Below are 144,179 nucleotides of genomic sequence, written 5' to 3'. Positions count from 1 at the left end.
TTATGCCTTATGAACAATATGACTTCCAATAAACAAAATCTATGTACACCAGATGTGATTTCTGAATTGAGTTGCCGTTAATGACAACCCCTAAGTAGCTTCCATGCATCAATCTTCACCAAAATAGTGTTTGTTGCCAACAATCTCCCCCTTTGGCATTGATGAAAACACTGTGAAAAGTGAACTATACACTCAAAGCTGCAAACTTCAAAATTTCAAACTCTCCAAAATTCTCCAAGAATCTATGAGCTCCCCCTAAGAATTAGCACCATTTTTCACTCTACTTTCTCCCCCTTTGACAAAAATGCCAAAGATAATAATTCACCAAAACTTATATACAAGGATATGTACAATTACTCACAAGAATTTGAAAATGTTTGCAAAAATTGTCTGAAGGGACAACAAGTGTTTATCCAATGCCTTCTTCAAATTCTCTAAAATGTTGATCATCCCACTGAAAAGATAAGAAAACCTCTCTACTCCTCTTCTATCTATCGAAACATTTGAATCCAAAGAATCCTTAGCATCTTGCATGATTCTCATCAGAGAATCTGTCCGGGGAGTGATAAGGCTCCTCACTTCTGCCACTTTGCCCAAAACTCTTTCCTTTTCTTGATTTAAACTCTTAATCTTATCTAATATACTCAAAACTTGTGGTTCAAAACTGCTAGCCGAGACTGATTAGGGTGCATATGACTGTGATATGCTAGCAAGTTACCCTTCACATTCTCTAATTTTCTTGTCAATGTCCATAGTGAACTTTGGCAAAAGCAGACATGACTTCTATATCTGACCACCTTCATCCAAGGCATCTTGAATATTCTTCATAGCAGTTACTAAGGTCACCTTGTCATCCTCAATCATCTTCAAAAATATTTTCAATCTCATAGCATTAAATTGATTCAAAACTTCAGTATATGTTGCCTTCTCCAAAGACTCAAAATGAGAACCTACATCATTCAACATACTCTTAAGCTTACCAAAAGAATCAGATGTGTTCGGTTTAAAAGGGAAAAATATTCTCCAAGACATCTCTTGCCAATGTTATCAATTCTTTGTCTACTGAATGGACTTAAGCAAGTCCTCATTGGCTTTAGCTTGGGCGACAGTTGCCAGTTTCAGTGCTTGAATCGAAGATAAGGAACTTAGATCAATAGGCCCTTGACCAAAATCATCTGAATCAGCAACAATCTGTTTACCTTTATCAGTTACAGTGTCTCTTGCCATTATTACTAGAGCCTGATCATTCTTCTTTTCTCCTTTCTCCTTTCCTTCTACCTCTGCACTTGCATCCTTCTCACCTTCCTCACCATCATCTTCTCCCTTTTCCCGACCAACCGTCTCCTTAGCTGCCTTTTCTAAAACAACTTAAATCACTGGAAGATCCTATACAGCTTCACTAGAGTCATCAATGTTAGCATTAACAAGATTATCAAGTATGATATGTACCCTGAGTTGCTCTTCCGAATTAGCTTTCTCAGATGATTGATTTTACTTATCAAGAATGAATGCATGCACTTCCAGAACAAATGTGTCCTGTAATGGCTCTCTCAAATTCACATAAATTCTGTGATCTATCAAAAATTATCTCAAAATTGTCTCTGTCTCTTTAGTGACTTCATCTATTTTACTGAGCATAAGCTTAATGACTCTCTTCTTACTTTGGAATCTTTCCTTGGCAAGCTTTAACAATCTAACAACTTCATCTTTAGAAATGATAGAGGATAAGTTCACTAATACATACTCTTTTATCCTTTCATCCTCTAATCTTTTTGTATGCCTCCTCGCATCCAAAATGGCATACAGGATTTTGGGATCATAGATGATAGTTCTATTAATGCCTTATTGTAAACATCCATGTACTGAACAACTGCTTCTTCTATAACCCTCTAATCCTTATCATCAAAATTTTCATAGTATATAGGCACATTCTTCAAATTACCATCTTTAAGTACTTCATCAATTATTTGTTTCAAATTCATTGGGGGCACAACTTCATATGTACCTTCTACTTTGTTGGATTTGAGAGCTTCATCCAATTCTGACTTCTTCTTCTTTCTCACTCTGGCTCTTTCGGATGACTCAATTTCAACTCTTGGCTTCTTTGACGGCTGAGCTCCACTAGATTGAGGATTCTTCACCACTCTAGCATAAGTGGTTGTCTTCTTCACCTCTCTAACTTCTTCATTAGATTCGGTTTCTTCATCTGCAGCTACATATTTTTGTGTTGGTTTCTATTTCTTTTTCTTCTCTACTCCACTGGTTGATGTTGTTTGTGACTTGGGTGGAGGAACCGGCTTCTGCACATTGGAGGTAGGTGCAGACTTACTATGTCTTGGCTTGGTCTTCTTGGAAGGAGTGGAGACCAGTTTAGTCTTAGGCTTCACCATGTCTTTCTCCTTCAGTATGGTTTTCTCCCTAGCCCTTTGCGCAACTTCCTTAGATATACCCATTTGCTCTACTATCTCCTCAACCTTCTTTCTTACTTTTCTTTTTCTTTTTGGTACAATGAATTTCTTGTACAAATCAAGATCCTTCTCTTTGCATGTACCGAACCTTTCCTCCTTTTCATCCACCGGCTGACTCAACAGGTGTTGAGCATATGCATCAAGTGTATTTGCATCCACCTTATACCCCATGGGCATGATCCAAATACTTTTAGGCTCAACTGCCTCCATATGACATTGATCCTTATCAACCATGAAGAAAATTGTTTTCTCATATTTCTCAACAATATCCTTAGGGATCCTTTCTCTACTTTGCATCATTTCTTGAAATGATTTGAAATATCCCCGCAAAGCATATTTTTGTGCTATAGTATCACCCAATCCCTGTAAACCTTCCTTTATTTGAACTACCATCGGTTTATCATAATCCCATTGAACCTTTCCAATACTAGGGATCTCATCCAAGAAGTACACTGCCAAACAAAAAATCATGGAACCAAATTTGAATACATGTTTCTTATCTTGCTTTATCTTATTAAGGTTTCTTAATATCTTACTGAGAAGAACTCCATAGTGTTGTTGTTTATCTAGGTCGGATCCCTTCTAGGGCTGACCTAGTGCACAAAATGCCAAGTGGCATGTCAGCCTTGGCATTTGGATATCTTAGTTGTATGAGTCTAATTTGGGGCAGGCCCTATTTGGGTGAACCACTTGTGTGTAACTTGTGATTAAGTTAAATGTAACTTGCAATTAAGGGAGACTCATATGTAACTTGTAATATATAGATCTGACCCTATCCTTGGCGCCAAAAGTATATGGCTAAGTTGAGATCTATTAGGAGGTATTGATTCATATATATTCAAGGTCATGATTGCATCAATAGCAATGAATTCAATAACCTAAAGATCATGTAGAGTTCTTGGGGGTGACGATAAGAGCTTATTGTCTATGGTTGGGAAGGCAACGAATCTGATGTTTGCTTGTGGTTAATGAGCACAACCATAAAATCAACATGGTATCAGAGCGGGTTCCTTCTATAGAGCCTAATTGCTTGAAGGTAGATCCTGTGCTTTTTTGAGGGATCTAAAAATGGAGTTTCATAGTTTGGATTATGTGTATGTCTGGCACAATTTTTGTGGTCACTGGGGCAGTGTGCGCCCTAGGAGTACAAAATTGTTGTCTGAAATTTTGACCCCAAGGCTTTCACTAGGGTTGGAAACTACCATGGAAGATTTGGCTGTTGATAATATTGTTAACAATGGCATGTGCCTTGTTCTACTGAAGCATGTTGCAAAACTTTATGATGCATTGCACCTGTATTTGTCTCGGATAGGGATTGATCGCGTGAGGGTTGACATTATTCATATTTTGGAGTTACTGAGTGAGGGCCTTGGCGGGTGGGTGGAACTGGATAAGGCTTATTTTAATAGGTTTAGCGAGTCCGTGAGGAAGTACTTCAAGGGAAATGGAGTGATTGCCACTATGGAGCACTACAACGACTTTGTGTATCTGGGCACTAAGCAAATCACCCTCAACCATGTTGGACAAATAAGAGATTGCATTCAAGGAAGGAAGATTGCTTGCACTTCTTCATAGAGGAAGAATCAACATTCAGGGGAAGTCTGACATATCATTAGAAGTAACCTTGGATGAAGAGGTCAGAAGATTGATTTCAGCTTTAGAGGGAGCTTATCACTTCATCTTTAGAGGAAGTGTGACATTTCAGCTTCAGAGGGAGCTATGTCATCATGAAAATTTTGTTAATGAGTTCTTCTCTGTGAGGGAGAAGTTCGAGGTGCAATCCCTTGTTAATGAGTTCTTCTTTATGAGGGAGAAGTTCAAGGTGCAATTCCTTCTTAATGCACTCTTCTCTGCGAGAGAAGTTTGAGGTGAAATCCCTCATTCCACCCTTTGTGAGGAGGTATGGTGGATCCACCCTCTATGAGTAGGAATGGTGGAGATGCATTCTTCTTTGGGAGAAGTTTGAGGTTAGATCCATTGTTCCACCCTCTATGAGTAGGCACGATGGAGCCACTCTATGTGATTAGGCATGGTGGTAATGCAACCCTCTCTGGGAGAAGGTTGAGGTGAAAGCCCTTGTTCCATTCTCTGCAAGTAGCTATGGTGGATTCACCCTCTGCAAGTAGGCATGGTGGAGATACATTCTTCTTTTGGAGAATTCTGAGGTTAGAGCCCTCGTTCCACCCTATATGAGTAGGCATGGTGGATCCACCCTCTGCGAGTAGGAATGGTGGTAATGCACCCTTCTCTAAGATAAGGTTGAGGTGAAAGCCCTCTTTCCACCCTCTGCGAGTAGGTATGGTGGGTATCATGGAAGAAATTCCATGATCTACTTGTTCACCCTCTGGGAGTAGCTATGGTGAATGTATTATTCATGGGAGTAGCCATGGTGGTAGTCACTATGTGACTTGGGTTGACCTAGTGCACAAAATGCCAAGTGGCCTATCGGCCTTGGCATTTGGATATCTCATTTGTATGAGTCTAATTTGGGGCAGACCCTATTTGGGTGAACCACTTGTGTGTAACTTGTGATTAAGTTAAATCTAACTTGCAACTAAGATAGACTCATATGTGACTTGTAATATATAGATTTGACCCTATCTTTGGTGCCACAAGTATATGGCTGAGTTGAGATCCATTAGGAGGTATTGGTTCATATATATGCAAGGTCATGATTGCATCAATAGCAATGAATTCAATAACCTAAAGAACATGTTGTTGGAAATATGGATGAATTGATTATGTGTTACATTAATGTTTTGTCATTGACGTGAATGCTAGTTGTTATGGTTGGTTACCGGCAAACAAGTTTTGGTTGTTGGTAGAAGATCTACTGTTACCGGTAGAAGGGACTACCTGTTGGACACTTCCAACATGTTTGGATCAATGGAGTATATTTGGTTTTATGTGTTACATTCTTTTGGAGCATGTTTTGGTTAGCTATGTTGGTTCCCAAAATGGATGACAGGTTTACACTGCTTACAGGGTAGAGACCAAGCTGATTTCCTCCAAATATCTATGGAGATCCACCTCCAACTATCAATATCTATTAGGATTGGACCAACAATAACAAGGATGGAAATCCCTCCTGCACTTTGGGCTTTGTAGAACCGGGGAGGGTGATCCCTTCAGTAAGAAATTCCTGCTCTCTGCAAGGATACTCAGGAACTTACTAAAAACAAAGTAGATTATCTCATAATAAGACTTGATAGAAAGGGAGAATGCTCAAGGGTGGAAAATCCTTCAGTTATCCTCAACCTTAAACTGGAGTATGAGAGAGGGTGAGACTATTTTTAGAAAATACATAAATCTTAGCAAATGATTGTTCCAATGGTTTATAAGATTCGCTCTGAGATATCATAAAGAAGATAAAACCAAAAACTGATAACCTAATGAGATTTGCTTGCAAATGCTAGTGCCTTATTCATTTAGGTTACAAAGTCTATGAAAAGTGTTACTAAAAATCTGATAAAACTTCATCTAATAGCTGGTCTTGCCTGAAACAATATTGCCTTACAATATTGCTTTGCCTATAATCCTTCATCTGAACTACTTATCAAACCCTATGGCGAGCCTTATTTCCCTTGTAATCTTATTCAAGCATTTTAATTAACCCCTTGGAGTAAAGAATTGAATATAAGAATACATACATTATAACAATGCAATAAACAAACAAATCTCTTGATCCCATTTGCTTAAAAGAAGATAAAATCGCACACGGGAGATAGAGTAAAGATTAGAAAACTATATTTGCATTAATATCATCAACTATCTTTTATCAGATGATAGCCAACAAATTCAAATACAGAATGAACCACGTGAAAAAGGGGAACCTGCAACTGTTCTATTACTATTTTGCTCTGCAAAATAACATTACAGTCCCTATTATATCCTATGACTCTCTAGAACTAGTTTTGGACCTAACCCTGCAAAAAATATCTATTTTACCTAGATCTTTCTGAGAAAATTTGGACCCTAACTAATGGCCTTGAATTCCCTTTTATAGAAAAGAAGGGAGCGACAAGCTTCAGGCCATAATACACTTGTCAATAAAACTGAGCCTTAAAAGCTGTACACAATTCTTGTTACAAAATATCCACATGTCTATGCACTAGCATCTATGAATCATTGTTCTTGAACCAAAAAAATGGTAGAAGCAAAACCGTTTGATTCATGTCATTATAGCCTTGACACCTTCGAATGGAGTGTGTGTTAGGGTTCCCACAGATAGTGAGAGGGGGGGGTGAATCCGTATTTGACCAGTAGTCAAATTTCCTTAAGTTAAAACATACAGAACACAAAGTAGCAGTGTACCGGTATGCAAGAATTAATGTAATAAACAGAATCAAAAACATCCACATGAAAAGAACACCATAACACAAGATGTTTAACAAGGAAACCCGGTGTGGGAAAAACCTCGGTGGGATTTGTGACCCACAATATTCACTTACTGGCCGATAAGAGAATATTACTTACAATAGGGGCTTGCACATGCAGGAAGGCCAATTGCCTAGAGCTCACTGCTCAATGAAAAGTCACACTGACTTACAATAAGGATTATACTAATCCAATGACTTGTACTGCTTTACAAATAGCATCTCTAATGCTAGATTCAGTACCGGTTCTTGCTCTGTTCTTTACATATACCCTTAACCTATATTTCGCACATTAGGTTTGCCTAATAATTTTCCTTTTTGTTCACTTACTTACCTTTTAAAATGTCTACAATGATCTCTTTTGTATACAAGAGTCATTTTACAATTTGCCAAGTCGGCTTGCAATAATAATCAAAATATTACATATCAAAAATCTTGTCGGCCTTTGTGTCGGTATACATCTTTTCTTCTGTGCTAGTGCCGGTGCCGGTGTAGAGTGATCTTGTTGATGTCGGTGCACTGTCTTGCTTAAATAATGCTTTGTCGGTATGATGTCTTGCCGGTGCCATAGGATTGCAAGGTTGCCATCAATGAAAAAACCTTCAATCACACACAATGTCTCATTGGAGTGTCCATATGCCAACAATCTCCCCCTTTGGCATTGATGGCAACACTCATGAGAAATTTCAAAAAGGTGTCCAAAAATGTGTAGACCAAAAAATTTACCAAAAATATGAGGGGCTCCCCCTGAGCATATGATTCCTATCTTTGAATTTTCTCATCCTACTACTCCACCTTTGGCATCAATGACAAAGGTTTAGTAGAGTTTGTAGTTATACCGGTCCATATCCTCAACCTTGTAGTTGGGTAGTTATTATCTGAAAAAGATCGCCCAAAATTAAGTTTATACTATCCATAAACTTTTTGCTATCTTTTATTGTTGTTTCAGTCCTCTTCACAGTGTCGGTGAGATGCTGCAATTGTTCTACTGATGTTTTACTTCCCGGTGTTAATGCCTCTGAGATTTCCTTCCATAGAGATGATAGATAGTCCAATCTTGGACTCAGTTTAGATGTCAAGTGTTTTGCCTTATCTATTATTGTCTCTTTCTCTTTCTCCTGTTTAAGTAATTTTGCCTCAAAATTTGCTAACTTATCTTCAAAAATAGATAGTGAATCTGGTGAGTTGACAAAATTGTCTGCAAGCTTGTTTATCTCTTCCTGTGTCTTGCTTATTTTCTTGTCTATATCTACAGTCAGGAAGTTTGTTTTGCATGTGTCTTTGTACAGGTTTTTGTACTCTTTTAACAAACTACATAGTTCCGGTAGAAGTGTGTCAAAGTCTCTGTTACACTTCTTAATTTCTTCCTCAAAGAATTTCTATTTCTCCTTTTCTACAATGTCCTTTACAGATTCTACCTTTATTTTCTCAATATTTCCAGAGATGTATTTACATAATGTATCCAATTGTCCTAAAGAATCTTTATTATCTATATTACAATCAAGAGCGATTATCTTCAAAATTGGTATTGAATCATCTATTGCTTTGTAAGCTTGTGAACTATAGTCAATTATTTTCTTGATGGATTCAAGTAATACCTCAGTCACATTTGTTGACTTTGATGGTGACCCAACAAACTAAGTACCGGTGGAAGTGACCATGCTTGTATTGACCTCTGGCAAGTCTATTTGTGTCTTCATTTCCTTTAGCACTAGTTTTCCTGCTTCATTGCTTATTGGTGACATCTGTTCTGGAGCCTTTAGCTCTATCGATTTCTTTGATTGTTCTTTAGATTCCATCTTTTTCCTTGTATCCGCTGGTGGTTGCTCTGTATTTCCTATTACCGGAGGCTCTTTAGCCATATCTAATTTTTCACTTGGGTCTTTATCAACTATTATGTTGATCTTTTGTGTATCAACATTTACAGTGAATAGGACTTCAGGATTTGTATTGCATTGCTATCCTCTGCATCCATGCTTTCAGCTACCGGTTGGTTTTCAGGGATTGTAATTTTTACAGGTGGAGGTAGGTTATCTTTAACATTTATGCTTGGAGGTCCACCAATTTTCCCTTTCCCTTTGTCCTTATCCTTCTGATATACCTTAATAGGCTTGGGATTCCTATATTCTTCTTGTTTCTCTTTTTCAACCAAAAATATGTCCCAACCATCTTCTGTTTCCTCTAAAACCTCTGTAACTCTACCTACCATCAGTGAAATATGCCAGTGTGCAGTGGAAAAAACTGTCCAGTTGGCCTGAGCTATTAGATCATCAATTTCTTTTGGGGAGTTTACCAGATATACAAGAAGTAGTTTTTCTATTTTTATTTTCTTGTCTAGTTCAATTACTCCTTGCCTTCTGGCCTCAAGTCTTTTGTATAAGTCATCAGGAATTTCATTTATGACTTCCATCAAAAAAATTTTAAACATGTCCATGTGCAGTATTACACTCTCCTCAACTTGCCCTTTCTCATCAGCCGATAGGGTGTCATAAATTTTCCCTACGTTCTTCAATTTTCCTTCCTCTGTGATCTCATTTAACAAAATGTCTAGAGGTGCCAAATCAGTTTTTGCCTTTTTCTTTTTCTTAGGAGTCAGCTTCTTTTTAGGTGTGATCTTTTTGACCGGAGATCTCATAGCTTGTTGCTTTTGCCTTGTCCTTTTAGGTGAAGGAGTGGTTGCCGGTGAGGGATCTCTTTTCCTAACAACTCTTTTAAAGGTTGCTGGCATGTCTCCTTCTGAAGAAGTACCTAGCGGTGATAGATGAGCTTTAGGTTGTGGGGCTACCAACTCATCTTCAGTTATGCCGATTTTCTTTAATACATCTTTCGTAATGGCTTTTGCTTGTCTGGATCCTTTTCTCACAAATGCTTCTACCTTCTTCACTCTTTTCTTGGACTGTATTTGTTTTTCTATTATTTCAACACTACCAAATGCTTCCTCCTTAGGTTCATTGGGGGCTTCCAGAAGTGCTTTGGCATAAGTTTCAACTATGTGGTCATCTGTTTCATAGCCCATTTCTGTTACCTAGATTGTCCTAGGGATGATTTCTTCCATCCATATTTCATCCTTTTTTATAACAAAGCATATATCATCTTTGTATTTATCTACAATTTCCTAAGATAACCTTATCCTTATCTTCATTTTCGTCTTTAGTGCTTGGAAAAAGTCATGAATGTTGTTTTCCTTATTCTCACCCATGGTATGGAACAATTATGTCAGTTGCTTTCCTACCGGTATGTCATATCCAAATTCTTTATATCCTATACTGGGAACTTGTTTTGTTATATGAAGCATTAGATACACTAACAGATTTCCAAATCTGAAGGTTCCTTTCTTATCCTTCTTTATCTTTCCAAGGTTGTCTATCAGTTCATCCTTTAACCATTCACAAATGTCAATTTTTTCATTACCTGTTATCATGTCATAAGCACTCTTAATGCATAGACTTGAGACTGAGTTAAGTCTATTGGCATGAGTGGCTTTGTAACCTAATATCATGCTTATGAATCTTACATTTGTATCTGTTACATCATTAACCCTTAAAGATCTTTTATCAAATGTTGCACCTGTTAGGTCTATGACTAAATCATTTGAAACTTTCTTGTTTTTGTCTAGTCTTTTATCGGTGGTCAGTAACCTTGTGATAGCCTTTACCGCTTGCTTGGTGATCTTATGAATTGCATCTAACCAGAAAAATTCTCCATGAACTTTTCTTAACACTATCCTAATCACATCCTTAGGAAATTTAGGAATACTAAGGATTTCTGTGAATCCTAGGGTTTCAATAATTTTGTGTTCAGCTTTGACATTGCCGATATCATCACATATCTTAGTTTTGCACATGGTTTTGATTTCTTCGTCTCCTAACTCTTCAATATTGCAGTGAATATACATTCTAGGGTCTTCAGCATATACAACACCTTTAGGGATTTGAGAGAGTGCACCTAAGGTATCATCCTTCTTTGCTATTTTGGGGACCAACTGAAATACGGGCCTAGGTCTTTTAATTACTTCCACAATAGTAGGGTTCGCTATGTATTCAGTTGCAGAGGTGGATGCCATGATAAAATACCTTTTTCTATCTTGGATGAATGATTGCCTGGAGTGTGCTTACTACTTGCTCGAAATGCCTTAGCTCGAAAATCTTCATGCTCTTTGAAAGTTTGAAATCATGATGAAATGAAATGGAGCCAAAACTTTATTTTATAAAGTCTTTTTTGCTACCTACCACATTAATTGCATTCCGGTTATATATTCACTTAACTTTATTTGCCGGTAATAAGTGATTTTCAACTTCTTTTCTCTAACCGAGGGAATAATAGCATATGTGTCATTAAATTTTCAAACCCTCAAGACAATTTTCTTCAATTAGATGAAGAACTTCCTGTCGGTGGAGCACTGCTCTGTCCTGCCAGTGGAGCATCACTTTGTCCTACCGGTGGAGCATCACTTTGTCCTGCCGGTGGAACATTTGTTGGTTCTACCGGTGGAGGAGTATTCCCAATATTTAGATCAGCTTTTCTAATCCATTGCTTTGAGAATTCTTGCTTAACCTCTTCAACTTTTTCTTTACCTTTCAAGCTAGCATTTTTGTTGTCTACCGATGTACTTTTACTTCTACAAAATTTAGCAATATGCCCAATCTTGTTACATGCATAACAAGTTACATTATTTTTCTGAATAGCTTTCCCATAACCTATGCCAGTTTGTGTTCTGCATTGATTTGATAGATGTCCAAATCTTCCACAAACATAACATCTTACATTCACTCTGCAGTTTTCAGAGTTATGACCAACTTTGTTGCATTTGGAGCATTGACCGGTGGGAGGATTGATATTCTGATAATTCCTAGATCTACATTCATTTGCCCTATGACCATATTTATTACAATTAAAGCATTTTCCATTGAATTTATAAGTATTAGGTGGTCTTACCGGTTTGCTGTGATCCTGAGTGTTTGCAGTACCGGAATTTTCTCCAACTTCAAATCCAATTCTAGAAGTGTCACCTTTGGGTTTTTGACTCTTCAATAAGGTACCAAGTTCTTCTGAGCTTTTCTTGAATTTTTCTTTATGTTGATTTGCAGTTTCCAATTCCCTTTCCAAGATTTCTTTTTGTCTCATTAGTTCATTTGAGTCATTCTGAGTATGCATCAGATCTATCTTCAACATGTCATTTTCATAGCTAAGTCTTGTGTTCTCATTTGTTGCATCACTTAGTCTTTTGTTCAATTCTTCTTCATTCTTCTTTCTATCCTCGATCTCTTTGCAAAATCTCATAGTCATATCCTGCATTTCATTTTTTGTTGTCATGATCTCTTGTTTCAACTTGCTTATCATATCATTAAGTGATTCCTTTTCATCATTCTCATTTTGCAATTTTTCACAAAGTTCTCTTCTCTTATTTTTTGTAACAGTAATATTTTCTTGAAGTGCCTGAATGATATCCTGAGTTGCTCTTAAATCATCTTCTAATTTGATATTTTTTAACTTCTCTACATCATAGTCAGTAAGAGCTCCTTCAAGTTGCTTCATAAGATTTTCCATCTTTACCAGTGTCAAGATCTTCCTCAAGCTATTAGGCTTTTGAAAATAGAGGACCAAGCTCTGATACCAATTGTTAGGGTTCCCATAGATACTGAGAGGGGGGGGTGAATCAGTATTTGACCGGTAGTCAAATTTCCTTAAGTTAAAACATACAAAACACAAAGTAGCAATGTACCGGTATGCAAGAATTAATGTAATAAACATAATAAAAAACATCCACATGAAAAGAACACCATAACACAAGATGTTTAATGAGGAAACCCGGTGTGGGAAAAATATCGGTGGGATTTATGACCCACAATATTCACTTACTGGCCAATAAGAGAATATTACTTACAATAGGGGCCTGCACATGCAGGAAGGCCAATTGCCTAGAGCTCACTGCTCAATGAGAAGTCACACTGACTTACAATAAGGATTATACTAATCCAATGACTTGTATTGCTTTACAATAGCATCTCCAATGCCAGATTCAGTACCGGTTCTTGCTCTGTTCTTTACATATACCCTTAACCTATATTTCGCACATTAGGTCTTCCTAATAATTTTTGTTTTTGTTCGCTTACTTACCTTTTAAAATGTCTACAATGATCTCTTTTATATACAAGAGTCATTTTACAATTTTCCAAGTCGGCTTGCAATAATAATCAAAATATTACATATAAAAAATCCTATCGGCCTTTGTGTCGGTGCCGGTGTAGAGTGATCTTGTTGATGCCGGTGCACTATCTTGCTTGAATAATGCTTTGCCGGTATGATGTCTTGCCGGTGCCATAGTATTATAAGGTTACCATCAATGAAAAAACCTTCAATCACACACAATGTCTCATTGGAGTGTCCATATGCCAACAATGTGAGATGTTGCATTTTTGTCCCATAGAGAATTTCCCTTCCTTACAAAGGGAAACAAGATTCCGGAAAGAGGTAAAGTCACCCCTCAAGCTAGAGGAGGAACTCAACCTTCATGCCAAGGATCAGAGGCAGTGGGAGGTGAAGTTAGAGGAGAAACATAATATGTTGGTGAGGGGGATCGCAACTTCCATGTAGCTACATGGATGGATTGTTGTCCCTCCCTACCCAGACATGTCCCTTTTTTATTCCTCTGTGGACTCTATCTCTGAACCCTCTACCACCTAGAGAATGAGTAGACACAGATGCTATGCCATGTGTGACCTTCCTTCACAAGAAAGGGCTTTCACGCCCCCTCTGGAATCCTCCCCACTTTCACATCCCCTATGGAAATAGACATACTCACATATGAGAGAGAAACTCCATCCAGTATCACAGAGTATATTTCAACTCCATCTATAAGCTTGCTTAAACATCATTTCTTTCGCAGAAAGAAAAACTACACTTAGAAAATAAAAAGGCTTCATACTCTTCTACCAAAATGATCACCACCTTGTTGTATTTATAGCTGAACCATACTTCATCAAGTAGTGCTTGTTCTTGAAACATCATCACTTTGGTGTTGTCAATTTACTCTACCAACTATGGACACTAGAATTAATGCATATCACATCTACTGCATTCTTCTGTCAACTTTCTCTTGATGCAAATGATTTTATTATGATCTTGTAGCATCGTAAATTGTACACACTTGCTAGGGTGGTACAATTTCACACCTAGTTTAGCACCCGCCTTGGCGCATTTTGTATTTTGCATTGCATTTCCCCTTTAGCACTTAATTAATTAAATTAATTAGGTCCAAGGTCCTATTTTATCATTTCCTACATCATAAAGTTGGGCCCTTTCATTAAAGTGTGCCCCTTTCATTTTAATCCTCCAATACATCATTTAATCAAAAACCCTAATTAAGTCCTATTTCAAACTTGGGGGCTTGATTTCGGGGGTCAAAACATCTCGAAATCACCTGTAACTTCGGGATTCTCTCTAAAATCATCATATCCGACAGTCCTGAAAATTTGGTGAAAAGTTGTCGGGACCATGGCGCCCGGAGTGCAACATGGTCCCGGACATTTTTCCCGAAATTTTAGGAGTGCGATCCAATCATAAAATAAAGCTTAACCCCAAGAAATTGGTGGGATATTCAATCTCTAGGTCAGCCAAAATACGAATTTACGACCTAGGGTTTCATACATAAGAGCTCTCTTTCTTCATTTGAAGGGATCTGATTTTGGTTTTCAGGAACCTGATATGCAGCGAAAGAGCAGATCTTTGAAGACTTCAACAACATTCAACATCCATCCATCAAGCATTCATCAATTTCATTCATTTAGGGCTTGGGAGACATTGAAGAACAATAGGAGATTACCGACTGAAGATTGGCTTGTACTCCTCCCTTGAGGGTTGGGTATGATTTCATGTTGTTTTCATGTCTTTGCATAAGCTTCAAATATCCTTTATTCATGCTTTAGATCACTTTGCATCTTGATTTAGAGCATTTACATTATCATTTACAAGCAATTAGGGTTTACTTTCTAGGTTGCTCTAGTTTGCTTTCTTGCATTTTAGGACCTTGCACACACACTAGGTCTGCACACACAATACATTTTACAATACAACTTGGCTATTCGTGGAGGTGGAAATCACCGAAGAAGGGGTTTGACTAAGGCAAAACCCTATATAGCCGCCCAAACACCTTTTCAGATATAAGTGCAGGTTTCGGGACTCAGACGACGCCGCAAGTTACAGATTCGGAAGAAGCAGACGGAGACCGAACAACACACCAAATTTCAGAGCAAAAGACCAGGACAGGGGCGTGGGGCGCCCTGGTCCTGCCAAGACAGGGGCGCTAGGCACCCTGGTCCTCCTGACAGACAACATTTTCAGCATTTTTGACAGCTTTTCCAGAGTGCAAAACAACAGTTTTCAGAGCAGTTTCAGGGGCAGAATCAGGACAGTGGCGCCCGCGCCCCCATCCCGAACATTTTCAGTCAGATTTTAACTCCGGGTACACATTTTCATTCTTGTCTCATCCTTGTGTTTACAGCTTTCCATCATTTAAGTTCAATTCTGTAATCTTGTTATTAGTTCATACTTGCACTTTGGGGTTAGGGATTGAACTTGCATCATTTTATCTTTCAATTACAACAAGGGAATAGAAATCCTAATAGGTATCCCGTGGCTCTCTCTTCCACAAAAAGAAGTAGCCAATTGTGTGATACCTCTAGGCTCTTTCGTATTCCACAAGTGTGTGGTTGAAAGTGGGATTAGGGCATGTTTGCTTAGTGTCACTTTTTCTCCCACACAGATCTTATTCCTTTTTTCAGTGTACAGTCTCTTGCTTTAGGATTTTTGTCAGTAAACAAATCTCGGAATTCATCAGAGAGCTCGTGATTCATCACACCTGAACTGGAAGCTTATCCAAATCTTTTCAGATCTCTGAACTATCATCTTTGACTGTCAAACTAATCCTTAATTGAAAAGTTTGAATCCCATTCATTTTGCCCTTTCCCGCGAGCTACAATCAGTGCCTCCAAAATCTCTCCAAACTTCTCATTTGAAACTTAGTCGCAAATCTCATCCAACCTGGCAAATCTAATGGTCATTTCTTACCAACTTATCAATTTGAATTTCCAACTGTATCTGTGGACCTGTGAAATCCTGACAGGTCAATGCCATATCATTCTCTGATCAAGCTTTGTTAGCAACCTCCCTGAGAGCCTTCTTGATCAACAAGGGACACATGGCATCATCCCGTGATGCCACGGTCTATAATCTCCCTGCAACTTCCATCGCGGGAATACGAGGGTCGTCCAATCTATTTAATCTTTACCACTTTGCATACTGCCCGTCAACTCCTCCATGACTTAAAAGTCAAGCACCTTTTACCTCAGGATAAAACATCCTCATTCATTCTGAGCACGTGAAAATTAGACCGACCTTTACTGCCTACGAACTGGTATTACAAAGCTTTCGACCGGTTACTCTGCTAACCTTGTTGGTTTCTGCTGATGAAATGCGACACAATCTTGTTATGCCATGGTCATTAAAATACTTGCATCATTGATCATAGGGAAATGCTAGCTGTTTGATCTATCCTTTCTTTAATAGACAATCGAAGTATTTAGGACTTGTTGGAATTAGGAAAATATAAGCGTGGCCATAAATATTTAGAAGGCAACCGGTAATAGGGAAGTTATGTGCCTGACTTAGGAAATTTTATTTCATGAACCGGTCGATCAATATTTTGCTTAGGGATTAAAATGGCCCCACTCATGGAAAGGGTACCCTCGATTTTAAGTGGGAAAAAGTAACAGCAAAATATATCACTTCTAGGGTTTTCTTCACAAAAAATGTAAGAAGTTTTGATAAACCCTAAACCCTAGACCTTGAATCATTCTCAAAGGATGTAAGTAAAAACCTGAAAATCAATGTTTTGGGCTTAAATTTGAAAATTTCATGCAATCAATTTTTAGGGCTATCTATGGCTCTAGTTAGGGATTCTCATTTATCAGGAATGAAGCGAGAGACAAGAATATTTGAGTAAAGCAGACCAACTGTAGGGCAGACCAAGAAGAAATTACTTGGATAGGGTAACTTCAACAAAAGGAAACTACACTACCAAAGAAAACCTAACTAATGCTCATGGAAAACAACTACTTTAAGAAAAGTAGAACCTCAAAATTGTCCATGAACAGTCAATTAAGAGGGGATTTATTCATAACTCCATTGGGCATAGAGTCAAAGAAAACCACTCTACCCCAATTCACTTGTGGCCTACAGGATTAGACCAAGTGTGATGGCCCAAAGCCATCTGTGAATTTCAATGAGTGCTTTCCTTTGTCATAAACATGATTTTCTTTTGAAAGAATCAAATATAATCTAATAAAATAAGTGGAAAACCATTTTTCAAATTTGTTGGTTATTTCTGTCTGTCCACTATGCTTAATTTTATCATTGCACTTACTATTGAAAACCTGAAAACTGTGCAATGATATAGAACATCTGTTATTTTGTAACATATATTTTGTATACTCAACATAGCACACATCCTGACTGCAACCGATATCCTTTTCTGCAAATACATCATCTTGTTGGAAAAGGAGAATCTCATATTCTAGCACATAACTAAAAATGCATGCCTCTTTTGCATTATCAACTTGCCTACTGAAATGAGGACTCTTCGAAGAATCCTTCTTCTTACTGATCATATGAAGCAATTTGTTATCAATGGGAAGGAAAGGATCATAAATGACCTCTTCATATGTTTCATTTTCTTGCTTTGTTTCCAATCTAATGTCAACAATATCAGCAACAGGGGAAGACTGTTCATTGTTACCTACCTTTGAATCAGATATTACACCTTCATCTTCATAATATTCTATTTAAGAAGTTGATGTAATAATCTCCAAATTCTCATTTGCTTCTTCATATAAAGGGTTACGAATAACATGAAGACCCTTCTAAAAAATATTATAACAGAGCACCAATTGATCTTCGTCTATATCTTCATCAAATAATGCATTGATATTTTCACTAAAGTTCTTTTTTATCTCATTTTTCAGGTTCATCAGGAAAATAGGAATCAAAATCTGAACTAGAACAACACCTGACAATACATTCCTCACAGATCTTATCATCAAAAGCTGATGGTATCTCATCATCTGAATTTGTATTATCACAATCCTGCAAACTGGCAACCGCTTCAGACATAAAAATTTCTAAATCTTCATACTCACTATCATATCTATTTGAAAAATAAGACTTCAAACCAATTCCCTGTGAGGTATTCTCCCTGGAGAAATCATTGTTGTTGTCCTTCAATAAAGTTATTGAAGGAATATCGGCCTCTTCATCTAATATGTCAGACACTCTCTCATTAGCCTCTTCTTCATCAATATGAGGAATAACCACTATCGAGGACAAGTTCTCTTCACTCACATTTTTGTTTATATCATAATCAATAGCAGGGCTAATGTAATTAGTAGGAATATAAAAGTCTTGACATGGTCCTTTAGTTTCAGATTCGTGCTCTGCTTCAAACCCTATCATCTTAGGGTAATATACCCTTGCAGATAGATAACCTCTAGGGATTCCATATTTCAAATTGTTTTCAATCTCCATTGCTATCCTACAAGACTTATGTAAGGTTTTACAATCCTTATCTCTTAGCAAATAACTCTCCTCTTCTACAAATGTAGCCAAATAAACAACTAGGCATACTACATCATTTGGTCTATAACTGCTAAGAATATTATCCAATGCCCTAGAAAACCAGGTACTAACTCATCTTCTTCTTTCTGAATGTCTATGAATGTTTTCATAACTAATCTTGGATCAATTCTTTCACCAAATTGTTCCATGAATGCTACCTTCAACTCATCCCATGATGAGATAGAGCATACTAGCATGTAGGAGAACCAGTCTCTGGCATTTTCCCTCAAAGGCTGAACAAATAACTTCATGAAAATATCTTCCTGATTTATTTCAAAATCTTCCATTAATTCAAAAAACTCCTGCAAATGTTGTCATGCTAATTCTGACTTCTTCCCATTAAATCCTGGTAATTGTTCCCTAACCCCTACAGAAAAAGGGTTTGGGAAACCTTGGATACCATCAAAATTCAATGGTTTATATCTTTCCCTAAAGAAATCTCTATGATGACTTGGCATGGATTCCACATTTGTTTTTGTCATTTCATAAGGAAACACAAGCACATGATACATATTTTCATTCATTGCCTTATTCCTTTCCCTTCTCTTGAACTATTTCATTATAAAGCTCACAACCTACTCCATCTAATATTATATAGAAAGATGAAAACTGAATCACAGAAGTATGTAAAATAATCACTACCATTCCCTTCCTCAGTACTTCTTTCACTATTTAGGGAACATTTTTTTTCACAGTTTTCATGAAAATACACTTGACTCATGAAAATCTAAATACCCGGAAATGCTAAAATTGTTGCTGCCTTCTTCAACGTGGGATTTGCAAAATCACCTTCAATCCTTCAAATCTTTAACACTGATCTTTTGACAGAGTTGCCACCTCCTTGCAGAGGATCAATACTCAAACAACTAAAATTTCTTCACAGGTCAGATTTGTTTCAACACAACACTACCACATTTCCCTATCATCAAATGGCATTAATGATTCTATCCTCAACTTGTCCGGGTACTTCATCATAAGAGCTCAAATATGCTTTATCCTTCCTCCAAATGTCTTGTTTCTTCTTCAAGCAGACACACACCGATAGATAGATCTCAGAGTCTCAGAGTTGCCACTCACAATCATGAGGTATTACATATAATCTTGAAAAGCAAATAGATCTGGATTGAGCTCTTTATAGATCAAGAACTACAACAGATTTCTCAGCAACATTTATGAGAATTGACTCAAACCAACTAGGGACAGATTAAGAAGCTTCTTCACTCCATGGGAAAAATCTCCACTATATTTTAAACAATAATTTTTTATTTATTTTTTAACCAGAGATTCTTTACAATTCCTTTCATTCCACAGTAGAGTTGCCAATTTTTGTTGGTTCCCAAAATAGATGACGGGCTTAGACTGCTTGCAAGGTAGAGACCAAGTTGATTTCCTCCAAATATCTATGGAGAGCCACCTCCAACTATCAATATCTATCAAGCATGGACCAACAATAACAAGGACGAAAAGTCCTCCTGCGCTTTAGGCTCTGCAAAACCAAGGAGGGTGATCCCTTTAGTAAGAAATTCCTGTTCTCTGCAAGTATACTTATGAACTTACTGAAAACAAAGCAAATTATCTCATAATAAGACTCAATATAAAGAGAGAATGCTCAAGGGTGGAAAATCCTTTAGTGATCCTCAACCTTAAACTGGAGTATGAGAGAGGGTGAGACTATTTTCAGAAAATACATAAATCTTAGCAAATGATTGTTCTGATGGTTTATAAGATTCACTCTGAGAGATCATAAAGAAGATAAAACTATAAACTGATAACCTAATGAGATTTGCTAGCGAATACCAGTGCCTTATTCATTTGGGTTACAAATTCTATGAAAAGTGTTACTGAAAATCTGGGAAAACTTCATCTAATAGCTGGTCTTGCTTGAAACAATACTGCCTTACAATATTGCTTTGCTTATAATCCTTCATCTAAACTACTTATCAAACCCTATGGTGAGCCTTATTTCCTCTATAATATTATTCAATAATTTTAATTAACCCCTTGGACTAAAGCATTGAATGAAGAATACATACATTATAGCAATGCAATAAACAAACGAATCCCTTGATCCCATTTGCTTAAAAGAAGATAAAATCACACACATGAGAGTAAAGATTACAAAACTATATTTGCATTAATATCATAAGCTATCTTTTATTAGATGATATCCAACAAATTCAAATACAAAATGAACCACATGAAAAAGGGGAATCTGCAACTATTCTATTACTTTTTTGCTCTACAAAATAACATTACAGTCCCTGTTATTTCCTACGACTCTCTAGAATTATTTTTGGACCTAACCCAGCAAAAAAGATCTATTTTACAGAGATCTTTCTCAAAAAATTCAAACCCTAACTAATGGCCTTGAATTCCCTTTTATAGAAAACAAGGGAGCGACAAGCTTCAAGCCATAAGACACTTGTCAATAAAACCAAGCCTTAAAGGCTGTACACAATTCTTGTTACAAAATATACACATGTCTATGCACTGGCACCTGTGAATCATCATTCTCGAACCAAAAATTGGTAGAAGAAAAACTATTTGAGTCATGTCATTATCATTCTGACACCTTTGAATGGAGTGTGAGATGTTGCATTTTTGTCCCATAGAGATTTCCCTTCCTTAGAAAGGGAAACAGGATCCCGGAAAGAGGTAAAGTCACCCCTCAAGCTAAAGGAGGAACTAAACCTTCATGCCCAGGATCAAAGGCAGTGGGAGGTGAAGTTAGAGGGGAAAAAAATATTCTTGGGAGGGATCACAGCTTCCATGTAGCTACATAGATGGATTGTTTCCGCTCCCTACCCAGACATGTCCCTTTTTCATTCCTCTACTGGCTCTATCTCAGAACCCTCTACCACCCAGAGACTGAGTAAACACGGAGGCTATGCCATGTGTGACCTTTAATAAGATTTCTCAAACATCCATAAGATTTCTCAAACATCTATAAGCTTTCTCAAACATCATTTCTTCTATAAGCCTGTAATAGGGAAGTTATGCGCTTGACATAGGAAATTTTATTTCATGAACTGGTCGATCAATATTTTGCTTAGGGAATAAAGTGGTCTCGCTCATGGAAAGGGTACCCTTGGCTTTAAGTGGGAAAAGTAACAAAAAAAATATCACTTCTAGGGTTTTCTTCACAAAAATGTAAGAAGTTTTGATAAACCCTAAACCCTAGACCTTGAATCATTCTTAGAGGATGTAAGTAAAAACCTAAAAATCAATGTTTTGGGCTTAAATTTAAAAATTTCATGCAATCAATTTTTAGGGCTATCAAGCTAGTATTGAATTGGTGATCAAATGCTATCATACACTCTTGTAAACTGCTACCAACATGGGTTTAAGGTTTAACCGACATAGTTTTCATTGTGAAACCTTGATAGAATGCTAAGTGTTGTTGGTGCAGCCCCTAGATGGAATTCAGGATGCAGAAGATGATCCCTGATCGTGCCTCAACTGCTTGAAGACATTGCTTTAGCATGGTGGACCCAGATAAGGTCTAGTTCCTATCTAGGTTATAGTTCGGTATCACGTTAACGTGTTCTCTACACATTACCGAGATGATTTATGGATCAGTTATTTTTGTTTTGGTCTAAAGCCGACATGGCATATCATTGTAATATGGATGTATGTAATGATCTTAATGTAATATCTTTAGGTGGCCAACCTAATTGGTTTTTGCCTTAGGGTTTGTATAAATTGATGTAAGATCTCATTGTAGATCATAAAAGGGTATGGAATGGGAATAAAATAAGTATCATGGTCGTGGAATACAATATCATATGTGAAGGATATTTGGTTGATCATAGGTGATCGAATTGGGTTTATCAAAGAGGTCAAAGGCCTTCGGTATGTAGCTTAACCAGGACTGTAATTAGGTATGGTAGATGCTATCTCTAGCTGTTCATTATTCTGGATTGTTGTCCAATTATCTTGAGGTGGTTATAACCTCTATTAGTCAGTGAGACTCTTTTGTAATGAGAATTACACTTTAGGTAGTGTGCCTTCCTGCATGTCCAAGCCCCTTATTGTATCACATACTTTCTGCAGAAGTATCATCTAACTATGGGCAGGCTTCCCATCATGGTTTTTCCCTTTCCAGGTTTTCCACGTACAAATCATGGTGTTATGTGGTATGGTTGCATTGTCTTAATTCTCTATTTTATTCTTAAGTTTTATTTCTTACCAATATCTATTTCTGCTATTCTGGTATTCAATGTTTATGTGCTCCAGTTAAAGGTTATTAAGTGGTTTGATTGACATAAATTGTTAACAACCAATTCACCCCCCTCTCAGTTGTTCACCGATTATCCTAACAATTGGTATTAGAACTTTGTTCCTCTTTTGTAGAAGCTTAACTGCTTGAGGTAGATCCTATGGCAACTATTTTCAGAAGAGAAATCCCTAAGCTTGATGGAACAAATTATGGGATATGGAAAATCTTAATGGAGACTCATCTTAGATGTCTTGGCAAGGATATTTGGGAGATCACTGAGAAAGGTTATACACCTTATGATACGGCATTTGGAAATCCTGCTCTTGCAGACCTGGACAAGAATATTGAAAATGATTGTAGAGCTAGGGAAGCCCTCTTGTGTGCACTTATTGATCAACAAACCATGGGATTGACTAATAAATCATCGATAAAAGTTATGTGGGATAAATTGGAAACTCTCAATGAAGTGATCCTACTGTCAAAATTGCTAAACTTGATGGTTAGCGGGTAAGGTATGAGAACTTGAAGATGAAAGATAATGAAAGAATTGCTATATTTATGGAAAGAGTAAATGAGATTGTTATGGGAATTCAATGTTGTGGAGGATCTCTGAGTGAAGATGAAATAGTTTCCAATGTCTTGAGAGCCCTTCCATCGGCTTACATGATGAAGTCAACTGCAATTAATGAATTAAGAATAATGGCAAACACTTCAGTTAACAGAGACATTCTGATTGGGAAATTATCTGCTTTTGAGCTTGAAGAATTCGGACTTTCTAGAGCTGCAAAATCTTAACTTGCTTTTCATGCATCACCATCTACCAGCAAAAGTGATTGGAAAGCCTTATATGCAAAAGAATTTGAAGATATGAGGAAAGAGGATGAAGAATTTGAGCAACTTGAATCCTTATTTGCTAGAAGAGTACCTAAAGGACCGACAGGAAGTAAGTATGAAGGAAAAGAACCTTTTAAATGTTTTGCATATAATAAGATTGGTCATTTTGCATCTAGATGACCTGAAAGGAATGCAAGATTTGAAGAGAGAGTTAAGAAATGATTTAAGCCTAATCACAACATATATAGATTCAAGAAAAGTAAACAATGCTACATGGCAGATGAGGAAGGAGTAAGTGATGACTTTGAGGATGAATCGACAACAAACTCTACTAGTGGATCTGTCAATGGAAATGAATGGGTGTTCTATGCTTTAAAGGAAGATGAACCGGAACCGACTATCATGAATGAAGAAACGGCCCTAGAAGCAAAAGTTTAAGACAAGGAAGAATGGGTAATTGAAAGTGGATTCTCACATCATATGACTGGAGATAAAAGAAATTTTTTGTCCCTGGAAAAATACAATGGCGGTCAAGTAAGATTTGGGGATGACAAAGCATGTATGATAAAAGGTAGAGGTATTATTTCTCTGGATGGCAAGCATAATACTGATAATGTCTATTATGTAGAAGGTTTACACCGTAATCTTTTAAGTCTTTGTCAATTGGTGGACAAGGGTTTCCAACTTCAATTTAAAGATATAAAATGCCAAATCATTAATAAAACTGGTTTGGAGATTGTAACCGGTACTCAGACTAGAGGTAATATCTTTCACTTGAATACTAGTAATAAAACATGTTTGATTTCTCATATTGATGAGAGTTGGTTATGGCATAAGAGGTTGTGTCATGTTAATTTTGATTGTATTGTTAAGATCAATTCAAAAAAGGTAGTTAGAGATATACCTAAGATTATGAAGCCTCATAATACGATATGTAAGGAATGTCAATTGGGAAAGTAAGTTAGAACTTATTTTAAGAGCATACATGATAAATCTAATGATATACTTGATTTGATTCACATTGACTTATGTGGTCCAACATGGACTAGAAGCTTTCAAGGTGATAGGTATTTCATGTTGATTATTGATGACTATTCTAGAATAATGTGGGTGAATTTTCTTAGGGAGAAGTCTAAAGCCTTTGAGAAATTCAAGATCTTTAAAGCAAATGTAGAAACAAAATCTGGATTGAAAATCAAATGTCTGAGATCAGATCAATGCGTTGAGTTCACTTTTCATGAATTTAACAGTTATTGTGAGACAAATGGAATTAGGAGACAATTATCTACACCTAGGACTCCTCAGCAGAATGGAGTAGTGGAAAGAAAGAACAAAACCATTTTGGATGCAACAAGAACTATGATGATGGAAGCCAAATCACCTCACATTTACTGGAGAGAAGTAGTGAGTACAAGAGTCTACACATTCAACAGAGTTCACATCATAGGTGAAACCAGTAAGACCCCTTATGAATTATGGTTTGGACATACACCTACTATTAAATATTTCATAATTTTTGGAAGTAAATGTTATATCAAAAGGGATGATTCAATTGAGAAGTTTGATCCTAGATGTGATGAAGGGATATTTCTTTTCTATTCAATTCAAAGAAAAGCATATAGATGTTATAACAAAAGATTGCAGAAAATTGTGGAGAGTGCAAATGTGAAAGTGGATGAGAAATACAGAAATCAATCTATATCATATGATAGGGAACCAATAGTGGAAATGATCATAACTGAACCAGCAATGCCTCAACCGGTACAGGAAACTGAGACAATTACACCAGTACAATTTGAAAATTCAACTATGACTGATGATCAGAGCAGTGAACCTGAAGTTCAGAAGACACCAAGGTATAAGTCTACGATTGGTAGTTTGTTATATCTAACTCAGACTAGACTGGATATTATAATTGCAATAAGTATTGTTTCAATATATCAAAGTAATCCTAAAGAAAATCGTGAATGTGTAGTAAAGAGGATATTTCGGTATTTGCAAGGAACAACATAATATGGCTTATGGTATTCTAGAGATGATGACTTCACTTTATGTGCATATACAAATTTAGATTGGGTAGGAAACACTGATGATAGGAAGAGCACTTCTGGTGGAGCTTTCTTTCTTGGAAAGAAATTGGTTTCATGGATCAACAAAAAAAAGTCATGTGTTTCTTTATCTACTGCAGAAGATGAATATGTTGCAGCAACAACTAATTGCACTCAAGTCTTGTGGATGAAGCAAATGTTGAAGGAAATCAAGGTAAAATGTATTGAACTGGTAGTTATCTACTGTGATAACTCTGCAGCTATTGACATGTCTAAGAATCTAGTATTTTACTCTAAGACTAAGCACATATCAATAAAATAAAACTTTCAAAAGGACAAGGTAGAAGAAAAAGATGTCAAATTGGTGTATGTGAACACTAAAGAGAAGATTGCAGATATATTCATTAAACCATTATTTAAGGAATCATTTGAGTATTTGAGAGATAGGTCAAGGGTTTCTGCTCCTCTAGCAGAGACTTGATTGATGCGGTTTGGCATCAATTCGACATGCATTATCAAAGATACTATTCATTCTAGCACTGATGAGGGGTACTACTACTCAGGGGGAGTAGTCAGCATTGAGATTCAGAGGTTTATATTCTTGCTTTGATATTTTTATCAGATTTATGGCATTGATATCAAAGGGGGAGAGATAGTGATGTGGAAAATAAATTCAAAACTTTCCAGAGATATTACTCTCAGGGGGAGAGTTATTGATATTCAGAGCTATATACAAGAGATTGTTGGTTGTCTTCCACAGGGAGAGACTTGTTTGGCATTTCTTGGTACTTAGATGTTTTTCACATCTAGTGTTGTCATGAATGCCAAAGGGGAGATTGTTGGCAATATGGATGAATTGATTATGTGTTGCATTGATGTTTTGTCATTGATGTCAACACTAGCTGTTATGGTTGGTTATCGACAGACAAGTTTTGGTTACCGGTAGAAGATGCAATGTTACTAGCAGAAGGGACTATCTGTTGGACACTTCTGGCATGTTTGGATCAATGGAGTATGTTTGATTTTATGTGCTACATGCTTCTGGAGCATGTTTTGGTTAGATGGTATTGACTTGGTGATCAGATGCTATCATACACTTTTGTAAACCCTTACCAGCATGGGTTTAAGGTTTAACTGGTAGAGCTTTCACTGAGAAACCTTGACAGAATGCTAAGTGGTGTTGGTGTAGCTTCTAGATGGAATTTAGGATGCAAAAGGTGATCCCTGATCATGCCTCAATTGTTTGAAGACATTGCTTCGGTGTGGTGGACCCAAATTAGGTCTAGTACCTATCTAGGTTATGGACCGGTATCATGTTAATGTGTTCTCTACACATTACCGAGATGATTTATTGATTAGTTATTGTTGTTTTGGTCTAAAGATGACATGGTATATCATTGTAATATGGATGTATGTAATGATCTTATTGTAATATATTTGCGTGGTCAACCTAATTGGTTTAGGCCTTAGGCTTTTTATAAATTGATGTAAGATCTCATTGTAGATCATAAAAGGGTATGGAATGGGAATAAAATAGGTATCATGGTCATGGAATGCAATATCATATGCGAAGGAGATTTGGTTGATCATAGGTGATCGAATTAGGTTTAAGGAAGAGGTCAAAGGCCTCCGGTATTGAGCCTAATTAGGACTGTAATCAGGCATGGTAGATGCTATGTCAGACAGTTCATTATTCTCGATTGTTTTCCAATTATCTTGAGGTGGTTATAACCTCTCTGTAGTTAGTGAGACTCTTTTGTAATGAGCAGTAAGCTCTAGGTAGTGTGCCTTCCTGTATGGTTGCATTGTGTTAATTCTTTGTTTCATTCTTAAGTTTTATTGTTTACTGGTATCTATTTCTATTATTCCGGTATTCAATGATTATGAGCTTCGATTAAAGGTTATTAAATGGTTTGATTGACATAATTTGTTAACAACTGATTCACCCCCCCCCTCTTAGTTCTTCACCGGTTATCCTAACACATGTAGTGTTCTCAGGGGTGATGATAAGAGCTTATCATCTATGGTTGGGAATGCAACAGATCTGATGTTAGCCTATGGTTAATAAGCACTACCATAAAATCAACACATAGAGATCATACTTCTTGTCTTCCTTAAGCATTTGATAAGCGACAAATATGGCAGTACTGGATACTGACTTTTGCATGTTGGATTGATATACCTTATATCCAATTACCATTCAAGCAAATCTTATTGTAGATGTCTAAAAATGGTCAACGCTTGCGGAGTCATACTTTAACATTGGTGCATTGCCTTGTTTTAGGGTTTTTGCGTCGTATTAACATTTCTCCTATGTTGCGCACTTGGTCTTTATCATTTGAAAACATTGAGTCCTTCTTTTGCATTCTTCATTTGTCTCGCTTTCGAATTTGGTCTTGTTGATAACAATCTTTAGTGATGATTTTGGTCGATATTATCCTGTCGCATCAATGTGCATGCTCATTTGGCATATTTTGACATCGTTAATTCAATTTCATTTTGGACATCGTCAATCGTAATCGATGATGGAATTAGGGTTTTGTCCTCTTATCAATCTTATCATTTTGTGATAGATTTCTCGTCGATCGTTGTCATTTTCAATCTTGTCATTTTGCGATCGATTTGTCATCGATCGTTGTTCTCTTTTCAATCTTGTCATTTTGGCAATTGATTTGTCATTGATCGTCATCTTTCTCAATCATGTCAATTTGGATCAATTTGTCATTGTTCCTCGTCAATTGGCGCATTTATCAATCAAATCATTTATCAACATTGGTCCTTTGTTAGTCGTGATCAAATCAAATCGGCATCAATTATCTTTTGTCAAGACCTAATTGTCATCCTTGCATTTCTAAATCATCTTCTAAGGTTTTATGATTTATTCATTTAATCTTGTTTGTCATTTTCCCTCTAGGTTAAATAATTTATTTATTTATCCTAAGTCTTCTTGTCACAATTAAATATTTATTTAATTGGCTAACTAATTCCTCCTCTCTTTGTGAATTAATTAATGAATGAAAAATTATTAATTAATTTACCTAATTTTCCAATTTACTAATTTCTCCTAATTCCTAATTTTCTAATTTTCATCAATTTTCTAATTTCCTAATTTCTAATTCATCTAATTTTCTATTTTCTCTAATTTTTCTCCTAATTTCATGGGAATGACATAGAAAATTTGTCATAATTTGTCATAATTTGTCAATCAATCAATTTTGCATAGCAACCTTGTCAATTTGTCATAATTTGTCAATCAATCAATCTTGCATAGAAAGTGTCAATTTGTCATAATTTGTCATATTTGTCATTCTTGATTTGAAATTTCCTTTCAAATCTCTTCATGCTAATCTTGTCATCTCTCCAATTTGTCTATAAATTGGATGAATTTCTTCAATCAAAGGATCCCCGAATCAATCATGCTTCTAGTATTCTTGCACTACCATCTTGTCAATCTTTCTTTCTCATTATGCTTATGCACTTGAAGGTGAGATCCACAAAACAAAGCAATTTGAAGGAGAAAGAAGGACAATGGAGAATCATGGAGGAGACATCTGCATTTGTGATGGTTTGCGTTTGAATTGAATGTTTTATTTTCATATCTCTATTGAATGTTTGTAGGTTTTCTTATCATTGCAATCTAGTTTTGTGATTGAGCTAGTTTAATTGCTACTTGCTTTCCAAATTCCTATCTACACTTACATCATGCTCTATGATATCGCTGATTTTCATTCATTGATTGTCATATTGGGATCTGGTAACAACTGTCACTATAGTGTTCTGAACTTTCCTCAGACAGAGGATCTCACCAGTTGCATTCAAACAAGTAACCACTTGAATGGCTTGCTTCATGATCTTATAAGGTCGGCCCTTCCATACAAATTCATCATGGATTCAGATCAAGATGTATCTTACCCATTCGGGTTCATCGAACATTGGAAAATGAATAAATTAGATAAAACCCTTGCCTTGAAATAACTTGAATTCTAGCTTCAAATTTCCCATTCCATCCATCGTATGCTTGGTATATAGTGATAGCATGGACCCACATTTCCAAGCTTTTTGATGCTATAGTGAATGTATGCCCTAATACCTTCATTGTGTAATATGCCATATGGGATAGATGAAAAAGTACCTTCCTGATGCGGGAGCATCCCTAGCTTACAACAATCTTGTTGAAATGTGGTGACTGATCAGCAAAGTACTGTACACTCAGCACGTATCCTCACCGGGGTTTGGGGCCAGGCAGGGGTTCGGGGACGGTAGCCCCCGAGAAATTTGTTTTTGCCGTTTTTCATTGATGAAAACGGACATTGTAATAAAACCCTAAAAAGGCCAACTTTGTTTGTTGCCCTAAAAATGCATGTTATAAGCGGCTGGGATGCTTAAGGCATTGTAAGGTTGATATATTGTTTTTGCTGGATAATAAGAAAGATTGGATGGCTGTGTATGGTGGACGTAACCCATTCTGGGTGAACCACATTAAATCTCTGTGTTATCTGTATCCTATTTTATTTCTTTATCTTTTGTTATATTTAAATCTGCATATAATTGTTAGTTCATATTTGCTTCGGATCTGCTTGAAACCCTAACAATTGGTGTCAGAATGAGGTTTTCTGTAAATTGGCAGGACTTTCAGATTTGAGTGGGGAGTAATGGAGGATTCCAAATTCAAGGTCAAAAAGTTTAATGACCAGAATTATCAGTTGTGGAAATTACAGATGGAGGATTACCTGTATCAAAAGGATTTGTGGCGGCCATTGGAAGGAAAGGCAAAGAAACCGACCACAATATCAGATGAAGAGTGGGACATTTTAGATAGAAAAGCACTATGATCCATTCGATTGTGCCTTGCATCATCTGTAGCATTCAATATAACAGAAGCAAAAATGACTGTAGATTTGATGGCAACATTGGCTAAGTTGTATGAGAAACCCTCGGCTTTGAATAAGGTATTTCTTATGAAGTGTTTGTTTAATTTGAAAATGAGTGAGGGAGGATCTGTAGTGGAGCACTTAAATGAATTTAATACAATTACCAGTCAATTGTCTTCGGTAAAAATTACCTTTGCAGAAGAGGTTAGGGCTCTCTTGATTTTATGTTTTTTGCCAGAAAGCTGGAATAGCTTGGTTATGGCTGTAAGTAACTCTGTCTCTGGTAAAAATACTTTGGTATTTGATGATATTGTTGGTGTTATCCTAAGCGAGGAAATGCGAAGAAAAAGCACAGGTGAGACTCCAACATCATCGGGTAGTGTTTTGAATGTGGAGAATAGAGGAAGATCAAAGGAAAGAGGAAAAGGCCCTAGGAATGAGAAGTCGCGAGGGAAGTCAAAGAAAGGATGCTCTCAATCTAGAGGAAAGAAAGATTACCTGTACTACGGAAAGCCTGGTCATCTAAAGAAAGACTATTGGTCTCGAAAAAACAAAGAAGAAGACAAAAATGAAAATGACAGTAAGGAAGCTAATATTGCAAGTAATACTTTACAAGATGCTTTAATCTTATGTTTGGATAATGTTAATGATTCCTGGGTAATAGATTTTGGGGCTTCATTTCATGCCACACCCCATAGAAAATATTTTCTAGATTATGTTCAAGGTGATTTTGGATAGGTATATTTGGGTGATGATGAGCCCTGTCAAATTGTTGGAAAAGGAAAGATAAAGATCAAGTTGCAGAATGGTAATGACTGGTTTCTGCAAGAGGTAAGACATGTTCCTAATTTAAAAAGAAATTTAATTTCTGCAGGGCAACTAGGTAGTGAAGGTTGCATAGTTACCTTCTCAGACAGTATGTGGAAGGTCACTAAAGGATCATTAGTAGTAGCTAAAGGTGCGAAGGTAGGCACATTATATCTGTGTACTGGTAACACTTACTCTACCTTAGCTGCTATAGATAAAGTTACTGCAGGGACAACAACAATAAATGTTGCAAGAACATATTCGATAATGTGGCACCATAGGCTTGGGCACATGAGTGAGAAAGGGATGAAAATCCTTCACTCCAAAAATCTATTGCCAGGACTAAAGAAGATTGAATTAGAGTTTTGTGAAAACTGTGTTTATGGTAAACAGAAAAGAGTCAGATTTCTCAAGGTTGGGAAAGAGAAGAAGAGTGAGAAGTTAGAGCTTGTACATTCAAATGTATGGGGACCGGCTTAGGTATCATCTCTTGGTGGCTCTTGTTATTATGTTATTTTTATTGATGACTCAACCAGAAAAACATGGGTATATTTCCTAAAACAAAAATCAGATGTTTTTGAAACTTTTAAGAAATGGAAAGCTTTGGTTGAGAATGAGACAGGAAAAAAGTTGAAGTGTCTCAGATTCGATAATGGAGGTGAGTATTGCAGCAAAGCATTTGAAGATTACTGTTCCTTAAATGGGATTCGAAAGCAAAAGATAGTTCTAGGAACTCCACAGGAAAATGGTGTGTCGGAGAGAATGAATAGGACCATCATGGAACGTGCAAGGAGCATGAGATTGCATGTTGGATTGCCCTTACATTTTTGAGAAGATGTTGTACATACTATTGTCTATTTGATAAATAGAGGACCTTCAACCCCTTTGGATGGTAGTATTCCAGAGGAGGCATGGATTGGTAAAAAGGTAAATTATTCTTTTCTAAAAACTTTTGATTGCGAAGCTTTTGTCCATGTTGATAAAGAAAACAGAACCAAGCTTGATGCTAAATCTCAGAAATGTACCTTCATTGGATATGGGATAGATAAATATGGCTATCGGTTATGGGATTTTGAAAATAAGAAACTAATTAGAAGTAGAGATTTTATATTCAATGAGAAGGTTATGTATAAAGAGTAGATGCAGAAAAAGAAGCATGAATAGGAAAAACAAGAATATGTGGTGTTGGATGAGATTCCTGAAAATGAAATGCCACAGGTACCTGATGCTCAACAACAACAAATTGTCCCACAAAATCCTGCAAGTGTTAGACGTTCTATGAGGACAAGTAGACCCCCTGAAAGATTTTCTCCTTCTTTGTATTCTATTTTATTAACGGATTCTGGTGAACCAGAAGAATATGAAGAAGCAATGCAGGTAGATGCCAAACAACAGTGGGAGCTAGGCATGAAAGAGGAGATGGACTCCTTGATGAAAAATAAGACTTGGGACTTAGTCCCTTTACCTGCAGAAAAAAGAGCCTTGCCTAACAAATGGGTTTATCGGCTAAAGGAGGAGGAAGGAGGTTAGAAAAGATATAAGGCCAGACTTGTGGTAAAAGGTTTTGCATAGAAAAAGGGTATAGATTATGATGAAATATTTTCTCCAGTTGTAAAAATGACTTCAATTAGAACTGTACTTAGTCTTGTGGCTGCAGATGATTTAAATCTTGAACAATTAGATGTTAAAACAACTTTTCTCCATGGAGATTTGGAGGAGGAAATTTACATGTTGCAACCACAGGGATATGAGGTCAAAGGTAAGGAGAACTTGGTGTGCAGGTTGAAGAAAAGTCTGTATGGCCTAAAATAAGCACCTCGACAATGGTATTTAAAATTTGATAGTTTCATGGCTGAACACGGTTATTATAGATGTCATTCTGATCATTGTGTATATTTTAAGAGATTTGGTAATGGCAGTTATATTATCCTATTGCTTTATGTTGATGACATGCTTGTTGTTGGGTCTAACATGCAACATATAAATGATCTTAAACAGAAATTAGCCAGGTCATTTGCTATGAAGGATTTGGGTGCAGTTAAGCAAATTCTCGGTATGAGGATTACACGAGACAAGAAAAATAGAACCTTGAATTTGTCCCAAAGTGAGTATATAAAGAAGGTGTTGAAAATATTTAACATGCAGGATGCAAAAGTAGTTAGTACACCTTTGGCTAGTCATTTCAAATTGAATAAGGAGATGTGCCCAAAGGCACAGGAAGAGGTTAATAAAATGTCTAACATCTTGTATTCATCAGCTATTGGTAGCCTGATGTATACAATGGTATGCACAAGGACAGATATTGCACATGCAGTGGGAGTTGTGAGTAGGTTTATGAGTAATCCGAGTATGGAACATTGGAATGCTGTGAAATGGATTCTTCGGTATTTGAAAGGAACTACTACGAAGGCATTATGTTTCAAAGGATCTAATGCTGCTTTGAATGGATTTGTTGACTCTGATCTGGCGGGTGATATTGATTCATGGAGGAGTACTACAGGGTATGTTTTTACTATAGGGGGAACTGCAGTCAGTTAGGTTTCTAGGCTGCAAAAGGTTGTTGCACTTTCAACCACTGAAGCTGAGTATGTTGCTGCTACAGAAGCCAGCAAGGAGATGATTTGGTTACAATGTTTTCTGGAGGAATTGGGTTAGACACAGGAGGATCGCCCATTGTATACTGATAGCCAGAGTGACATTCATCTTGCGAAGAACTCTATTTTTCATTCAAGGACAAAGCACATTCAGCTCAGGTACCACTTCATCCGGAATATTTTGGAGGAGGGTGAGTTACGGCTTGAGAAGATTCACACAAGTGAGAATCCTACCAATATGTTCACAAAGGCAGTTCCATAGGAGAAGCTAATTTCTTCATCAGTTTCTGTTGGTCTTCTTGATTGATAATTGTGGAATTTATACTAGTCAAGTCCTAGTGTTTTATCTAGCGAATGTTGCATGTACAATGGTGTCGTGTAGTATCAGTCTCCAAGTGGGAGATTGTTCGGTGTGGAGCCTGATCAATCTCCAAGTGGGAGATTGTTGAAATGTGGTGACTGATTAGCAAAGTACTGTACACTCAGCACGTATCCTCGCCGACTTTGTTTGTTGATGAAAATTGACATTGTAATAAAACTCTAAAAAGGCCGACTTTGTTTGTTGCCCTAAAAACGCATGTTATAAGTGGTTGGGATGCTTAAGGCATTGTAAGGTTGATGTACTGTTTTTGCTGGATAATAAGAAAGATTGGACAGCTGTGTATGGTGGACATAACCCATTTTGGGTGAACCATGTTAAATCTCTGTGTTATTTGTGTCTTGTTTTATTTCTTTATCTTTTTTGTATTTAAATCTGCATATAATTGTTAGTTCATATTTGCTTCGAATCTACTTGAAACCCTAACAAATCTTGCATCAACCAAAAACATTTTCTTTTATGTTTTGTTTTATGTTTGTAGTTTTAGTTTTCCATTCTATGTGTCTCATTTTTGGCTCATCAGATCCTATGGAGTTGGATTATACTTCAAGACTTGATCAACTTTCTTTCTTTCAAATCGTATCTCATTTGGATCACTTTACGACAAGATATCGCTACCAATTTCTTTGACAATTTCTTGTTTTTGGTTGTTCCTTTGTTACCGGTTGCCTGAGACCTATTCTGGTGATCTACCGGAACCCATTTTGAATCTTGCAGAGCCTTGGATGTTGATCTCAATGTTTCTTGGCATGTGGTTGACCTTATACATTTCATCCTTTGAATTTTCTGGAGAAATCTTTTGGCAGAGGCCGGCCTTGTTCTTCAAGTTTTGATCCTTTTTGGCCTGACTGAATGCTTTGGATTGATATATATTTGTAATCATGCTTTAGAATGTAATCAATGAGAGAATTAAGAAGTATTAGATAGCTAGATTGTGCCTAAAAGATAGATCTTTTCGATTCAAGGTCCCAGTGTGACCTATTCTACCAGGCCTGTGTGTCAGTATGTTGATGATGAAGTTGAATAAATTGCAAGATATTTGAACGGATTATGGATGTCTATACAAGATGAACTCAGTATGATCAAATTGGAGAGTGTTGAAGAGGCTTACCAGTATGCAATAAAGACTAAAGAGAAATTGAACGAGAGGCATGAGCAAAGATAGAAAGGTAGAGGTGGAAGGTTTACCAGAGGAATATTTCAAGGAGGAAGAGGATATATTAGAGGAAGAGAAACCAATATAGATCAGAACAAGGACAAGGAAGTGACCAAGGAAGTTAATTCATACTGGAAGGATGATATAAATTTCTACTGAAGGAAAGAACCGGATGGTTACGGGAATTAGAACTTTGGAAGACAAGACAAAAGGACATTCAGAGGAACCTGCTTTAAATGTGGAGGAGAAGGACACCATGCATTTGAATGTAAGAAGATGGAGGCTACTAGAAGAGCAACAATGGTGGAAGAGAACCCCACCAGATCAGACAATAAAATCAAAGGTGGATAACTGTTGATAATGAGGAGAGCTTTGTGTTATACTGGAGGAGATGGAGAACCCTTGCAGAGGAAGAACATGTTCAAGACCAAATGTAAGGTATTCAGTAAGTGTTGTAAAGTTTTTATTGATAGTGGTAGTTTAGATAATCTTGTTTCAGAAGAGATGGTGAATAATTTGAAATTGAAGAGATTGAAACACTCTAATCCTTATCAGATAGCATGGATTCAGGATGAACATAAGTTGTTAGTAAGTGAAAAGGTTTTAGTAAAATTGAAAATTGGGAATTATCATGATGAAGTTTTGTGTGATATTATTCCTATGGATATTTGTCATCTTTTGTTGGGAAGACCTTGGCAATTTGATAGACAGGCAATACATGATGGGAGGAAGAATACATACACTATTGTAGCCAATGCAATGAAGAAAACCTTGTTGCCTTTGCAAATACCTTTGAAGAATGAAGTTTGTACAAATACCAGAATCTATTTAGTAGATGGAAGGAAGTTCATGGATGGACTGGGACATGGGAATGTGTGTTTTTCCTTAATTCCTAAGAAGACTGAGAGACCAGAACCAGACGGAGAATACCTAAAAGAGATACGAGATTTACTGACAGAGAATGAGGAAATCATTTCAGATATTATACCTGATGGATTGTCATCTCTTTTAAGTATTAGTCATTACATGAACCTGGTTCCCAGAGCTAGTTTGTCTAACAAAGTGATGGGAATGGGAATGGGATAGGCTAGCCTAGTCTAAGCTCCTTGCTCATCTCCTTGGATCACCGGGTGTTTCAACCACACCCTAGGGTCTCTAGGACTTCCCTTTCTTGTGGAATCCCTTGACCTTGCCCAATCCACCCACCAACAATTTGTGATTTTCCTCCCTAAGTAACATCTACTCTCAAGCATCAAAAACCCTCACATAGGATAATAAGGGTTTAGCTCCTCCTTCACCTTCTTATGTCCTAGCAAGGTTCGAACAGGTCTCTAACATGGTTATTCATCCATTCATGTGCCCCCAAGAGGTTTTAACTTTCCATTTCATTACCGATCTCACTATTTTGTTTTTTTCCTGCAAAATAGGGCTACAAGGAATGTGCCCAATTAGGCCTCCATTTCGGACTTTTACGGCTCCCTCTTGCAAACGATGCACAAACTAGTGAAAATTCCAAAAAAGACTACCAATAAATTGGCAAGGGCTCAAATATTTTTCCATTTTTGGGTCTCCAAGTGTCTGTACACTGCCTTGGGTGAATTTTGGGGTTTTTGAGGGTTTTTACAAGGGTTTAAAGGCCTGCCTAGGTCACAGTGATGGTTTACTATCTTTGTCACCTTATCTGGATTGGTGGAAGCTGCTCCTTCTCACCAATGGTGCTTCACACATCCCTCTACACCTCCTCCAAAGGGTGCCTCCCTCCTTACCCTACCTTGCTCTCATGGACCTCAGCAACTTCAACCCTTCCTAGCCGGGCACAGTCTAGTCTCACCTAGGAGTGGGTCTTTGAAAGAATTTCCTGCATCTTCAAGGGCCCTTCTTGCTTTGGCATACTATACAAGGTTTTTACTCCTATTCCCCATGGTTTCATGGTGTCTCCACAATGTGGATAGGAGTTATCATTCCATTACACAAAACAGTCCAAAACTAGACAGTGACAAAGTACTTCACAAAATAATTACAAACACACAAAAACCTACCCTAAGTTCTCAAAATGAAAGTATAAACACAATGCAAGATTCACAACACCGCTCAGTTTACAAAACAATCCATTATCAACCTATTAATGCTTCATTTGTGTCGACTGGCAATAAAAACACAGTCACAGTCAGGGTCTTTTCTCTTAGCCGTACAATCTGACATCCAAGCCCTCATTTTATGGTTTCAACAGCTTATAGTGTCTCTGCCTTGGTTGGTGTGCCTTGGTTAGGGTTCCTAATGCCAAACTAAGGTTATCACCTATTTGGAGGAAAAGTTGCATGACAACTTTGAAAAGTTATCATGCAACTTTTTACAACTTTTGAGCAACTTATACAATGTTGCTTTTCTTGGCTTTTGAGCCTACCTTGGGCTATCCTATGGACACAATCATGTCAAAAGGACCCCAAACACATCAATGGTACACCTACCTTCTACTGCACAAGAAAAATCAACCTAGACTTATGAACCTAGGACCTAAACAAAACCAATGAGCTCTTAGCTCTTATTACATTTACATGGCTTCTTAAAGAAGCAAAATTCCAACAAAGGTCACATGGGGAAAGACCTTAGAAAGGTGCTCCTACACCATAATCCCCCTCTGCACAAAATTAAGGAACTAGGGGAGAGATGAGAGCCGGGTCAATACCAAATTTCTTGAACCTGCTCTCTTCAACCCAAGTGGCTTCAGACTCAGGTTGACCTGCCCACTTCACCAAGTGTTCCATGTAGACCTGGTGTCTAGTAGAGTTCTTCACCCTTGAATCAAAGATCTCTTCTACTATGGGTTGCTTCACTTCAGGTAAGACATTCACATCCAATTCTTGTAGTACCTTGGCTTGATTCTTGGTTTGCCTTGCTCTTTCACCCTTGTATAGTATCGGATCAACAACATTGAAGACTGGTGATATAGCCAAATCTGTAGGAAGATCCACCTTGTAGGCATTTTCACAATATTTGGATAGAATTTTACAAGGTCCTACCCTCTTCATTTGTAGCTTAGTAGGCTTTCCGCTCTGCATTCTAGCTTTGCTTAAATGGACCATCACATAGTCACCCACTTTGAACTGAACCTCTCTCCTTCTTTCATCCACTTTTGCTTTCAGTTTTTGAGTAGACTCTAGGATGGCTTTCTTGACCTATTCTTGGACTTCCTTGATGGTTTGAGTGAAGTCCTCTACTTGCCCACTCTTCATCTCCATGGAACCAAGTTCTCTTAGTTCACACACCCCTCTTGGATGTCTGCCATAGACAACCTCAAAAGGAATCCTTCTAGTGGTCCTATTTACATTGTCATTGTAGGCATACTCAGCTTGTGGAATAACTAGATCCCATGTCTGCTCATACTCCTTGGTTAGACACCTTAACAAGTTTCCTAACACCTTGTTAATGACTTCAGTTTGCCATTAGTTTGTGGATGGTAAGCTGAGCTGAATGAAAAATTAGTTCCTAGTCCCCTCCATAAGGTTTGCCAAAAATGGCCCAAGAACTTACTATCCCTATCTAAAACAATACTTAATGGGAGTCCATGAATCCTTACAATCTCCTTAAAGAAGAGATGTGCAATATAGCTAGCATCATGAGTAGTTCTACATGGAATGAAATGGCTCATCTTAGAAAATTTGTCTACCACCACATAGATGCTATCCATACCTATCTTTGTCTTGGGGAGTCCTACCACAAAGTCCATGCTCACACACTCCCAAGGCCTATTTGGAACCAATAATGGTTGATAGAGGCCTGCATTACTTGATCCTCCTTTTGCCCTTTGACACACACCACATTGCTCCACATAGTTTCTCACATCTCTTGGCAACTTAGGCCAATAGTAGTACCTCTATACCAAATCCAAAGTTTTATTGACTCTAAAGTGTCCACTTATACTACCATTGTGTTTCTCTTGCATGAGATTTTCTCTCATGGATCCTCTAGGTACACATAACTGATTGCCTTTGAACAAGAGACCATTTTGGAGAGTGTAATCTACATACTCACCATGAAAATGATTCTTGAACTCCTTGCAGACCTTGTAGGCTGATGAGAAGTCCTCATCTTCTTCATAGAGATCCTTGAAACCTTCTATCCCTATTCTCTGCAATTGTAATTCTTGGAAAGTCAACAACTTCTGGCTCAAAGCATCTGCCACCTTGTTAAGCTACCCCTTTTTATGCTTGATGGTAAAGGTAAAGGATTGGAGGTACTCTATCCACTTCAAATGTCTATTGCTAAGCTTCTCTTGAGTGTTGATGTAACTCAAAGCCTGGTTATCTATGAACACCACAAATGCCTTTGGGAGTAGGTAATGCCTCCACTTCTTCAGAGACTGAACTAGTGCATACAACTCTAGATCATATGCAGAATACCTCTTCTTTACCTCATTAAGCTTCTCACTGAAAAATGCCACAGGCCTTCTCTCTTGACTCAATACACCCCCTACTGCAATTCCACTTGCATCACACTCCAATGTGAATAGTTTGTCAAAAGTAGGTAAGAGTAGGATGGGTTTTGTGGCTACTTCTTGCTTCAATAATTGGAATGTTTTATCAGCTTGTTCAGTCCATTTGAACTTAGTTTTAAGGCCTCCTTTTATGGTGTCAAGTACTGGTGCACATATGCCACTAAAGTTCCTCACAAACTTTCTATAGAAGTGGGCTAAACGATAGAAACTCCTAACTTCAGTCCCTATTTTAGGGGTAGGCCAATTCAAGATTGCCTCCACTTTGCTTGGATCCATCTTCAAGGTTCCCTTAGACACCACAAACCCCAAGTAGACTAACTCTTGCTTCAAAAAGTCACACTTCTCCAAGTTGATTGCCAACTTCTCTTCATGCAACCTCTCTAGGACTAACCTCAAATGTTCAAGGTGCTCCTCTTTGGTTTTGCTATAGATGGGTATGACATCTAAGTACACTACCACAAACCTGCCTGTGAAGTCCTTCAACACCTCATTCGTCAACCTCATGAAGGTGCTTGGGGCATTAGTAAGTCCAAATGGCATCACAAGCCATTCATACAACCCTTCTGTGGTCTTAAAAGTGGTCTTCCACTCATCACCCTCCTTAATTCTAATATGATGATAACCATTTTTAAGGTCCAACTTGGTAAAATACATGGCACCTCCTAAATAGTCCATCAAATCCTCTATTCTTGGAATAGGAAATCTATACCTTATGGTGATCCTATTGATTGCCCTTGAATCAGTACAAAGTCTCCACTTGCCTCCCTTCTTTGTTGCTAGTACTACCGGGACTGCACATGGGCTGATGCTCTTCTTGATCAGTCCTTGATCCAACAACTCCTGCACTTGCCTTGCCACCTGTTGGTGTAAATAATTATTCATCATGGATATTATTACACTTACTTAAGTTTACTTAGGATAATGCATTTCATAGTAGTTTGGATATGAGACACTTGGGTGTTTGTGCCACATTGGGATAGTGTGTGTAGGAGAAATTCCACCTTTCATGGTGTTGATCTTTTTATTACACTATCATATCCACTTATTGTGGAGTGATAATTCCACCTTCAGTGGGTGATCCACCTCATGTGGAATATTATGTTATTTCTCCTACCTACCCACACCTATTTCCTACCTACCCTTGTTTCTTATTGAGCCACATGTCATGTTTGTGTGCTCATACATCCATATGGCCTTGCCTATATATGTAGGCCTCTATTCATTGTATGTAACTATTGAATCTTGATTATTCATCGTTTTCTATTGATGAGAATACAGTTTATTCTTGTCCTATATTGTGTCTCTATTTTGTACATTTCATTGAGCTCTTGATCTTGGCAAAATCCAACATGGTATCAGAGCCATTGGGGCTTCATTGATTCGTCTTGAAGAGGCATTATTGCGACGTCAAGAGGCAGATCTGAGGAGCAGCATCTTTTGGAGGCGTCCTAGACCAGATCTGACCTCGCCATTGTGTCTGGAAGGCCATTTCCATGAATTTTGGTTATAAAGTTGGCCTATTTTGGTGAGAAAATTTTTTTCTCCAATTTTGCTTATATCGTACGGATTTCGAAATTTTTTTATTATTTTTTAGAAAAAATAAATAAATTTTCTTTTTCTGAAATTTTTTTTCAAAAATAAAAAAAAACAAAAAAACTGAAAAAAAATTGAAAAGAAAACAAAAAAATATATCAAAAAAAAAATTAAAAAAAATTTGGTTTTTGGGGGGTCCGCAGACCCCCCCGTACCTCCTACCTGCGTGCCGCAGGATTTGCAGGCCACGTACCTGCTCTGCGCGCTGTGTACGTCCTCTCCCACCGCAAGTTCCCACGTCACCTCCTGCCGCCCACAGTGTACTGTACGTCCTCGCCCGCTGCCGCCTCGCTGCTCCCACCACAACGCAGCCGCACGAGCAGCTCCGCCATCTCCCGTGCCGCTGCCGTCCCTGCTCTCGGCGCCTCCCCCGCTCCCCGGCCACAGCTTCCTCCAGTGGCCCCCACAGCGCAGCCTAGCTACTTGCCGGACTTTGCCGCCAGTACTCGCCGCATCCTCCCAGCTCCTCCGCCCAGCGCCGACGCCCTCAGCGGCTCTCACGAGACCTCCGGTCACCGCTCGCCGGACAGCTCATCCAATCAACGAAGACCGGAGGACCGCGCCCGCCATGCGGTAGGCGGCCACTGGCCCGTGGTACAAACCATACTGCATAGTCAGATCTTTCGTACACACAGTCAGTGTGCCACGCAGCTCATCTGTACAATGCCACATCATTATCCGTACTGCCCAGTCATTTGACATATCAGCAGTCCATACAGTACGGATGCCCAGTCAGCAGAGGGCGATGTTTTTGCAATGGTCATATGGCCATCAAATTTAACCCAGTGAATTGCTGATGTCAGTGCCGCATCAGCAGGGTTTGAAAATTTTTGGACCCCCCTCTCATTGAGCTTTTTGATTTTGCAATTCAACTTCAAATGGCTATAACTTGCTCATTTTTGCTCCTTTTTGGGTGAAATTTTTTTTGAAATGGGCTAGAATTTTGTGTTCTCCGTAGTGGTGAAGAAATTTTTTGATTTTGATGCATGTATTTTTCAAAAAATGTAGTTTTTGGTGATTGTACCTGAGTAATCCCAGTTTTTGCAACTTCAGAGGCTTTGTTTGGGGTCATACGACCTCCTTTTCAGGTGCTGTTTTTTTTGAAAGTGCATATTTTTTTGTCTACTTTCACATGATGCTATTAGATTGATGCCATTGTAAGTAGAAATTGTACTTTCAGATCTTGGCCATTTTTGGCTCTCTTGGTACTTGTATACTTGCTTGAATCTCAGTTAGATTCATTGCACTATTGATTGAAGTCTCTTGTATCTCATTTGAGAAGTTGTAAAATTTGCATCATAAGTCCACTTTGCCTTGTTTTGCAAGTGGCTCATTGTAATCGCACTGCGTATAAAGTGCCAAAATCATCACTTTAGGGGGGGTACTTTGATTCATTGAATTTGGGGGGTTGTCTCTTGTGCTTTTGTGCTCTTGTGTTCCTTCCTTTTTGCTGCTATGGGTTCTTCTAAGTTTCCTCTCTTAACTCCACATAACTATGCTACTTGGAAAACTGATGCATGGAGTAAACTTATGGAAAAAGGACTCACTCATTACATTGATGGAACTATTGTTGCTCCAGCTGATCCTAAGGCTGATCCAGTTGGTCACTTAGATTGGCTCACTAAAAATATCATGGCAATTGGTACCTTAAGAAAGTATGTATCAAAGGATCTCATTTTTCATATTGAGAAATGTACTCTAATCAAGGATGCTTGGCAAAAGTTTCAAGACTTGTATGGTCAAGTTGATGAGATTAGGGGATATCAAATTGATAGTGATCTCACCATGTTAGATCCCAAGAACTTTGATACTATACAAGATTATGTCACTAAGGCAAATGAGTTGAGGGCACAACTCAAAGATTGTGGCATTGATAAGAAGGATACTCAATTGATATTCAACTTGATAGGCAAGCTTCCACAAGAATATGCAGCATTTGTTTCTAGTTTCCAAACTCATAGGATGACAATGGGTTCAAGCTACACAATGCCTACATTTGATGCTTTCAATGAAATGTTGATGATGGAACAAACTAAGTTGATAAGCATGGGCATTCTTAAGGCTTCTAAGTCTCAAGCCTTGGTGGCAAATCAAGGAACAAAGGAAATCAAGGAAAGGACAACTCAAACAAGAAGAAATGGCAATCAAAGCCTAAGGACAAAGCACCATCTTCTCCACAACAAGGTGATTCATCCTCTTCCAAGAGAGATAATTCACCAAAGAGAGAGAGACCTACTTGTGCTTATTGTAAAAAGATTGGTCATGAGGAGCATCGTTGCTATTCTAAGAAGATTGATGAGCTCACACATATCATCAAAAAGCATAACATTGATTTGCCTAAAGTCTACAAGAAGGATGATTCATCAACTTCAACTTCCTCACATTCAAAAGGAAAAGGGCAAGCATTCATGGCTTCTACAAGTGGAAAGACTCACTCTTTTGGAACAAGAAAAGGAAAAGCTCTATGTGCTACTATCAGTCATGATTCATAGAGATGGCTTCTAGATTCAGGGGCTTCTCATCATATGGCATCTTCGTAGTCTATGTTCTCTACATTTGAGCCTGGCACCATGCCACAGATTTTGATGGGCAATCATACATACATGGATGTGATTGGGAAAGGATCTATTGACATTGGGGATAACTCCTTCAATGATGTGTTGTGTGTACCCCACTTGACAAACAATCTCCTTTCTATCTATCAAATCACACATGGCGCAACTAAGAGAGTTGTGGAGTTCACACCTGAATCAGTTTTCATTAGAGACATGGAGACTAGAGCTATCATTGCGACTGGGGTGGTTGATCATGCATCTCGGTTATACTCCTTTTCAGATTTTGTTGATGATGATGATTTCACATTTGATGATTCTACATTTGATGATCACATTTCTTGTGATGGTTCAGATTTTGAGGAGAACTTTGGACACTTGAACATGGGGATTCTCACATGTGCACCCATTCTTGAGTCTTGCATTTCATCTCCTCATATTGATATCACATCACCTATTGCACCTGATGATGCAGATAGTGCGATAGTTTTGCCTTCATGTGATTCAGTGCAGCAGGATATTCATTGTCTTCCAGCTTCAGATTCATGGGATGATTACTTGACAGATATTACAGGTTTGTTTATGGAATCCTACATTGCAGATTTGGGAGACATCATTGATGACATTCATCTTCTCTTTGATGAAGATGATCCTTCTTCGATTGTTGTGAGGGCACACTCTGACCCTCTTGTTCATTCTCTAAATGATCATTCTTTTGAGGTTGATATGATTGTGGATACTTATGTACAGCAGTTGGAGGAGGTCTCTTTATGTTTTGAGGAGACATATGAGTCTTTGGGACATGTTCTACATCCATCTCCACTAGATCTTAGAGTGCCTTTTTCAGCAGTGTGGCACAGTTTACCACCTTTGGAGGGGGTATCTTTCAGCATCGACATGGGGACACTTGAGCAGTTTTCAAAGATTCCTTTCATCATGAGTTTTCTTCATACATCTTCCCTTCATGATTGGGGAGACTTCATGGATACACCTTTGGTTTTGTTTCTTCCTAAGGGGAGGAATGTTGTTCGACGTTCGTGGAGCAGTTTCTTCATACATCAAGCTTCTATCATTGGTGCAGATTCTTCATTGAGGAAGGATCACAGTTTGACTTCTCTTCTTCTCTCATATGGGGGGGACTTTTTCCTCACATGGGGTTTTGTTCCTCACATACTTCTTTGAGAGTTTTTGTATTCTTTCATCTCTCTTTTGGGGGAGGATTTTTCTCTCTTTCCCCACTTTGTGAGAGATTTCATTGCATTGGTTTGCATGCATTTGCATTTGTACATGGGTACCTAACATGGCCTCGTAGCTGGGACCCATCTTGCATTGCTTAGTTGCATTGTAGACTTAAGTGCATTCCCCTAAGTTGCACTTAAGGGGGGGTGTTGGTGTAAATAATTATTCATCATGGATATTATTACACTTACTTAAGTTTACTTAGGATAATGCATTTCATAGTAGTTTGGATATGAGACACTTGGGTGTTTGTGCCACATTGGGATAGTGTGTGTAGGAGAAATTCCACCTTTCATGGTGCTGAGCTTGTTATTACACTATCATATCCACTTATTGTGGAGTGATAATTCCACCTTCGGTGGGTGATCCACCTCATGTGGAATATTATGTTATTTCTCCTACCTACCCACACCTATTTCCTACCTACCCTTGTTTCTTATTGAGCCACATGTCATGTTTGTGTGCTCATACATCCATATGGCCTTGCCTATATATGCAGGCCTCTATTCATTGTATGTAACTATTGAATCTTGATTATTGATCATTTTCTATTGATGAGAATATAGTTTATTCTTGTCCTATATTGTGTCTCTATTTTGTACATTTCATTGAGCTCTTGATCTTGGCAAACCACCACCTTATTTTGGTCAGGTGTGAGCTTATATGCTGCTTTATTGGGCAGGGATGCACCGGGTACAAAGTCTATTTGATGGCTAATAGACCTTCTTGGTGGAAGTGTTGCAGGTGCTCCATCACTCACTATATCTTTATACTCTTGCAACATTTGTTTTACCTCCTTAGGTACCTCTGTCTGCAACTTATCTTCCTCCTCCTTTGGCTTCACAAATATGGCACATCCCACTATCTCCTCTTCATGTAGCAGGTGTAAGAACTCTTTACCAATATTAAGTAAAACACTAGGTGTTCTTGAGGTTCCCTCATCATTCTCTACCAGAGACTGAATCTTAAAGGTTTTGTTTTCCTTCTTGAAGGAAATGGAGTTCTCCTCTCCATCATAGATCATCTTCCTATGAAATTGTCAGGGTCTACCTAGCAGCAGATGACAAGCATCCATAGGTAACACATCAGAAAGGATCTTGTCCTTGTATCCTCCAATAAAAAAACTCCACCCAAGTCCATTCATTGACAATCACACTCTGCTCTTGATTCAACCATGTCACCTTGTAAGGGCTAGTGTGGGTTATCTTTGTGAGTTTCAACTTCTTAGTTGCCTCATCTGATATGATGTTATCAGTTGACCCTGAATCAACTATCACCTTGCAAACTTTACCAAATATTTTGCATCTCACCCTAAACAATGATCTCCTATGCTTAGGTTCATCCTTAACCGGTTGTCTTATCAAGACTCTATTGAACATAAGATTCTCCCCAATCTCTGATTCAATATGGTCCACCTCAGGTGTTTTTCTGCTTGATGTGTCTGCATGAGCATAAGCAACCCTCTTTCCACTATTTGATGAGGTAGGCTTGTCAGGGCATCTATAGGTCGGATGTTCCAATTGACCACAGTTGTAGCATTTCATGGTTGCAAAGTAGAAGTTACCCCTGCCAGTACCTCTACCCCTACTTGGACCCTCTTGTGCACCTCTTCCTCTAGGATGACCTCCTTTGAGATTGGTTTCACTGCTATGTTCAGTCAACTTGGACTCTCCTTGATTCCTCTGCTCATTTGCCTTGCTTTGGTAACCACCTCGGTGATTCATTTGGTCTCTACCTCTACCTCTACCCCTATTGTTAGAGTCTCCCTTCCTTTTTTTCCTCTCTTCCACCTTGACAGCAAGCTGATGACATTTTTGGATAGTAGTAGGAGTCCATAGGCTTATCTCCTCTTGGATGTTCCACTTTAGGCCACTTAGATACCTAGCCACCTTGATAGATTCCTCCTCTTGTACTTTTGATCTAAGACAAAGCTTTTGAAACTCCTCTATGTAGGAGGTCACATCAAGGTCTTTCTGCTTCAATCCCCATCTCTTCTTATGAAGTTGGACTTCATAATCCTCTGGTAAGTAGTTCTCCTTGATCTTACTCACCATGCCCTTCCAATTGGCTATAGGTAGCTTTCCCATGCAAACTCTCTCTTCTTGCAAGTACTTCCACCATGTCAAGGTTGCTCCCCTTAGTCTTGATTTTTCAACCTTAACCTTTTGAGCTTCTGTCACACCTTCACACTCAAAGTAGTTCTCCATACCCTCAATCCATTCCATGAGAGTGTCAATATCCATCCTTCCACTAAAATGTGGCAATCCTTCAAAAGCTTTTGTATTCAAAGCCTTGATGGCCTTTACAAAAGGTTTTTTATTGATTAAGGGGTCTGGTTCAGGTATGATGTTATCAAGATCAATTGCCTTCTTGCCTTTGTCACTAGTTTCCATACCCTAGAGTTCTTGTGCTCTCTGATCAACCACTTCTTGGAACTTATTCCTTATTTCACTCATAGCATCTTCAAGGAGTCTATTTTTCTCCTTTTTCTCTTCCACCTCCCTAGCCAGCTCTGCATTAGTGACCATTATGTTATCCCCTACTGATTCACCAGAATATAGAGGCATGCATGGTCCACCAAATCTTTAACTTGGGCTTTGATACCAATCTGATGGGATAGACTAGCCTAGTCTATGCTCCTTGATCCTCTCCTTGGATCACCAAGTGTTTCAACCACACACTAGGGTCTCTAGGACTTCCCTTTCTTGTGGAATCCCCTGACCTTGCCCAATCCACCCACCAATGATCTGTGATTTTCCTCCCTAAGTCACATCTACTCTCAAGCATCAAAAACCCTCACATAGGATAATAAGGGTTTAGCTCCTCCTTCACCTTCTTAGGTCCTAGCAAGGTTAGGACAGGTCTCTGACATGGTTATCCATTCATTCATGTTCCCCCAAGAGGTTTTAACCTTCCATTTGATTACCGATCTCACTATTTTGTTTTTTTCCTACAAAATAGGGCTACAAGGAATGTGCCTAATTAGGCCTCCATTCTAGACTTTTAGGGCTCCCTCTTGCAAACAATGCACAAACTTGTGCAACTTCCGAAAAGGACTGCTAATCAATTGGCAAGGGCTCAAATATTTTTCTAGTTTTGGGCCTCCAAGTGTCTGTACACTGCCCTAGGTGAATTTTGGGGTTTTTGAGGGTTTTTACAAGGGTTTTAAGGCCTGCCTGGGTCACAGTGATGGTTAACTGTCTTTGCCACCTTATCTGGATTAGTGGAAGCTCCTCCTTCTCACCAATGGTTCTTCACACATCTCTCTACACCCCCTCCAAAGGGTGCCTCCCTCCTTGGCCTACCTTTCTCTCATGGACCTCAACAACTTCAACTCTTCCTAGTCGGGCATAGTCTAGTCTCGCCCAGGAGTGGGTCTTTGAAAGACTTTCCTGCATCTTCAAGGGCCCTTCTTGCTTTGGGATACTATACAATTTTTTCACTCCTATTCCCCAAGGTTTCATGGTGTCTCCATAATGGGGATAGGAGTTATCATTCCATTACACAAAATAGTCCAAAACTAGATAGTGAAAGAATACTTCACAAAATAATTACAAACACACAAAAACCTACCCGAAGTGCAAAAAATGAAAGTATAAACACAATGCAAGATTCACAACGCCACTTAGTTTACAAAACAATCCATTATCAACTTGTTAATGCTTCATTTGTGCCGATTGGCAACAAAAACACAGTCACAGTCAATGTCTTTTCTCTTGGCCGTACAATATGACATCCAACCCCTCATTTTAGGGTTTGCAATAGCTTATAGTGTCTCTACCTCGGTTGGTGTGCTCTCGTTAGGGTTCCTAACACCAAAATAAGGTTATCACCTATTTGGAGGAAAAGTTGCATGACAACTTTGAAAAGTTGTCATGCAACATTTTACATTTTTGAGCAACTTTTACAATGTTGCTTTTCTTGGCTTTTGAGCCTACCTTGGGCTATCCTATGGACATAGCCATGTCAAAAGGACCCCAAACACATCAAAGGCACACCTACCTTCTACTGCACAAGAAAACTCAACCTATACTTATGAACCTAGGACCTAAACTAGGACCTAAACAAAACCAATGAGCTCTTAGCTCTTATTACATTTACATGGCTTCTTAAAGAAGCAAAATTCCAACAAAGGTCACATGGGGAAAGACCTTAGAAAGGTTCTTCTGCACCACAAAGCTACACACCAGTTGACACCATTAGAGAATGAAGAAGTAAATAGACAAGTGCAGGAGCTATTGTATAGAGGTTTGATCAGGGAAAGTCTGAGCCCTTGTGCAATACCAGCAGTATTAACACCTAAGAAGAACTGATAATGAAGGATTTGTACCGACTCAAGAGAAATAAACAAGATCATGGTGAAATAACAGTTTCCTTTGCCTAGGATGGATGACATAATGGACTACTTGAGTAGAGGAAAATAATTTACAAAGATAGATTTAAAGAGTGGATATCATCAAATCGGGATCAGAGAAGGTGATGAGTGGAAGACAACATTTAAGACAAATGAAGGATTATATGAATGGTTGGTGATGCCTTTTGGATTGACTAATGCATCGAGTACTTTCATGAGGTTGATGAATGGGGCATTGAAGAAATTATTGGGTAAGTTTGCTATTGTGTATTTGGATGTCATTTTGATTTTTAGTAAGACAAAAGAGGAGAATTTGTTGCATTTAAAACAAGTTTTGTAGAGGTTGATAGAAGAAAAGTTGTTGATCAATATCGAGAAATGTACTTTCATGAAGGACGAGTTAGTCTATTTAGGATTTGTGATATCTGAAGATGGTTTGAAGATGGACCCTGAGAAAGTGAAAGCCATTGTTGAGTGGCCTACACTAGAAAGCATTGGAGTGGTAAGATCATTTCATGGATTAGCTAGTTTTTACTAGAAGTTTATCAAAAATTTCAATTCATTTTTTAACCCTATGACTAAAACCATGAGGGGAGATCAGAAGGAATTCAAGTGGACCACCAGAGAAAACAAAAGTTTTGAATTATTGAAACAGAAAGTGACTGAGCAACTAGTGTTGTCTTTACCGAATTTTAATAAGGTATTTCAAGTGGATTGTGATGCAAGTGGAAAAACAATAGGAGTAGTTTTGAGTCAAGAAGAGAGAGAAATAACATATTTCTGTGAGAAATTGAATGATGCCTAGAAGAGTTATTCACTATATGATCAAGAATTTTATGCCATAGTTCAAGCCTTGAAGAAATAGAGACATTACTTGCTGCCTAAGGAGTTTGTGTTGTATACAGATCATCAAGCTTTGTAGTATTTGAATAGTTGGAGTAAGTTGAATCAGAGACATATGAGATGGGTAGAGTACTTGCAGAGTTACACCTTTGCGTTGAATCATAGAAGTGAGAAATCTAACAAAGATGTTGATGCATTAACTAGGAGAAGGAATTTGCTGACAGATATGAGAGTGATAGTATTAGGTTATGAAGATTTGAAGACCTTGTATGATGAAGACTCAGATTTTGCAGAACCTTGGAAAGCATGTAGAGAACCCGTTATGGTTGATAGGAGAAAATGGTTGGATTATTTCATTCAAGATATGATGTTATTCAAGGGAGTTTAGTTATTCATACCTAAGAGTTCCACAAGAGAGAACCTGGTAAAAGAGAAGCATAGTGGAGGTATAGTTGGACATTTTGGCATTGGTAAGTGAGCAGTACTTTTGGCCCTAGATTCATAAGGATGTTAAGAGATATGTGCAGTGTTGTAGATTTTGTCAAGTTGCCAAAGGTAGTAGTCAGAATGTGGGATTGTATAAACCTTTGACAATACCAATAAGACCTTGGGAGGATATAAGCATGGATTTTGTACTTGGATTACCTAAGACACCGAGAGGGAATGATTCTATAGTTGTGGTAGTGGATAGATTTTCAAAGATGGCTCATTTCATACCTTATAAGAAGACATCAGATGCATTGCATGTAGCAAACCTATTTTTCAAGGAAGTGGTGAGATTGCATGGATTACCTAAGAGCATAGTTTTAGAAAAAAGACACTAAGTTTGTTGGCTATTTTTGGAGAACACTTTGGAAGAAGATGAAGACAGATTTGAATTTCAGTTCTACTTTTCATTCATAGACTGATGGACTGACAAAAGAAGTTAACCGGAGTTTGGGAAACTTGTTGAGATGTTTAGTGGGAGATAAAACCGGAAGTTGGGATTTTATCCTTGCACAAGAAGAGTTTGCCTATAACAATTCAATGAATAGAAGTACCGAAAAAATGCCTTTTGCGATTGTTACCAGAGTGCATCTTAGAGGAATAGCAGAATTGAGAGACATTAGCAGTGAAGACATGAAGAGTTCAAAAGCAGAAGAATTTGCAGATCACATGGCAGCATTGCATATTCAGGTTAGACAATATTTGGAAGACATGAATCACAAATATAAGGAGAAGGAAGATGAGAAGAGGAGACATAAGGAATTTGAAGTTGGTGATGATGTGATGGTATATTTGAGAAAAGAGAGATTCCCAATTGGAACATATAATAAGTTGTAGATGAAGAAGTTTGGACCCTATAAGAGCTTGAGGAAGTTCAGCTCTGGAAATACATATAAAAAAGAGCTACCACATAATCTAAGTATTTCACCTATATTCAACATTGTAGATCTTCATGAGTACCATGGCCCAAAATTAAATGAGGAAAGTGTTGTAGGCCTTGAGAGATAATTACCCCAGAAGGAACCAAATCAAATTGAAGAGATTTTGGATAGTAGGATTGGGCGTAGTACCCAGAGCAGTCAGTACAAATAATATCTTGTGAAGTGGAAAAGCAGACCAGTTGAGGATTCATCTTGGATTTCTTAGGCAGAGGTGGACCACCTTGGTTTCCCTCTAACCCCAGAAAAGTGAGAGGCTCACTTTTTTCATTAACCTCGTATGTCTAATGCAGGAGCATCCCCGGTTCACAACAATCTTGCATCAACCAAAAATATATTTTTTCTATTTTGTTTTTTGTTTGCAGTTTCAGTTTTCCTTTCTGTGTGTCCCAATTTTGGCTCGCCGGATCTTGTGGAGTTGGATTCTACTTGAATACTTGATCATCTTTCTTTCTTTCAAACTACATCTCATTTGATTCACTTTCTGGCAAGATATCGCTACTGGTTTCCTTGACAGTTTCTTGTTTCCAGTTGTTCCTTTATTACCAGTTGCCTGAGACCTATTCTGGTGATCTACTAGAACCCATTCTGAAGCTTGCAGAGCCTTGGATGTTGATATTAATGTTTCTTGGGGTGTGGCCGACCTTCTATGTTTCATCCTTGGGATTTTCCAGAGGAATCTCTTGGCGGAGGCCGACTTGTTCATTTTTCACATTAGGTCTTGTTCTTTAGGTTTTGATCCTTTTTGGGAAAACCGGATCCTTTGGATCAATATATATATTTATAATCATGCTTTAGAATGTAATTGATGAGAGAATTAAGAAGTATCAGATAGATAGACTGTGCCTAGAAGATAGATCTTTTCAATTCAAGGTCTCAGTGTGACCTATTATACTAGGCTTGTGCCAATATGTTGTAACCTGGTTGTTACCGGTTGGATGTAGTTAACTTTCATGCAATAAAACTATCTATTCTATATTTTCTCCATCATATATGTGAGTTTCCATTGTGTTTACTCTTGCTGACCGGTTTGGAATGATCTCCTTTGAGGTCCCTCCTTGCTGGTGACTTCACTTTCAGATCATCTTCAATAGATTTGAATGGATGTCTCTTGAATATGGGCCTCGCTCTCTCAATAATTTGAACTACCAGTGGAGTCGCAACACTGGATACAGATGTCATTTCAAAATTAGGGTGTGAAAAGATAGCTCATAATTGGATAAATACCTTTTCAATCTCAACTGGATGCAAGGAATTTCCAATTGATCGCTTCAAGCTCTGCTATGACTGGTCAATATTGTTCGTCTTTCTCTTCTGCTCTCTCTTTGTTCGCAATGTGACAAATGAATTATTGAAATTCCCTTTTATCCACCAAAAACCTTACTTTAAGTTGTAATAAATGTAAAACCCTAAGGACTTTCCGGATACCCCGTTTTCCTTGAATTCATTCACAAAAATCTCAAATCGCCATGAAATCTTCTTAATATCAACTTCAAAACTGATCTCTATCATTTGCAACCATCCTCGATTGATTATAGATCTTGAAAATGGGTTTTTAAATATTTGCATGATAATCTTTCCCCCTAAGGCCAAAATTCCTTAGTTACCGGATGAAGTTCCTATTAGATAGTTCAAATTACCGGAAGACAACTAAGAGGGGGGCAGGGGGTGAATCAGTTGTCATGGATTACCAAAACATTTAGGAATTAAAAATTTAATACTAGAACCCAAAACATTAATACCATAATGCACAAACCAAATACCAGAATAGCAGTTAAACCAATTAAGCATAAATAATAATCACATAATAAATACCATCCACATGACACCAAGATTTATACGTGGAAAACCCAACAAAGGAAAAAACCACAGTGGGAAGCCTATCCACAGTTAGATAATACTTTTGCAGTAAGTATGTTAATTATAATTGAGGGGCTTGCACTTACAAGAAGGCCAACAACCTAGAGCGCACTGCTCATCACAAAAGGAGTCTCACTGACTACATAGAAATCAAAACTACAATCCAGAAGACTAAATGAACTAGAAAGATAACATCTCTTATGCCTGAGTACAGTTCTGGTTAAGCTAAATATCGGAGGACTAAATCCTCTTACATAAACCCAATTCAATCTCCAATGATCGACCAAATCCTTTACCTAAATGATATTACATTATTCACACATTACATATCCATATCCCATTCCTTGACCTTATACCTATGATGATCTACAATGAGATCTTACATCATATATATACAAACCTGTGACCATAAACAATCAGGTCAAGCACCAGATAATAAACCAATTACATAATTGCAAAATATGTCAGCCTTAGACCAAACAAATAATATCCAACACATAAGAAATCTTGGAAACACATCGAAAGGTCCAATCCACACGTTACATTAAACCGGTCCATAACCTAGATCAACCAAGACCCAATATAGGTCCACACACTAAAGCAATGTGTATGTTAGGAAATGGGAAATCATCACAAGACAAGATAAACATAATAGCTCAATCACAAAGGCATTCATTGCAATGAATCTATCCTAAGACACATTCAATAGAGACATGAAAACAAAGCATACAAAACTAGAAATTATGCAAACCGGATGACGATTTGAATGCTCCTTCCATGCGGCTCCATTGTTCTTCTTTCCTCTTCAAATGGTTGTGGATCTCACCTACAAGTGCACATACATGATTCAAAGCAAGATTGACATTGATTATTGATCAAGAGTACTAGAAGCATAAATTCGATAGTCTGATTAAGGATTATTCTCATTATTAGCCAAGATTGAAGAAATTCATCCAATTTATAGAAGAATTGGAGAGATGACAAGATTAGCATGATAGTGATTTGAAGGGAAATTCAAATCAAGAATAGAAAAATTATGACATGTCTATGACAAATTGCTATGCAAGGGTTTATGACAATTTATGACAAATTCTATGTCAAGAATTTATGACAATTTATGACAAATTTCTATTCAAGGATTGATTGATATGAATTTGAAATAGAAATAGACATTTAGGAATTTAAGAGAAATTAGAAAATTAGGTTAGAAATGATGACTTGGAAATTAGGAATTGATGCAAATTAGGTAAATTATTTAATAATTTCTCATTCATTAATTAATTTACAAAAATAGGAGGAATTAATTAGCCAATTAAATAAACATTTAATTGTGACAAGAAGACTTAGGATAAATAAATAAATTATTTAACCTAGAGGGAAAATGCCAACCAAGATTAAATGAATAAATCATAAAACCTTGGAAGATGAACTAGAAATGCAAGGATGACAATTAGGTCTTGACAAAGGATAGTTGATATCGATTCAATCATGATTTTGAATTGATAAATGACTAGTGTTGATAAATGATTTGATTGAGATTGGTTGACAAAAATCAATGACAAATTGACCAAATTGACATGATTGAAAAGGACAAGGATCGATGACGAATTGATCGCAATATGACAAGATTAACAAGGACAAAGATCGACCAAAATCATGACTGAAGATTGTTGTCGACAAGACCAAATTCGAAGGCGAGATGAAGGAAGAATGTAGAAGAATGACTCGATGCTCACAAATGATAAAGACCAAGTGCGAATCATAGGAGAAATTTTAATGCGACGCAAAAACCTAAAATGAGGCAATGCGCAAATGTTAAAGTATGACTCCGCAAGCGTTGACCATTTTTAGGTGTCTACATTTTGCCCCTCTTTGAGACAATGCGATTTTAAGCGTTGTTTCAAAGAACAGTAATGAAAATGCCCTAGACAATGACAATGACATATGATGCCCCAGACAATAACAATGACATATGCATGCCCCCTCGAGGAATTGGCCGAAAACATGCAAAAAAGAGGCCAATTGATCGATAAAAAGGAGAGGATCGAACGGACTAACAATCAGAGATTGGATGCATGAAGGACAAGCACTTGAAGATGCAAAAGACCGCGACCAACATAAGATGGAGAGAGTGCACATCCATCTATGCACTAACAAAGATCTATAAATGAGACCAAGAGAGGGAAAATTGCTCATTTGCACTAGCCAAGGAGGAGAATTTGTTGCTCTGGACAAGGACACTTGCAGATAGATGGCGAACATTCCAATGGCGGATCATCTCGAGGAACGCATACGCACATTCAGACAACCAGACGATGCAGGAGCAGTGGTATGGATCTCAAATACCCATGTTTTCAATTTCATGAATTTTGATTGCATGCGGGACATTGCGAGGCCCACAGGGGATGCAGAAAAGGACTTCTGCGCTTGTGTAGGGTCTTTTGTGCTTGTGTAGGGAGACACAGGTGCAGGTTACCTGACACAGGCACAGGTTCTTGGACACAAGCGCAAGTGTGCATTGGAAACCCTAATTTTGATCAAAACGGCATGCAAATGCTCCGGAAAGGGGGGACAAGGATAGGATAGGTCAAATGAGATGAAAAACACCCTGATTAGACATGAAAATGAGGAAATGCAACCCGTAGGAGAAAACCCTAAAACTGACAAAATTTGCCCCAATTGTGATGCAGAGTCGACAGTATCCGTTGATCACATGGGAGAACCGACCAGATTGCTTTATGCTACGACATAGACTCAGGAGCACAGAGAGAGATACCTTAGCAGGACTTGGGATATACTATGTCACATTCATGCCTGAGATTAGGGCAAACAGAAGACTGCTTACCGCATTGGCAGAGCGATGGCATTCAGAGACTTCCTCATTCCATCTGGTGACTGGAGAGGCGACGGTGACACTGGAGGACGTATGGCGTATCCTCCGCATTCTGATTCATGGAGAGATGATAGAGTATGACCCAGTGACAGGGAGAGATGCGCTGTGCAGATTGTTTGAGTGCGACGCAGATGATCTGGATATTGTCGAGAGAGAGATTGGCTGGGAGACAATGGCATCAGAGTATGATCGACGATACGTGGTGATAGTCGTGGTGATAGAATGTCTACTAGCAGGAGACAGATGAGGACATGGATTCCCTATTGAATGGGGAAGAGTGCTAGAGCGGATGGTGACAGAGGGGACAGTGTACGCATGGGGACCATGTGTACTAGCTATGCTCTATTTTCAGCTGCATCAGATAGCATATCAGGGAGTGCAGACTTTGAGCTGTGGAGTTACACTGCTACAGGTATGGGCATTTGAGCACATAGCCATATGTTAACCGATTATAGATAGACAGGTAGGACCACACCGACCATATGTGTATTGCTATGGTGGAGCACTGAGACAGGGTCCTTTTGGATATATATTGTACTGGCGACATGAGCTAGATAGACTGAGAGAGTTCATATGGAGGCCATATCGTGAGTGCCCGGGATGGTCAGATGACAGTGAGGAGTTACCATATTATAGACAGGAGAGGTACTTGATTGGGCGACCAGTGAATCGCCAGAGAGAGTCAGACGACAGTTTGGAGAGAGGCAGGATGTACCTAGGAGGACTGCACACTTTGCCCGATCTCACAGAGAGATGAGTCAGTGGGGGAGTATGATTCACCCACACACAGCATATGCGGACTTCTCACAGCTACAGCAGAGACAATGGGATTGGAGAGCAGATGTGGTAGACATTGGGACGACATATGAGTATGAGAGATGGTTTACATGACGACGGCCAGTGCCATTGACAGATCCAGATATTGTAGTACCGAGGCGGCAGGAGGACTTCCCACTCATAGGAGAGGAGGAGGGAGATGATGAGGACAAGGAGGATGAGGACAGGGATGAGGATGAGGATAGAGATAAGGATGGTGGGGATGATGAGGATAGAGAGGAGGATGGCGAGCAGGAGACATTACAGGACATACCCATAGAGCCAGAGACAGCTAGGACAGAGGAGATGGAGATATTCAGGGCTACCATAGCGAGTCAGCAGGATCACATTGAGACTTTAGAGAGAGAGCATGATCAGTTCAGAGCGGAGATAACTAGACTCACAGCGGCTTGAGATGTAGCAATTGCTTAGGCACAGCGAGAGGAACAGAGAGTCACTGAGTATATTGGGTCGATTTGGGATGCCAGTGTATGGGAGCTAGGATAGATGCTGGTAGAGACTGGAGAGGAGATATGCCATTGGAGGTCACTATATGAGAGTGCAGTTCCACCAGAGCAGAGAGCACCTTCATATCGGGTACGATCGAGGACAGAGAGCAGGGCACGCTCTCGGAGGTCATTGAGCAGCATGGGGGTGAGTGGACCTATGAGACCGCCACAGCCAGGACCAGGAGGGACATCATCTGCGAGACCTTGCAAGGATGAGGAGGACAGAGGGAGCACCCAGTGACAGAGGCACGTGCTCCTTAGACAGATAGTAGACATTATGTATTTTGACATTTTGTAGTCAGCCTACGAGCCATACTTAGGATAGACAGTCCGATTTTGTACTCCGATATTATTGTAATAGATGATATGATATGCATCGATATGATGAGATGCAAATGACTTATGTTCTTTTCCCTGTATGGATGACTTATGCACTGTTTATGTACCATTGTGGAACATGTATGGATATATTTTTTTTATGTGTTTTTGATGCATTTATAATATGAAATGGATAAGATGCTTGATGGGATGGTCGATGTAATGCAAGTGTACTAACCAAATGGATGCAGGATGTAGCATATGTGTGTGGGAAAATCGGAGCACTAAACCGAACTGACTATCCGAACTGACGGAAGATATGTTAGTAAGAAGAAAATGAAACAGAAGACAGTTAAAGATGAAGAAAACTTGCTTTCAGTAATGGACTTTGTAGGTGAGAACCTTTATTTTTATGTAGCAAAATGGATGCATAGCATCATGGCATTGAAGGCCAGAGCTGAAATGCAACCCTTTTTGCAAAAGATAGACACATCATAGACAAGCAACACTCACAATCAAGAAAAGAAAAGGATCATGAACCATCCTGGTCACTCTAAATCACTCAGTGACATCATCGATTAACATAGGAACATGACTGAAGCCAAAGATAAATCAATAAAAAGATAAGATGCACAAATTCCAACAAATCAAACAAACATCTGAATCTTCGTTGTCAAAAGTTGAAAATGTTGATAGGACGATCATGCTGTCTGGTTTCAGGACATGTGGTACCCCGTCTAAGACAGGACACAATCTCGTTTCGAGTATACCACACCCTGTATAAGACCCATGATATTAGCCAAGGATGAAGGATATTGATGGTAACGTTTGATTGTTATGACAATTTTGATCAGGTTGAATGTCTAGTTTGAATAAAAAGTTCATCTGTTTAAGCGTGATTTCATTAAAGCACAACATTGAATTGCGAGTTGTTGGATGGATGCTTAGGAATCTGTCTATGCAGAGAGGGATCATTTATTGACAAAATGCAAAATGCCAAAGAAATTGTTTTTGGATTTGGTTTTATAATTTTTTTTTTGTTCATTTTTTTAGGACTTTATTTGATTTTTTTGGATTATTTCAGGACATTTTTCAATTTTTATGAGATTTTTTCAGGACATTTTTGAATTTTTATGATTTTGCCCCCAGTGTCTAGCAAGGCAAGGAATATGATAGGTGAATAAATAGGATTTCTGAAATAATGGTGGATAGAGGGAAGACAAAGGCCTTTTATCATGGAGACGATACAGATGCAATTTTCAAGGGCTATGGCGTGATGGGACAAGAGACTGGATATGGCAATGTAAAGCAAGAACATGGCATGAGGGACATGTCAAGAGGTTTTTGAAACCATGTTTAAATTTTGCGTCCTTATGTCGGATCAAGATCAAGGAATGAAAAAGAGTGTTTGGATAGTGATAAGATATGGATAGGATAAGCAAGACCAAGAATGGATAAGGGACATGGACTGAAGGTCGGGATTGGCTAAGGGATAGTGGCAGAAAGTTGCAATAAGCTAGGGAATAGGGATGAAAAGTTATAATAAGCAAATGGATAAAGACCAAAAGCTATAATAGACTGAAAGCTACAAACAAGATACATGATGTTCATGATGATCCTCAGCCTTGTCAAGATCAAAGGTGGAAAGGGAAATGGACATGAGGGACAATAGGATATGAAGGGTAATGACATGGTATGATAGGATAATGGAAGGATGAAACTTGCCCCCAAGTGTGGTATGCAAGAAGTTCATAGATTACGCACGATGCCTGTTTGCCAGGTTTTCATCATGGTACTTGCCCAAGGCGCCTGTTTGCCAGGTTTTCACCAGTGAACGAATTATTTTTCTTTACTTTTTTTTTCTTTTTTTCACTTTTTCCATTTTTCAATAAAAGATGGACACATGATAGGGGATGGAAGAAGGACTCAAGCATGACCATTTTTAGGTGTCTACACAATGATCTCCATCCACCAAGTGTCGAACATGATCACCATCAACATCCTGAATCTCCACCAGAAGCTGCACCAACACCACTTATGCATATCATCAAAGATCTTCATCAAAAGCTCTACTAGTGAAACCCTCGTTGAAACAACAAGCCAAGCTTCCAAGCCAAATTCATGAATAAACCAATTTCATATGAACATGAGTATCATGAATAAGCCAGTTTCATAACCAAACCATACTAAAGCATACTGGATCATGCTAGATCCAAACCAACCAGAAACTACTTAAGCTATTGGGGCCAGAAGGGTGCCGATAAAGCATCCAAAATAGCTAGTGTTGATATCAATGAAAGAAACATCAATGCAACACATAATCAATTCCTCCAAATGGCCACCAATATCCCCCTTTGGAATTGATGGCAACACTAGATGTGAAAACACATCTAAGTACCAAGAAATGTCAAACAAGTCTCCCCCAATGAAACACAACCAACAATCTCCCACATAAAGATATAGCAATGAAGTTCTAAAACAAAGACCAAACTCCCCTTGTGAATGATATCTCTATAAAGCTCTGAATTACACATATATCTCTCCCCCTAATGCATACAACTCCTTAAGTTTTTCTTTTTCACATCAATATCTCTCCCCCTTTGACATCAATGCAAGAAATCTAACAAAAATATCAAAGCAAAAACATAAACCACTAAATCATAAAGCTGACTACTCCCCCTAAGCAGTAGCATCCCCACATCAATATCGAAATGAAAAATATCTGATAATGTATACCAGACTGATGCCAAAAAGCCTCAATCAATTCTTTGCCGGAAGGACAAAAACCCCTAACCTGTCTCTTAGGTACTCAAATGGTTCTTTAGGCAAAGGTTTAGTGATAATATCTGCAATCTACTCTTTAGTGTTCACATAAACCAATCTGACTTCATTTTCTTCCACCTTCTCCTTCAAAAATTTATACTTGATAGATATGTGCTTTGTCTTAGAATGAAAGACCAGATTCTTTGATATGTCAATAGCAGCAAATTTATCACAGTGAATAACTTCCGGTCCAGTGCAATGCACTTTGATATCCTTCAACATTCGCTTCATCCATATAACCTATGTACAGTTAGTAGCAATAGTAACATACTCAACTTTAGCAGTAGATAAAGAAGTACATGATTGTTTCTTGCTGATCCATGAAACTAACTTCTTTCCAAGAAAGAAAGTTCCACCGGAAGTACATTTCTAGTCATCAACATCTCCAGCCCAATCAGCATCTGTATATTCACATAAAGTAAAGTCATCATCCTTAGGGTACCACAAATCATATTCCGATGTACCTTGTAAGTATCTAAAAATCTTTTTCACTGCACTCTCATGATTTTCTCTAGGATCACTTTGAATTCTAGATGCAATACAAAAAAAATTCATTATGTGAGGCCTAGTCTGAGTAAAATAAAGCAGACATCCAATCATAGATTTGTATCTTGTAGGATTACCAGTGTAGAAACATATTTCCTTGTCATTTTCTCACTTTTAATCATAGGAGTACTTACCAGTTTAGAATCTCACATACCAAATTTCTTCAACAATTCCCTAGCATACTTAGTTTGACAGATGAAAATACCTTTGTCAGTCTAAGTAATCTACAAACCTAAGAAAAATTTCATTTCTCCAATTATAGACATTTCAAATTCCTTCTCCATATTTTTAGAAAATTCTATGCATAACTTATCTTCACCTCCAAAAATAATGTCATCAACAAATACTTCAATAATTAGTATATCATCATTAGTGATCTTATAATATAAATTACTATCAGCATTACCCTTGGTAAAACCAAGCTTTAAGAGATATTTATCCAACCTTGCATACCAAGCTCTAGGTGCTTATTTCAATCCATATAAAGCTTTCCTTAAGCTACAAACCATGTTTGTATCATCTGATAGTGAAGAACCATCAGGTTTCTCAATATAAACTTCGTCATCAAGATCCCCATTCAAAAATGCACACTTAACATCCATCTGATAAACCTTGTAGTTTTTACGGGCAGCATAGGCAAGAAATAATCTTACAAATTCAATCCTAGCTATAGGTGCAAAAGTCTCACCATAATCAATTCCTTCCTTCTAAGAATATCCTTTACAAACCAATCTAGCCTTATTCCTTACAACTTAGTCCCATCCTCATTCAATTTAATCCTAATAACCCATTTAGTTCCAATAACGTTCTTATTTTTAGGTTGGGGAACCAAAGTCCATGTGTTATTCTTCTCAATCTGATCTAATTCTTCTTCCATAGCTTTCAACCAATATTCATCTTTACATGCCTCAATTATTGATACCGATTCCACTTGAGAAATTAAGCATACCTCATTAGTTGTTAGTGTTCTTCTTGTCATTACTCCATTTTTCTTATCCCCAATGACTTGATCTTCTGAATGATTCAATATTACATACCTAGGAGTCCTCTGACTCTCTATTCCTCTTCCCGGTTCTTCAGTTACTATAGAATTTTTTGATACTGCCGAAGTAACTGGTTCAACACTCTCTTCCGGTAAAGGTGCTACCGGTTCAGATATAATCATTTCTACTGCAGGTTCTTTCTCATAAACTTTGATTTGACCTCTATTTAGCTCATCCACCTTGACATTAGCACTCTCCACAATTCTCTACAATCTCTTGTTATAACATTTCCACTGTTAGTTCCTCTTTTGCACTGGTGGCTTCGCCACTTGGTGCAGTATCAGTAACTATCAATTCTTCCTTAGGAACTGTGACCTCAACCTGTATATTCTGATCCAGAGGACTATTGTCCTCAACATTTGTAACCTGTACATTCTCTGAATCTATCGGTATCTCTACATTTGTCGGTATCACCTATGTTTCCTGTACATTAAATTCTACTAGGGGCTCTATATCCAATATATTAATATCTTTCAAAATTGTACCTATTATATCTTTACCTTTCCCTTAAACTAGGATGTTTGTAGTCTCAGTTTTAGCTTTCAGTGAAGTGTAAAAACCAGGGCTTGCAACAAATAATTGAACCCATGCCTTGTGGGTTTTAGTGATTATCTCATTAATCCTACCTAACATAAGACTAACTACTATGTGCTTGCTGTGAAATATCTTTCTGTCTGCAACCTCAAGAGTCATATCCAACTCCTCTAGAGTAATGGATGCACAAGTAGTTAACGACTCTTGAATCTTTATATGCTTGTCCTCCTCCATAGTTTATAATCTTTTAGCATCTAGGTTGTCATATAGTTATGTCGGTATTTGATTCTCAATTTATAACAAAGATTTCTTACATATATCCAAATATAATAAAAATGCTTCCTCAACTTCTCTTTGTTCATCATCATCTAAATGCTCATAATAAAACTGTACATTTTTCAACATACCATCCTTAGTAATTTCATCTACCAATTCTACACAAGTCTTGGGTGGAATAATAGTTACATTACCAGATACAAGTGCAAGATCTATGTCATCCAACTTCTTTCCTCTTCCAGTACCAGATGGAGCAGAAGGTGTTTCCTTTGGAGCTCTTTTCTTTGCTGATACCTTGATTGTAACCTTCCTTACTGGTTGCTTCCTAGCTTCCTCCTTAGTCTCCTCACCTTTCTTCCTCAATAACCTCTTAAATGCTAAAGGTGTGTCATCATCAATTCAAGAGTCTGATGGAATAGGCTCAATGAAAACTTCAGGCTCTTTCCTATTCTTTCCTTTCATCGGAACATCATCTATTAATTCTTTGATATCCTGAGTTACTTGTTCCACAAATTTTCTTGCCTTGCCTTGTTGTTTCTCCCTCTTCTTTCGGTTAAACTCAGTTTGAATCTCTTGCTTCTTTTGTTTCACAATACCAAAAGATTTCTTAGCTTCATCAATAGGTTCCCATACCGAAATGTCCCCTTCTTCTCTCCTTTGATCTTCCCAAGGTTAATTAACAACTCTTCTAACATCCATCCACAAAGATCTAACTTCTCATTCTCCCTCCTGATCTTATGTGTTGCATAAATGCAGGAGATAGAAATAGAATTGAGAGGTTTTGATTGAGTTACCTTGTATCCAATGACCATGATTTTGAATCTGATATCTCTGTCAGTGATAGCGCTAACCCTCATCGATCGTCGGTCCAAAGTTGCACTGGTGAGTTTGTTGACCTGATCGTTAGAAATCTTTTTCTCTAGACACTGACCAATCTGCAGCAAACCGGTGATGGCCCTGATGGCCTCCTTCGAGATATTGTAAGGTTTGTCCAACCAAATGAATTCTCCATGCAGTCTACTCAAAACATATATGATGATCTCATCTTAAAATTCCAAAATATCCAGAATGCTAGTAAACCCTAGATCCTCAATGTGCTTATACTCGGGCTTGATATACATTCTCTTGATATCACTGGTACCCAGATCCTCAATGTGGTAGTGAATGTAAGCTCTAACATCTTCCACATATACAACTCCTTTTGCGACATGAGAAAATGCGCCAACCGAATCATCCAAAGTGGCAATATGCAGATATTGCTTGAAAATTGACCTAGGATGGTCCTTAACCTCAACAACAATAGGATTTGCAATAAAAGTAGGTATAGAGGATGATCCCACTTCCATGATGAAAGATAAATACCGATAAGTACCTGAGAAATAGTTGTCGATGAAACCCTAAAGAACTCCTTCCGATCGCTGATGAAATCATTGAAGAAGATATCAGATCACACTGAATTGCCTTATACTCGCTATGAATCACTCTAAATGCAAGGTGATTAGAAATGAAGTGGATTCAACCTTATAACCTCCAATAAAAACCCTAATCCGTCATTGATATGAATGACTACCAGTGAAAGATATCAGATCTTGGTCGAACACCTCCATGTCGGATAAGCATTTCCAATGTCTGGAAGCTCAGTTACCAAATGAGCTTCCTACCGATGCAGGAGCAACCTCCTCTGTCGGTTGAGTAACTAGAGAATTTCCATCTACTGATTGATCATCTAACTTCCTGGCCCATTTCTTAATATGATCTTGGTGGATTTCATTGACCTTCTCTTTTCCTTTATCATTTGATCCATCATTGTTAACCAGTGGATTTCTGCTTCTACAGAACTTAGCAATGTGTCCAATCTTGTTGCATGCATAGCATGTAACATTGTTCTTTTGAATTACTTGACCTGAAATGATTAGCCATATGTCCAAATATTCCACATGTATAACATTTAAAATTCATTCTACAATCTTCTATCTTATGACCATACTTGTTGCATTTATAACATTGACCGGGAGCAAAATCATAGTTCTGATTTGCTCTATTTCTACACTGCCCAGCCATGTGACCAAATTTATTACAAACAAAGAATCTACCATTAAATTTGTAAGAATTAAGCTACCTTACTGGTGTCTTCTGGTTTTGATCTTCATTTGCAGTACTGGAGCTCTGACCTTGTTCAAATCCAAGTCCACCGGAATCTCCATTGTGTCTTTGATTTTTCAATAATTCATCAAGTTGTGCTGAACTAACCTTGAATTTTTCCTTATACTCACTTGCAATAGTCAGTTCATCTCTTAGAATTATCATTTGTCTTTCAAGTTCTTGTTCATTTCTTTGGGATTGCACTAAATGAGTTCTCAACATATCATTTTCTTGAACCAACCAGATGCATTCTTCAGATCTATCTTTCAAAGATCTCCCAATATTTTCTTCACTCATCTTTCAGTCTTCAATATCCTTTGACATCCTCATAGTTAGGGCTTGTATTTCAATCCTCATGACCATGTTCTCTTGACTTGGCTTCTGACATCTTTCATTAAGGGAATCTTTCTCTTCATTATCATGATTTTGTAGAAGTTCCTTCCTCCTAGCTTGAACAGATGAAAGCCTCTCTTGTAGGATAAGAATTAATTCCTAAGTAGAATTCAATTGATCTTGTAACTTCAAGTTATTCATCCTTTCAACATCATAATCTTCAAGTGCTACCTCAAGTTGTCTTTCCAAACTCACCTCCATGGATTTCGGATTTAGGATCTCCCTCAAGCTGTTAAACTTTTTCTGAGGCACAAGGCTCTGATGCCAATTGTTGGAATCCGAGAACACTAAGAGGGGGGGTGAATCGGTGTTCTATCATAATATTCAAATTTAACCTTATTATAACATGCATTCACCAACAAGTATACTAGTACATATAAGATTGAAATAGGTAAATTAATTAATAAGCCAATCACACAAATGAATACCATAACACAAAGAATTATACATGGAAAACCTCAAAGAGGAAAAACTATGATGGGATTCGTGACCCACAATATCAATCCACTGGCCATATGAAAAGATATTACAAAATATGGGAGCCTGCACTTGCAGGGAGGCTTACAGCCTAGAGCACACTGCTCATCACAAAAGTATTGGAATATATGCCTCTAATTCACTTGACAATAGTCCATACTAATTGGGTTAAGTCTTGCCGATGAAATAGTATGAAGGTCTTTTGTGAGCTCTATCAGCATGACCCTTGCCGATGTATTCTTCTCTGATTGAGTATCGAAATAACAGGTTAGAAGTCATCACGATGACCCGACGAAGTTTGGGGTAACTTTGGCTATCGAAATAACTTGTGGAGTGATATCCCAATGGTCCAATGGGTCTCTGTGATATTATTGGGAGATCGGAATAACTTCGGGTTTTCAGGAAGATAGCAGCAGTGGTGTGTCAATGCCCGATGGAGTCGCCTTTTGGCATTAGGGTCGCATATCGGCTATCGGGTTGACAATCTGAATGTCATGTCGATGTCCCGATGAGTTCACTCTACCTGGTCTCGGAGTGTTTCACTTATCGGCATTGTATTCTTCTTTGTGTTCTGATGACCTGATGAAATCATCTTGTTGAGATGAAATTGCAGATCGGGATAGCAGTTTTGGATTTGGTCCGATGAGCCGATGAGTTCGTGCTCTTAGTATTGGTGGTCGGGATAGTTGTTATGCTCTTGTTCCGATGTCTCGATGAAGACCACTCCTTGACATCGGAGATCAGAGTATCTTTTGGAAAGATATATCGGTGACTCGATGGAGTCGCGTTAGGTGATCAGGTATCATCGGGCCATCGGCTTTATCGTTTGAATGTTGTGCCGATAGCCGATGGAGCAAAGACCGACTATGGGAGCGAAGTCGAACCGAGATCCAAAAGTTTGATTCTTGGATACTATGTATGAGACTGTCGGTGTAAATGAATATGAACCGACTCAGTTCTCTACTACATGTGGGATAATTGTTTTTTTTTCATGAATGCAGACCGACACAGGCAAACGGTTAGACTTCGAGCCATTGGGGCCATTACTCTGATGAACCATCGAGCCATTGGGGCCGTTACTCTGATGAACCATCGAGTCGTTGGTATTGAAAACCGACTGTAATCCAAAGGTTGGATGATGAAATCTTGAGAGTTGAGTTTGTTCTGTGAAGAGTTTGATCCGATTGTTTGTATGTCTAGAATGACTGTGTAACAAAGTGAAGGAAATCTACAGATGAGACTCTATTGTATTGTTTTAACATACTGTTAATAAAGTCGATCATTTGTTGGTGGTGGGTTTTTTTCCTGAAAGGGTTTTCCCACGTTAACTCTGTGTGTTATCTCTCTATGTTATTTTTGTGCATGTTTTTACTCATACCATATTCAGTAAATGTTGAAGTTTTGTCTACACTAGTCAGTTTCTCCTCTGCGAATTGATGTTAAGGAAGTGAATTCCACACTTGCTTTCCTTTCAACTAGTATCAGAGCCAGATTCCATTTTGTTATCCTTGTTGGGTTGGGTTGGGTTGGTTTTTTGTGTCAATTCTGTCTCAGTGGGAGTCTTGCAGAGTGTCTGCTTGTTTTACAGATTGAAATGGTGAGTACTCCAGGATGCATAGACATGGAGAAGTTTAATGGTTCTAGTTTTGAACTTTGGAAACTCAAGATGGAAGACTTGCTGGTCGACAAAGATCTTTGGGGTTCTGTAGTTGCAACTTCTAAGGCTTCATGCATGAAGCAAGAAGATTGGGATTTAGCCAACCAGAAGGCAAGGGGTCTAATCAGGCTATGTCTAGTTGATTCTGTTTTGTTAAATGTCCATGAGGAGAAGTCTGCACATCTTCTCTAGGAGAAGTTGGGTGATATTTATCAAGGAAAATTCTTGGTGAATAAACTTTTCTTGAGGAAGAAATTGTACTCTCTGAAGATGGACACAAGGACATCATTGGTAGTCCATTTGAATGCATCCAACATGGTTCTTGCACAGTTAACTTATGTTGGTGTGTCAATTCAGGAAGAAGAATTTTGCATGTTGTCGTTGTGTTCATTGCCTAACTCTTGGGAACACTTAGTGATGGATATTGGTAGTACCACGACCTAGTTCAAGATGGATGTTGTGGTTAATACTCTTTTGTCAAAAGAAATATGAAAGAAGTCCTCTGAGACGACAAAGGATGCACTCTCTGTTTGAGGGAGATCGAAGGACAAAGACAAGAAGAAAGGAAAGAAGTCCAAGTCTCAAGAGAGTTTTAAATCTCCAGGAAAGAAGTCAAAGATGAAGTGCTAGAACTGTGGGGAGAAAGGGCATATCCGAAAGGACTACAAGAAGGAGAAGAAGAAGAAGAAATTTTCTGACACTGAGTCTTCTCAGAGTGATGCTGATGCTTTTGTTGCAGCCCTGGCAGTGCCTACCACAGACGACACCTAGTTAGTAGATTCTGGCACATCTTTCCATATGATGTCCCACAAGGAATGGTTCTCGAAGTATGAACCGTATGGTGGTGGAAAGGTATATCTGGCTAGTGATTCTACATTGGAGATTGTAGGGAGAGGTAGAATCAAAATTCATTTTCTAGATGGTAGGGTGAAGGGGATTAATGGAGTTCTTCATATACCAGGTCTAGCTAGAAACCTCCTCTCTGTAAGTAAACTTAATGATGTTGGAGTTCAAGTTACTTTTGTGTCTGGTGGTTGCAAGATGACTAGGGGTTCCATTGTTTTGGCAAAGGGTGATCACATTGGCACACTGTATAAGCTAAATGTTGAACCTATATGTTGTAATGTAACTTCTGAAAAGTCCGATAAGACAACTGTAAGGATACATAATGCAAACTCATTGGAAGCTAAACTTCCTGCTGAGAAAATAATGCTCTGGCATAATAGATTAGGCCACATAGGTGAAAAAGGCTTAAAAGCCTTGAAGAATAAGAATCTGGTTGAAGGTCTTGATGATTGTAGTTTTGAGTTCGATTTCTATGGACACTGCATTTATGGAAAACATAACCGTATTTAGTTTTATTCTAGTTCTCATAAATCTTCTGCTATTCTGGATTATGTTCACTCTGATGTGTTTGGTCAAGTGGATGTACCTTCTTTGCCTAAGTCTAAATACTATGTATCCTTTGTAGATGAGTATTCAAGAAGGGCATTTGTATACTTTCTTAAAAGTAAAACAGAAGTGTTCAGTTGGTTTAAGGAGTTTAAGAACCTTGTTGAAAATTAGACTGGGAGAAGGATTAAATGTTTAAGAATAGACAATGGTGGTGAATTTTGTATTGTAGATTTCAACAAGTACTGTGTTGATCATGGAATTAAAAGACATAAGACTATACCTTCTCCATAGCAAAATGGAGTCACTGAAAGGTTGAATCGGTCTCTAATGGAGAAAGCAAGGAGCATGTTGAGTAGAGTTGGGCTAAAGCAGTTGCTATAGTGTGTTACCTACTGAATCATCTCCTACTTTAGCATTGGTTGACAAAACACCTATGGAAGCGTGGTCTGGTAAGAAACCTTCTTTAAGGCACCTAGGTGTCTTTGGTGTAGAGGCATATGCTCATGTGTCTGATGTGAATAGATCTAAGTTGGATAAAAAAGAAATAAAATGTATCTTCATTGGCTAAGGTGTTGGTGTGAAAGGGTACAAACTTTGGAATCCAGTGACTGGTAAGGTTTTATTCAGCAGAAGTGTGATTTTTCATGAAATACAGCCTAAGTCATTAGATCACAAAATAGACAAGAAAGGAGAAGTTGAGGTTGAAGTACCTCCAGTCAAAGAAAAATTTCCAGAGATACCTGAAGATGAGGAGAGTTCAAGCAGTTCAAGTAGTTTTGAAGAAGAACATGATAATGAGCCTCTTGGTGAACCTCAAGAAGCCCCAACACCAGAGTTGAGAAGAACTACTCAAGAGAGGTGACAACTTGAAAGGTATACACCTAATAAGTACAGTCACTCTTTGTTGAATGTTAATTGTGCTTATGCATTACTTGCAGATACTAATGAGCCTAGGACTGTAAAAGAAGCAATTGAGATGCCTAATTCAAATTCCTGGTTGGAAGCCATGATTGATGAAATGTCATCATTGGATAAAAATGGAACGTGGGATTTGGGGCCACTACCTAAAGACAGAAAGCCCATAGGTTGTAAGTGGGTATTCAAAAAGAAGTATGGTCCAGATGGCAACGTTGAAAAGTATAAGGCAAGACCGGTTGCAAAGGGGTATTCGCAAAAGGAAGGTATTGACTATGGGGAAATCTTTTCTCTTGTAGCTAAGCTGACATTTATTAGATTTCTCTTATCACTTGCAGTAGTGTATGATTGGGAGATTGAGTAGATGGATGTGAAGACAACATTTCTTCATGGTGATCTTGAAGAAGAAATTTATATGTCTCATCCAGAGCACTTTATGGAAAAAGGTAAAGAACATCTAGTATGCAAACTCAAGAAGTCTCTGTATGGTCTGAAACAGTCTCCCAGAATGTGGTATCAGAAGTATGATACATTTGTTTTGTCCTTGGGATTTGTGAGATCCAAAGTTGATCATTGTGTTTACTATAAAACTGATGGTGATAGGATTCTTATCATAGCTTTGTATGTAGATGACATTTTGTTCATAGGAAACACAAAAAGTATGATCTCAGTTTTAAAATCTCAGGTTTGTATGAAATTTGAAATGAAGGATTTAGGACCAGAAAATTACATTCTGGGAATGGAGATCAAAAGAGATAGGTCTAAGAGGAAACTTTGGCTCAGCCAGAGAAAATACATAACCAATTTTCTTGACAGGTTTCATATGTCTGACTGTAAACCACAGGTTGTTCCCATCTTGCAGGGAACTAAGTTGTCTGTGTTGGACAATCTGAAATCTCCAAAAGAGATTGAAGATATGAAAAATGTACCTTATGCAAGTGCTATAGGTAGTTTGATGTATGCTATGGTCTATACAAGACCAGACATTGCCCAACCCATGGGAGTACTCAGCAAATTTATGTCGAATCCAGGGAGATCACACTGGGATGCTATAAAGAGAGTGTTTAGATACCTGAAGGGTACTTCAGATTTTGCATTATGTTATCATGGTAATCTGAGGAATTCAAAAAGAAATCTCAGCATTTGTGGTTACACGGATTCTGATTGGGTAGGGGACATTGACAGTAGGAGATCCACCAGTGGGTATGTTTTTGTCCTGAATGGTGGAGCAGTTAATTGGATGAGCAAGCGGCAAGCTATAGTCACTTTGTCCACTACAGAGGCTGAATACATGGTAGCCACACATGCTTGCAAAGAAGCAGTCTAGCTTAGACGTTTGAGTTCTGACATTGGTTTTAATGTAGGGTAGATTGAAGTCTGGAGTGACAGTCAAAGTGCAATATGTTTGGCAAAGAATCCTACTTTCCATGCCAGGTCAAAGCATGTTGATGTTCAGTATCATTTTGTATGTGACATGGTGGAAGATGGAAAAGTTTATCTTAACAAGGTAGACACTCTGGAAAATTTTGCAGATGCCCTGACGAAACCAGTGAGCACACACAAGTTCAGGTGGTGTTCAAATTCTATGGGGCTTCATACCCATGCCTGTAAATAACGTTTGCAATGGTATCTCGATCCAGTGAATTCCTCATCAAGTGGGAGTTTGTTGGAATATGTGCCTCTAATTCACTTGACAATAGTCCATATTGATTGGGTTAAGTCTTGTCGATGAAACAGTATGAAGGTCTTTTGTGAGCTCTATCGGCATGACCCTTGCCGATGTATTCTTCTCTGATTGAGTATCGAAATAACAGGTTAGAAGTCATCTCGATGACCCGACGAAGTCTGGGGTAACTTCGGCTATCAGAATAACTTGTGGAGCGATATGTCGATGGTCTGATGGGTCTTTGTGATATTATTGGGAGATCGGAATAACTTTGGGTTTTCGGGAAGATTGCAGTAGCGGTGTGCCGAAGCCCGATGGAGTTGCCTTTTGGCGTTAGGGTTGCATATCGGCTATCGGGTTGACATTCTGAATGTCATGTTGATGTCCCGATGAGTCTACTCTACCTGGTCTCAGAGTGTTTCACATATTGGCATTGTATTCTTCTTTGTGTTCTGATGACCCCATGAAATCATCTTGTCTAGATGAAATTGTAGATCGGGATAGCAGTTTTGGATTTGGTCCGATGAGTCAATGAGTTCATGCTCTTGGTATCGGTGGTCGAGATAGTTGTTATGCTCTTGTTCCGATGTCTTGATGAAGACCACTCCTTGACATCGAAGATCAGAGTATCTTTTGGAAAGATATACCGGTGACTCGATGGAGTCACCTTAGGCGATCGGGTATCATCGGGCCTTCGGCTTTACTGTTTGAATGTTGTGCCAATAGCCGATGGAGCAGAGACTGATTGTGGGAGCAAGGTCAAACTGAGATCCAAAAGATCGATTCTCGGATACTATGTATGAGACTATCGGTGTAAATGAATATGAACTGACCTGGTTCTCTACTGCATGTGGGATAATTGTTTTTTTTCATGAATACAGACCGACACAGGCAGACAGTTAGACTTCGAGCCGTTGGGGCCGTTACTCTGATGAACCATCGAGCTGTTAGTATTGAAAACTACATGTAATCCAAAGGTTGGATGATGAAATCTTGAGAGCTGAGTGTGTTCTATGAAGAGTTTGATCTGATTGTTTATATGTCTGGAATGATTGTGTAACAGAGTGAAGGAAATCTGCAGATGAGACTCTATTGTATTGTTTTAACATACTGTTAAGAAAGCTGATTATTTGCTGGTGGTGGGTTTTTCTCCTGAAAGGGTTTTTCCACATTAACTCTGTGTGTTATCTCTCTGTGCTATTTTTGTGCATGTTTTTACTCGTACCATATTCAGTAAATGTTGAAGTTTTGTCTACACTATTCAGTTTCTCCTCTGCAAATTGACGTTAAGGAAGCGAATTCCGCACTTGCTTTAAGGAGTCTCACTTACTACATACAAATACAGACTAGAATCTAGAAGAATGAGTGAACTGCAATGATAGCATCTCCTATGCTTGAATACAGTTCTAGTTCAAGCTGTGTTTGTTTCGGTTCTAAAACCCTAAACGCTTACCGGAATAACCTCTTACATAAATATCCTCATAATCTTTGCATTAAAAAACATCATCACATTCTCCTATATTTCGCATATCACAAAATGATCTAATCAACTGACCTATATACCTTTACAATCCTTCATGCCTTATGTCAACTTACATAGATAATTACAAAATGAATATACATGTTGGCTCAATACATAAATACATAAATATCAAAATCATTTGCCCATGTCAGATCTCCCAAATGATGTTAGCCTCCTATAGTGGTATCCTGAATGTAAATCATGTTGGTTTGCAATGCTGATAACCAAAGAATTCCTCCAACTGGTGAAGATACCTATTAGTGCCGGTGAAGTGTCTGTTGGTAAACAACCAAACCAAAATATGAAGTCAGAACATGTTGCCATCAATGACAACATATTGAAACCAATCAAATGAGTGTCAATTTCCAACAATAAAACCTACAAAATCACCTTTGTAAATATGAAATCCATTTAAAAATATCGACATTCACATCAATCATGTCAATTGAAAAATGGAATAAGAATAGATCTACAAACCAACAACTAAAAAACAAGAGAAATTACAAACAAAATAGGTGTTAGATACTTGATCAGTCCCAAAGACATTGAGAGGGGGCGGGGGGGGGGGGGGGGGGGGGGGGGTGTGGGTGGGTGGGTGAATTAGTGTCTAACTAGTAGATGACAGATTTTAACTTGTCTGCAACTTTATAACCCAAATTAATATACCGATAAATAAATAATAATGCAGTAAAGAGAAAAAAAAGTATAATCATCAATGCACACCATGACAGAGATATTTTTGGTGAGGAAACCCAATAGGGGAAATATTTACTCACTAGCTAATATGAATAAATATTATTTGTACAATAGGGGCCTACACATGCAGGAAGGCCAACAGCCTAGAGCTCACTGCTCAACACAAAATGGAGTCACACTGACTACAATTGGATGGTTAAATCCAATAACAATGTACTACTCAAAATAGCATCTGCAATGTTGGATTCAGTACTAGTTTAAGCTCTGTCAGATACCTCTGCCATAAACCTTGCTTCTCTCTTCTCTACTCTTATTCTCTCATAGGATAATTACATCAAAATGCATATACAGTTCATTTTCTATCATAACCTATCACATCTCATATATCGCTTTGTTACATTACCTAATTACATTTCAAAATGACCTACAAGATCTCATACATATATGAGTCTTTACAATACATCATGTCATCTATACAAATATAATTATAATACAAAATAATATTATTTTAAATCGGCTTAGAGTGCTGGTATAATCTGTTGTTGGTGTAGACTGGATGTTGGTGAGAATAAACTTGTAGTGCCTGTCGGTGCTGATAGACGATGCCTGTAGCCAATGTAACTTGTGAACCATGTTACCAGTTGGTTGCCATCAATGACAACATCAACTATTCTCATTTGAGTGTATAATGCCAACAATCTCCCCCTTTGGCATTGATGGCAACACTCATGATAAAAATCCAAAAAAATAATATCCAAAATTTGAAGTCCAAAAACTGAGTGTGCTCCCCCAGAGAAAATGATCTCCTTCTGTACATTTTTCTCATACACCACTACTCCCCCTTTGACATCAATGACAAAGGATGTCAAAAGAATCAAAGAATTCAAAATTTACCTAGAAACCTGTAACCGGTTTTGTACAATCTATAAAATATCTGCCAAAACTAAGTTAAGACCTTGCAAAAACTTAGTACTATCAGAAATTATGGTCTCAGTCTGTCGGATCATACCAATGAGATAATGCATCTGTTTCTCTAGTAATTTGTCACCTTGAATAGATGCTTTAGATAACTCATTCTGGTGTGTTAATAAGTTGTCCAATCTAGGACCTAGATTTTTATTCAACTCCTGAGTTTGCATTCTCAACCTTGCCTTCTCTCTTTCTAATTTCTCAATCTTCTCTTCATAGGTTGCCATTTCCTGATCCAAACTTGAAGTAAGTTCCAAAGAACCAATCATATTATCAGCTATATCATCAATTTCCTTCTATGTTTCCCTTATTTCCTTATCAATATCCTCTGTTAAATGGTGAGGCTTACATGCTTCCCTATACAACTCTTTGTATTTCAGAATAGTGGAATTTAGTGTCGGTAACAAAGAATCAATCTCTCTAGTACAATCTTTAATTGTCCTGTCAAATAATTCATCATTCTCCTTGTTCACTATTTCCTTAACAGTCTCTTCATTTATTTTATCTGTAGTTTGGATGTTAGAAGCAATTAATTTGGACATTTTGTCCAATTTACCTATAGATCCATCAATATGATCAACTTTATATGTTGGTGCAATCATTTGCAAAATTGGTAAAGTATCATCAATGGCCTTAAATGCAAAGGCATTGCATTCTGTAATCCTCTTTATTTAATCTAAAAGTACATCTGTAACATTTGTTGGTCTATAATCCATAGTAGAGGTGCTAGCGGAGTGCTTGGTTCTGCAATTGGTTTCTTTTCTTCTCCGGATGTCTACACAGTTATCTTAACCACTCTGCTTCCTTTCTTCCATCCTTAACCTCTTCTTTATCCATTTTTTCTTCCTTCTTATCTTCATTCTTATCCTCATTCTTATTTTCAACCTTACTTTCTATCTTACTATTTGCCTTACTATCTGTCGGTTCAGATATATTTTGTTCATGTCCCTTTTCTGCTTCTGCTTCTACTTTTGCTGGTATTTCAATGTTAAGCTGAGAGTCAATAGTGTTCACCGGTGACTCAGAGATCACATCATTTGTAGCTTCAGTTTTCTTTACCTTTGCAATTTCCTTATCCAATACAATATTGATATCCTGAGTGTCCACATTCATGGTAAAAAGAATGTCTGACTCTAGATTAATGTCATCTTTTGTTACTTCCTCTGACTTCTCTTCTTTAGGCTACCTATCTATTTGTGTCGGTGCCTCTGAGATTATAGGTGGGGTGTCCTATGTTGGTGGAGGTAGATTATCCTTAACTGTAATATCTAATATATTGCCAATATTACTCTTACATTTATCTGTCTTCTAATATACCTTGGTAAATGACTTATCTATCTTTTGTTTGTCTTTCTCTTCTTTCTTCTCTCTCTCAACAAAAAATATGTCCCATTTATGAATCGTTTCATCAGCAATTTCTTTCACTCTACTAACAATAAGACTAACTTGCCGATGACCACTCACAAAAATAGTTTTATTGGCTTCATATATAAGGTCATCGATTTCCTGCTTGGAATTAATAGGATGCACAACTAATAGAGCTTCTACCTTCAAATTCTTATCAACTCCCATAACAAACATTCTCTTTGCTTCTAATCTTAAGTACAAATCATTAGGTAGAACATCTACAACTTCAATAAGAACCTTCTTGTATATGTCTAGATACAAAATAATGCTTTTCTTTATAGTATCCTTATCTGAATCCTTAAAAGAATGATAAAATTTATTTAGATTACTAAGATTACCATCTTGAGTGATTTCATTGACTAACTCTTCTGGTGAAAGAGTATATGGTTCCTTTGGTTCAGATTTCTTCTTTGGAGTAACTTTCTTCTTAGGACCAATCGGCTCTCTTATGACCTGTTGCTTCTTTTTGAGTGTCCTTGATTTATTAGGAGATGGAGCAGGTGTGGGTGAGGGTTTTCTTTTCTTTCTTTCTACTCTTTTGAATTTAGTTGCCCTATCATTGTCAGAATTAGATGAGGTAACCATAGGAGAGATATGTCCTACCAGTTGTTGTTCTGTTCTTCTTTATTGTTCAGCAACACCTTTCATTGGATCTAGTTTCAATAATCCTTTCTTAACAATTTTAACAAATGTTGAAGCATCTTTCATTACCTTGTCTCTTATCTTCTTCTGCTTCTTAACTTCAACACCTTTCTCAATTGTTTCAGCATTTCCAAATATCTCCTTTGTTGGTTCTGGTGGAGCATCTAGGAGTATTTTAGCATATGAATCCAAGATGTGTGAATCCACCTCATATCCCATCTTTGTAATCCAGACAGTTCTAGGTCTAACTGCCTCCATCCATACTTCATCTCTTTTGATCATAAAGCATATTTGTTTGTGATACTTATCAACAATGCTTTTGGGAATCCTTTCCCTTTGTCTCATTTTTTCTTGAAAATTCTTGAAATACTCTTTTACAAGTTTGTCACTATTAGATCCCATGTTGGTAATTTCCTCCTTTATCTATTTTCCAATAGAAATATCATAGGCAAAATCCTTATGTCCAATACTGAGAATTTCCTTTGAGAAGTAAAGCAGTAAACTCACAATCAGATTTCCAAATTTTAAGGTTCCCTTCTTATCTCCTTTTATCTTGCTCAAATTCTCTAGCAATTCATCCTTTAACCATTCATGGATGTCAATTTTAGCATTATTCAAGATCATCTCATGAGCACTAAGAATGCATAAACTAGATACAGAATTCAGTCTGTTAGTATGAGCAACTTTATAACCAATGACCGTACTTGAAAATTTAACACTGTTATCTTTTATATCATTAACCCTAAGTGACCTATTGTCAAATGTAGCTCCGGTTAAGCTCATAACTTCCTTGTTTGGAATTTTCTTTTTCTTTTCAAGCCTAATGCCGGTGGAGGGTAAACTAGTAACAACCCTTATAGCTTCCTTAGTGATCTTAAAAACTGAATCTAACCACATGAATTCACTGTGAACCCTACTAATAACATAATGTATGGTTTCATCTAAAAATTCTGGCATATGGAGGATGTTAATGAACCCTAAATCCTCAACAATCTTGTGTTCTAGTTTGACTATACCTTGCTTATCAATAATAACTTTTATAAACATATTCTTTAAATCTTCGGACCCTAAACTTTCAATGTAGCAATGTATGTATGCCATAGGGTCTTCAACAAATGCGACTCCCTTCGGGATTCTAGAAAATGCAACAATGGAGTCATCTAGTTTTTCTATCTTAGGGATTATCTTGAAAATGGGTCTAGGTCATTTTATGTTCTCCACAATGGTAGGGTTTGCAACAAATTCAGTAACGGAGGATGAAGAATCCATTGTGTAAGATAAATACCTTTTAGTTGAGAAATCCTTGAATGCTCTAAAAAAAATTTTGCTGCTTCGCCTTTGGGATGCCTTTGCTCAATTTCACTCTTCTTCAAATGCTTGAATGCTTTGGTGAGTTGAAATGAGAAATTATGGTGTTTTGCAACCAAAATGTTAACTTACAACCACAATAAATGCTTTGTCGGTGAAGTGAATTTCCATTGTAGCTCAACATGTCTACCAATAAAGAAGAATTATAACTTCTTACCACCAACCGAGGGTAAATGCATGGTTTTCAATTAGTTGTCTTTCCCCTAAGGATTATTCCTTAGTTAGATGAAGAATGACTTGCCGGTGCAGGATTGCCTTGTTCTATCACTGCAGAGATAGATTCATCATTCCTCTAATCTCTCTTCTTGATCCATCGTTTAGTGAATTATTTCTTAATTACTTTTGTTTTCCTTTGTTGTTCGCCGGTACACTCTTGCTTCTACAAAATTTTGCAATATGCCCAATCTTGTTACATTGTTTCTTTGAATAACTTTTCCATAACCTTGATCGGTTTGAGTTCTGCATTGATTAGATAAATGTCCAAATCTACCACAAATATAGCATTTCAAATGTATTCTGCAATTGTCTGAGTTATGACCATTTTTATTGCATTTAGAACATTGACTGGTGGATGAGTTTGTATTCTGATTATTCCTAAATCTACACTGATGTGCTCTATGACCAAATTTGTTGCAATTAAAACATTTCCCATTGAATTTATAAGCATTAGCTTGCCTTACCGGTTTGTTGTGATCATGATTGTTTGTAGTCCCAGAACTTTCTCCATGTTCAAATCCAAGTCCAATTGTTTCTCCATCAGGTTTCTGACTTTTTCAGCATATCATCAAGCTTCTCTAAACTATTCTTGAATTTGTCTTTGTATTCATTTGCAGTGACCAACTCACTTTCCAAAGTGCTAATTTGTCTCATAAGTTCCTCTTTGTCATGTTGCATGTGAATCAAATCTATTTTAAGCATATCATTTTTATAACTAAGCCTTAAAGATTCATCTAATCTTTCATTTTAATTCTTCTAGCCAAATCTTCTTCATTCCTCTTTCTATCTTCAATATCCTTGCACAATCTCATGGTTAAATATTGCATCTCATTCTTCATGTTATTGTTCTCTTGTCTCAATTTCTCTGCAATATCTTTGAGAGTTTCCTTTTCTTCATCATCTTGATTTTTCAATTGCACATGTAGTTATTTTCTCTTATTCTTTTCTATAACCAGGTTATCCTGAAGTGCTTTGATAAATTCCCGAGCAGTTCTGAGTTCATCTTCCAGTTTGATATTCTTCAATTTTTCTGCATCAAAATCTTCAAGAGATCCTTCCAACTGTTGTCTCAAACTTTCCATCTGTACTAGTTTCAAAATATTCCTCAAGCTTTTAGGCTTCTGTAAATAGAGGACTAGGCTATGATACCAATTGTTAGATACTTAATCAACACCAAAGACACTAAGAGGGGGGGGTGAATCAATGTCTAATCGGTAGATGAAAGATTTTAACTTGTTTGCAACTTTATAACCCAAATTAATATACCGATAAACAAATAATAATGCAGTAAAGAGAAACAAAAGTATAATCATCAATGCACACCATGACATAGATATTTTTGGTGAGGAAACCCGATAGGGAAAAAACCTCAGTGGGATTTGTGACCCACAATATTTACTCACTAGCCAATATGAATAAATATTATTTGTACAATAGGGATTTGCACATGCAGGAAGGCCAACAGCCTAGAGCTCACTACTCAACACAAAATGGAGTCACATTGACTACAATTTGATGGTTAAATCCAATAACAATGTACTACTCAAAATAGCATCTGCAATGCTGGATTCAGTACCGGTTTAAGCTCTATCAGATACCTCTTTCATAAACCTTACAATACAAAACAATATTATTTTAAGTCAGCTTAGACTGCCAGTATAATCTACTATTGGTGTAGATTGGATGTCGGTGAGAATAAACTTGTAGTCCCTACTGATGTCGGTAGATGATGTCTGTTGCTAGTGTAACTTGTGAACCATGTTACCAGTTGGTTGCCATCAATCACAACATCAACTATTCTCATCTGAGTGTATAATACCAATAATATGAAAACCAAGTTATCTAAGAGCTTGTAATATATGAAATATATCATCTTGATGAATCAAAAAGAGGTCAATTATTGATCTTTCAATTTCATGTAACCAAGGGCTACAACCATGAACCCAACATTGACACTCCATTCCATAGCCCAAATAGTTGGTGTTTCTCCATGTGACCAAGATGTTAAAAGTACTCATCCAACATGAACACCTTCTGGTTGCATATGAACACAAGGTAAAGGATCAAAACCACCAAATAAGATGATACACACATATTATCAAACAAAATGTTTAGGTTACCAAAACATAACTAATTCCATAAATATGCACAATCAAAAGATTTTAATGCCCAACATAGATCACATTGATAATATTCATGGCTTCAAATCATTCATCATAGCCCCAAAAACCTTCAACAACCTTTAATTACTTCTAATAGATTCCCACTAGATTGACAAGCTAAGTAATAAAAATAGAGGAATACCCAAAACTACTTTACCTATAACTCTAATACCAAATATTTAAAAATATATAGGTTCTAACACCAAAGGATTGAAAATTCATTTTCTATCCAAATAACCAATAAAATAATGAGATATAAGGCTTGGACAACTACAACATGAACATATTAAACTTATTCAAAAATATAAAAAATTAAATTTCTTTAATGTAGAAATGCAATACTTAGATTTTCTTTATGATGCTGAAAATCAACCATTATAACATGCTTATTAACCCTACCTTACATGAACTTATAATAGAAATAATTAAAGAATAATGTCACCATAAAATAGGATCAATTAGATGCACATAACACAATATTTACGTGGAGAAACCCTTGTAGGAAAAAACTCCACCAAGAAGAGAGGCCAAGTATGTATTATCAACAAATAAATGTCATTACAATACATTCATGTCCATTTGATGCAGAGGCCTACCCAAACTCCTAATGAAAAGCCCAAACAAAGTTAGCCTAGTGATCCCCTAACTACATACAAGGGTTCTGCAAGGAAGGACTCTGCACCTTGGATGAAACTACACAATCATTCACTATGCTTAGGCCTACTCAAGATGAGTAAAAGGCTTCAACTCCTCAAACATGCTTTACTGGTGACCCCTACTCCTTGGGATTTTGAATTTGGAAAACACATGTCATCTAAAGACTCTTTCAAACATTGGTTTTGGTTTAGGGCACCAATTCCCTATACCTCCTTTGTAAACCTACCCCCTCGGCTTGTAGCCCTATTTGACGATAGAATGGACCTTAACTCAAAAATGTTCCACACACCCATACAAAAAAATTATCATTTAAAACACCCTTTTGGATTTTGTATTGACCCCCAAAATGGTTTGGCCAGATCTATAGATACAAGGTCTGTTCCCTTCAGAGGCTAAGAGACCTAATAGGGGCAATTAGCCTTATTTTCCAAAGCAACTAACTTTACTTGTACACCAAATGGAAAATAAATTCTATGGGAATGTGGGGGGTAGTTAGAAACCTCTAATTCCATGGTTACACATCTGGAATCCGCTGCTATGACAACTTATGATGAATGTCCTAAAACTTGTCCTAGGTAGTCACATAGAGATGCCTACCTAATCTTGCTCTTTTCTCCATACAACAAAGTTTACTTGGCTACACACCATGAAAAAAATAAATTAAAATTTTTTATCTTGCATTCCTCCAAAGGAAGAGTCATCTAATGGACTAGAGTGCAAGATAAGGCCATTTTTGTTCAAAACCCTCTCCAAACCCTCAATTTCTGGGTTACAATCAAAAGAATGGAGGGTTCTCTCTACTCTGGAATAGTCCAGACCTTAGACCTCCACCAAAATAAATCTATTTCATCTCCCTATCTACTCCATGGATGGTGGGATCCAGATCAATCCGTACAGACACATACAACTCATGCAAACTCTAAATTTCTGAGAAAATTGTAGTATTTTGTGTATTATTGATTCTCAAACTCTAATTCCAACATCAGAACCCTTGGGAATCATGCCCACAAGTCTTATAAAACTCTCCAATGTTTTCCCACCAAATTTGGAGTAGGTTGGAGCCATTGAAAGGGTTCTCCCAACCTATTTACAAAAGGTTACACTTTTGCACCAAAAGTTGCATTTTTGCAAGTTTGCACAAAAAGTTGTCATACTCTCTAAGGTTGGGATCCACATACATGGGCCAACCAAACACACATAAAACATGTTTAAAACCTATCAAAAACAAATCTAGATGATCTATTACCCCTTTTTACCACATTGTCCCATTTGTCTTCTCAAATTGCCTAATTGGTGACATAAGCTTACATGGTGGGGTTTATTGCATACATGAAACACAAAACACACTAAGACACCCTATTGATCCTAGTATTCATCCTTAAGGTCATGAATATATTTTTGATGAGGTTCTCCTGCACCATACTCCCTGAGAGAAGAGATCTCAAGCCCACTTGAGATCAAAGTTTGTAAATTTGCACCATGATTAGATATTTGCTCACTTGTCATCCAAACTGCCTCAGAGTCTGGTTTGTCCTGCTAAGCCACCAAGTACTCAATGTACTCCTTGTTCCTTGTCTTCTTTGTGACTCTAGTGTCTAACACTTTTCTCAACCTAGGTGATTCCTACCTTGGAATGTCATTGTATGCTGCAACCTACATTGGTTCTTCTTCTTCATTGCCATCTACCTTTGAAAACTGTAAGATCACATACATTAAAATGCGTGATAATCCAAGATCAGGAGGAAGTTGGATCTCATAGGCATTTTGTCCACACTTGTTCAATATCTGACATGGTCCAATCTTCCTTTGCATGAGTTTGGTGTATTTTCCTTTTGGGAGTCTCTCATTCTTCAAATGTACCCATACCAAATCCCCAACATTAAACCATACATCTCTCTTCTTCTTATTAGCATGAGCCTTATACTTCACTACAGATTCTTGGAGATGAGACTTGACTTGGTCATGCACCTCTTTTATGGCTGATGCAAAAGTTTCACCATCTGCACTAATGGCTTCTTCTTTGGGTAAATCTCTTAACTCCAACACTCCCCTTGGGTGGATGCCATAAACAATCTAGAAAGGAGATTTACTGGTACTCCTATTTATGGTGTCATTGTATGAGAATTTTTCATGTGACAAAATGTTATCCCACTTCTCTCCATGTTGCCTTATCAAACATCTTAATAGGTTTCCAGATGACCTATTGACAACTTTAGTTTGCCCATCCATTTGAGGATGGTAGGCTAATGAGAAAGCTAGGTTAGTCCCCAACTTCTTCCAAAGAGTCCTCCAAAAGTGACCTATGAATTTCACATCTCTTTCTGAAACAATGTTTAGGGGCAATCCATGTATTCAGACTATCTCTTTGAAGAATAGGTCTGCAACATATGATGCATCACAAGAAGTCTTACATGGCAAGAAATGAGCCATTTTACTAAACCTATCCACCACTACAAAGACACTGTCAAATCCTCTCCTTGTCCTAGGCAGACCCAACACAAAGTCCATACTTATGATCTCCCATGGCCTAGAAGGAATGGGTAAGGGCTGATACAAACCCACATTTGTAGACTTCCCCTTGGCTTTCTGACATATAACACATGTCTCCACAAACTTTCTTACATCTGCCTGCAACTTAGGCAAAAAATAATGTCTCTTCACAAGGTCTAGGGTCTTGTCAAGGCCAAAATGACCTGTCATAGATCCACAATGCTTCTCCCTAATAATATTCAACCTCATAGAACACTTAGGAATACACAACTGCATTCCTTTGAACAACAATCCATCTTGTATCATAAATTCAGAAAACTCAATATGATACTGGTCACCAAAAGTTTCACATACCTTGTAGATTTCTCCAAAGTCTCCATCAACAACTTACATAGTCTTCAAGGATCAATACCTACACTCTCCATCTTAATTTGGTTGATGGTTAAGACCCTCCTGCTCAAAGCATCTGCAACTTTGTTCTTAACTCCCTTCTTGTGTTTGAGGGTGAATGTGAACACTTGCAGGGTCTCTACCCATTTCATGTGCCGGTGGTTTACCTTCTCTTGGCTATTTATGAAACTGAGTGTCTGATTATTAGTAAAAACTGTAAACTCCTTAGGCAATAAATAGTGCCTCCACTTCTTCAAAGATTGTACTAGAGCATACATCTCCAAGTTATAAGATGAGTATATTTTCTTAGCATCATTTAGCTTTTCACTGAAAAAAGAAATAGGCATTCCTTCCTGACTGAGCACTGCTCCAATAACCATGTGGCTTGCATCACATTCCACCTGAAATATCTTATTAAAATCTGGTAACGCAAGGACTGGTTGTTTTGCAACCTTCTTCTTCAATGTCTCAAACGAATCATCTACCTCTTTGGTCTAACTAAACCTGCACTTTTGTCCTCCCTTTATGGTGTCAAGCATGGGTGCACAAACATGACTAAATCCTATTATAAACTTCCTATTAAAATTTGCTAACCCATGGAAACTTTGGACATCATTCATAGTTGTAGGTGTAGGCCAAGATAGTATAGCACTTACCTTCTCTTGGTCCATTTTCAACTCACCTTGTGAGATTACAAAATCAAATTAGATGATCTCCTCGTACATGAACAAACACTTATCCAAATTGATCATTAGTTTCTCTTCATGTAACCTCTTGAGAATCATATCTATGTGTTTGAGGTGCTCTTCCCTTGTGTGACTGAAGATCAAGATATCATCTAGATATACTATGACACACTTTCCTATGAATTCCACCAAAACTTCATTCATTAACCTCATAAAGGTACTAGGGGCATTGGACAACCCAAATGGCATGACTTTACATTCATACAACCCTTCATTGGTTTTAAAAGTTGTCTTCCATTCATCCCCTAGCCTTATTCTAATATGATGGTATCCACTTTTTAGATCCATTTTTTAAAAATACTTGGCACTCCCTAAGCAATCAAGTAAGTCTTCTATTCTAGGGATTGGGAACCTATACCTTATGGTTATCTTGTTTATGGCTCTTGAGTCTGTACAAAGCCTCTGTTAGGTCCCAGAGACAACTAAGAGGTGGGGGGGTGAATCAGTTGTCCAACAAATTCAAACCAAAAACAACTTAACCAACTTTTTGCTTAATATCGGTGAAACAATCTTTTATACCGGTGGACAGTTTTAATAGTTAATTGCAATACTGGTGAAATAGTCCTTTATGCTGGTGGATAGTTTTAACAGTTAATTGCAATACTGGTAAGGATTAATGCATGAAACAAAAAGACAAAGTAATCCACAACACATAACACCAATATTTGTATGTGGAAACCCTGTAAGGGGAAAACCACGGTGGGAAACCTTACCCACAATTAGATGATACTACTGTAGATAGTAAGTGTATACAAATGGGGTCTGCACATGCAGAAAGGCCAAGCACCTAGAGCTCACTGTTCAATCACAAAATAGGAGTCACAGTGACTACAATTGGATGGTTAAATCCAATAATAATGTACTGCTCAAAATAGAATCTTCATATGCTGGATTCAGTACCGGTGTAGTTGTGATTGTCTTCACAAAAACCCTCCTTTAACCTTCAAATGATATGTACATGTATAGCTCTGCTTAATCTCGCATATACCTTCACACAATTTTTTTTCACACTCCACATTTGATCTTACAAATAAGATCTTATATTTATAGCATACCCTAAGACCAATTTTAGTAGGTCGTCTCTAAAGGATAAATACAATAAAATTAATTTATAAATCAATTAATACCCAATGCAATAATCGATTCACCATGTCGGCTTAATGCATTTACAACAATAATAAGTCATCTTCATAGCATGCCATGCTGATCTGGAAAAGATAAACCTGTCGGTGTAACCTGGACCTATTTGTTGGTAACAACAAATATGCAAATACGAATATACCAATAAACAAAACTCCAAGACAATGTGTCCACACGATGTCTTCAACATAACCAAGTGTTTTCCATGCCCTTCCAAGTGTCGGTGATCATTATATCCTACCGGCGTACCAGATGCCAGTGATTGTGCATAAGTCACTTGCTTGTAGGTGAATGTTGCTGATTCTCGAAAGTGCCAGAGTTGATAAGTGTTTAGTAGGTGTTGACATCAATGACAAAACCATACCAAAATACCAACAATCTCCCCCTTTGGTATTGATGGCAACAGAAGATGGAAAAACCATCAAAGTGCCAAAATAGAAATGCCAAATACCAAAAACCAACAATCTCCGAAAAAGAGAACATAACCAGAAATCAAAATATAGATATAGAGAGTAATAATCTCTCCCAAATAACAATCTCTCCCCCTAGGAGCAACATGTGTTTTCCTTGTGTTTTTCCATACCGATCTCTCCCCCTTTGACATCAAATGCCAAAGTTATTACCAAGCCAAGTTCATATACAAAATACCAATCAATTTAGTATACCAACTACTCCCCCTGAGAAGTAGCTTCCTCATCAAAGTTGGAGTAAAAGATTTCTCTGTTAATTTTGTCGGTTGATGACAAACATCAACTTCCTAAGTCTCTACCGGTGGGGGTATGACCCCAAGATGGTCTTTGAGATATTTAAAAGTCTCCTTAGGCAGAGGTTTAGTGAAGATGTCTACAATTTGCTCTTTAGTATTCACATAAACCAGTTTTATCTCTTTTGCTTCAACATTTTCCCTTAGAAAATTCAGTTTGATAGAAACATGGTTGGTTTTAGAATGTAATACTAGATTCTTAGATATATCAATTGTTGTAGTGTTATCACAATAGATAGTAATAGGTTCCTTGCATTTTACCTTTATGTCTTTCAACATTTGCTTAAGCCATAGTACCTGTGTACAGTTAGTTGCTGCTACAACATATTCTGATTCTGCTATTGATAAAGATGTACAACTCTGTTTCTTACTCAACCAAGAAACTAGTCTACTTCTAAGAAAGAATGTTCCATCGATGGTGCTTTTTCTATCATCCACATCTCTTGCCCAATTTGCATCTGTGTATGCACATAATTCAAAGTTTTCATCTCTAGGATACGATAATCCAAGACTTATAGTGCCTTGTAAGTACCGGAAAATCCTTTTTACTGTTGATTCATGATTTTCTCTAGGATTACTCTAAAATATTGAAACAATACATACTGCATTCATAATATTAGGTCTGGTTTGTGTCAAATACAATTAACCTCCTATCATAGATTTGTATCTAGTTGGATTAACAAGTGTAGATTCATTCCCTAGTGATAGTTTGTCATTTGTAGTCATAGGTGTGCTTACCTGTTTAGAGTTCTCCATCCCAACTTTCTTTAGTAACTCCTTTAAGTATTTGGATTGACTCAAGAATATACCTTTATCAGTCTGTGAAATCTGCAATCCTAAAAAGAATTTTATTTCTCCAATCATAGACATTTCAAATTCTTGCTGCATTTTAATAGAAAATTCTTTACATAATCCATCTTCTCCTCCAAAGATTATAGCATCAACAAAAACTTCTATAACAAAGATGTCATCATTAGTCACTTTATAATATAAATTGTTGTCTGCATTACCTTTAGAAAAACCAATCTTCAAAAGATACTTATCCAATCTTGCATACCAAGCTCTTGGAGCTTGCTTCAATCTATACAAAGCTTTTCTTAACCTGCAAACCATATTTTTGTTATCTGTCAAAGAAAATCCATCAGGTTGTTCAATGTAAACTTCTTCTTCAAGATCTCCATTAAAAAATGCACATTTAATATCCATTTGATATACTTTGTAGTTCTTATGTGCTACAAAAGCCAAAAATAATCCGACTGCCTCAATTCTAGCTACCAGTGCAAAGGTTTCATTGTAATCAATTCCTTCTTTCTGAGAATATCCCTTACACACCAGTCTTTCTTTATTTCTGATAACCTTACCATCTTCATTAAGTTTGTTTCTGAATACCCATTTGGTTCCAATTACATTTTTATCTTTAGGACGGGGAACTAATGTCCAAGTGTTATTCTTCTCAATTTATTCTAATTCTTTTTCCATAGTTTTAATCCAGTATTTATCTTCACATGCCTCATTAACTAATGATGGTTCAATTTGAGAAATAAGACATACCTCTTCATTTTTCAATCTTCCTCTTCTCATAACTCCTTTATACTTGTTTCCAATTATCTGATCTTCAGAATGATTCAGTCTTACATACTGGGGTGTCTTTGTTTGTTGTTGTTCCTCAGTTACTGTGGAATTTTCATAGGATACTAGTGTAACTGGATCTTCATTCTGTACCGGTGGATTTAGTGTAGGTTCATTTGTCAAAATTTCTATTTCCAGTTCACAGTCTATATACCTTGAAGTTCCTCTGAATTGTTCATCAATCTTTACATTTGTACTCTCAACAATTTTCTGCAATCTTTTGTTAAAACATCTACATGCCTTGCTCTTAGATGAATAACCAAGAAATATTCCTTCATCACTTCTAGGATCAAATTTGCCAATATACTCATCTCTTCTGATATAGAATTTACTTCCAAAAATTCTAAAATATTTAAAGTAAGAGTAATACCAAACCATAGTTCATGAGGAGTCTTACCGGTTTCACCTTTGATGTGAACTTTGTTGAATGTATAGACTGTTGTACTTACTGCCTCTCTCCAATATACATGTGGTAGGTTTTCTTCTGATAACATACTTCTTGCTGCATCCAAGATAGTTTTGTTTTTCCTTTCAACAACTCCATTCTGTTGTGGTGTCCGAGGTGCTGATAGTTGTCTTTTGATTCCATTTACTTCATAGAATGTATTAAATTCCCTAGATGTAAATTCTCCTCCTTGATCTGATCTTAGACATTTGATTTTCTTACCGGTTTCATTTTCTACCATAGCTTTGAATAGTTTGAACTTTCCAAGTGCTTCTAATTTTTCTCTGAGAAAAGTAACCCAACACATTCTAGAATAGTCATCAATGATTAGCATGAAATATCTATCACCTTGTAAGCTTTTAGTTCTAGCTGTACCACATAAATCAGTATGAATTAAATCAAGAGCATTATTGGATTTTTCTGGAATACTTTTGAAACTAGCTCTAACTTGTTTTCCAAATTGACATTCCTTACATACTGTATTGTGAGGTTTGACAATTTTAGGTAAATCTCTAACTACCTTAGTAGTACTGATTTTCACCATGCAATCAAAGTTTACATGACAGAGTCTCTTATGCCATAGCCAACTTTCATCAATATATGCAATTAAGCATGTCTTTTCACTGTTATTCATATGAAAGATATTACCTCTAGTTTGATTACCGGTTGTAATTTCCAAACCAGTTCTATTCATGATTTTGCATTTTCCATTTTTAAATTGTAGCTGAAATCCTTTCTCAACTAATTGACCAACACTCAAAAGATTATGTTTTAAACCTTAAACATAGTAGACATTGTCAGTATTATTCTTACCATCAAGAGATATTGTACCCTTACCTTTAATCAAACAAGCTTTATCATCTCCAAATCTTACTAAGCATCCATTGTATTCTTGAAAGTTCAAGAATTTTCCTTTATCTCCTATCATATGATGTGAGCATCCTGAACCAATGATCCACTCATCTGTTACTTCAACTTTAGCTGCCAAGGCCTGTTCTACCAGTTGAGCAGTAGGTGCTGGTTGATCTTCTGTTATAGCAACAAAAACCCATCCATTGTCTGTTGGATCCTCATCAGAATCATCAGTCACTGCTTCATCAACAATGTAACAAGATTTGTCTTTATTCTTCTTAAATCTGTATCTTTGATATTCAGGGTTAGGCTTGTATGTTCTTCTAGCTTCTTCTCTTAGTCTAGCATTTCTATCAGGGCATCTTGAAGTCATATGACCAATCTTATTGCAGTTAAAACATTTAAAGGGTGCTTTACCTTTATACTTACTTCCAATTGGACCTTTAGGCATTTTCCTTGCAAATAGTGCTTCAAGTTCTTCAAGTTCTTCATTTTCTTTCTTGTTTTCTTCAAGTTCTCTTGCATAAAAGGCTTTCCAATCTGATTTCTGAAATGATGGTGCAGATGATGTAGATGCTTTAAAGGCTAAATCCATCTTTATAGTAACAATAGGACCAAATTCTTCAATTTCAAAAGCTTAAAGTTTTCCAATCAATGTATCTCTAGTTACTGATGTATTAGGCATTGTTCTTAACTCATTTATAGTAGTGACTTTCATTTTATATGCTGGTGGCAATCCTCTTAAAACTTTTGAAACAATTTCATCCTCACTTAAGGTTCCTCCACAACATTTAATACCCAAAAATATCTCATTTACTCTTTCCATAAAAGCATAAATCCTTTCATCTTCTTCCATTTTCAGATGTTCCTACCTGGCCCGGAAGCTTTCAAGTTTTGCAATTTTGACTATGGAATCTCCTTCATTCAGTGTTTACAAATGATCCCAAATAGCTTTAGCAGTAGACCTATCTGATAGTCCCATGATTTGTTGATCAGATAATGCGCTCAAAAGTGCTTCTCTTGCTTTCCAATCATTTTCCTCATCTTTTCCCAAGGTAGGTGGATTAGGCTGACCAGGAGTAGGAGCAGTATAACCATTCTTTGTAACATCCCAGATGTCCTTTCCAATGCAATTTAGATGTGTCTCCATTCTGATCTTCCATATGCCATAGTTGGTTCCATCAAGTTTAGGACTGTCCTTCCTGAAATAGTTAGTAGACATTGGATCTCCTCAAGTTGTTAAACTTCTACAAAAGATGACTAGGCTCTGATACCAATTGTTAGGTCCTAGAGACAACTGAGAGGTGGGGGGGGTGAATCAATTGTCCAACAAATTCAAACCAAAAACAACTTAACCAACTTTCTGCTTAATACCGGTGAAATAGTCCTTTATACCAGTGGACAGTTTTAATAGTTAATTGCAATACCGGTAAGGATTAATGCATGAAACAAAAAGACAAAGTCATCCACAACACATAACACCAATATTTGTATGTGGAAGCCCTGTAAGTGGAAAACCACTATGGGAAACCTTACCCACAATCAGATGATACTACTACAGATAGTAAGTGTATACAAATGGGGTCTGCACATGCAGAAAGGCCAAGCGCCTAGAGCTCACTGTTCAATCACAAACTAGAAGTCACACTGACTACAATTAGATGGTTAAATCCAAAAATAATGTACTGCTCAAAATAGCATCTTCATATGCTGGATTCAATACTGATGTAGTTCTGATTGTCTTCACAAAAACCCTCCTTCAACCTTCAAATGATATCTGCGTGTATAGCTCTACTTAATCTCACATATACCTTGACACAATCTTTTATCATACTCCACATTTGATCTTACAAATAAGATCTTATATTTATAGCATACCTTAAGACCAATTTTAGTAGGTTGGCTCTAAAGGATAAATATAATAAAATTAATTTACAAATCAATTAATACCCAATGCAATAATCAATTCACCATGTCAGCTTAATGCATTTACAACAATAATAAGTCATCTTCATAGCGTGGCATTCTGATCTGGAAAAGATAAACCTACCGGTGTAACCTGGACCTATTTGTCGATAACAACAAATATGCAAATATGAATATACCATTAAATAAAACTCCAAGAGAAGGTGTCCACATGATGTCTTCAACATAACCAAGTGTTTTCCATGCCCTTCCAAGTGTCGGTGATCATTATATCCTACCAGTGTACCAAATACCGGTGACTATGCATAAGTCACTTGCTTGCCGGTGAATGTTGTTGATTCTCCAAAGTGCGAGAGTTGATAAGTGTTTAGTAGGTGTTGACATCAATGACAAAATCATACCAAAATACCAATAGCCTCCAAGTGGCTTCCTTCTTGGGTGCAAGGATTGTCGGTACTTCACATGGGCTTAGACTCTTGCCAATTAGTCCTGATTCAAGGAACTCTTCAATCTGCCTTGCCATTTTTGTATTCTGGTCTAGGGTGATCTTGTAGGCTGCTTTGTTTGGTAATGTAGATCTAGGGATCAGATCTATGCAATGACTAATGTCCCTTACTAGTGGTAGGAATATTGGCATTCCATCTGAGATGATGTCTTGATGCTTATGAAGCAACTGTCTGATTATCGAGTCTATGTTCTTTGCTCCTCCTTCTTTCTCTTATGCAAACTGATCTTTCCTTGTCACCTTGGGACTAGGCATGAGGGTATAGCAAACTGCACCTTTCTCTGCAGTCTCCTTCATGAACTGTTTACCTTCTACTATCACCACTCTTGTATCCTTCCCTTTTGATTCCATTTCTTCCTCTATCAGAGGTAAGAGTTCTATCACCTTCCCATCTTTGGTGATTGAGTAGGTGTTTCTCAACCCATCATGATGAGCTTTCAAGTCATACTGCCATGGTCTCCCAAACAAGAGATGGCATGCATCCATTTTGTCTATGTCAAATAGCAATATATCCTTGTAAGATCCAATCTGAAACTCCAACCAAGCCTGCTCTTCCACCACTGCTTGCTGACCTTGGGTGAGCCATGAGACCTTATAGGGATAATGGTGAGTCAGCTTCCTAAGTTTAAGCTTTTCTACCATTTCAAGTGATAAATTTTTTTCAATGGATCCAAAGTCTATTAGAACCTTGCATACCTTTCCTCCTACCTTGCAAGTGGCTTTGAAAAGAGATTTCCTTTGTGTAGGCTCCTTATCAACTACCTTCATGGTGGTTACTACTCTCTTCGTCATCAAAGTCTCTCCTCTTTCAGGATAGCCATAGCTATCAGGAGCATTAACACTTTGATAAGTGTTTGCACTTGCCACACTTTGACAATCAGATTCCTGCATCAAATTGCTTCTCCTTTCTCCTATGAAGCTAGAATCCTTCTCTAGAAATCTATTGGTCATGTGCCCTTCTTGATTACACTTGTAGCACCTAGGAGGTCCTCTTCTTTGGGATCTTCCTCTAGAGGGTGGTCTCCTACCCCTAAAGCTTCCTCTTGGATTTTATCCCCTTTTTGGTTGTAACTGCTCTCTCCTCTATTGCCTTCTTGGTTAGAGTCTCCCTGGTAACCAAAACCATTTCCTCTACCTCTAAAAGGGCCTCTTCCTCCTCTCTGTTGTCTCTCTTTACCTCTTCCATTTTTCTCCTGCCTCCTCTTTAACTCTCCTCCACCTTGAGTGCCAATCGAAAGCACTTTTGGACTATCTTCAGGGTGTGGAGATTCAAGTCTTCTTAGATTGTAAATCTCAACCCATTGAGATACCTTGCTACCTTCTCATCTTCACTCTCTTTCACCTTAGTCCTCACACACAACTTCATGAACTCCTCAGTATAGGAACTCATGTCCATCTCCTTTTGTTTCAAATTATGTCTCCTCCTATGCAATTGGATATTGTAATCCATTGGGACATAGGCTTCTTTCACCAAAGCCAACATCTTCTTCCATGTAGCTACTCTTCTCTTTACCTCTTTCACCATCTCATCCTAGATGAAAGTCCACCAAGTTAGTGCAGCCCCTTTCATCTTGGATTGGGCCATCTTCACCCTCTGATGGTCTAGTATGTCTTCACTTTTTTAAAAAATTATCCAAGGATTTTATCCACTCCATCACTGTATCAGGCTCCATCTTTCCTACAAATACTGGCAGATCCATCTTCACATCGATTGTTATTATCTCCATGGAATTGAGGACACTCATCAGGGGTCTCTAGTCTGTTGGTACCTCTAGCTCTTCCTACATAGGGATCTCCTCTTCATCCCCTTCTTCTCCAGAGTCTCTCTCTTCCTTCTCCACTATGTCCTTCAACTGGTCCATCTCATTTCTTAGGGCCTAATTCTCAGCCCTTACTTCTCTACTCTCTTCCATTCACTTCATCACTAGGACATTCAATTCTGCATTGGTCATTCTTGAAGGTGCATCATGGGATCCTTCTTCTTTCGACATCTTGTCTTCTCCTTCTCTTCCAAAGGACACTCCTTTTCTCTGATACCACTTGATGCAGAGGCATACCCAAACTCCTAATGAAAATCCCAAACAAGGTTAGGCTAGTGATCCCCTAACTACACACAAGGGTCCTGCAAAGAAGGACTTTGCACCTTGGATGAAACTACACACTCATTCACTATGCTTAGGCCTACTCAAGATGAGTAAAAGGCTTCAACTCCTCAAACATGCTTTACTGGTGACCCCTACTCCTTTGGATTTTGAATTTGGCCAATGCATGTCATCCAAAGACTCTTTCAAACATCGGTTTTGGTTTAGGGGACCAATTCCCTATACCTCCTTTGTAAACCTACCCCCTCTACTTGTAGCCCTATTTGACAATAGAATGGACCTTAAATAAAAAATGTTCCACACACCCATACAAAAAATTTATTATTTAAAACACCCTTTTGGAATTTGTATTGACCCCCCAAATGGTTTGGCCAGATCTGTAGATAAAAGGTCTGTTCCCTTCAGAGGCTAAGAAACCTAATAGGGGAAATTAGCCCTATTTTCCAAAGCAACTACCTTTACTGTTACACCAAATGGAAACTCAGCTCTATGGGCATGTGTGGGGTAGTTATAAACCTTTAATCCTAGGGTTACATGCATGGAATCCACCTCTATGACAACTTATGATGATTGTCCTAAAACTTGTCCTAGGTAGTCACATAGAGATGCCTACCTAATATTGCTTTTTTCTACACACAACAAAGTTTCCCCAGCTACACACCATGAAAACACTAAATTAAAGAGGCTTATCTTGCATCCCTCCAAAGGAAGAGTCATCTAATGAAATGTAGTGCAAGATAAGGCCATTTTTGTTCATATCCCTCTCCAAACCCTCAATTTCTGGGTTATAGTTAGAAGAATGGAGGGTTCTCTCTACTCCAGAATAGTCAAGACCTTAGACCTCCACCAAAAGAAATATTTTTCATCTCCCTATCTACTCCATGGATGGTGGGATCCAGATAAATCTATATAGGCACATACAACTCCTACAAACTCTGAATTTCTGGGAAAACTGTAGTATTTTGTGTATTATTGATTCTCAAACTCCAATTCCAACATCAACACCCTTGGGAATCATTCCCACAAGGCTTATACAACTCTCCAATGGTTTCCCACCAAATTTTGAGTAGGTTGGAGCCATTGAAAGGCTTCCCCCAACCAATTTACAAAAAGTTGCACTTTTACACCAAAAGTTGCATTCTACAAAAGTTGCATTTTTGCAATTTTGCACAAAAAGTTGTCATACTCTCTAAGGTTGGGATCCACATACATGGACCAACAAAACACAAATAAAACATATCTCAAACCTATCAAACACAAATCTAGACCATCTATTACCCCTTTTTACCACATTGTCCCAATTAGCTTCTCAAATTGCCTAATTGGTGACATGGGCTTACATGGTGGGGTGTATTGCATACATGAAACACAAAACACACTAAGATGCCATAATGATCCTATTCTTCATCCTTAGGGTCATGAATATCTTGTTGATGAGGTGCCTCCTACACCACCATTTTCCTTATTTCGTCTGACATGTTGAAACGTTTGTACTTGGGAACAACCTACTTAAGCCTCCCACTTATCCTTGTTCCTATAGAGTAACTCTACATTTAATTATTCCTCTCATTTTCATCATCCAAGAATTTGTTTATACAGAATGACAAGAGATCCAAAACCACCAAACAAGGCATCCAAAGAAGGCTCATTCCAAATATCTCCAACCTTTGGATTAACTCCATGATAGTCAAAAGGATAGTTTTTGTCTCCAATACTTTCCCTCCAAATTAGATGCTCAAAGACAAGAAGATAAACATTACATTAAATTAAATAAATGATACAATACCAAGAGACACATATTGCCTTTTCCAAGAACCCACTTGGAGAAGTCCAAAGGTCACTTATTTGTAATCTTTCAATGTAATTAATAATCCAATAATAGGAATCCAAATTTTGGAAAAACAATATTAAATAATTTTGGAAAAACAATATTAAATAATTTTGTTTATAATGCACCTTTACCACTGCTAGTGGAATTCATCACCCCCTATGAGTGTATTACAAATAATAGTGATAATAAATATTATAAAATAATTTTTTAGTACACCCTAAGCTCCCTAGGAAATTTTCTAAGGATGTTGGAACCATTTCATAAGATTTACAATGTACATGACACCCTAATCTTAACATAAATATCAGATGATGGGATCATTAAATAATCACATCTATAAATCAAGTGTTGAAAAAGATAGCAAAGTGAATAGATAATGATGATCTAAACACAAAAATAATAACACGTCTCTCAAACATACAACATGACTTATGCATCAAAGATAGACAAAAATATTATACCGAAAATATATATATCAAGGAGCATGATATGTATGCATTACACAAATTAACATTGTTGCACCTATGTTAGACGTGTGAATATTGTTTTCATTGATGTCAAACTTGCTATTTGGTTTGGACCAGACAATATGTGTCGTTCTTTGTTATGGACAGATACTATAATGCAGTTAGATGGAGGTGATATGATAAGGTAATCTCTGGAAGATCTTTGTTCAAGAAATTTGAGTTCTCATTAGTCTCGGTATCAGTTATAAGTCCTGATATCGATTATGAGTTCTGGTATTAGCTGTTTTGGTCATGACAATAGTATCTCTTTGAGTTTCATTTTGTGGTATTCTTGGTATGTGTGGAATCTATATCTTTGGAAGATTGGAGATGTTATCCTTAATTTTGTAATAATGGGTCAGTATCTTAGGGTCTGGATGACCCTACCCCATTCCAATAATATCGGCATATACATTGGAAAATGAAGTATAAAAAAGAAAGCGTGTAGAGATCTTATGGAGGCCGACATGAGTGTCTTGTTTATGTTGGATATTGTGTTAGGCTTCGACAACACACTCTTTTGTGTTTGTATCCTCTGATATATATATATAGTAGAGTGTGTGTGGTAGAAATAAGTAACAAATATATGGAAAAAAGAGAGTGTGAAAGTATATGAGGTGTGTAGTGTGTAGTTCTTCACCGGACTTGCTGCATGAGATTTGTACAAAGATCTTCAACTAGATCTACTATAGAGTTTGTGAATTGTGATCTGAGCTTAGTCTTAGAACTAATTTCATGCATTTGGGGATACAATCCTTTTTAGTTCTAGTGAACATTATGGTAGTGAGACGTTCTTTTGTATCTTTGTAGTGAGCAGTCCAACAGTGAACCATTTTTGTAATCTAGTAGTGAGCCACCTCTTTTGTAAACACCATATAACTAGTTATATTTTTTTGAGATTTAACATTCTCTATGGTTTTTTCCATTTTGATTTTCCATGTATTAAATTTGGTGTTTCTCTTGTTGTGTTCTTCATGATTATTCTACTTTTTGCAGTTTTATATCTATTAAGCATGATAGACGAAGTTTGATATTTATGTGGAAGATTAAAGTATTGCTAAAATTTTCTTTATATATATATGTGTGTGTGTGGGAATATTGATTCACCCCCCCTCCCCCCTCTGTTGGAATAAATGGACACTGAGAGAGGAGGGGGGGTGAATAAATATTCTACAATAATAAACATTCATTAATTGATTCTTAATCCACTTGAAGCAACTGAATGAAAGATAGATGCAAGACATAAAGAGAAAAAACACCAACACCATAACACCATAATTTTTACATGGAAACCTGGTTCAAGGAAAAACCATGGTGGGATTATAACCCACAATATTAATATAATCTAGAACTAAAAGTATATAAATATTACATAAGGGAAATGCACATGCATTCAAGCACACTTCTTAGAGCTCATTGCTCAATGTTTACAATAAAGGCTACAAACTGGAAGGCTTACTTCCTTACAAAATATTTATAAGAGATTACAATGAAGTTTGAATTATGAAGTAGCATCAACAAATGCATGAATAGAGTTCTAGTTAAGCACATATAGTATATCCTTGCACTTGTCTACAGCTCTGCTCTAATATGATATTCTACTATAATCCAGAGCACAAATATAACACTTACGCACATGAAACTATGCACAATCACTCATACCCATCACTCATATCAACACCACACACTAAAATGATCAAATAAACCCTTCTTATATATCCACATCACAGATTAAGTTACAACCTCATGTCGGCTTCAAGAACACAAAGGATGAAACGTGTGTAGAGGTTGGCTCAATCTCATCATAACACTCATGTGGATAGATACAATATGTACACACACTTCCCACATGATATCTCATCAACCTCAAACAAATAAACAATCACTAAAATTGATCTGCAAGATCCGTGAACTACATCACCACACGTTACAGCTGATATACACAGTCCATGCCAAAAACATGATTACCAGATCTCCCAACTAACATGAAACTAATTAACAAAGGCCACAATCCTAGATGAAGACATATTACATGTCCACAAACCTTATCCAAAATTCACATAGTAAAATACATGAACAAAATTATCCACCAATGAAAACATTGATCATTCTGCCGGATGTCCTACTTCCTTACCAGACCTCACCAGACTCAAGCAATCTTCACTCAATCTTCTAGAATGATAAAAACATGAATTACAGATGCAAATTTTGAGAGTATTTTCCATCAATGACAATATATCAACATACCTATAGTGTATCTTGCCAACAATCTCCCCCTTTGGCATTGATGGCAACAATTAGTGAAAAATGACTAAGTGTCGAACCAAAAACCAAAATGTATACATTGCCACCAAAAATATGTCTACCAGACTCCAAAAATCAATAACTCCCCCTAAGATAATTTTTTTCACATATCTACTCTCCCCCTTTGACATCAATGGAAAAGGTAGAGTTCTGGAAACCAAAAATGTTGCATACATATGTACACAATTATACTCACAAAAATTGAAAAATATCTGCATAAGAATTTCTCAGAGAGTTTAAATGGATATTCCGGAGCTCTTATTAAGACTCTCCATCACATTTATGATCTCATTAAGAAAGTATTCAAGTGCCTCTATTGATCTTAGATCAGATAGCTCTGAGGATTTCATGGCAGCTTGAGCATCTTCCAAACCACTAAGCATAATATCCATTTTAGGAGTGATAAGGCTCCTAAGTTCTCTGACTTGACCAATTATTTTCTCCTTTTCTTGATTCAAACTCCTAATTTTATCAAGAAAAGATACTACTTGTTTTTCATGATCTCTTAGGGAGATTGATAATGGATCAAATGACTGAGATAATTTGACAAGTTGATCCTCATGTGCTTTAATCTTACTCTCAATATCCTGAGTAAACTTGGATACCTTTAAACATGACATAGATATTTTCTCCCTCAGACAAAGCATCCTGAATACCTTTTATACCAACATATAAAGTGACTCTATCATCTGCAACCATATTCTTCAATGTCTGAAACCTTCTAGCATAGAATTGTTAGGATAATTGGTGAACAACTGAGAAGGGGGGAGCTGAATCAATTGTTAACATATTATAACTTTTAATCCATAATATGACCTTAAACAAATCAAGTACTGGTAAAGCATAGACAGATGTCGATAGGACTAGATATCGATAAATAATACAACTTAACAATTAACCAGATAATCAATGCAAAGCAACCATACCACATAACACCATGATTTGTACATGGAAAACCTGGAAAGGGAAAAACCACAGTGGGAAACCTACCCAAAATCAGATGATACTTTTGCAAAAAGTATGTGTTACAAGAGGGGCCTGCACTTGTAGGAAGGCACACTTCCTAGAGCGTATTTCTCATTACAAAAGAGTCTCACTAACTATAGAGAGGCTACAACCTTCTCAAGATAAATGGACAACAATCCAATAGAGTGAACTGCTGGAAATAGCATCTACCATGCTTGATTACAGTCTTGGTTAAGCTCAATGTCGGAGGACTAAATCCTCTTTTGAATCCAATTCAATCACCAATGATCGATCAAATCCTCTGTCTGAATGATATTACAATATTCGCACATTACATTCCTTGACCATAATCTTTTCAATAACCATGATACTTTACAAAGAGTTTCTATCTCTTATTTATACAACCCTAAGGCCTAAACCAATTAGGTCGGCCACCTAAAGATATTACAATAATATCATTACATAATTCCATTTACAATGATATGTGATGTTGGCTTAAGACCAAAACAATAATAAAAAGTCCATAAAACATCTCAAATCATCGAGGTAACATGTAGAGTACACGCTAGCATGATACCAGTCCATAACCTAGATAGGTACCGGACCTATTCTAGGTCCACTATGCCAAAGCAAAGCCTTCAAGCATTTGAAGAATGATCAAAGAATATCTTCAGCATCCTCAAGTCCATGAAGAAGCTGCACCAACACCAATTATGCATCCTGTCATAATTCCTCAATGAAAGCTCTGTCGGTAAAGCCTTAAACTAGTGTCGGTAAGGGTTTACGAGAGTGTATGATAACACCCAATTACCAAGCTAATACCAACTACCCAAAACATGCTCATGAAATCCAATATACTTCACTGATCCAAACATGTTGAAAGTGTCCAACAAATAATCTCTTATGCCCATAACACTAGATCTTCTACTGATAACCAAAACTTGTCTGTCAGTAACCATCCATATCAGCTAGTGTTTGTTGTTATTTTGATGATGTTTAGTTATGATTTTCATTGATGGACACACACTTATTTTATGTATGAATTATTCTCCACCGGTAATATGTGTTGTCTTGTTCACATCGATATTATATGCCATTGAATGAATAGTCTTTGTTTGTAGAAGATTATCGGTGTTTTGCAGAAAATGCTTACTGATCAAAGCATGACTGAAGACCTCAAGCAGTATAAAGACATAAAGTGGTATGAAGACCTCAAGCGAAATGAGGACTCATAGCAGCAATCAATCTTTTGATTGGAACATTATGTTCCAGTTTGCCAGTCTTTGTTTATCAATAATCAGTGTACTGTGCTTAACCGAGAAAATTGTAGAGTGTGATGAGTTATCATCCATTGAGACTTTGGTAGTGCTTCTGTGTCGTGTTACCAAATGTGTCTAGATGCTTTGAACCTAGGAAATTGTATCCAATCTCATTGGACCACCATGAAATCAGCTTCCTATTAAGGACTTCATGTATAGGGTTTTATAATAATGGATGTATATATGTTAAAGGACTGAAGTTGATATAGAAGCATCATGCAATAGAGATAAAACATGCAAAGGATAGAAGACTAAAGTAATGTTCCAATGCATTAATAGAGAGCTATCAAGGATCTAATCAAGCATTTTGTGCTATTGTCTAGATCATTCACTTGTTGATTACTAATCTCTTTGACAAGTCTAAAACCCTTAACTGGGTAGGCCCAGTCAAGCCTTTTGTAAATCCTCTAACAAGGTGGTTCACAGTTGTGAATCTGAAATCCTTTAACAGGGTAGTATTTAACAAGACTTATCTCCTAACAGAGATCTGGATTCCTAACAAGATCTATTCTGGTGAAGAACATTGTAAGGCCTTAACCGATCTAACCTTAACCGGTTTGGTTACTATTCTGTAGATAGTTGACTTGTGAGTTTTACTCACTGTGGTTTTTCCCATTTGGGTTTCCACATCAAAATATCTTGTGTTATGGTGATTGTGCATCTGTGGGTGAATGCTCTATTTGCTATTTGGCTTGTTTATGTTTTAATCGGTTTGTTGTTTAAACTACTATACTGGTCTGCAGTAAAATTGCTTAAGAGTTTGGTTAAGTTTTTGAGCATACTATTTCACCCCCCCTCTTAGTATTCATCAATTAGTATCAGAGCCAACCTTTCTCTAAATCTAATCACTTGAAAGGAGATATGGGGGAATACAGCATGAGGGAACTCACTCACCATTTGGCTAAATCTGAGAGAGTTTATGATGAACTTAAGGTCAAGTATAAAGCCTCTTTAGCCAAAAGAGGAGAGCTTGCTGAGAAAATGATGGAAATCACTTAAAACAACTCTTCTGATGAAGCAGACATGGATGCCCTAGTCCAAGAAGTGGAGAAATTAAATGAGTCCAAAACTAACCTAAGGAGGGAGCTAGAAGGAATAACTATCAGGATGAGTCAGGAGCTGGAAAACAGAAGAAAAGCTAAAGATCTAGTGAAGGACAAGGAGCATGAGATCTCTAAGTTGAAACAAGAGATTCATACCATCACTGCTTATCTATAAGAGGGTAAGGAAGAGAAAGAAGAAATGCAAGAAGACCTCAATCTAGCCATTTCTCAGAATGAAACCTTGATGAAGACCAATGATTCTCTTTCCAAGGAACTTGCTGATACAAAGGAGATACTTGCAAAGTTCAACCGGGGTGCTGCGAAGTTGGGCCAAAAGCTGGAAACAATGAAGCCATCAAAGGATACCTCTAGGCTTGGTTTCTTTGTATATTAGGAAGGTGAAACTTTTAGAACCAAGACTGGTGCACCAAAGGAGCAATCGGCACCTGAGATCAACTGAAGCAAAGGTAAGTAAAAGTTCAAACCTGTATGCTTTAACTGTCTTAAGGAAGAAGATACTGTCAATGTATGTAGGAGCAAGGCTTATAACAATTTCCCTTACATCCAAAACAATGTGCATAACCACAAGCCTAGAACTGGTAGATTTAATGGTCAATGTTATGCATGCAACAAGTTTGGGCATAGATCATTTGAGTGCAGGATGGTTATGAATAACCCTGGAGTCTATGCACCGAGACCAAGAGGGATTGTCTAGGAACCTCCTATGAAACGAAACCCGAACTGGTATAGAATCTATGACCATCGGTCAAATGGTTATGAAGCGTCAACCGGTTGGAGAGCAACCTATTTGATCTATCATGGTAGCGGTCACACTACTGCAACATGCAAGAGGAAGAAAGAAAATGTGAACACCAGACCATGTAGAGCACCTGGTATGGTATGCTATCATTGTCACCAACCGGTACATATTGCCAGAACATGTAGACTGAAAAAGAATCCATCGGGAGACATACGGATCAACCTAGAAGGAAAGGTCGATGTTGAAACCGTTTAGGCCGATATGGATAAAAATTGGAAGAAGAAATTTGAAGAGGAGCCACATGATGTACTAGTTTCTGCACCCAGTGTAGAGAACCCTGAACCCACCAACTAAGCTTTGAAAAGCTTAAGGGGGAACATATCGGTAACAATGTTTCAGACCCTCGGTGTGTATCAGTAAAGTGTTTTATCAGTATCGGTTACCTGTCAACCGACATAAGAAATGAAGTGGTAAAGTTAGGGTTTGTACCCTATCGATGATGCATTTATTGTGGTAGATAGGATCATGCTTAAAAGTGACCTTTGTCATCAATTTTACTTACCTATTTTCAAAGAAGAATTTTTCTAGCTTGAGCAGCACAACAAGAGCGATTCATCTTGTGTTCGAAAGAATCAAGGAAGAAATCTTGTGCAAGCTCCAGCAGACATTTCAAGCTATCTAGAGTGGAGGGTAGAGTGGTAAAACAAGCTTTTGGATAAGTGTGTTGTGTTTGACATCGATGAACCCTAATTCGAGTTTGGCATCGATGAACCCTAGTTTGAGTTTGACATTGGCGAACCCTAGTTCGAGTTTGACATCGGCGAACCCTAGTTCAGAGTGAAAAGGTATTCTTTGTTGATACACTCTTGTCATTAAAAATTATTTAGTCATGGCCTCTACATCCAAAATCCCTTCTAGTTCTACCGAACCTGAGGATTCATCTGATTTTTTTAGGAAGAAGGTGAAATATAATGCCCTATCTCAAATTCTTGCTGGAGTCATTGTGGTAGGGGATATTTTAGGATACATTGATTGCAAACTGGAAGACCTAGGGTCTCTACTAATTCACTCCTAGTTGAGTTTGTTCTGTGGAGATGATAAGAAGATTAAACCAAAGTACAACATGATCGAGAAGAAGAAATTCCACAATGTAGTATATTTTCTCGAGGAATTCATAGAAGATCACATAAGGTGTTAAATCTTTGTGCTATATGTGTCATGTTTTATTTCTTTATCTTTTGTATTTAAATCTGCATCTAATTGTTAGTTCATATTTGCTTCGGATCTGCTTGAAACCCTAACAATTGGTATCAGAGCGATGTATCTTGTAAATTGGCAGGACTCTCAGATTTGAGTGGGAGCAATGGAGGATTCCAAATTCAAGGTTGAAAAGTTTAATGGCCAGAATTATCAGTTATGAAAAATGCAGATGGAGGATTACCTGTATCAAAAGGATTTATGGCAGTGGTTGGAAGGAAAGGCAAAGAAAGAGACCACAATGTCAAATGAAGAGTAGGACATTTTAGATAGAAAGGCACTGGGATCCATTTGATTGTGCCTTGCACCATCTATAGCTTTCAATATAATAGAAGCAAAAATGACTGTAGATTTGATGGTGACATTGGCTAAGTTGTATGAGAAACCCTCGGCTTCGAATAAGGTATTTCTTATGAAGTGTTTGTTTAATTTGAAAATGAGTGAGGGAGGATCTGTAGTGGAGCACTTAAATGAATTTAATACAATTACTAGTCAATTGTCTTCGTTAAAAATTACTTTTGCAGAAGAGGTTAGGGCTCTCTTGATTTTATGTTCTTTGCCAAAAAGCTGGAATAGCTTGGTTATGGCTATAAGTAACTCTGTCTTTGGTAAAAATACTTTGGTATTTGATGATATTGTTGGTGTTATCCTAAGCAAGGAAATGCGAAGGAAAATCAAAGGTGAGACTCCAACATCATCAAGTAATGTTTTGAATGTGGAGAACAGAGGAAGATCAAAGGAAAGAGGAAAAGGCCCTTGGAATGAGAAGTCACGAGGGAAGCAAAGAAATAATGCTCTCAATCTAGAGGAAAGAAAGATTGTTGGTACTGCGAAAAGCCTCGTCATCTAAAGAAAGAAGGAGACAAAAATGAAAATGACAGTAAGGAAGCTAATATTGCAAGTAATACTTTACAAGATGTGTTAATCTTATGTTTGGATAATGTTAATGATTCCTGGGTAATAGATTTTGGGGCTTCATTTAATGCTACAACCCATAGAAAATATTTTCTAGATTATGTCCAAGGTGATTTTGGATAGGTATATTTGGGTGATGATGAGCCCTATCAAATTGTTGGAAAAGGAAAGATAAAGATCAAGTTGCAGAATGGAAATGATTGGTTTTTGCAGGAGGTAAGACATGTTCCTAACTTAAGAAGAAATTTAAGTTCTGCAGGGAAACTAGGTAGTGAAGGTTGCATAGTAACCTTCTCAGACAGTATTTGGAAGGTCACTAAAGGATCATTAGTAGTAGCTAAAGGTGCGAAGGTAGGCACATTATATCTATGTACTGGTAACACTTACTCTACCTTAGCTGCTACATATAAAGTTACTGCAGGGACAACAACAATAGATATTGCAAGAACATATTCGATAATGTGGCACCATAGGCTTGGGCACATGAGTGAGAAAGGGATGAAAATCCTTCACTCCAAAAATCTATTGCCAAGACTAAAGAAGATTGATTTAGAGTTCTATGAAAATTGTGTTTATGGCAAACATAAAAGAGTCAGATTTCTCAAGGTTGGGAAAGAGAAGAAGAGTGAGAAGTTAAAGCTTGTGCATTCAGATGTATGGAGACTGGCTCAGGTACCATCTCTTGGTGGCTCTTGTTATTATGTTATTTTTATTGATGACTCAACCACAAAAACATGGGTATATTTCCTAAAACAAAAATAAGATGTTTTTGAAACTTTTAAGAAATGGAAAGCTTTGGTTGAGAATGAGATAGTAAAAAAGTTGAAGTGTCTTAGATCGGATAATGGAGGTGAGTATTGCAGCAAAGCATTTGAAGATTATTGCTCCTTAAATGGGATTCGAAAGTAGAAGACAATTCCAGGAACTCCACAGGAAAATGGTGTGTCAGAGAGAATGAATAGGACTATCATGGAACGTGCAAGGAGCATGAGATTGCATGTTGGATTGCCCTTACATTTTTGGGTAGATGTTGTACATACAGTTGTCTATTTGATAAATAGAGGACCTTCAACCCCTTTGAATGGTGGTATTCTAGAGGAGGCATGGATTGGTAAAAAGGTAAATTATTCTTTTCTGAAAACCTTTGGTTGTGAAGCTTTTGTCCATGTTGATAAAGAAAACAAAACCAAGCTTGATGCTAAATCTCAGAAATGTACCTTCATTGGATATGGGATAGATGAATATGGCTATCGGTTATGGGATTTTGAAAATAAGAAAATAATTAGAAGTAGAGATGTTCTATTCAATGATAAGTTTATGTATAAAGAATGGATGCAGGAAAAGAAGCATGAATAGGACAAGTAAGAATATGTGGTGTTGGATGAGATTATTGAAAATGAAATGCCATAGGTACCTGATGCTCAACAACAACAGAATGTCCCACATACTCCTACAAGTGATAGACGTTCTACGAGGTCAAGTAGACCCCCTGAAATATTTTCTCCTTCTTTATATTCTATATTATTAACTAATTCTAGTGAACCAGAAGAATATGAAGAAACAATGCAGGTGGATGCCAAACAATAGTGGGAGCTAGGCATGAAAGAGGAGATGGACTCCTTGATGAAAAATAAGACTTAGGACTTAGTCCCTTTACTTGCAAAAAAAAAAGAGCCTTGTCTAACAAATGGGTTTATCGGCTGAAGGAGGAGGAAGGAGGTCAAAAAAGATATAAGGCCAGACTTGTGGTAAAAGGTTTTACATAGTAAAAGGATATAGATTATGGTGAAATATTTTTTCCAGTTGTAAAAATGACATCAATTAGAACTATACTTAGTCTTGTGGTTGCAGATGATTTACATCTTGAAAAATTAGATGTCAAAACAATTTTTTTCCATGGAGATTTGGAGGAGGAAATTTACATGTTGCAACCATAGGGATATGAGGTCAAAGGTAAGGAGAACTTGGTGTGCAGGTTGAAGAAAAGTTTGTATGGCCTAAAGAAAGCACCCCGACAATGGTATTTAAAATTGGATAGTTTCATGATTGAACATGGTTATCATAGATGTCATTATGATCATTGTGTATATTTTAAGAGATTGGATAATGGCAGTTATATTATCTTGTTTCTTTATGTTCTTGATGTGCTTGTTGCTGGGTCTAACATGCAACATATAAATGATCTTAAACAAAAATTAGTCAAGTCATTTGCTATGAAGGATTTGGGTGCAGCTAAAAAAATTCTCGGTATGAGGATTACACGAGACAGGAAAAATAGAACCTTGAATTTGTCCCAAAGCGAGTATATAAAGAAGGTGTTGAAAAGATTTAACATGCAGGATGCAAAAGCAGTCAGTACACCTTTGGCTAGTCATTTTAAAATGACTAAAGAGATGTACCCAAAGGCACAGGAAGAGGTAAATAAAATGTCTAACATCCCGTATTCATCAGCTGTTGGTAGTCTGATGTATGCAATGGTATGCACAAGGCCAAATATTGCACATGCAGTGGGAGTTGTGAGTAGGTTTATGAGTAATCCGGGTATGGAACATTGGAATGCTGTGAAATGGATTCTTCGGTATTTGAAAGGAACCACTACGAAGGCATTATGTTTCAAAGGATCTAATGTTGCTCTGAGTGGATTTACTGACTCTGATCTGGTAGGTGATATTGATTCATGGAGGAGTACTACAGGGTATGTTTTTACTATAGGGAGAACTGCAGTCAATTGGATTTCTAGGCTGCAAAAGGTTGTTGCACTTTCAACCACTAAAGCTGAGTATGTTGCTGCTACAGAAGCCAACAAGGAGAGGATTTGGTTACAATGTTTTCTGGAGGAATTGGGTCAGACATAGGAGGATCGCCCATCGTATACTAATAGCCAGAGTGCCATTCATCTTGCAAAGAACTCTTCTTTTCATTCAAGGACAAAGCACATTTAGCTCAGGTACCACTTCATTCGGACTATTTTGGAGGAGGGTCAGTTATGGCTTGAGAAGATTCACACAAGTGAGAATCCTATCAATATGTTCACAAATACAGTTCCATAGGAGAAGCTGATTTCTTCATCAGTTTCTATTGGTCTTCTTGATTGATAATTATGGAATTTATACCAGTCAAGTCCAAGTTTTTTATCCAGTGGATGGTGCAAGTACAGTGGTGTCGTCTAGTATTAGTCTCCAAGTGGGAGATTGTTTGTTGTGGAGCCTGATCAGTCTCCAAATGGGAGATTGTTGATATGTGGTGACTGATCAGCAAAGTACTGTACACTCAGCACATATCCTCATCAGGGTCTGGGGCTGGGCTGGGCCCTGAGAAAGTGGGCATAGCCCGCTGTGGGGGTTCAAGAGCGGCAGCCCTTGAGAAAAAAAATTTTGCCATTTTTTTGTTGATGAAAACCGACATTGTAATAAAACCCTAAAAAGGCAGACTTTGTTTGTTGCCCTAAAAATGCATGTTATAAGCGGCTGGGATGCTTAAGGCATTTTAAGGTTGATGTACTATTTTTTCTGGATAATAAGAAAGATTGGATGGCTGTGTATGGTGGACGTAACCCATTCTAGGTGAACCATGTTAAATCTTTGTGTTATCTGTGTCTTGTTTTATTTCTTTATCTTTTGTATTTAAATCTGCATCTAACTGTTAGTTCATATTTGCTTCGGATCTGCTTGAAACCCTAACATAAGGATTATTCTAACTAGGGTTCATGGTGACAAGATGTATCTTGAGAGAACCCATGATATTACACTGGAGGCAATCCATGTTGTGATCGGCTTCTGCAATGTTGGAGAAGTCCCTATTCTTCACAAGATCACCAAAACCAAAGTGACAAAGCTCACCGGTTCTATGAGCGACTAGTGGGCAATGATTGTAAACACCATAAAAGATGACTTGGTGAAGTATGTATGCATGGTAATCGGGTATAGAGTATTCTATGCTAGTAGAACGAAATATGTTCCTACAGCTATAGTGCATGTCGCTTATAGGATGATCAAGGAAGATGCAGAATATGACTTATGTACTTGCATGCAAAAACAACTCATGGAGAATCTAAAGTCCATCAAAGAGGACAAGACACTGAGGTTTAAGTCCGGTCAACTGCTTGTCGATTTGTTTTGATATTTTCAAGGGTATTTTCTAGGAGTTGGTGATGTTCAATGGTCAACTGACCTGCTGGTTTCAAGACAAATAAAGGAGAGTCTGCAAGGAGTGGGATCTATTTATCTGGAGACTCTAAAGAAGTATTTTGATGAGTTCAGACTAAAGATGAAGCAGAGAATGAGAATATCAGGTGATCTGATTAAAAAGTATGAAGATGATATCTATTTCACAATCAAAGTGGATCACTGCATAATGGAAGTGGTTGAGCCTAGAGAAGGTGAAGTTGAGCCTATGGGATATGAAGTGGTAAATGATATACTCACAAGGTATGCCTCTACCCTACTTGCTTCACCACTAGATCTAAATATGAAATGGATCAATACTTACTCAAAGAGGATCAAATATATTGAAGTACCAAAGCAGAAGAAGAGGAAAGATGTGCCATCGGCATCAACACTGGTTACATCTATTGCTAGTCCTAAAGTGACCAAGAGGTCACCAGCCAAAAAGAAACCAGAGGCCATTCCACCAAAGGTATTTGAAAGGAAGAGAAAAACCAAGAATAACTCACCAGATTAAGAAGACACTGAACTGAAGGTAGAAATAAAGAAGACAAGGAAATCAAGTAAGAAAACGAAGACAACCGGTAATATACCAGCAACCTCTGCACCAGAAAATATACATGTTTCTTCTTACCATCCTATGACACATTTTCAAAGGATTATGAAGAATGTTAAAACAAAAGTTCTTGATGATCTAAAAGATTATTTTGATGATCTTAGTGATAGTGAAAAGGAAGAAGTAGAGCTAGAGGTCATTAAATATTTGTGTGATAATGATTGGTCTCCGATTGACATTAAACCTGTTGTTCCTAATTCCTTGTATAATTCTTTGGATAATAAATGGCGCATTGTCATTGAAAAGGAGCAAGAAATTAGGGAAGAAATTTTTTCCCAATATTTCCCTAATGCCTCTAATTCAGAATTGTTTGAGATTCTTAAATGGTACAAAGGCATCTTTTTCATGCGAAAAAGAAGACTTCTGCTACTTGGAGGCAAAACCTCTGAAGTGGAAAAAGACACCCATCTTTAAGTTAAAGAAGCTATCAAAATGCAGAAGGTATCCGAAGCTAATCGACAAGCTGAGCAAGAGCTTGACCTATCTAAAGGTGAACCGAGTGAAACCTTCGATAATCAGGGTGAGAGGGTAACTAAACAAAATGACCCCATTGATGTTGATGCACTAGATGTTGAGGACACCACTCCAGAGAAGGAGAAAGTTGAAGAGGAGAGAGTGAAGAAAGAAAAAGATGTGAAAGCGACAAAAGAGAAACAAGAAAAAGAAAAATAAGAGAAAGAACAAGAGAAGAAAGTGAGACAAGAGAAAGAGAGTAGAGAAGGAAGAAGAGAATAAGAAGGAAGAAGAGAGGAATAAGGAAGAAGAGAGGAATAAGAAAGAAGAGAAGAAGAAGAAGAAGGAAGAAGAAGAGAGGAAGAAAGAAGAAGAAAATAAGAGAGTGGAAGAGGAGAAAGAGAAGGCCACCAAGGAATCCCAAGAAAAAGAAGGACAGGAGAAGAAAAGACAAGAGGAGATCAAGGCAAAGGAAGGAGGACAGACTCCTAAGGAAACCAGAGATCAAGCCAAACAGGTTGATCCCACCAGTCACACTGATTTGACTTGTGCCTATCTTACTCACTTGGTAGATGAAAATGAGCTACTGAGGAGCATTCAACTGGCTCAGGATAGATTGGAAGAACTGAGGAAAAATAAAGAACAAGATGTCACTCAATTTGTTGTTGACACTCTTTCCAATCTAATCCCTGGTACTAACCTCCCCAGTGTTGATTCCTTGCTGGCCAAGTTGAAACTTCTTTGCACAGTAGTGGATGATCCAGTACAATGTTTGGAAGATGTTGCCCAAGCCACTGAAAATAAAAGACCATGAAAAGGCACTCAAAGTTGCACTGGTGAAAAAAATTAGTAAAGACAAAGGCAAGCTGATCCACCAAAGGGATGATATCAGTCTGGCAATAGCTGAAGGCCATAAACTGTTGAGCAAAATCTGCCAGCCCGATCTATTTTGTGATGATGCTTTGAAGAAAAAGGGTCAACTCCAATCGGAGTTAAAGTAGTATATAGGAAATTTCAAACTGCCATATGATTCTTTCATAGTGTATGGACAGACTATTCACACTCACCAACAATAGATTGCAAAGATTGAATTGAAGATCTGCAAATGGACACAAGATCTACAAGAGCTCCAGTTGCTTCTATTACCCAAATTGCAGGTTCTTCAGAAGTACTTTCTAAACTTGGAGGCTATTACTTTCACATAGGAATTGAGCACCATCAATGCCATGGAGGAGATAGCTTCTAGATGAAGACTCAGAGTGAAATTGATGCCTCACTCCTAGATACCCAGTCCATAGACATGAAGGATTTCCTAAAAAACTTTAAATCTATTTTTGAAAAGTTTTACTCTTTATTGTCTTAAACATATCCTCTGTTTTTTATGTTATGCGATATAATTTTGGTACCTCGGGGGAGTGGTAAACCCACTATGTTATGTATTACTTTGTCATTGTTGGAAAAAGGGGGAGTAGTATTCATGAAAATTTTATGAGGAGTAGCATTGAATTTGTACATGCTTGCAATTTTGGCAAAGGGAGTAATTTTTTATTATGGCATCATTTTTGTTTTGTAAGCACTTAGATGTCAAATTTTCCTAGATGTTGCCATCAATGCCAAAGGGGGAGATTGTTGGTATTTTGATGACGTTTAGTTGTGATTGTCATTGATGGACACACACTTATTTTATGTATGAGTTATTCTCCACTAGTAATATGTGTTGTATTGTTCACACCAGTATTATATGCCATTGAATGAATAGTATTTGTGTGTAGAAGACTATCGGTGTTTTGTAGAAAATGCTTATCGGTCAAAGCATGACTGAAGACCTCAAGTGGTATGAAGACATCAAGCAGTATAAAGACCTCAAGTGGAAAGAGGATCCATAGCGGCAGTTAATCTTTTGATCAGAACACTATGTTTCAGTTTGTTAGTCTTTGTTTATTAGTAATCGGTATACTGTGCTTAACCGAGAAAATTGTAGAGTGTGATGAGTTATCATCCACCGACACTTTGGCGGTGCTTCTGTGTCGTGTTACCAAATGTGTCTAGATGCTTTGAACCTAGGAAATTGTATCCAATCTCATTGGACCGACATGAAATTAGCTTCCTATTTAAGGACATCATATCTAGGGTTTTATAATAATGAACGTATGTGTGTTGAAGGACTGCATTTGATATAGAAGCATCATGCGATAGAGATAAAACATGCAAAGGATAGAAGACTAAAGTAATGCTACAATGCATTAACAGAGAGCTATCAAGGATCTAATCAAGTATTTTGTGCTATTGTCTAGATCATTCACTTGTTGATTACTAATCTCTTCAACAAGTCTGAAACCCTTAACTAGGTAGGCCCAGTCAAGCCTTTCATAAATCCTCTAACAAGGTGGTTCACAGTTGTGAATCTAAAATCTTTTAACAGGGTAGTCTTTAATAGGACTTATCTCCTAATAGAGATCTAGATTCCTAATAGGATTTGTTCTGGTGAAGAACATTGTAAGGCCTTAACCGGTCTGACCTTAACTGGTTTGGTTACTATTTAGTAGATAATTGACTTGTGAGTTTTACTCACCATGATTTTTCCCATTTTGGTTTCCACATCAAAATATCTTGTCGTATGGTGATTGTGCTTATGTGGGTGAATGCTCTATTTTCTATTTGACTTGTTTGTGTTTTAACCAATTTGTTGTTTAAATCTACTATATCGGTCTGCAGTAAAATTGCTTAAGAGTTTGGTTAAGTTTTTGCACATACTAATTCACCCCCCCCCCCTTCTTAGTATTCATCAGTGTTGACATCAATGAAAAAACATCAATGCAATACATAATCAATTCATCCATAATGCCAACAAGAATTAATTCTGAACCTTATCTTCAGCAAATTTTTCAAATGATTGAAAGTGACTATCCACAAAATTGATTAGACTTTTCAAATTATTGGATGGGGTGTCTGATAAGTCCTTTTGAATGAAGACATGAGTTTCTCTAATACACCAAATGCTAAGGTGATCAACTCACTATTCTCTAAACATGATTTTTCCAAAGCTTCATGGGCTTTGGCTTGAGAAAATGTGGCCAATCTAAGTGCCTAAATAGGGGACAAAGAAGCAAGGTTGATGGGACCTTGAGTGAATTTTGGATCCTCTACATAAATCTTCTTCCCCTTTATTGGATCCTCAGTGTCTCTTGCCTCAGTCACAACCTTAACTTTTGACTCCTCATGAAGTAGGTTCTCCTCCGAGTTTATATTCTTATGATCAACCAGAGGATTATCAGCCTTATTTGCATCAATATTATCCTTATCTCCTTCAACTTCAACTTCTTGTGGGACTGATTTCTCAACATCTTCCTGAGATTTCTCAGGTATCACCTCATACTAATTCTCCAATAGAATTGCCTTCAAAATTTGTTCAGTTTCTTTTCTAACTTCATCATTTTTACCAGTCATAATTTTATACTCTATCCTTGCTTCTAAATATTTCTTTGTTTTCATCAAGAATCCTATCAACTTCTACCTTGGCTATTCTAGGACAGAGTTGGACTAGCACATATTCCCTTATCCTTTCCTCTTTTATTCTAGTTGTTTCTTTCCTCATGTCTAAAATGTCATATAAACTTCAAGGAATATTTGACATTATCTCAATTAAATCTCTATTATATTTATTCAAATATTCAATGGTTGCCTCTTCTATGGTTCTCTTTCCGACATCATCCAATAACTCATATTACTTAGAAATAGGTTTGAGGTTACCTTCCTTGATGATGAATTCCTTAAACTTTCTAATAGTCATAACAAAGTCATTTGACTGAGTCTTTTTGCTGGGTTGCTTCTCACTGAATGATTTTGTTGGGATCCAAGAACACTGAGAAAGGGGGGGGGGGGGGTGAATCAATGTTCTGCTGGTATGAACAGTTTTTATCCTTTTATACCATGCATATATAAACTGGTAAAAAAGTAAACATATAATAAGAAGCAAATAAACCATCCACATAAATGAACAACATAACACACATAATTTATATGTGGAAAACCTCAATGAGGAAAAAGCATGGTGGGATTTGTGACCCACAATATCAGTTCACTGGCCATATGAAAAGATATTACATATAATAGGGGCCTGCACATGCAGGAAGGCACACTGCCTAGAGCATATTTCTCATCACTAAAGAGCCTCACTAACTACAAGCTTTCTGCTAAAGTAAATTACTGAAAATGAACTCAAGAATGCATCTGCTATGCCAAATAGAGTTTTGGTTCTGGCTCTGCTCTGTACCGGTTCATGAACCCTTGACCAGTATTACTTCTCCTCCAATAATGCTTTCCAAGCTATCTATAGATCATTGTATGATATAACATTCACATTGAACATGATCTTCATACATATATTTTGCATCATATAGTTCTGCTATATTCTCCTATATCCACACATTTCATATCTCACTTCATTTCAAAAAAAACCTAGCAGACTGACCTATATACCTATTACAAATGATATGCCTTATGTCAACTTACAATACATTTATAAAGATATTTAATGTTGGACTTGACAATAATTAAAAAATGATTTATAAAGTAAATCCTCCTTGATGTCGGCTTCCAATGAAGTATTGATGTCGGTGCTGGTGCCGGTGTAGCCCTGAATGCTCCAAAGTTGGTATCTATCGGTATATGCTTCCTAGTGCTAGTTTATGACTTCCATCAGATCTTGTTGCCATTAATGACAACAAAATTAATCCAATGAGTGTCAATTTCCCACAATCTCCCCCTTTGGCATTGATGGCAATACTCATGTGAAAAATGGATTCCCTATCGGTATGCTCCCCCTGAACAATACACTCCATCTAATATCCTTCCAATGTGTTTCTCTGATATTTTTCTCTGATATGTTTCACATATATGCATACTCCCCCTTTGACATTAAGGCCAAAATTGGTGAAAGAATTGAAAGAATAAAATAAATACTGTTAGTTTCACTAGAGCTTAGTCATCTTCAAGATTTCTGGGTATGCCTTTTGCAATAACTGAAAATATGTATCCCAGCTGGATTTGAAAGTATCAAAAATAGATTCAAGTCCACTTAGTAAGTGGGAAATTTTTTCCTTCTCTTGGATATCTGTCGGTGTGGGTTTATCTATCATGTCCATGCACTCTTTCTTATGAACAACCAATGAATCTAGTCTAGGACTTACCAATCCTCTTAGATTTCTCGCTCTTTGCATGATTTTATCTCTCTCCTCAAAAGAAAAAAAATTATTTTCCAAGGACAAAATTTGTCCATCAACAGATGTGGTCAGTGCAGTCAATCCATCAAAAGAATTGGCAATTTTAGCCATCTTATCATATAACTCTTTCAATCTGCTATCTACATTAGTCGTAAGACTTTCTATGTTACAACACACTTTGTAGATATTTGTACATTTTTTTAAACAAACCTCAATAGGAATAAGTTTGTCCTCAATTTTATTCTTCTCTGTTTCTATAATCTTATCAAAAGTTGTTCTTTTTTCTATTGTGAAATTATCCAAAGCCTGTCAATCTGCAATCTGCCTCAGAGATTGAAAATTGTTAGAGATATGCTCTGTTAGAGTCTTGAGCTTACCAGAAGGGCTTGCTCCATCTTCAATCTGACAGTCAGGTATTAGTTTGTGCAATAATGAGACCGATTGATCTATTAATCCTTTATTTGCAGTACCTTGCTTCAATAATTTCTGAGTAACCACTATCATTAATTTAGTTGGAGTTAACTCAGAGACTAATTTCTTCTCAACCTAAGAAGTGTCAATTGCCAGAACCTTTGCTGGGGAGTTAGTTTTACCTACTACTATGGACTCAGTTGCTTTTACCTTGTCCATCTCATCCTCTTTTGCACTGGTGGCTTTGCCACTTGGTGCAATGTCGGTTACTATCGGTGGAGTATTATCCATAATATTTCCAGTGTCTTGTACATTGCATTGCTAAAAAATGGTTTGTGCTAGTACAAACTATACATTCTCCTTAGCTATTAGTTATGTCTAAATATCTATAGTTACTATCGGTTGTGTCAAAATCAGAGTTGAACTACCCAAAATACCCTTCCCTTTTGATTTGTCAGGAATGGTGGAAGATGTTTCCCTTGCAAATTCTTCTTGAGATATGAGAAAGTCTAGGTTTTTATGAAAGAATTTGGTCCATCCTTTACTTTTCTCATTTATCACCTCATTTACTCTCCCCATTATAAGGCTTATCTACCAGGATTCACTACTATAAACTGTCCTATTTGTCATGTCTATACATCTTTTCTTTTCTTCATTATTTACAGCACCACACAATTCCAAAAGTGCAACTTCTTTGATCTCCCTATCTCTCTTGACAGCATCAAGTCTCCTAGCCTCAAGCTTATTATACAAGGATAAAGGTATCTCCTTCAATATTTTAACTATGGCTTTCTCATAAATGTCTATATACAACAAAATAGCCTCTTCTAATTCATTTTTCTCATTCACTTCTAAATCTTCATAATACTTTGATACATTTTTCAATATTCCATCTTTTGTAATTTCATCAACAAGCTCAACACAGGTCATTGTGGTGTTACCGGTTCTAGTATAACCACTCTTCTTCTTTTTGCTTGTGGTTGTCGATGTGATTGGTTTCCTCTTTTTCATAGGCTTCCTTGTCAATGGTGGAGGTGCAGTAGGCTTAGTTGCCTTTCTAACAAGTCTCCTCCTAGGTTCTACCACATTCTTTCTTTGTACCCTTCTGAAAGCTAGAGGTTCATTATCCTTAGAATCAGAATCAAAAGTGATAGGGGAAATGTGAACTTGTGGCTTCTTCACTTCTGTAGTACCAACCTCTGTTGGTTTAGCTGCCTATTTAGATTTAGAACCCAATTGAGTGTCTATCTTCTAAATCACACCTTGTACATATGCAGACATCTTTTCTATTTTCTTCTCTCTTCTCTTCCTGTTAAAACTAGTTTTCACTTCAAGAGGCTTCTAACCTACTGTACCAAAATGGTTTTTCTTATCATCTAATGGGGCATCTAACAACATCTTTGCATAGAGTTCAAAAATGCTATCATCCACCTCATATCCAAGCTCAGTAATCCAGATTTTCCTAGGTTCAACTTCTTCCATAAGAGTTCCATCAGTATTTACCATGAAACAGATATCAGTGGAATACTTCTCCACAATGTTCTTTGAAATTATCTCCCTTTGCCTCATGTTTTCTTGAAAAGTCTTAAAATACCCCCAAAGTTTCTCATCTCTATCGATACCAAGACCGGTGATTGCTTCCTTGATCTGCATACCTATCAGTATGTCATGAGCCCAATGCTTCTTCCCTAGACTAGGTAGCTCATTTAGGAAGTAAAGCATCAAACAAACAATCAAGTTTCCATATCTAAAGGTGCCTTTCTTGATTCCTTTGATCTTTCCAAGGTTTAACATCAACTCACTCCTCATCCACTCACATAAATCATACTTCACATTATTCCTTGGCATGTGATATGCAGCATGAATGAATGAACTAGCAACAAAATTCAATTGGTTGGATTGAGGTACCTTGTAACCTATGATCATGCATGAAAACTTTATATCCTTGTCGATGATTGTGCTTATCCTCATTGATCTATTATTAGGTGTAGCACCAGTGAGTTTCTCGACCTCTATGTTGCAATTTTTCTTGCCAGGTTCTTTTCTGACCTTGGGTAAGCCGGTGACAGCTTGAATAACCTCCTTCGTGATCATGTAAATCCTATCTAGCCAAATAAATTCATTGTGAACCTTGCTCAGAATGTATTTGATAACCTCATCTTTGAATTCTGGTATGTACAGAATATCGGTTAACTCTAGATCCTCAATTTCTTTTTATTCTGGTTTGATGGTTCCGGAGTCTCCTGGTATCACAAATTGATGGTTCTTTTGATCTCCTTTGTGCCCAAATCCTCAAGGGTGCAGTGAATGTATGCCCTCACATCTTCAACATACATTACGCTGTTAGGAACCCTAGAAAATGCTTCTGCGGAGTCTTCCTTTTTAGCAATTTTGGGAACCTCCTTAAATACTGTCCTTAACCTATCCTTGACTTTGACAATGGTGGGATTTGCAATAAAATTAGGAGCTAAAGATCCAGATGCCATTTCAAAAAATACCTGATAGTGAATACCAGTGGAATATTGAGTGCTTTAGATAACTGCTCGAAATCCTTTCACAATGATTTTACTCGCTCTTAACTTGCCTTTACTTTTCTCTGAATGCTTGAATTCTTGGTGAGTCAAAATGAATTCATTTACCCCCTTTATTAGAGAATAAAACCCTAATTTTCTATAATAAATGCTTCCCCAACAACCCTAGGAATGTCAGTTTCATAGTCATGTGCCGGGTGAACCTTCATCGATGATGAACACAACTTTTCAGATCTCCTTAAGTCTCTTCTAGGGTACTATGCAAAATAAAGCAATGAATTTTCCAACCCCTAAGGCTAATGCCTCAGTTACTGGTGGAATTTCTTGTCGGTGGAGGAATACCCTATTCTACTATTGGAGTTACCGGTGTAGATCCATCTCCACTTGGTTCTTCAGACTTTCTAGTACATCTCTTGGTGTGATATTTTTGTATTTCATCTACTTTATGCTTTCCTTTCTCATTGTCTTTATCATTATTAACTGGTTGAGTCTTGCTTCTGCAATACTTAGCAATATGACCTATTTTGTTACATGCATAACATGTAACATTGTTCTTCTGAATTGCTTTGACATATCTGGTATCATTTCTTGACCTACAATGATTAGCAAAATATCCAAAATTTCCACATGCATGATATTTAACAATTAGTCTACAATCTTCTGATCTGTGACCATATTTCTTGCAGTTTGTGCATTGACCAGGAATAAAATTGTAGTTTTGATTTGATTTATTTCTATATTGTTTATCCATATGCCCAAATTTATTGAAAACAAAACATCTACCACTGAATTTATAGGCATTAGATTGCCTTACCGATTTCCTCTATTTTGATGAGTTCTGCATACCGGTTGTCTGATCTTCATTTGCAGTACTGAAGCTTTCACCTTGTACAAGTCCAAGTCCTCCAGAATCATCAATCTATCTTTGTCTTTTCAATAAGTCATCCAACTATGCAACACTGATCCTAGACTTTTCTTTATACTCACTTGTAGTAGTCAGATCATCTCTCAGAGTATTTATTTGTCTTTCAAGTTCTTGTTCATTGTTCCAAGAGTGTGCCAAATCAGTTCTCAACAAATTATTCTCATGAGTCAATCTGCCACATTCATCAAATTTATTCTTTAGAGATATAACAAGATTATCTTCCTTATTCTTTCTATCCTCAATATCTTTTGATAACCTCATAGTCAGATATTGCATTTCATTCTTCATGAGCATGTTTTCTTGACTTAGTTTTTGACATTGTTCCTTAAGAGAATTCTTCTCCTCATCATCCGGTTTCTTCAAAAGTTATTTTCTCTTGGCTTGAGGAGATGATAACCTTTCTTGTAGGATAAGAATGAATTCATTTGCAGAATTCAATTCTTCTTGCAATTTCAAGTTCTTCATCCTTTCAACATCATAATCCTCAAGGGCCATCTCAAGTTGCTTCTCCATAGCCATGTTCAAAGATTCCAGTTTCAAGATCTTCCTCAAGTTGTTAAACTTCTTCTGAGGTACCAAGCTCTGATACCAATTGTTGGGATCCAAGAACACTAAGAGGGGGGGGGGGGGGGGGGGGGTGAATCAGTGTTTTGTCGGTATGAACATTTTTTATCCTTTTATACCATGCATATATAAACCGGTAAACAAATAAATGTATTACAAGAAGAAAATTAACCATCCATGTAAATGAACACCATAACACACAAAATTTATACGTGGAAAACCTCAATGAGGAAAAACCACGATGGGATTTGTGACCCACAATATCAATTCACTGGCCATATGAAAAGATATTACATATAATAGGGGCCTTCACATGTAGGAAGGCACAGTCCCTAGAGCGTACTGCTCATCACTAAAGAACCTCACTAACTACAAGCTTTCTGCTAAAGTAAATTACTGAAAATGAACTCAAGAATGCATCTGTTATGCCAAATAGAGTTTCGGTGGCTCTGCTCTATACCGGTTCATGAACCCTTTACCAGTATTGCTTCTCCTCCACAAATTATTTCCAAGATATCTATAGATCATTGCATGATAAAACATTCACATACAACATGATCTTCACACATATATTTCACATCATATAGTTTTTCTATATTCTCCTATATCCACACATTTCATATCTCACTTCATTTCAAAAATAACCTAGTAGACTGACCTATATACCTATTACAAATGATATGCCTTATGTTGGCTTACAATAAATATACAAATATATTCAATGTCGGCCTTGACAATAATTACAAAATGATTTATAAAGTAAATCCTCCTTGATGTTGGCCTCCAATGAAGTATTGATGTCGGTGCTAGTGTTGGTGTAGCCCTACATGTTCCAAAGCCAGTATCTGCTAGTATATGCTTCCTAATGCCATTTTATGACTTCCATCAAATCTTATTGCCATCAATGCCAACAAAATGAATCCAATGAGTGTCAATTGCCAACAGATTTGTCTTTGACAATTCTGGTGGTTTTAGAACTTTGCTTTATTTCATTGACAACATCGTCTGATTTTGTTTCTTCTTCATCAACAGGGATTAATCTATCTTGACCTTGCTTCCTCTTACCTTCATTGGATGGTTTGACTTGAGGATTAGGTGAAATAAGAGGTTTCTAACCACTAGATGAGGGTGCAGAACCCTTTGGTTTCTTTAGTTAGGAACAAGAGCTTCTAGTTTAGCCTTCTTTGGCTTAACCATATCTTCTTCTTTCAGAATATTCTTGTCCCTAGCTCTCTAGACTACCTCTTTGGTAATTCCCATATTTTCTGCCAATTGGTCAAATTCCTTCCTGTCTTTTCTTGGCATCTTAGGCTTCTTTAACTTAGAGTCTAAGTCCAAGCTCATCTCTTTGTAAGTCCCAGATCTTTCTTTAGATGTATCCACCGGTTTGCTTAATAAATTATGAGCATAGGCATCTAGAATTTGTACTTCAACCTCGTATCCCATGGGAATGATCCATGAAGTTCTAGGTTCTACAACTTCCATAAGACATTGGTCAGTATCAACCATGAAGCATATTGAGTCTCCATATTTCTCCACAATCTCCTTAGGGATTCTCTCATGGCTCTACATCATGTTTTCAAGTGTTTTGAAGTATCCCCAAAGAATACCATTCTTGACTATAGCATCTACAATACCATAAAGTGTTTCTTTCATTTGCACTACTACTGGTATGTCATAGGCCCACTACAACTTTCCAACTCTTGGAATCTCATTCATAAAATAGAAATATAAACATATAATCAAAGTTCCAAATTTGAATACATGATTGATAGTCATTAATCTATTGTCAATTTGTGAACAGGTTGCCTCAGTAACTTTATGATTCTTAACATTTCTTAGAGTAGGCACCTCATCGACTGAGCTTAAATAGGTTACCACCTTGATTTCACTCTGAGTAATATTGTAAGGTTTGTCAAGCCACATGAATTCATCATGTATCCTAATCAAAATGTATTGAACCCACTCCGGCTCATTCAAAACTAGAAAATGAGCAAACTACGCAAAACCCTTCTCCTCAATTGACTTGAATTCAGGTTTCAGGTTACCCATTCCATCAATCATATGCTTCATGTATAAATTCAACATCTAGGCACTTTTGAGCTCTTTAATGTTATAGTGGATGTAATCATAATTTCTTCCACATGCAATACTCCATATGGAACGGATGAAAAAGAACCACTCAGATCATCTCCCATAGACTTATAAGGATGCTTCTTAAAAATGGGTCCAGCTCTTTCAGTGACATCAAATACCAATGGGGTTGCAATACCAGAGGATGTCATATCAAATTTAAAGCTTCAAACTAAGAAAGTGTAAGCTGATAAATACCTCTCAACCGGATGCAATATTGAACAATGAATCTTCTATTCAATCTGAATCTTTGGAAATTTTGTTCTTTTTCGCTCTATCACTAATTTGCTTTGAATACAAATTGACAAATGAAAGTTTTATTTGCCTTTTATCCACCGCATACCTTAATTTTATATATATTAAATTCTCTTAACCCTAACTCTTCTCATTACCTTGCATATCGACAATTTTTTTGGAAATCTTTTGCAGACCATCAAACTCTTCTAAAAAATCACCAAACAAGTTTCTACAACCTATCAAAACTAGGTACAGATCTTCAATAGGGGGTTTGTAATTTTTTCATGAAAATATCCCCCTAAAGCTTGAATCCTTAGCTTAGTTACTGGATGAGGTTCCAACATCGGAATTAGGTGCGAACACACTTCCTGCATCATCATTTCTCTTCTTTACCCAAGTCTTCTTCATTTGTTCTCTAATCTCTTCAACTTTTTCTTTACCCTTTTCATCTTGCTTCACATTCTTGTTCTTGTCTCTTCCAGACCTCTCCTATTTACATTTATGCTTCTGTAGTACTTTGCAATGTGACTGAATTTGTTGTAAGCATGGAAAACAACATTTCCTTGTATAGGCCTGAAATTCATCTAATTTCTTCTTATTGTGTACTGATTAGCAACATGTCCAAACATACCACATGCATAGCATCTTATATTTCTTCTACTTGGAATATTAATCATCACAGTTCTGCATACATTTGCCTTATGACCATATTTATTGCATTTGAAACATTGATTGGTAAAAGATGAAGCATTATTGATCATCCTATTTCTGCATTGACTAGCCATATGGCCAAATTTATTGTAAACAAATTAGTTACCATTGAATTTATATGCATTAGGTTGCCTTACCAGAGGCCTTCTAGAGTTTTTCTTTTGTTGAGATGACTTGGAACTTTCACCTTTCTCAAAACTGAGTCCTTGAGTGTCATTGGGATTCTTCTAACTGGCAAGCATTTCATCAAGCTTAGTTGAACTGATCTGAAACTTTTCCTTGTACTCATTTGCAACATCAAGATCATATTTAAGAAATAGGACCTTCTTTCCAAGATCTTGCTCATGTTCTCTAGCATTTTGATGGTCACTTATCAACTATCCATTCTCATTCTCAAGTTCGTAACATTCTTCAATTTTTCCTTTCAGGGACTGAGCAAGATTCTCTTCATTCTTCTTCCTTTCTTCAATCTCCTTGGTCAATTTCATTACTATAGCTTCCATTTGATTTTTCTAAATTTCATTAGCTCTAGCAAGTTTATCACATTCTTCAGTCTTCTTCTTTAGAACTTATTCATCAATGCTTTGACTTGCTTTGTCCTAAAGCTGATCAACAATGTCCTTTCTCCTATCTCTTAACTTGTTCAACTGATCTTTCAGTGATTCAATAAAGTTCTCAGCATCTTTCAGATTTTCCTTCAATTGCTTGACCTTAGCTTTGGACTGATCTAGATCATCAAGTCCATCAATTAGTTGTTCTCTAAGACCACTAGAATCCATTGATTCACTTACATGATTCATCTCAAGCTGTTAGGATTATTCCAAGGAACTTAGCTCTGATACTAATTGTTGGAATAAATGAACACTAAGAGGGGGGGAGTGAATCAGTGTTCTGCAATACTAAACATTCATTAACTAATTCTTAAACCACTTGAAGCAACATAATGAAAGATAGATGCAAGACATAGAGAAAACAATCACCAACACCATAACACTAGGATTTTTATGTGGAAACCCAGTAAACCATGGGGGGATTCTAACCCACAATATTAATATACTCTGCTAAAAGTATAGAAATATTACATAAAGGGAATGCACATGCACACACTGCCTAGAGCTCACTGCTTAATGTTTACAATAAGGGCTACAACCCAAAAGACTCATTGCCTTACAAAACATTTGTAATAGATTAAAATGAAGTTTGAACTATGAAGCAGCATCAACAAATGCCTATATATAGTTCTGATTAAGCACATATAGCATATCCTTGCACTAATCTGCAACTCTGCATTGATATGATATTCTTCTATAATCCGGAGCACAAATCTAACACTTGCACATGTGAATCTATGTACAATTGATCATACCCATCACTCTCATCAAAACCACACACAAAAAAGGTCAAATAAACCCTTCTTATATATCTGCATCATAGATTAAGTTACAACCTCATGTCGACTTCAAGAATGCATCACAAACGATGAAACATGTGTAGAATTCAACTCAATCCTATCATAACACTCATGCGGACCAAAAAAATATGTCCACACACTTCCCACATGATATCTCATCAACCCCAAACACATAAACAATCACCAAAATTGATCCACAAGATCCGTGAGCTTAATTACCACACGTTATACTTGATATACACAGTCCATACCAAAAACATGATTATCGGATCTCCCAACTAACATGTTCAACTCATTACTAGAGGCCACAATCCTAGAATAAGACATATTACATGTCAACAAACCTTCTCCAAAATTTGCATAGAAAAATACATGACCAAAATAATCCACCAACGAAAACATTGATCATTTTGTCGGACGTCCTACTTCCTTACTAGACCTCACCAGACTCAAGCAATCTTCACTCAATCTTCTGGAATGATAGAAATATGAACTACAGATGCAAATTTTGATATGAGTTACCATCAATGACAACATTTGAATATACATGCAGTGTCTCTTTCCAACAGTCTCAGTATTTCGGTCCTTTCAATCTATTCAACATAGTTTCATGTCAAATTTACAACAATGAGGTGTGCAAACAACACTTCAAAATAATAAAATTGTAATGTAACCTAAGGACTATTTTAAATTCAACAAAATAAAGTGGTAAGGTTCCCTAGAACAAACTTCCTCCTAACAAAATAATAACTATATTAATAGCCTTTAGCAAAATAGAATAAGCTCTTTATAGTAAACTAGAAATAATACTTTACAAGAAAATGATTTAAACTAATTGTAAAGAACATAGTATGCAACATCATCACCACAATGAAATCTACATTGATAATTTGATAATTTAAGAATATGTAACATCCATAAATGCAACTTCATTAATACTAGTAACCAAACTAAAAATGTATTAGATCTACAATGATATTTTCTAGCTTATAAAATTATTTCTCTATTGTAGAATTTGCATTGCCTAAATTTTAAAGAGCATATTTGGTTGTGTTCAAAAGATCAAATATTCTTTGATTGTGAGTTTTACATTGATTAATCTTATAAATTTATTTTGGAAATTTTGAAGATTTATTTGTAATCTTTTTGTTAGGGGGATGAACAATTGCAATTTGGTTGTTGAATGGGAAGATTTCAATTGGATGAAGAAGAAGATGGATGATGATGATTGAGATTGGAAGGGATGATTTTTTTTCATTGAAAATACAAAAGTCATAAATAGTTAGTTACAATAAAAAATGGGAGGGAAAAATAAATAATTGATCATTTATTCTTACGGAAGAGGAAATATATTGTTTAATTTAATTATCTATTTGAAATTAATATTATATATATATTTTTTATAAAAGTGGTGAAACCATTAAATAATTATATTAATATATATATAAAAGATTACAAAAGCCTGGTTCAGACAGGCATACCAGCAGGAAAGAACCAGGCAAAGAAAACCTCTAGTTGTAGCCCTTGACCAAAAACCCATATAGTTGAATAACTCAATACATGATTATAGACCCAACCCCACAATGATCAGCCCACAAAATTATACATGAGAGTATAATATTATGCCTCGAAAACCATGAACATGGACAATCCTCTCGACGTGCAGAAGAAGAAGGATCACATCATCATCAAAGGAGAAGAAGAACCAATCCATCCAATTGTCCAAGCTAGAAAAAATCCATAGATCATATCGAGAGAAGAAACAAGACAAGGAGGGGGAACATGATCATAGATCCATTGGAACCACAAAATTGTACCAACAAAATAGTCACCACATAGTCCACATCTGGCTATAGAAACCAATTCTCCAAGCCATCTATTAGCAAGAGACATATTAAAAGATATGAAACCATTGTGAGGGAGAAAACCATAATCAAGTTTATAAAGATATAGATCATAGCCCAAATCAAGAGAAGAGCAAGATGCTAAGACCAAGAAGTAATCAGTTAGAGTCCGAACCATATGAGTAACCATAGAAGAAACCATGTAAACAATAAGAAAACAAGAAACCACTTTAGATATATTAAAACTTGCAATCTCCACCAATCAAGATTTACCCACCACCTACCAAACCACACAACCAATATCTGAAGGAACCGGATAAAAAACCCACCCAAGTTTCTCATGATCAAATGCATGAAAAACACAAGCTGCAGAGTGAAAAAGAGCGACAAAAGAAGAAACACATAGAATAGTAATATCGTAGAGCTCATAATCCAGAACATAAATAGGCCAAAGCACATATCTAGCCACATCATCACAAATAATTCTTGACAGAGATGATTGACTTCCCACATGAGCTGAGAGAAATATCCAACAAAGTTTATAATTAAAACACAATACTCACAAGATATGGCCACCAAGAAGAAGCCAAAGCAAGACACCATGAAAACAAGCAATGTTCCAACATAATTATAAGGGAACAACTTGGAGAAACAACAGTCTATTCATAATGGAAAATAATCACTTGCAAGTGTACAACCCAAAATAGCCAAGCACAGGGAAACAAAAGAGAGATCACCAATATAAAAATAAAATATCCCAACTCAAATGAAGTAAATGCAGATCTGCACAATGAAAGCATAAGAAAATCAGGCCAAACAAAAGTCATTCATAACCACAGAAGACACCACACCCCAATGATGACACACTCGAATGCATAGCATCAGCGAAAATGCAACCACATAATAAATATGTGGACACCACCACCCCTAATGCAATACAAACTAGTGATCAACCTCAAAATGAATGCCAACATAAATGCACCACCCCTCATTGATGAGACACTTGAGTCAGTGAAAATGTAGCCACAAAAATGAATATATGATCAACACCACCCCTAATGCAACACAAACCAAATGATCAACCTCACGAGGAGTGCCAGCCAAATATTTATAACAATAACAAAACCGATTATAGAGGATGCAAATAACAAGCACCCATATGAATGATGTACACATAAAGTGTGCATCCTCTACAGGAGTGCAATTATATCAAAGCATGTCAATACCTACAATCACCATTATATTCAAAGCAAAGGCCCATCTTGACTTAACATAAAGATCTACCATTTCATAAAAGTAGTCACAAGCCACCTGCCATAATAGACAACAACCCACACCAAAATATTTACCTATTAGCCCTGAGATATAAGATCAAACAAATCATATGGAAACACCTCCCATCACTAAGGAAGAGGGAATGTCCAAAGCAGAAACATCCAAATTATCATCTTGCTCATCAATTGCCATATTAGCTAAAAATTCTACAACTCTATTAACCTCTCTATAGCAATGAGAAATGGAATAAGAATCAAAGATCGAAAGTTGCAACAAGATTTGATCTAACAAATACTGCAGATGCTAGGAGCGACTTTTCTTATTAATAATAGCTTGAAACGTAACCATAGAATCACCCTCAACAATGATATCTTTAATACCAAGGGAAATTGACAAATCCAGACCAAAAGACAAAGCACAAAACTCATCATAATTATTAGTCCCAATACCAATATCATGACACCCAGCTTTTACAATTTGGGACTTATGATAAAAAATGACCACTCCAATTCCTACCCTACCTGGATTTCCCCTAGAAGCTCCATCATAATTTAATTTAAATTTAGCATGAGGAGGAGGGCACCATTTGGCATTTTTCCTTTTAATAATTGAGCAAATACGAGTAGTAATCGAACCATGAGAAGGAGGAGATTTGAGAGCTTGCAAATATCTGGCAATCCAACTATCCCATTGAGAGACGGAATTAAGGCGATCAAGATTCTTATAAACATAAGAAAGGACAACTTTTGAAATTAAAACCTCAATTCTAGTCAACACTTCTTGCAATGAAGAAGACTTCTTAAAAATTCTAATATTCCTTTCTAACCAAATGTTCCACACAATAATAGAAGGAGCCACCACCCATAGACATGAATAAAAGGAAGAAGGGAATAAGAGAGGCCACACCCTAAAGTGAGTCAAGAGATTTGGACAAAGAGAAGAGGACCAACCAAGATTACCAAAAATCCAATACCAACATTCGGATGCAAACTGACAATGCAAAAATAGATGGGAGGAGAATTCCAAACAAGAGCCACATAAAACACAAGGAAAAATAGTCGTAACCCCAATCCTATCTAATCTCAATCTAGTAAGAATTCTATCCTAAACCGTAAGCCATGAAAAAGCCCCAACCTTGGGAAGACAAGCAATATGCCAAAATAGCTTGGAAGGCCAAGAATGATCATTTGAGGTAGGAATATGAGACTTATAGCCTTCTCTAACTAAATATAAACCTGAAGTGTTCTTGGTCCATATCAATTCATCATCAGCATTAAGAAAGACCAGAGGCCTCTTCCGAAGTTCCTCCATACAAGCATTTTTTAAAGCTTGGTCCACGGGAAGAAAGTCAATTGATTTCCATCAAGCCACGAGATACGGGCCTAAGGTATCCACATTAAAATAATCAGCTACATACACACCCCATTCAGATGATAACAAGTTAATAGTAGGAGACCAATCCCTCACATTTACCAAAGTAGAATGCCCATTCCACACCTCATCCCAAAAACTAGCTTTCCTACCATTATGAATAATCCAAAAGAGATAATTAAGGATAACAGATATGCACTTAACCATAAAATTCCAAATGGAAGAACCCTTAGGAAGAGAAGAGGCAGTAAAGACATTTTCCCTAGTACCCCTTGCCAAATAATTGGCAAACATAAGGGTGGCCCAATAACTACTAGGTTCCTTATACAATTTCGAAACTAATTTAGCTCCTAGAGCTAGATCTTGATAATAAAGATCTCGAATACTAGAACCACCTAAATCCTTCGGAAGACAGACCTTATCCCAAGGGAGAGGAGGAAAATTTTGTTTACTTCCCCTATTAGCATTCCATAAGAAAGATCTTAGAATAGCTTGTAGCTGAATAATTAAAGCTTTTGGAGTTTTCAGAACCAACATTAAGTAAATAGGAACTGCATTCAAAATAGATTTGATCAAAAGGATCTTTCCAGATAAGGTAAGCCATTTATGATTCCAGGACAAAAGCCTAGAAGATACCGAAGAAATCACTCTATCCCAAAAATTATACTTCTCAGAGCCCACAAAAAAAGGAATACCAAGATATTTGCAAGGGAAATTGCCTACTTCATAACCCCAAAATCACTATAGCCTCTACTGAACCAAGGGAGAAGTATTAAGAAAGAGAACTTTAGATTTAGCACTATTAACCTTCTGACCTGAAAAAGAAGAATAGTTAGAAATTATTTTTCTAATGACCTTAGCTTCTGCCATAGAAGCATACCCAAATAATAGTATCATCAGCAAAAAGGCAATGAGAAAATGACCCTAGAAAATTTGCTACATGAACTCCCTACAAAAGGCTAGAAGATCTAGCCAACCTAAATAATGAACAAAAAAGGAGACAAAGGATCTCCTTGCCTGACACCTCGAAAAGAAGAAAAAAAGCCACAAGGGGAATTGTTTATGAGGACTGAGAATCTAGCCGAACAAATACAAGCATATCCATTTGATCCAAAATTTCCAAAAACCAAACTTAGTAAGAACTAAAGTCAAAGCATTTCAATCAACCCTGTCATAAGATTTCATCATATCTAATTTAAGGATCATAGAAGGAATTTTCCAAGAGACAATAGAATGAAGGATCTCATGAGCCACAATAGCCCCATCTGAAGTTTCCTTGCCAGCAACAAAACCCCCTTGTTCAACAGAAATAATCCTTGGAATAAGCTTAGCAAGTCTAATAGATATAGCTTTGGTGAAGATTTTATACAAAGTATTGCATAAAGCTATAGGACAAAAGTCAGCAAAGGATTTGGGGTTGGCCATCTTAGGAATAATGGTAATCAGAGTAATATTCAATTCCTTAAGAATAACTCTATTCCTTTGAGATTCTTCTAGAGCTAGAAGAAGATCACTACCCACAAACTCTCAACATTTTTGATAAAATAGAGCAGTAAACCCATCCGTGCCAAGAGCCTTATCCGGCCCCATGGAGAAAACCACCTCCTTCACCTCATTAATCGTGAAAGGAGCCATGAGCATCTTGTTATCCTCATCTGAAATAATAGAAGTAATAGACTCAAACAAATCATTATCCAATGAAACAGGTTCAATCGAGAGTAAGGATTTGAAAAACCTAATAGCCTCAACTGCAATAACATCCTCATCTACCAAAAGAGACCCCTTGACATCCTGAATAGAAGAAATTCTATTTCTCTATCCCTTAAGTTTAGTAGAAGAATGGAAGAATTTAGTATTTCTATCACCTTTAGAGAGCCAAAGGTCCCTAGATTTCTATCTCCAGTAAATTTCCTCTCTAGCTAAGATTTCCTCAAGTTGAGATCTAAGGGATTTGAGGTCATCAAAAGATGTGGAATTCATGCCATAACTCAAAACATACTCATTCAAATACCCAATTTCCCTCTGAATTCCACCTTTCTCAAGAAAAATGTTCTTAAAATGAGAGAAATTCCATTCTTTAATTTTTCCTTTTAAAAAGACTAATTTTTTTGTGAGCTAAAACATTCTAGAACCTTCAAAAAAAGGAGCAAACAACCACCAATCCCTAAGCAAAGGTAAAAATGTAGGATCCCGAAGCCACATAGGCTCAAATATGAAAGGGATCTTATGTTAGGGTCTATCTTCAAAGATGGAAAATAGAATAGGAAAATGGTCAGACCCCACATTAGGCAAAACTAAAGAAAAAAATTCCAAAGACAATTCTATCCAATTTTGTGAAACAAGAAAATGGTCAAGTCTTTTAGCAATCTGAGAAAAAAATTTTCACATGTTGGTCCAATTGAAGGGACCATTCTGAGTCTTACAATCAATCACTCTCATATTATGAATAACAGAAGCAAAGTCCTCAATAATCTTACTATTAGGCAAAATCCCTCTAGACTTCTCCTCCAAATCCGAAATGGCATTAAAATCACCACCCAATATTACCAAGCTATTCTTCAGAGGAGAAAAAATATGAATCAAATCTTCCCAAAGAGTTCTTTTCTCCAAGATACCGACGGGGCCATATATAATAAAAAGCCAAAACTTGGTATTTGAAGATCTACTTTTGATCAAGGCTAACATCCAATTGCTAGAAGAAGTTGTTGGCAAATGCACACTCCAATGAGAAATTGTAGGTGATTGAAGGTATTGTCATTGATTGCAACCTTACAATCATATGATACTGGTAGGCAGACAGACTCTACACCGGCATATAGAACATCGGCACCGAAAAGGAAGAATACTGACACCCTAGCCGACAACAATTTTGTATAAATGTATTTTGTAATTAATTATAAAATATTTTGTAAGCCGACATGGCGGATTGTAATATGACTCATATATGTATGAGATCATTGTAGATAATTTAGGATATGATATGACACAAAATATGAATAGAATGTAGTAGACCTAATATGCAAATTGGTGGTTAAGGGTTTATGTATGTAACATAGCTTAAACTGGTATTGAATCTGGCATAGCAAATGCTAATTTGAAGTAGTACAAGACATTGGATTTGTATAATTCATTTTTGTAAGTCAGTGTGACTTCTTTTGTAACTGAGCAGTGAGCTCTAGGAACTTGACCTTCCTGCATGTGCAGGCCCCTATTGTAGTAGTAATATTCTCTTATTGGCCAGTAAGTGAATATTGTGGGTCACAAATCCCACCGAGGTTTTTCCCTCACTGGGTTTCCTCGTTAAAATATTGTGTTATGGTGTGCTTTTAATGTTGTGGTTGTTATTCTTATTTGCTGCATTATTTCTGGTTTACTGGTACACAGTTTTAATATATTTCTAATGTTATAAGTTAAGAAAATATTATTACTGGTTAGATACTAATTCACCCCCCCTCTCAGTATCTTTGGGAATCCTAACAATTGGTATCAAAGCTTGGTCCTCTATTTTCAAAAGCTTAACAACTTGAGGAAGATCTTGTCACTGGTAGAGATGGAAAACTTGAGAAAACAATTGGAAACAACTCTTTCAGACTATGATGCAGAAAAAGTAAAGAATATCAAACTTGAGGATGATCTAAAGGCTTCTCGAGATATTATTCAAGGACTTCAAGAAAATTACACTATAGCAAGGAATAAAAGAAGAGAACTTTGTGAGAAGATGCAGAAAGAGGAAGATGAAAAGGAAACTCTTTATGATCTGGTGAACCAACTGAGATAAGATAATTGTACAATGAAGAATGAGATGCAAGATATGACTATGAGATTTTGTAAAGAAATTGAAGACAAAAAGAAGAATGATGATGACTTGAATAGAAGACTAAATGATGTCGGAAATGAAAACACAAGACTCGGTCATGAAAATGATATGTTGAAGATAGATTTCATGCACACACAAAATGACAGAAGTGAACTCATGAGACAGAAAGGAATCTTGGAGTATGAACTGACTACTACAAATCAACACAAAGAGAAATTCAAGAAAAGTTCAGAAGAACTTGTTGACATGTTGAAGAATCAAAAACCTAATGGTGATACAAATGGCCTTGGCTTTGAAACTGGTGAAAGCTCCGGTACTGCAAACAATCATGATCATAATAAACTGGTAAGACAACCTAATTCTTATAAATTCAATGGGAAATGCTTTAACTATAATAAGTATGGTCATAGAGCAAATCAGTGTAGATCTAGAAATTATCAGAACACTAATACACCCACCGGTCAATATTCTAAATGCAACAAAATTGGTCATAACTCAGAAAATTGTAGAATGAATGTAAGATGTTATGTTTCTGGAAGATTTGGACATCTATCTAATCAATGCAGAACACATATCAGCATAGCATATGGGAAAGCTATTCAGAAAAACAATTTGACTTGTTATGCTTGCAACAAAATTGGACATATTGCAAAATTTTGTAGAAGCAAGTCTCCATTGACAAATAACAAAGGTCCTAGATTGAAAGGCAATGAAAAGGTTGAAGAGGTAAAGAAAGAATTCTCAAAACAATGGATCAGAAATTCAGATCAAAATGTTGATGGGAATACTCCTCCACCGGTAGAACAGAGTAACACTCCACCGGCAGGAGACTCTTCATCTAGCTGAAGGAAAATCCTTTGGGGGTTTAGCAACAAAATGAAAAACATGTTATTATTCCCTCAGTTGATGGTGAGAAGTTGAATTACTTCTATATTGGCTGATGAGTTAAGTTGTGACTTAACCGACAAGCATTAAATGCAGTAGTTGGAGAAAATAACATTATAAAGAAAAGTATTTTGGCTCCTTTTTCATTCACTAAGCATTCAAATCTTCGAGAGCGCAAAAATTCCTGAGCGAAGGCATCCTTAGTGAAGAAGTGAAGCAATTCATCAAGCACTCATCCTTAAGGCAAATTGAGGTATTTATAATTATGGCTTCTTCATCCACTCCTGAATTTATTGCAAACCCTACTGTGATTGAGGTTATTAAGCACCCTAGACCCATATTCAAACTGGTTCCCAAAATTGCGAAGAAAGATGATAGCATAGGTGCATTTTCTCAAATTTCTAAGGGAGTAGTATATGCTGAAGACCCTAGGATATACATACATTATCATATAGAGGAATTAGGTGATGATGAGATCAAAAACATGTATAGCACTGTGATTTATGATGAAGATGGTAATGTCAAGCCAGAACACAAGATAGTAGAAACCCTAGGCTTTGTGGATATTCTTAGTATTCTTGATTTTCCTGAGGATATTATAAGAATTGTGCTAAGCAGAGTTCATGGTGAATTCAATCCATAAAATCACCAAGGAAGTCGTTAAAGAAGTAACAGGGTTACCTTCCACCAGTAGCAGACCTGACAGAACCAAAAGAGTCTCATGGATTTAACCGGTGCAACTTTTGACAAAAGGTCTCTAAGGGTAAATGATGTAAAAGACATCAATGTCAGATTTGTTAGTATGATTTTAGGCTACAAAGCTACATATGCAAATAGGTTGAACTCAGTTTCTAGCCTATGTATTAAAATTGCATATGACATGGTAAATGATAATGCTAGAATAGATGTGTGTGAATGGCTCAAAGATGAATTGATAGACAATCTAAAGAAGATTAAGGGAGATAAGAAAGGAACCTTTAGATTTGGAAATTTCCTTGTTTGTCTAATGTTGTATATCACAAAACAAGTACCCGGTATTGGTAGAAGAGATTTTGGATTTGATATATCGGTAGGAAAGAAACTATTGGATCTATTGAACAACATGGGAGAAGACAGAGAGAAAAACTTAAATGAACATTTTCAAGCACTAAAAGCTCGAATGAAGACAAGGATAAGACTGTCACAAGCTATTGTGGACAAATATCAGAAAGAAATTTGTTTTGTAATCAAGAAAGATGAAATATGGATGGAGGTAGTTGTCCCTAGAACTATCTGGGTAACTGAAATGGGCTATGAGACAGATGATAAAATTATTGAAACTTATGCAAAAGCCCTCCTTGAAGCACCAAAGGAACCCACTGAAAAAGTCTTTGGAAATGCTGAAACAATAGAAAGTGGAATTCAGTCTAGAAAAATGGTTAAGAAAGTTGAAGAAATAGTAAGGAAAGGAACCCGATAGGAAAAGGAAATTAAGGAAGATGTTTTGAAACAAACTGGTATAAAAGAAAGTGAGTTGGAAGGAATTCAACCAGAAGCTCATCTTTCACCGGTTGGAACCTCCTCTGAGAGTGATATGCCAGCGGTATTTAAAAGGGTAGAAAGGAAAAGAAAACCCTCACCGGTACCCTAACCTACACCCAAGAAAACAAGGCAAGAGCAACAGGCAGTGAGACCTCTAGCGAAAAAGTTGACTCCTAAGAAAAAGAAGGTCAAACAAGATATTGCTCCACTAGATAAACTCTTAAGTGAAATAACAGAGGATGGTAAGTTGAAAAACATCAGCAAAATATATAACACACTATCTGCTAATGACAAGGAAAGCATAGAGAACAGTGTAATCTTACACTTGGCTATATACAAGAAATTTCTCATGGAAATTGTTGATGAAATACCAAATGATCTGTATAGAAGACTAGAAGCTAGAAGGGTAGCTATTGTTGAGCTGGATAAGAAAATAAAAATTGAAAAACTACTTGTAGTGCATTCAGTAAACTCGACTAATTAGATAGACAAACTAATCAGTGAAGCTAACCAGATAGTATTTTCAACTGCTCACCAGCATGTAGCACTGATGGCAGGTAGAGTGAATGAAGTCTTTGAGGAAACAACAGATGCATGGGATATATTCTTTGTAGAAAAAGAGAAACAGGAAGAGTTACTAAGACCCAAAATTATCAGAGTATACCAAAAGGACAGGGATAAGGGAAAAGGTAAGGTAGGTAGACCTCCTAGCCTGAAAATAACTGATAATGTGCTCCCACATCCTTCAGATACTCCACCGGTAGATACTACAGACAGTCAACCGGCCACTGAGAGTATGGAGACTCCACTTGAGGATACTAATTATGAATCTGAAATTTTGTACACTGTAAATATAGATACTCAAGAAGTAAATGTTGTGGTTGACAAAGAAACCACTGAGGATAAGAAGGAAGAAGTGACTACTGAGTCACCGACTGCAGATGTTGAGGTTAAGGTTAATGATACAGTAAAAATAAGCAAAGAAAAACCTACTCAGATAGAGCAACCAACAAAGGACACCACTGGTGAACCATTATAGAAACCGGTAGATAAAACTGAAAAACAGTCAGGAGAACCAACAATAGATAGTGCAGAGGTACAAATAGAGAAACTGAAAGTGCATACAGAGACATGGATTGATAAACCAGCTATTGAGAGCTCAAAAAAACCATCTAAAATACAGATTGAAAAACCAGAACAGAAGTAGGTTGAGACACAAGTTCAGACAGAAATAGTGCCACCGGCCAAACCTGAAAAACCCAAACCTTTGTTTGTAGAAATGCAAACACAAACTGACCTACCAGAGGTTGAATCAAGCAAGATGATTACTACAACCAACAGTATGGATATTGTAAGAAGAGTTGGATAGACATTTGGTACTTCCCTAGCAAAATTTTGACCTACAAATGTGACAGAGGTCTTATTGGACTCAATAAAGAAGATCACAAAATGTAATGCACAAGCCTATAAGGCTATTGATGGCACCATTCCTATGCTTAAACTGGTAGCACCTAAATGCATAGTGGATAATAAATATTCTTTAGGTCAACTAAACACATTGTCTAAGTTCATCACCGGCAACATTTTGATAGTTGATCAAATAAATGAGGACACATTTAAAGAGAGATTGATTAAGGAAAAAGAGAAATTCTTTGAGGAAATTGTAAAGAAGAACAAGGAGAAAATGGACACCTTATTACCAGATCTAGGAAAAACAATTTTGGATTTTAAGAAAATGTACAAGGATACTTGCAAAATAGACATCTTGACACAGGATATAGATTTAGAGATCAGCCAAACTCAAACTGAAATAAACAATGTTGTCGACAATTTGATAGGTACATCCGATTCATTTTTGGAGATAGAAAAGAAAATTGGAGATCTAGAAGAGAAAATTGAGAAGTTAAAGAAGGACAAAGAAAAAATTAAGGATAAGGCAAAGAGCTTGAAATGTAAACTTGGTCCAAAACTAGACTACCTCATTTCTTTAAGAAAAGAAATTTCTGAGGCTCTGGTTCCCGCACTTAAGACACCGGAAGAGAAAATGCACATACTCATCGGTACAGTTCAGAGAACCCAAGAGGCATTACATGAAAGCACAAGATTCAACGACAACTTAAAACTGATTTTGATAGATATATTCCAGATTGTAACCCACCGGTTACAAGAATCTAGGCAGGACTCGACTGACAGTGAATGACAACCTTTGTCATTGATGTCAAAGGGGGAGTAGTAGAGATGAGAAAAATCAAAAAGTAGAGATCATCTGCTCAGGGGGAGCACACATCTGGTATAATTTTTGGTACAGTTTTTGGCAAGATTTTTGGACTTCAATTTTTGGATACATTCTTGAATTTTTCTCATGAGTGTTGCCATCAATGCCAAAGGGGGAGATTGTTGGAAAATGCACACTCCAATGAGAAATTGTAGGTGATTGAAGGTATTGTCATTGATGGCAACCTTACAATCATATGATACCAGCACGCAGACATAGGCACTGACATCCACACTCTACACTGGCATACAAAACACCGACACCGAAAAGGAAGAATATCGACACCCTGGCCGACATCAATTTTGTATAAATGTATTTTGTAATTAATTGTAAAATATTTTGTAATCCGACATGGCGGATTTTAATATGACTCATATATGTATGAGATCATTTAGGATATGATATGAGGTGAAATATGAATAGAAGGTAGTAGACCTAATATACGAATTAGTGGTTAAGGGTTTATGTATGTAGCAGAGCTTAAACCGGTACTGAATCTGGCATAGCAGATGCTAATCTGAAGCAGTACAAGACATCCATTTTTGTAAGTCAGTGTGACTTCCTTTGTAACTAAGCAGTGAGCTCTAGGCATTTGGCCTTCCTGCATGTGTAGGCCCCTATTGTAGTAGTATTATTCTCTTATTAGCCAATAAGTGAATATTGTGGGTCACAAATCCCACTGAGGTTTTTCCCTCACTGGGTTTCCTCGTTAAAATATTGTGTTATGGTGTGTTTTTCATGTTGTGGTTGTTATTCTTATTTGTTGCATTATTTCTGGTTTATCGGTACACAGTTTTAATATGTTTTTCATGTTATAAGTTAAGAAAATATTATTACCGGTCAGATACTGATTCACCCCCCCCCCCCCCCCACCCCCCACTCTTAGTATCTTTGGGAATCCTAATAGAAGCAACCAAAGAAAAATCAAGATTAAAATCATTCTAGAGAAAGGCAAGCCCCCCCGACACTCCCAGAGAGGGAGAGGCACCAAATTTCCAAATCTTCCAAGTAGAAAACAGTGATTCAACAAAGGACAAACTTAACTTAGTTTCTTGCAACATAACAACATCACACTTCATTAAATCTAATTGGGACTTAATCAAGCGTCTTTTGTTAGGGGAATTTAAGCCCCTAACATTCCAAGAAATGATCCTCATTGGCTTCGAGGGGAGACTGAGGCTCCCCTCTTTCCTTGAATAGACTCTTGAGAGATCTTTCCTTTATTAAATGAATCCTGCAAACTCCTCTTAATAGTAGTGGCCCTAGTCAAAGGACTAAAAAAAAATTTCTTTCTCTTCTTGAAAGTATTATTAGAAGATGAGAGTAGAGTAGATTGAATTCCAATAACAATCTCCTATTGGATCTTAAAAGACTTCGGCTTACGACCCCGTTTTGAAGGAGAGGTGAAAGGAGATCCTGAGGGTAAAGGAGTCTGAACAATTGGAAGCTTAGCTTCAATAGCCAAAGGCACCTCAAGGTTAGAAGACATGTTATGACTAATAATCCCCTTCTCATTTAATAATATGCATCAAAATAATTACATGAAAGAGGGACTACCAAATATTTGCTTAGAATAGAAACTATCTCTTGTTGAGATTTAAAAGACTTTGGCTTACGACCCCATTTTGAAGGAGAGGTGAATGGAGATGGGAGCATAGATTCAGTAACCAGTGGTACCTCAGGGTCAGAAGACATGTAATTATTAACTAGCCCCCTTCTCATTTAATAATACATCAAAAGGATTACATGAAGGAGGGATTGACAAATATTTAGATAAAACAGTCAAATCATTATCAATGGATTCAATCACTTTGTCAGTAGTGATCGAATCCAAAACAATATTATTCTTATTGATCAAATTTTGCACCTGCACAATTAATTTCTCATCAGGAATAATAGAATGAGTCTTTAAAGAAGTATCTACATGAGGAGGAGAAAAAGGTTTATGATTCAGAAGAGTCACAGAAACATGACCATTCTATATAAGGATGTCCTGCATCTCACGCCAAGAGAGTGATTCAAGATTCACACCTCCCTTGGCTGAGGTCTTATGTTCAGTCCATTGATCCCTAATAGGTTTCTGAAAAAAAAATGTTCTTGAGGTTTGAAAATAAAGGAGAACCATAACAACAAAACCTTTCCCAAAATCATTGGAATCCCTAAGAATATCTCGACACCAGATACCATTAATAGATTTAATGTTACAAATCCTAGGCAAATTGTCATTTGGATTAATCAAAACATAAATTTTAACAAGAAAATTATCATCCTCATAGACCAAATCAAAAAGGAGAAAAGTACCAAAAGAATCCCCCATCAACTTTAAAACATCAAATTCCATAAACTCAAAAGGCAGTTTGGGCAATTTAAACCACATAGGGATATTTTTAGGGTTAGCCGAAGAGGGCACATAAAAGGGTTTCCATATTTTAACAAAAATCAGGTTCTTTCTAAACTAGAAGAAAGAATTTTCTAAAGCCCTAGATCTTGCATCCACAAAATCAAATACAATAATGAAAGAGCTATCATAAATCACTTGAAAATAAAGGATCCCAAGCCATTTATTATGAAATTTACGATGCAGTTTCAAAAGATTAATAGTATCACCTCATACCTACATAATAATTGCAAGTGAATGCAAATCGTGAGCTTTCTTAGCCAAAGGGTTCTTAACTATCAATTAATGGGACCGGAAACCATACCTTTTTCCCTTCAGTAGTAGGGTTTAAAGGTTTGTCATTCGCCAAAGGCTGAAGATCCTGCATTGAATGAAGAGAGCCTGAACTGGGTTGACCCTCATGCGAAGAAACCCTAGCACCTAAATCCACACCTACACATGATGTGTTAGCCATATCAGGAATTGACTGCCTAGGGTTAGGGTTTTGCACCACATCCTTCCAAGATTTGTTTGTATTCTTGCCAAACCTCCCATGCCCTAGCTCCCATCTATTCGACATAGTGCAATGACTACCATTATTATAAGGCGAACCTGTATACCGCATATTTCTTCTCTGGTCACGAAAAAAACCCTGAAATTATTTGGAAACCACCCTCAATCTATGTTGCAAATGATACAGTCAAAGATTGTATTGTTTTGAAACTACCATATCCACCCATTGTCCACAATGAAAAACCCATTATAGAGTATGATCAACCTTCAACCCAAAAGGATCCACAGGTGGAGGTAGATCTGAACAAGCCACATCCCCCCAACGCTCAAATTTCTTACCTTCAGACATGCCAAAAAAATGCAAACCTATTTTTCACATCTGCAACATTGATTGAGGTCGGTTTCCAAATACTTTCGGGGTTTTTTTCGTGACCAGAGGAAAAATACGCGGTATACAGGTATGTTGGCATATGATGATATGATAGATTGTTGATAATATATGTTGTCATTGAGGTCAATAAGTACTGGTCAACCGGTATGAAGATTGGGAAGAAGTTGTTATTGATGATCAAGTTGTCAGGGTTTCACTAAGTGTGACTACCGGTTGGTAGTCTCAGCTTTAGGGTTTCTGGTTTGGCAATCTAGCTTGTGGGATGCAACCAATGATATTCTGTGATGAGTTAGCTAAGAAATAAGGATGAGATCGAGATGCCACATCAATTTTGTGCATGTGAAGATCGATTGCATTAAATGTCTACCTCAGGAATGAACATTCTTCTTGGCGGTATGAGAAGAAAGCATGATGGGTTACTGATTTCTATGTGCGGTGAATAATGGACAATGCAAAATGACTTGTGATCTGTTTGAGATTGTTTCATTCTATGAAAAGTGTTTGGACGGTTAGGATTGGACCGCTTGTATTTGTAAACCTAAGATGCTTAGGGTTTAGGGTTTATGTTATTGACCTAATTCTTGTCTATAAGGTCGATGATGTTTGTTATTGTAAGTTGTTGGAAAATGTTGTGTATGTATCTAAGTGATGAGATACTTTCCAAACCAGTGAGTGAAAACTGGAGAGTGTGATTGTAGAGTAGAGGAACTGAAAAGGATCTGCCTTAGCATATAGTGTTGTTATCAGATCAAAGTTTTACCAATTGTCTTCTAACCATTTCAATAGAAGGAAAATCCCTTTGTTGGGTAGCTTTAACAGGCTTATTGTAAATCCTCTAACCAAGTGACTCAAGCTCATTGAGTTCTTTAAATCCTCTAGCAAGGTAACCTTTAATAGGGTATATAGACATTCCTTAACCGAGTGATCTTTAATAGGATCGGTTCCTAGCAAAACCTTATTGTAAAGCCTTTAACTGGACTAGGATCCTAACAGAGCGAGCTTCAAAAGAGTTCAAAAGAAGCTTGTGGGTATTCATCCCCACCGTGGTTTTTCCCATTTGGGTTTCCACATGAAAAATCTGTGTGTCATGAGTTGTGCATTTTTCATGTGATGATTAAGCATTCTTTGTTTGAGTAATTATGCATGCAGAGCTAATGGTTATGGTATTGTTGATACACCACATGCATATGTTTATGGGTGAAGTAGTTAAAGTATTGAATGTATTTGAAGTGTTCAGTTTTATCGATTTATGTTGTCTAAAGTCTTACTGTATTTAACCGGTATTGCCATGGTTAAGTTCAGTAATGAAGACAACCGTTTAGCATTGTTTTAACTTGATAAGTTGCAGAGAACTTTTTGTATGTACTGATTCACCCCCCCCCCCTCAGTACCAATTAAGGTATTTGTTGTTCATCATTATTCATCAAGGTACACCTTATAACAATGGTAGTCATCGCACTATGTCAACTAAACAGGAGCTAGGGCATGGGAGGTTTGGCAAGAATACAGACAGATCTTGGAAGGATGTGGTGCAAAACCCTAACCCTAGGAAGTTGATTTCTAATATGGCTAACAAATCATGTGTAGTTGTGGATTCAGGTGCTAGGTTTTCTTCGCATGAGGGTCAACCCAGTTCGAGCTCTCTTCATTCAAAGCAGGATCTTCAACTTTTAACAAATGGCAAGCCTTTAAACCCTACTACTGAAGGGAAAAAGGTATGGTTTCCAGACCTGTTAATTGACATAGTTGAGAACCTTTTGGCTAAGAAAGCTCGCGATTTGCATTCACTTGCAATTATTATACAGGTATGGGGTGATACTATTAATCTTTCGAAACTACATTGTAAATTTCATAATAAATGGCTTGGGATACTTTATTTTCAAGTGATTTCTGCTAGCTCTTTCATTATTGTATTTGATTCTATGGATGCGAGAGCTAGGGCTTTTATTATTTAATTACATGTCAGCTTGGATTATAATAATTAAATAATGTTTATTTAAATAGAATATGTTTACATGAATAAACATGGATACAAAATTAAAATGATTTAGGTGTCTACACCAACCAACAATAACACATACTCTTTCTAACTCTTAGAATATAATTTGACTAAACCTTAAATAATCTAGAATTGAGAAAGTTTGTTCTTGATAAAAAATAAAAAAAAATCAATTTGAATGTAATTCCAGCACTGCCTTTTTCTGATTTTGCTGCTACTTCAATGCTGGTGTTGCAAATTCTCTGTTATTTGCTGTCTTCAAGTCAGTTGAGTTGTATTTTGTAATCTTCTACTTTGTAATTTTTTTTAGTTGCTTACTCCAATAATAAAAAAAATAAAAATTCAATTAGATGATCATAACTCTTTGTCCATAATTAAATGCTTAACAAAAGTCCAAAAAGATACATATAATAACCAACACAATAGGTAGGGTAGCCCAAACATCTATTTTGAAAGGTATATAGAGACCCACCACGTCACCTTTTCACCCTTAATGCCTTTACAAACATGATACAATTATTTCTTATAATGAGAGGGAAGGTTGAAAGATGACATAGATTGTGCAATAATTATTGAAAGAAGCTTCTTTCATAGATAATTATTTATTTTCTTATATTTTAATCATTGGAATTTGTTTAAGCCTAGCTTAAATAGTTTTGATGTAGACATGACACAAACTTAGGATATGGACGATACGAAGAAATCAAAATGCATTAAAATATACAAAAAGCATTGAGATTATTTTAATCTGAGATACGTACGTAGACATGACTCCACAAACATTTGATCTTTACAAGTATTATAGTCATCTATAAGGTTTTATG

Source organism: Cryptomeria japonica, chromosome 10, assembly GCF_030272615.1.
Source record: "Cryptomeria japonica chromosome 10, Sugi_1.0, whole genome shotgun sequence".
Classification (NCBI taxonomy): Eukaryota; Viridiplantae; Streptophyta; class Pinopsida; order Cupressales; family Cupressaceae; genus Cryptomeria; species Cryptomeria japonica.
This window is presented reverse-complemented; position numbering follows the sequence as displayed.